The sequence below is a fragment of the Xenopus laevis genome, chromosome 4S (assembly GCF_017654675.1).
Source record: "Xenopus laevis strain J_2021 chromosome 4S, Xenopus_laevis_v10.1, whole genome shotgun sequence".
NCBI lineage: Eukaryota > Metazoa > Chordata > Amphibia > Anura > Pipidae > Xenopus > Xenopus laevis.
In genome coordinates, this window is record NC_054378.1 from 26,081,540 (window position 1) to 26,203,435 (window position 121,896).

The 121,896-nt window shown below is 39.1% G+C and overlaps 1 protein-coding gene across 1 annotated transcript; it reads left to right on the forward strand.

Moving 5' to 3' along the window:
- Positions 1-43,023: 43,023 nt before the first annotated feature.
- On the forward strand, positions 43,024-118,798 carry mmp2.S (matrix metallopeptidase 2 S homeolog). Its single transcript, NM_001087228.2, is given in 13 exon segments — positions 43,024-43,277; positions 51,546-51,772; positions 52,581-52,729; positions 53,602-53,730; positions 65,302-65,475; positions 67,587-67,760; positions 83,004-83,177; positions 86,390-86,545; positions 92,775-92,910; positions 93,201-93,337; positions 99,466-99,625; positions 100,758-100,867; positions 117,966-118,798. Coding segments are annotated over 13 exon segments (1,971 nt in total). The 5' UTR covers positions 43,024-43,136; the 3' UTR covers positions 118,070-118,798.
- The last annotated feature ends 3,098 nt before the right edge of the window (positions 118,799-121,896 follow it).

Consider the following 121,896-nt stretch of genomic DNA (forward strand, 5'->3'; position numbering starts at 1 on the left):
ATGAGAACATGGCAGATTTGGAAAGTTCTGTGTCTCCTGAACGCGCCAATACCAAATATATATAGTTTTATGGAGATTTCTTACTTCTATAGATCAAAAACTTCGAAGCAGTAAACTACCAAATTTCCAAAGCACTGCTCTACAAAACTGCATACATCTGATTTCAGGACCAAACATTCCACTAACAGTAGGTTTACCCTAAAAAAACTACACCTTATTGGAAAGAACAGATTCTAACGAGTTCAAAATGGGTAAATACTGTATATATTTGTACTCCAAACTACCAAGTTGCAATTCTTTCCTAAAGTTAGCAGTTTTTATAAAAATGTGTTACATTTTTGAAAAATTACCTCAAAGTGTCCAGTCTACAGCATCGTATCTCCCACATATCATTATATACCAAGATAAAACACCCTAAATATGAAAGCCCAGGGTCCGCTGAACAGTTTGATGCTCAATATGCATAGGTATGCTTAAGTATGTGGCGTATCGGGGCCCCAAAACGAAGACACCCCATATGAGTTATCAGTTCTGGAATTCCAAATACTGCAGAAGCCACAAAAAAGAAAGCTCTCTGTTTGATTTCAAATTAAGCAGAGAAATCCCTGTTTAAGGCAGGATTTTTTGTTCTCATTTGGTGTGTGAAGGTGTTAGCTACTTGGTGTGTGAATTTTGGGAAGTTTTGAGTTGATTTACTTTATTTAAAATCGATTTTTATTTTGACCCAGAAGGTGAGTGATTGCTAGCCCAGTTCCCTTCACTTCCTGTGGGCTACAAACTCACTGACAGATCCCCTACCCCTCCCCCACACCTGGGTGTCAGTTTCACTTGTTTTTTTGTATTTAGTTTCAGCTGAAATTTATCACTATTTGCACAGATTGTGTGTGTGCTTTTACTTTTATCCTTGTTTTGTAAGGAGAGAAAGCTAAAGGGAGAAGGATTTAAGAAAATAAAACATTTTCTAGTAGCAGTGCAACTCCCAGGCACCTGCTCTCGTTAACCCTCTCCCTGCTAAAGCTTCTCATTGTTGCATTTACTTTTGCTGATTCATAGAATTAAGCTTACTTTTTTGTGGATTGTTTTGTAAAAAAATGGGAGGGAATAAAAAACAAAATTATAAAAAAATACCTCAAGCTCCTAAAGGAAAAGGAGCTGAAAAACCTGGCTGTAGCTATGCTAAAAAGCACCAGTCACAGCCTCTGTCAAAAAGCTCCACTGCTTCTGTTTCTGCTGCTGCAGCCAATGTGACCCCTGCTAAAAGTTTTGCACAGGCAGTGGCTATTGGCAACAACCCAAGCCAAGTCACTGCTGGGGTAGAGCAGCTTACAAGGAAGCATGGGGTTAGATGTCTAATGACAGGAGCTCATGGCATAGAGGCTTACATAAAAGCTGCAGCTGAAGTGGTGGGCCCATCTGTAATAGTGGCAGCAAGTAAAATGTATGGGAAAGCCATAATATTTGCCCGTACACTAACTGCAGTGCATACTCTAGTGCAGGGAGGCATCACAGTAGGGGGTGGTTATATCCCTGTAGAACCCCTAGAAGGATTAGGCATAAAGATAGTCTTATCTAATGTGCCCCCCTTCCTGCAAGACCACTTATTGCTACCCCACCTGCAAGCCCTCGGTGAAATAAAGTCAACTATTTCTAAACTTCCCTTGGGTTGCAAGGAGAGCAGATTGAGACATATCCTCTCTTTTAAAAGGCAGGTGCAATTACTTTTGCCTCGGGGTCAAGATACTATTGAGGGGTCCTTTGGTGTTCCATTTGAGGGGGTGCTCTATAAAATTTTTTACTGCACTGAAGAAGTGAGGTGCTTCCTTTGCAAGAACCTGGGGCACACTCGCCAGAGTTGCCCCAAAGGGCATATTAAGACCACAGTCCCTGTTCCTGCCCCCAGTACCTCTAATGCAACACCATACCCTGCCACATCTATTGCTGCAGGCTCCTCAAAGGAGAAATCCCCTTCAGTAAAGAACCTCAAGGGGGTTGTTACACAACCCACCTCTGAAACCTCCAAACCTCCTCCTTCTTCACTCAAGTTATCTAAGGCTACAGCCTGCATTTCAAGTTCAGCAAAAGAGAAGGGGGGGAGGAATGTCAATGCATCCCTTAGTGCTGCAGTTGTTCTTGCCAAAAACCAACGTAACCCTGTTATTAACACTCCTAAGGGTGTGGGGATGCCGGTGGTTGTAACACCTGTCGTGGTGGGAGCAGAGAGTAGCATTTCCTCTTCAAATGACAAGAAAAAGAAGAGGAAATTTAAATCCAACAGGCTGATACCTGAGGAATGGGTTTCAGTGGTCAATGATGGAGCACCCCCATCCAAGGGCAAAAAGGGCAGCAAAACATCTGTTCCTCATGTGGTGATATTGTCTAGTCCAACTGTTGGATGCAATAAACTGGTGCCAGACCATGCACCTATAGACCCAGTTGGGGAAGAGGAGGGGATTATGGGTCTCCCCACAGAGTCAGTGGTGCTGCATCTGTCTCCAACAGGGGATCTTCCCCTGGAGTATAACGGGACAGCTAATGAAACCCCTGCAGAGTGGGCCGTAAGTGTCCCTGAGGTGCTGAGCTTTGGGAACTACAACCAGCCTCAGTGTTTAGTGCCTCAGGGTATTTCACTCCAAGAAATGGAGAACATTGGGACAACCCCCATACAGGATCCTGCAGACAATGCTGCGAGGGAGGATAATGAGGCTAGAGTTGTAAATATGGAGGATAGCCAGACAGACTCTGTAAGGTCTACTGTGCATGTTAAGATCTCTCCTCCTTTCTCTTCCACTGACACCAATGTTATTGCCATTCAGGAGGCACAGGAGGCAGTGGAAAGGGCAGAGGTTGCCCATCGAGCCTCTAAAGCTCCTGTTGTTAAGGAGCCAATTCCATCTGCTACCCCTGAGCCAAACACCTCCAGTGGTGTTCCAAGCAAATCCAAGTATTATCTGAGCCGTTGCTGGGTCTCCAGATAGCAGGTGCTTCTGATCCTTCTCCTGCGACTTCTTGTGTAGATATTATCAAAGCTCCAGTGGAGAGGGGAAATTATCAATCCCTTAGCCAAGAAGAGTTCATGGATGAGGGGGACATCGAAGAGGAGGTTGACACAGTTGTGACAAATCCTTCTACCCCAATCATCCCAGCTGAGGATCTCAAGATGTTTCTTGAGAGCACCCTTGGTGTTAAATTGGAGAAGAAGCTACATATGGCTCTAGAGAAGTGGCATGATTTGACTTTGGTGATCAGTTCTGTGAGACAATACATCAAGGTCATAAAAGAGGCCAAAAACTATGGAACTGCAGAATATCTCCGTAGTGTTAAGTTCCACAAAAAGTGTTTGTCTCACCAGGCCTCTGTGAGGGCTAAAGCATTTACTAACACACAATAATGGCTCTAAGTATAAGCACTCTTAATACAAATGGCTGTCGGGAGCCTTTTAGAATGTTTCAGGTACTCTCCTTTCTACGCCAAGGAGGGTACTCTGTGAGTTTCCTTCAAGAGACCCATATCACTCAGGAGCTTGAAGCGACCTGGCATCTGGAATGGAAGGGTAGAATCTTTTTTAATCACCTCACATGGACGTCATGTGGGGTGGTGACCTTGTTCTCAGAATCCTTCCAGCCAGAGGTACTGAGTGTTAATTCTGTCATCCCAGGCCGTCTGTTACATCTCCGGGTCCGGGAGTCTAGTGGAACATACAATCTGATAAACTTGTATGCCCCAACTACTGGACCAGAGAGAAAGTATTTTTTTGAAAGTTTATCAGCCTATATGGAGACAATTGACTCAGATGAAGCCGTGATTATAGGGGTGATTTCAATTACACCCTTGAGGCTCGGGACCGGAATGTTCCCCAGAAAAGGGATTCATCTGAGTCAGCTTTGCGGGAACTCATTGCCCATTTCTCCTTGGTAGACATCTGGAGAGAACAACACCCAGAAACCGATGCTTTCACCTATGTTAGGGTGAGGGATGGCCGTGTGTCTCAGTCCCGGATTGATAGGCTTTATATATCTAGCCATATTATGTCACGAGTTCGGTCCAGTAATATTAGCTTGGCACCTTTCTCGGACCACAATTGTGCTTCTTTGATAGTGGCAGTTGCACCATCTCTGCCCAAAGCAGCCTATTGGCACTTTAATAACAGCTTATTAAAGGATGAAGGGTTTGCAAAGGCAGTCCGGGAAATGTGGACAGACTGGAAGGGTTATCAGGATGAATTTGCCACACTGAGTCAATGGTGGGATGTAGGCAAGGTTCACCTAAAGCTCTTGTGTCAAGAGTATACAAAATGTTTGAGCAGACAGAAAAATGCAGAGATTGAGGCTCTGAATAGGGAGGTGCTTGATCTTGAGCAAAGGCTGTCAGGCTCTGAAGACCAAGCCATACAGTGTGAATATGTAGAAAAGAAAGAGACTCTGCGTAACATGGAACATCGACAGGCTCGTGGTGCTTATGTAAGAAGCCGCATGCAGTTACTCTGCGATATGGATCGTGGCTCACGATTCTTCTATGCTCTGGAGAAGAAGAAGGGGAATCGAAAACAAATAACATGCCTTCTTGCGGAGGATGGCACCCCCCTTGAAGATCCGGAGGCTATCCGGGACAGAGCCCGGTCCTTCTATCAGAACCTTTTTTCTCCTGATCCCATCTCTCCAGATGCCTGCAGGGAGCTATGGAATGGGCTTCCAGAGGTCAGCGAGGGGAGAAGAGAGAGGTTGGAAAAACCAATCACTCTGAATGAACTCTCTCAAGCACTCCACTTAATGCCCCATAATAAATCTCCAGGGCTAGATGGATTGACTGTAGAGTTCTTCCAGTTCTTCTGGGATGCTCTGGGACATGATTTCCATAGGGTTCTAAATGAGGCCCTCAAGACCGGTGAGATGCCACTTTCGTGTCGTCGAGCAGTGTTATCACTGCTACCTAAAAAGGGGGATCTCCGCCTTATTAAGAATTGGAGACCGGTCTCATTGCTCAGCACAGACTATAAAATTGTAGCCAAAGCTATATCACTCAGGCTCAAGTCTGTGCTGGCAGAGGTGGTTCATCCTGACCAGTCCTATACAGTCCCCGGCCGGACAATTTTTGACAATGTCTTTCTGGTTCGGGATTTACTACATTTTGCCCGGAAGGCTGGTCTATCTCTCGCTTTTCTCTCCCTGGATCAAGAGAAGGCATTTGACAGAGTAGATCACCAATATCTTTTAGGCACTCTGCAAGCCTATAGCTTTGGCCCACAGTTTGTGTGCTATCTGAAAACACTGTACACCTCTGCAGAGTGTCTTGTTAAAATCAACTGGTCTCTGACTGCACCTCTGGCCTTCAAACGAGGAGTTCGACAAGGATGCCCTTTGTCGGGACAGCTGTATGCACTGGCCATTGAGCCTTTCCTGTGTCTACTAAGGAAGAGGCTTACAGGACTGGTGCTCAGGGAACCTGACATGAGGGTAGTTCTTTCAGCATATGCTGATGATGTCATCCTTGTGGCCCAGGACCTAGTTGATCTTGAGCGAGCACAAGAATGCCAAGAGGTTTACGCTGCTGCCTCATCAGCTCGGATCAACTGGACCAAGAGCTCAGGCCTTCTGGAAGGTCCTCTACATGTAGATTCTTTGCCTTCTGCTTTTCGCGACATCTCGTGGGAGACTAAAGTCATCAAATATTTAGGTGTCTATCTGTCAGCTGAAGAGCGTCCTGTTCCACAGAATTTTATTGAACTTGAGGAGCATGTTCTTACCCGCCTGGGAAAGTGGAAGGGTCTTGCTAAAATGCTTTCTATGAGGGGGAGGGCTTTGGTGATTAACCAGCTGGTAGCCTCTCAACTCTGGTATAGGCTGACATGTCTTAGCCCAACCCAAGAATTCATTGCTAAAATCCAGAGAAGGTTGCTGGACTTTCTCTGGATGGGAAAGCACTGGGTCTCTGCAGGTGTTTCAAGCCTACCCTTGAGTGAGGGAGGACAGGGAGTTGTATGCATACGCTCTCAAGTACATACTTTCCGTCTCCAGCAGATACAGAGATACTTGTATGCAGATCCTTCTCCACAGTGGTGTACCCTAGCATCCAGCTTTTATCATCAGGTACGCAACATGGGGTATGACCGGCAATTGTTTGTCATCGAACCTGAAGGATTCATAAGAAGCCTCTCACCATTGCCGGCTTATTACCAAGAGACTCTAAAGACCTGGAGCATGGTGACTGTGCTAAGGCAAGGAGGCATTCAGGGGGAGGACATTCTAACTGAGCCCATACTTTACAATCCATCTTTAAAGACTAGGATGTTGGAGTCCACCAGCATCCGTCACCGCCTTTGCAGGGCTCAGCTAACCAGAGTTGGGGATTTCCTGGATTTCGAGAGGTCAGATTGGGTGGAAGCTCGGGCAGTTATGCCACGCATGGGGTACCTTACCACTAGAGTTCCACATCGTCTGCTCCAGGAGATCAAGAATAACCTCTCTCCTGACTCTCACTCATTTATTGATGGGGTTTTACGTGGTGGAGAACCACATCCACCTTGGAACTCTCCACCTCCAGCCATAAAAATAGCACCCAAGACCCGTCAATCCCCTGACACACCTCCTTCTCCCAACTTGAGCCAGTTGGAGAATTTTACCTCGACGTGCTTTTATGACATGACAAGAAAGCTATTGTACTCCCTCATGCTCCACACTGTACACTTTCTTGCTCTTGTCTCCCGCTATGATACCATCTGGAGGCGGGTGTTTAATGAGGGTGAGAAACCCCAGTGGCGAGCCCTTTATTCCAGCCTGGTGCCTAGACCCACTGGAGACTTGAGTTGGAGAGTGCTCCATGATGCTTTGAGCACAGGAGAGTACCTGGTCCATTTTACAGACTCCACAGCTGCTTGCCCATTCTGTGGCAAAAGGGAGTCTGTGTTTCATGCTTATTTTTCATGTGCTAGACTGCAACCTCTTTTGGCTCTTTTGAGGAAACTTCATCTGCAGTTCTGGTTACATTTTTCCCCTCACGTTTTTATTTTTGGACGCCCAGTATCCCGGGACAATCGAGAGAAAGACCTTCTCTTCAACTTGCTCCTAGCTTTAGCCAAACTAGCCATTCATAAGTCTAGAATGCAATGTTTGGAGGGTGGGAATCCTCTACCGGTAGAGGCTTTGTTCCGGGTGCTGGTGCGTTCCCGCATCCGAGCAGAGTACACCCAGGCAGTGTTCACTGGCCGGTTGAGTGAATTTGCTGACCAGTGGGCAATAGATGGGTTGCTTTGCTCAGTATCCCCAGATTTGGTTTCTGTTAAGACAACTCTCACACTTCATATTTAAGTGCACTTTAATTTAAGTGACAGATCTATTATATTCATCATCAACATCTCCTTTGAGGTGTAATTCATTTTGGTGAGCAATCACTCACCTGCAATTTGAATAATATTCCAAATACTGCAAAATCAGCACATTTACAGCATTTTATGAGGGGCAAAAGTACAAAAATGCATGTTCACCCCAGAAAACCATATATTTTTGGAAAGTACACATTCTGACGAATCTAATATGGGTATGCATGTCTTTCTACTCCAAAGTACCAAGCCGTAAAGCGCTCCTACATTTGCCAATTTTTATGACATTACCGAAAATCATCTCAATATTGCAACTCTGAAGCATCGTATCTCCCACATATCATTATATACCAAAATAAAACACACTAAATATGAAAGCCCAGGGTCCGCTGAACAGTTTGATGCCCAATATGCATAGGTACACCTAAGTATGTGGCGCATCGGGGCCCCAAAACGAAGACACCCTATATGAGTTATCAGTTCTGGAATTCCAAATACTGCAAAATCAGCACATTTACAGCATTTCTCAAGGGGCAAAAATACAAAAATGCATGTTCACCCCAGAAAACCATATATTTTTGGAAAGTACACATTCTGACGAATCTAATATGGGTATGCATGTCTTTCTACTCCAAAGTACCAAGCCGTAAAGCGTTCCTACATTTGGCAATTTTTATGACATTACCGAATATGATCTCGATATTGCAACTCTGAAGCATCGTATCTCCCACATATCATTATATACCAAGATAATACACACTAAATATGAAAGCCCAGGGTCCGCTGAACAGTTTGATGCCCAATATGCATAGGTACACCTAAGTATGTGGCGTATCGGGGCCCCAAAACGAAGACACCCCATATGAGTTATCAGTTCTGGAATTCCAAATACTGCAAAATCAGCACATTTACAGCATTTCTCAAGGGGCAAAAATACAAAAATGCATGTTCACCCCAGAAAACCATATATTTTTGGAAAGTACACATTCTGACGAATCTAATATGGGTATGCATGTCTTTCTACTCCAAATTACCAAGCCGTAAAGCGTTCCTACATTTGGCAATTTTTATGACATTACCGAAAATCATCTCAATATTGCAACTCTGAAGCATCGTATCTCCCACATATCATTATATACCAAAATAAAACACACTAAATATGAAAGCCCAGGGTCCGCTGAACAGTTTGATGCCCAATATGCATAAGTACACCTAAGTATGTAGCGTATAGGGGTCCCAGAACGAAGACAGTTCTGTAATTCCAAATACTGAAAAATCAGCACATTTACAGCATTTTATGAGGGGCAAAAGTACAAAAATGCATGTTCACCCCAGAAAACCATATACTTTTGGAAAGTACACATTCTGACGAATCTAAAATGGGTATGCATGTCTTTCTACTCCAAATTACCAAGCAGCAAAGCTTTCCTACATTTCGCAGTTTTTGTGACATATACAAAAATCTCCTCAATACTCCAACTCTAAAGCATTGTATCTCCTACATATCATTATATACCAAGATAAAACACCCTAAACTTGAAAGTCTGGGTCCGCTGAACAGTATGATACCCAATATGCATAGGTACACCTAAGTATGTGGCGTATAGGGGCCCCAGAAAGAAGACACCCCATACGAGTAATTCCAGATACTGCAAAATCAGCACATATACAGCATTTTGTGACAGGCAAAGGTACAAAAAATTACGTTCACCCCAGAAAACCATATATTTTTGGAAAGTGCACATTCTGCTGAATAAAAATGAGCTAAAACTGTGTTTCTACTCCAAACGTACATACTGCAAAGCAACGCTAAAGGCAGCAGTTTTTATGATATTTCTGAAAATCGCCTAAAAATATTGCAGTTGGTTGCATTTATCTCACCCAATTTCTTACATACAATTAGAAAACACCATAAATATTGATGCCAAGGGTCTACTGAACAGTATGATGCCCAATATGCATAGATATACCAAAGCAGGTGGGCACGTGCGGACCCCAAATGAAAACAGTGCATAAGAATTTTCTCGGCTGTCAATTCGCCTTCTGTGAACATAGCACACTGACTGCATATAATGTGCCGTAAGACCCCCTAACAGTACAAAGACCCCCCAAAACCATATATTTTTGGAAAGTACACATTCTGACGAACACAGAATTGCTAAAAATGTGTTTCTACCCCAAATGATCAAAGTGTAAAGGATGCTAAAAAATGACACAAGGAAAAACAATGCAAGCATAAAACTGCAATAAAAATCACAAAAAATCAAATACAATTAGGAAAATCAACGAAATAACAAAATAACTTTTCTGACAGCGTGGTTAGTGGTCAGAATGCTTGATCCAGTAGTCACGCTATGAAATCTAACGTTTTTTGGGGAAATAACAAGAGGGAAACTTGAAAATGAAGAGCTAAAAAAAAAAAAAAAAAAGTACAAAAAACCCCTATAAGTGTGTGTTTGTGTATGCATGGATGTACAGCTCTAAAAAGTGTATACATTTGTGCATATGTGTATGTGAGTGTGTAAATAAGTGCCAAAGTGGGAAAAATCAAAAAAATCAGAAAAGTCAGAAAAGCAAAAAAAAAAAAAAAAAACTACTTTTACTAATATGTGTATTGTGTACATGTAAATGCTTGTACTAAATAAGTAAAAAAAAAGGGGGCACTTACCGAATCTAGATGAAGGGGGTCCTTTTCAGAGCTGTAGGGTCCAGGATCGATGAGTCAGAGCAGCAGGAAGTGCGTGGGCGGTGCTGGAACACGTGAGGTCCGGGTCCTGCGACAAGGAAGCTGTTGCTGCGTCTGTATCGCTCCTGGAGAAGGGTGTCGGCAAGGATCAGCAATCTGCTGCAGGTAAGCTCGTTGCCTAGGGGTTGTGGCGCTGATCGCTCCTCTCTGCACGCTGTTTTTGCTGCGCGTGCAGAGGGAGCGCTGACTTAGTAAAGAACGTAGCTCCTACGTTCTTGGCACTTAAAGCCTTTTTTAAAAGAACGTAGGAGCTACGTTCTTGGCACTTAAAGGGTTAAAGAGATACTGGGGGTAATCATCAGGATGACCTATAAGTAACTTTTAATGTACATATTTTAAAAAGTTGTTTGTTTGTGTCAGTTTCACTTTTTTTTTTTAAATTCTTTATTTATTTATTTATTTATTTTTAAGGAAAAGTAAGAAAAAAAAACAGATAAACAAAAACAAATTTTCAACATTCAGGAAACAGATACAAAAACAATAGGGGTAGGGGAGAGGGAAGGGAGGTGTTCTAAGAGGCAGTTAAAATATAAAAAACACATAAACCAAACATTGGCTTCATAGGGTTCATACATTAGCTGTGTTGATTACTCTATCTTAACCTCTCATCTGTTCCTTTTCCTAGGCTCATATCTCCGTGTTATACTCCTTGTTGATTTACCCCTTGATGCCAAGAGGACCAAACAACTTACACTTTTATTTTGATATAAGTGTGTTAACTCATCTAATTGTCTGTTTTCTTCTACTACCGCCAGCCACTTAATATAGGAAGGGGCCTCTTGATTTCCAGTTCTTGGGGATAAGAGCCTTTGGTGATTGGAGCAGATGAAAGGTCAGTGGATCCTTCAACATTGTGAAATTATCGCCCTTAATAATCAATAGAATTAAGGCCCATTGATCCCTACTTATTTTGGATGCTGTTACCTTATTGATAGTATCTAGCACCTGGTCCCAGAACCAGAACTCAAGGCTGGGCATGTTACCCAGATATGTATATGGGTTCCCTCACTTTCATTGCATCTCCAGCAGACATTGGAATAATGCGGATACATCTTTTTTAACCTTACTAGTGTATAGTGCCACCTAGTTACCAATTTGTATATTGTCTATTTTGTCTTAGAGGCCCTCGACATCTTATGCCCATATTTAAATATCTCTTCCCACCCTTGCTCTGAGAGACTAATGCCCAATTCCTTTTCCCATTGCGAACAGATCATAGGGATTTTGGATTGTTCACTATTTAAAATCATCCTATTGAGTTTCGATAATGGTTTTGTTATTACTGGATCTTCCTCTATTAATTGCTCCCACTGAGTCAGGGTTCTTTCCCAATTTTGATGTCCGAGCGATTGTATGTAATGGTTCACCTGGTTATATCCCCACATATCTCTGGGGTGTTTTCCCCATCATTTTTGTATCTCATTAAGTGGTATCATCTTATCCTCTCTCACCAGATCCTGTATGTTTGTACTTCTATCTCCCCATTTCTCCCACCTTGAATCTTTCTAAGTTTCCAAACTTAGAAAGATTCAAGTTACACATCAGAGGTTGAAGCACATATGGGGGACTGGTAAGGTGCAAAGCTATTTTATTTTTGTACCACACTTTCATAGTTGCTTTAATTAATGGGTGTTGATTTACAGTTTTAGGCCCTGACCAATTATCTACCCACAATGCACTTTCTAACGGATATTGATACCACTGCTGTTCCAAGAGAGCCCACTCATTCTTTTCTTTTCTAGTTGTCCAATCCAGAATCCTCCCCAGGTGTATTGCTATAAAGTATACAGTAAATGAGGGTCTGGTAATCCCAAGCCCCCTTTCTCTTTTAACCTAGTTAGCATTTTATATTTTAACCTAGGGCATTTCCCATCCCAAATATATCTAGTTAACATCGATTTAAATGAATTAAAAAAAGCTTGGGGCACTTCTATAGGTAGCACTTGGAATATATATATATAGTGCCTTAGGCATATCCTTAGATTTTTCCAATTATCTATTGTCTTTTATAAAGTTGTCAAAAGCGGTATATAGTTCTCCCGATAGATTTTATCCACATCTGCTCGTATTTTAACCCCCAGATATTTAATCGTGGAGCTACTCCATTTAAATAAGAAATTATTTTTTACCAATTCTGCAATGTCTTTAGAGACATTGATGTTTAATATCTCTGACTTTGTATAATTTATTTTAAAATTGGATAGTTCAGCGAATTTATCCAAAAGCCTCACTAAATTAGGCAGTGTCATCTGTGGTTTCGTAACATACATAATCATGTCATCCGCAGACGCTGCGCATTTATATTCCTTGCCCTTTATTTCCAATCCCAAAATATCCGTATTATTTCTTATGTGGGAAAATAAAAACTTCCATTACTAATATAAACAGGATTGGAGATAAAGGGCATCCTATCCTCGTCCAGTTAAATATCTGGACCCTTGGTGATAACGTGGCATTAATTTTAATTCTGGCTGACGGTCTATCGTATAATGCAAATATCCTCTGCTTTATTTTTTTCCTAGACCAAAGCTGTCCAAGGTTTTCTCCAGGAATACCCAGGATATTCTATCGAACGCCTTCTCAGCATCGGTGGTAAGTATAAGCATCGGTATTTCTGTTCTTTGAGCTAACCCAATTATGGATATAGTTTTTGCTAAGTTATCTTTTGCCTCTCTCTTTGGTACAAACCCAGCTTGATCTTGCTGAATAAGGTAGGGTAAGAACTGTTTTATCCTATTTCCTAAAATTTTTGCATATAGTTTTAGATCTATATTTATTAATGAAATAGGTCTATAACTCAAACACTGTTGTGGGTCTTTATCCTGTTTAGGTATAATAGTAATATGAGCTTCCTGAGCTTGTATATGAAAGCCCCCCTTATCCTATATATAGTTATAATAAGATAATAGCAGTGGAGTGAGATCAGCCTTAAAGGTTTTTTTAGAATAAAGCTATATACCCATCTGGCCCTGGACTTTTCCCCGGGGAAAGGGATTCGATTCCCTCTTCAATTTCTTTGGCTGAAAAAGGTGCCTCTAGTTCTTGGGCCTGATCACTATTTATTGGATTTAAATTTGCCTCCTTAATAAATTTCTCAATTACCTCTAAGTTTTTAGGGTTAGAGTTATCCTTCTGTAATTTATATAGCGATTGATAGTATTCATGAAATGATTCTGCAATTCCTTTTGAGTTTTTTATGGCCGTTATATGATTCCAAGGCTGTAGATTTTTTTAAAGTCCTAGCGAAATGTTTATTACATTTGTCTCCCAGCTCATAGTATTGATACTTTGATCTTAGATATGCCTTCTGAACTTAATGATTAAGGACTATCTTTAATTGGACTCTTATTTTCTAGAGCTATTAATGTTTTTGAGCTAATGTTTCCTTATGGGCTTGTTCTAATTGTGCTATCTCCTTTATAATCCCATTTATTTCCTCTTCTTTCTTCTTTTTCAGATTCTACCCTAAGGCAATCAACTGACCTCTCAAGATACATTTAAGCGTCTCCCACATAGTAGCTGGTGAAACAGTTGAGTCCCTATTGTTTTCTACTATTTCAGTAATCCATTTCTGTATCATTTCTCTAGTATTTTCTTTATGCAATAAAAATTCATTAAATCGCCAATTGAATTCTGGACTTATTGGTATGTTATAGCTTACTATCACTGGGGAATGGTCTGAGATTGTAGATACCCCACTGTAAGCTTGTTGAAAGTGATGTACCCATTATCGCGACACCAAAATATAGTCAATTCTTGAATATACCTGATGTGCTGGAATAATGTGTGTAGTCTTTCTTTTTGGGGTTGGTCACCCTCCATATATCTACCAAATATAATTTCATACAAGCCTTCTTTATAAGACTTTTAAGACTTTTATAGGAAATATTACTTTTGCTAGAGGAAGAGTCCATAAATGGGTTCATCATAATATTTAGGTCTCCTCCCATTATAATTAAACCTTCCCCGAATTTTTCTAAGACCCTTAAAAACTGTAGTACAAAATGGCTTGTCTTTTATTTGGGACATAGACGTTTGCCACCGTGCATATCTGGTTAGCTAATTTGCTCTTTACTATCACATTCCGTCCTTCTGAATCTGAAATATAATCTATCAGTTTAAATGTCAGATCTTTATGGACCAAAGTTATGAACCCTGTAGCCTTCTTATCTGGATTATTACTCGTATAAATTTGTGGATATTCCTTCCAATTCAACACTGGTAGCTGATTATGTCTAAAATGGGTTTCTTGTAACATCAACATTTTTGCTTTATATTTTTTACATTCATGAATTACCCTTAATCTCTTAACTGGTTCATTCATACCATTTACATTGAAAGAGAGGATCTTACATTCCATATTAGTTACCTTATTCATACTATCGGAGCGCATCAAAATTATATTTCTGACTTAACGTTTGTTTAGCTATATATAATATTATCATAACACACTTCAAACCAATCACGTGAGTAATACACCTCAAAAAAAAAAGAGGACAGGAAATAAAGGGAAAAAAAATACACCTTACACAAAGGGGAAAAAGCATAAAAAAAAAACATGCCACTCAAGCTTTTCAGGGCTCTTCCCCTGAAGCTGCCAGTTATGACCAGTGGCTGAAGTGGAATACCGTATATACTCAAGTATAAGCCGAGTTTTTCAGCATCCAAAATGGGCTGAAAAAGTCTACCTCGGCTTATACTCGGGTCAGCGGGCAGTAGCTGAGATTGCAGTCACTTTTACTCATTCCTATACCAACAGTTCACTTGGGGAGAGACTGCAATATCCCACAATGCCCTCTGTTCGTTATATGAAAGAATAACAGTGCGCCCTCTGTTGGTTATATAAAAGAATAACAGTGACTGCAATATCACACAGCGCCATCTGTTGGTTATATGAAAGAATAACAGTGACTGCAATATCACACAGCACCCTCTGTTGGTTATATGAAAGAATAACAGTGCGCCCTCTGTTGGTTATATGAAAGAATAACAGTGACTGTAATATCACACAGCGCCATCTGTTGGTTATATGAAAGAATAACAGTGACTGCAAAATCACACAGCACCCTCTGTTGGTTATATGAAAGAATTACAGTGCGCCCTCTGTTGGTTATTTGAAAGAATAACAGTGACTGCAATATCACACAGCACCCTCTGTTGGTTATATGAAAGAATAACAGTGACTGCAAAATCACACAGTGCCATCTGTTGGTTATATGAAAGAATAACAGTGCACCCTCTGTTGGTTATATGAAAGATTAACAGTGACTGCAATATCACACAGCGCCCTCTGTTGGTTATACAGTATAAAAGAATAACAGTGACTGCAATATCACACAGCACCCTCTGTTGGTTATATGAAAGAATAACAGTGACTGCAATATCTCACAGCGCCCTCTGTTGGTTATACGAAAGATTAACAGTGATGTCAATATCACACAGCACCCTCTGCACATGGTAGTGGGACAGTGGGACAAAGCACACAGTAATCCGTTAGGCAATTCTCTGTCACCATCAATTTTGCAAAGAAGTCCGGTTGATCGCTGGGGGGGTCGCTTTGGCAGAATGTGCGCTGCTGGGAGACAGGGCTGTAGTTGTGTCTAGGCTTATACTAGAGTCAATAAGTTTTCCCAGTTTTCGTAGGTAAAATTAGGTACCTCGGCTTATACTCGGGTCGGCTTATACTCGAGTATATACGGTAACCACTTTTTTGGGGGTTTTTGGTTGCCTCGGCCACAGAGAGATATTAAACTACATACTCTCCAGAGCTTTACCACCACATGTCTGATCCTGCTTCTCTTCCTATACATTTATTTTATACTTTATTTTTTATAGATTACTTCTCTATTATCATAGCCCTTTCCAGGGACCAGTTACCATCATATAAAGCTGATCTATACATTACCCTTGCCTGGTTCCCTTTGCCAATAATACAATGTCTTGTTCTTAGTCCCACATTAAAGGGTCCAATGAAGGGAGCTTAGTTGCTTCAAACACAATTTTCTTATTTATATCCAAATGTCCTCTTCCTGCTCCACATTCGGTTACTTCTATGGCTTGGGTTTCTCCTTAGCTGTTATCCGTGTAGGAATGTTTTTTTGCACAGTCGGGTTAGTGCTCCACTCTTTTAAAAAATCCAGCTTCAGGTCCGGGGTATGCATACAGTCCAATGGCCAATCAGGTAAGTCTATCTCCGGAAGCTTAAATTTTTTGAGAAAATTGCCCGTGTCTTTCGGATTGCGAATTATCGATGTTGTCCCATGTTGTCCCATCTTTAATTACCATCAGTGAGAAGGGGAATCCCCATCTGTAGAGGATATTTTCCTCCCTCAATAGATCTGTAAGGGGTTTCAGTGCTTTTCTTTTACGAAGTGTTAACATTGACAGGTCTTGGAATAATTTAATTGAATTCTCTTCGTATATAATGTTATCCACCTCTTTTGCTTTTTGTAGGATTTCTTCCTTTATAATAAAACTTTGCAAACAGCACAGAATGTCTCTTAGGGCATTTAGGGGTACCATTTTAGGTTTCTGAACCCGATGGGCTCTCTCTATTTGTATGTCCATAGGCTTTTCATAGTTCTTTATTCAATATATTATTGAAGATCTGCTGCATTTATTTCTTCCTTCTGTATTTTCTCTGGTACTCCCCTTACCCTAATGTTGTTCCTCCTATTCCTATTTTCCTGATCCTCCAACTGTCTATGGAGATCTAGGATGATATTATCCTGCTGTTGCATCTTTGAGTATAAGGCCTTCTGGTTGGTGTGTAGTTTACATACACTACCTTCGATCTCCTTAGTACGCTGAACCATAGCTGCCATGTCCTTTTTAATATCCTGTATATCTTCTTTGATGGACATTGTTACTTCACGCAGCATTTCTTTGATGTCTGCCTTTGATGGTAGCTTTGCAATTTGTGAATATAGGTTATTCTCCCCTTCGCTTTCATTGCCTGACTCTACAGGCTCTCTAGTGGGGCTATCCGCCCTCTCTTCTCTTCCTCATCTTGTCAGAGCCCCTTTTGCTGCTCCCTCACGTTCTTTGATTTTCTTATGAAACATGGGAGCAATGTCCCTTTGTGAGGTCTGCGGACTCCTGGTGCCAGTCTTTTCCTTTGCGGCATTCTCCCAGCTGTGTTTTTGTCACCCCCCCATCTCTTTCTGAATTCAATTTGAGCTGGGATCAGACTGTGGGTGCCAAGCTATTGATTTACACAGGCTTGTATACTTCCTGTCTTCCTGGCTGTGTTGTTTGGAGCTACCTGCTCCCTATTCCCTTTTGGGTGCTTTGCTGCTGTTTTCTCTGGTCTCAGACCACTTTGTTAGCCCCTTATAGTTCAAATTGGAGGTACTTTCCCTCCCTGCGGTTGCCTCCGGTTATTCTGCTGGGGCACGGTCTCCAGATTCTTGTTCGCGCTATGCGCGCTATGTGCGTCTTACAAATTTAGGCCGCGGCTTGGTGTGCCGCTAGGCCCCGGTCCAGACCTCACTGCAGCTGCAGTGTCTCCCTTTGGGGCATCCGGGTGATCTTTGTCCTCTGATCCCTGATAGGGATATGGGGCACCCTGTGTCAGTATCACTTTAATTATCTCACCTCTTTATTGATTGATGTTGAAAATACTGATTGAGGACTTTTCCCTGTTTAAGGATAATACAAGACAAATTTTTTTACATTTGCATTTTTAAAGTTATTCTTGTTTAAAAATGTCAAATCATTCTCTGACCTATTCATGTTTAATTTACTACAAGTATGGAACCTGTTATCCAGAATCCTTGGGACCTGGGGTTTTCTGGATAACAGATTTTCCGTACTTTGGATCTTCATAACATAAGCCTATTTCACTGTTCTGTTTCAGAAAGCGCTAGCATTTTTCCATTTGTTTTGGTTTTCAGGGAATAATATGCAAGTTTCTGTGCCAGAAAAAAACATAGACATCGCTATTATCAGATTGAGCACTCTTTACCTATCTATCTAAGAGGCTGTCCGGGTGCTGTGTTTGGAAACTATGGGGCAGATTTATCAAGGGTCAAATTTTGAGTTTATGAATGTTATTTAGAACTCCCATGAACTCAAAATTCGACCAAAATCGAATTTGGCAAAATCGGGTGAATAGGATAAATCCGAAAATTCGAATTGTCAGGAAGACTGCAAACAACTCCAAATTGATCCCAGGACGACTTCCATAGGCTAAAACAGCAATTTGGCAGGTTTAAGGCGGAGAATAGTTGAATTCAAGTTCTTAAATGCCAGTGTATGATAAATCTCAAAAATCTAATTTGAATTTTTTTAAAAAAACTTGAATCGAATTTTAACAATTCCCTAGTCGAGTTTTCATAGTTTTGGCCATAAAAAAACTTGAAATTTAAATTTTCACTTCAACTCTTGATAAATCTGCCCCTAAGCATATGCTATTGTGGAGCTAAAATCCCTGTGAATGGTACCTGTCACCCAGACATAAATAAAAGTCCTTTTCAAAATAATCATGAAACCCATTTTTTAATAGAACACAGAATAGGCACAGAAATCAGTTTGACCTTCATGTCTTTAATTTTGTAGTTGTTGCATGGGTACATGCATCTGATACTCCTTTCACATGATTTTGTGATGATGCAAAGCTTGTCTTGAGAACAGCTTCCACAGAATGATAGCTGCTATGATCTGCTTGCTATGATTTCAAAAGATGAAAGCAAACAATATTAAATTAATTTATAAAATGTAAATAAAATGTAAATGCATACAGAAAAAAGTATATATTCTAATGGTTCTAATAAAAAAACAGAGTTCACCCAGCATGAAAATTGACCTGACGAGTTTCGTATCTAGAGATACGTAATCATAGGGTGCCTATGATTATGTATCTCTAGATATGAAACACTTTAGGACGTTTGATTTTAATCCATGGAATAAAGATTGAATTTTATCCAACCTGGTGTGTCGCAGGAGTGCGTGCCTATTCATATATTTTCTTAAGCAAAATGTACTTCATCTGAATTGCACAATAAAATAGGATCTTAAATTATTTTTAGGTTGACGGGTCCCCTTTAACTATAATGTAAGTGTAATATAATATAGGAATCAGGGGACTCAAAATGTATTTCACTATGCAATGCTGGGCTCAGAACACCGGAAATCTGCTTGCCTAGAATAAACAACTAAAATTAATATTTTTTTTGGTCTGTGGTTATTTGCTTGGCTAGAGTTAGTAGCTAACTGAATCTATTTTATTATGCTCTGGATAAGCTGACATAGATGTAAAATCTCCCAAATTCATGCTCAATCCTCAAGTGGTTGAAAGATTTCTAAATGGTGCTGCAGTGCTTACTCGTTTTACTTGTCTTTATGCCCCACTATAGTTGTGAGTTGCTGTGCCCACCACATACAGCATGTTCTATTTAACCATTGCATAAACTTACTATTGGTACTTCTGCCTTGCCATGTTCACCTCTCATTTATATTCTTTTTGGATAAGTGCTGTATTAAGAGTAAGAAAAAGACAAAAAGAGAATAAAAAGGGAAAAACTTTAAAAACATATGTAACGCTTTCTTGGCCTATTCTGCCAATTAGGAGTTAAGGGTAAACAGCTAGGTAGTGAGCATGGGTTACATTGCGAATCCTCACCCAGGGCAGAGCCTTCGCCAAATAGAAGCTTCCCCTTTAAACTGTAGTTGAACTACAACTCACAGGCATATAAATGCAAATATAGAATAATGGACGCCAGGAGGTTCTTTAAAAAGGTAAAACAGGAGCACAGATTTATTATGCCAGAGGCAAATGACCACAGGTTTACTTACAAATATACTGAGGACACAGCAGGTGGAATCACTTTGGACAGTACAAGGTTCACAGTCAAACAGGTGCGACTCCCAAAAGATATTGCAGATAGGTGTACATCAATTCCCAGTTCAACCGACGTTGCACAGTGAGGGGATCGGGATCTATCAGGTAGGGTACAGGTAGTCCTTTGCTCACCTAGATGCCTATCAACTGAGTTCCCTGCTCTAAAGGCAAACAGGCCTTGTGGGAAGCTACTTCCTCCTACAATCCTCATAGGAGCGACAACTGCTCTTTCTGCTACACCTCTCTGTCTTTCTCTCCTAGAGAGACTATAACAAGATCTTACTATATTAGCTGGTCCTCGTTCACCGGGTTACCTGGTCCCCGACTTAGCACCAAAGGTGTCAGATCCCTCTGGGGTAAATGCTTACTGGGGCCTATGGTGATCCCAGGCTCAATGGGGATTCACCTAGCAGCAGCACCAGGAGCCAAAGAGGAAGAGGACACTCCCTGCACAACACTATATAGCAGTGTGGCAGGGGAGTGTCATTACACTCTTTGTCCAATAGGTGTGGGTGTTACACTTTACCAGTTACAAGGGCTTGGCCCAATAACCAGGGAAAAGAGAACTACATACAAAAGGTAGGGGATTAACTCTATAGGGATAGGATATCCTATAGGTCCCTACACATGATTTCCCATACAGGTATATACAGAATTACACCTTATTCCCACTCTGTTTCTGATTTTTATAATGCTTGATGAGGGAGTGGAATACCCAATCCCTGTTTGTATTTCTAGTTATCAAGTGTATGTTTATAAATAAACATAAAATTAATAAAAGGGTAATAAATGAGCCATATATTTCACATACATTATGTGAACATTTATAACTTTGTTCCTTGTTTATAACAGTGGGCAACAAGTGGTCATTGCCATTTTGGGTGTTTATTGATTCCTGTACATGCAATGGTCTCTTTTGATAGCAAATTGTCATCTACAAAAGAGACTAATGAAAGAATAAGAAAAACATTTTTTAGTCCTTTAGATTGGTTCGCTCCTGCCGATCCTTTCTAGTCTCTCAGCTGTACATGAAAAAATCTAACAAGAAAAAAGCAGATCAGCGCCTATGACAAACAACAAAATGGAAATATGGTGTAGTACTTTTAAGCAGGGAGAGGAACAGGGAACAATGCCAAACACAAGATGACCAATCTATAGAAGTGACTGCGCTCTGGGAGAGTGGTTTAATAGGCTTCTTCTATCTCAGTGTACACCCCCACCTCAGGTGTAGCGTAAATCAATTGAAATTGGAGTTACTGAGAGAAACAGCCAAGAATGCAGTGCTTGCTGCTAATTGTGCTTTATTGCCACGACATGTTTCAGGCTCAAGGCCCTTTATCAAGTGTTATACTTTACACATGAAGAAAAAACATTTATACAGAAATAGTGTAAAAGACCTCCCCTTAGGGAGTTGTGCAAAGTCCATCAGTGTCCAATCAGTCCATTGTTCCACTTAGTGTGATGCACCCCGTGCAGGTGTGTGGGAGTTCAAGTGGGTGACTCAAACAATTAAACAATTAGAAGTTCATGGTACTGCCATTTCAATGGCCTACCTTGGAATAGTCACACCTGAAAATAAACGTTGTTTTATATAACTGATTAGTGTTTTCTATGTTGCAATACTTAGCTTGGTTGAAAGAAATCAATTCACATTATACCACAAATATATTCTATATTATGTAGTTGCCCATCTTACCATTACGTGGTATTATAGCACTCATTATGAAGTATTCAATTGTTTCATACTGGGCAAACTAGTTATTTGTAAAGGAAACAGAAATATGTATCAATTGTGTTACAGGGTAATACATTATTGCAAGCAGGCAATTGTAACGAATGCATATTGTTACGCAGGAAGTTATGTTGCAAATCAAAAGAAAACCTTGTTGCAGTGGTTCATTTTGTTACAAAATCTCAAAGATAACATTTTACATTCCAGATGTCATTCAGGCCTTGTGGGTGTAAGGTATTTAATCTTTTTATCCAGAATCCCTCTTTTTGTAATAAATATTGTCTCATATCACCTCCCCTTTGTGAGGGTTGGACTACTTCTAATACCATCCACTTCAACTGTGTTTGGTTATGGTTTGCAGTATTGAAGTGTCTTGATACAGTAGTATCTGTAGGAGTTCCTTGTTTAAAATTTCGGATGTTTCCCCTATGTTCTTTAATCCTAGTTTTTATGCTCCTGCTTGTCTGGCCTATATACCCCTTGCCACATGGGCATTTTAGTAGGTATATTACATTTTCTGTATTGCAAGTAGCATAATGTTTAATTTTTATTGGGGTGCCTTGTGTCGGGTGTCGCACAGTTTCCCCTTTAATAATTGAGGAGCAGCAAATACACCCCATACAAGTAAAAGTGCCCTTTTTAGGTACTCCTATAAATCTTTGGGTACCTGGATGTTTCGGGGGGTATACTTCTGCTGGACATAATGTGTCTCTTATGGGTTTGCCCTTAGTGTAACTAAACAATGGGGATGTGGAAATTTCTTGTTTTAGTGTTCTGTCTTGCAAGAGTAGTGGCCAGTACTTAGATACAACTCTTTCAATTTGTTTGCTGTGGCTACAATATTGGCTTACAAATGGTAGATTTGTTTTTTTGTTTTCCCCTTTTGGTTTGTATTTCAACAAATCATCCCTCTTGCACCCTTTGGCTATTTTCTCACTGTTTTCAATCTCCAACTTATTATAGCCCCTGATTTGGAATCTTTCTTTTAGGGTATTTGCGGCTTTTGTATAGTTCTCTTCAGTTGATGATATTCTCCGGGCTCTTATAAATTGACCTTTGGGGATTGCTCGGATTACACTTTGGGGATGGAAACTTGATGCCAAAAGGGTATTATTTCTGTCTGTTTCCTTCCTAAATAAGCTGGTGCTTATTTTCCCATTGTTGATGTTAATGGCTACATATAAAAAATTGATGGTATTTCCTCCTACTTCTGTTGTAAATTTTATTGTCGGGTGGGCTTCATTGGCTACAGAAATCATTTTCTCAAATGTTGACACTTCACCGTCCCATAGTACAAGTATGTCGTCCACAAACCTGTGATAGCAAATTATATGCTTTTTAAAGGGGCTTTGGAGAAACAATTTTTTCTCCAGTTGATGGACGAATATATTGGCAAATGAGGGAGCGACCGCAGCGCCCATTGACGTGCCCTGTTTTTGCCAATAGTATGAACCCGAATATCTAAAGTAATTTTTCTTTAGTACCATTGTCAGACAGTCTACTATGAAAAACAGGAGATGGGGGATTGATGAATTTTAAAACATTCTTTAAAAAAAAAATTGGATGTGTGTAACTATGTCCTTAACACGAGTAACCGCACACCACTATGGCTAAAGAATGTTCCATATGGACAATTGCATAAATTAAAGATCCTCAGATCCTGTGGAATTAAAAACACAATTAGACTACATATCAAACAGATTCACACAAAGGGGATGTATTAAAGAACTAATTCAGAAGTCACGAGAAAAAGTGAATAGAATAAATAGAGTGGATCTACTAAGAGATAAGGAAAATAAATGTGTGAAAGATAAGGAAGAAAAAAATAAGGAAGAAAAATGCATGTTTATTACCACATACGCCCCAGGGACTCAAGCAATACAAAAAATTTTATGGAGGCACTGGAATGTCTCAGAAGGGGAGATAACCCAGGTAGTATACAAACGGGCAAGAAATGTAGGGCAAATATTATATACCCACTGAAAAAATGAAAAATAAGAAACAAAAGGAAGAATGGAAAGGTTTTTATCCATGTGCCTTGTGCAAAGCCTGTAAGTATGCTGAAAAATTTAAAATCTAAAGTTACGAACAAGGTATACAACATTGAACATTGTATTAAATGTACCGGTACTACTAAAAATGTTGTGCATTGCCTGGAATGCCCCTGCAGTTTACAGTATATAGGAAAAACAAGTAGAAGTTTAAGGGAAAGAATAAACAAACATGTTAGAAATATAGAAAAAGGAGTGGAAAACTATAATGTATCGAATAATTTTAAACACTTTCATAGTAAGAATGCTAAAGGATTAAAATTATGGAAATAGCAACAACTGGGAGAGACGGAGACAGGGTTAAATAAACACTTCAGGAGGAAAGTAGGTGGATTTATAACATGCAAACCCTGGCCCTACAAGGATTGAATATAGACATGAATTTACGGGCATTTTTATAGTTATATTGAAAGAAATAATTTATTACACATGAGCACTTTAATAACATTCATATAGTTAATATGCACTTATTGAACTAAAATACACTTTATAGCACACTAGTACCTCAAGATGCGCTCAGACATACAATATTGATTTAGAAAAATGTGGGATAAATAACTACACCTATTTATAAAATAAATAAATAAATAAACCATATTTCCATTTTGTGTTTTCTCTGCTGCCATAGGCGCTGATCCACTTTTTTCTTGTGAAATTGTCATCTACGCCTGTTAGTAAATTGCCAATGCCCTGTGGATGAGATTTCTGGCGAATTTTTGCTAGCGATGGCCACTTTAGTAAATCTGCCCCTTTCTGTTTACATGCAGGCAGATGCAGTGTCTGTCAATGGAGACACAGAAGCAAGCAGAGAGTAGTGGAATAGCTGTATCTCAGTTGCATTTATACATTGATGCTATATCAATAATATATTAATATGATATTTTTTTTGCTTCTGTAAAAACAACATGTCTAGGAATTGGAGTTGGGCTCAACAATGTATATTAAGCATATAAAAGCAAACGGAGCCCCCCCCCCCAAAAAAAAACAACAAAACCTTTAAAACTTCTGCACTATATGGACTAGAGGATTTGTGATGGACATGCCTAAACAACCAATTGAATGTAAATCATTTTACATTTTAGTTATTTGGTGGTATGCCAGTATGTGCTACTGCTTAATTCAAAAGTCAGCCTGAATTAATTCTGGGGCCTAGTAATGGACAGGCTGAAAAACAACAACTATACTGTACATTTGTCTATCCACCATTTCTATGGTTCTGGGGCTACACAGGGAGCAGTCAAACTAAGGGAACCCATCTTAATGTATTGTAGTGCTTTAAGGACACATAATAATTATTAACCAGCAGAAAATCAGTATACCCTACATATTGCATTAGTAAGCACAATAGCTCCAGGGCCTGACCATTCTTCTCTTAAAAATTAAATAGTTTTTTAATTTTGCTGTGGGCAGAGAATCTAATAATATGGGATCTGAACCATATGTGTATTGAAAAGCAGCATCTGTCATGTAAAGATTGTGCAATTTAACATTTACAAATACTGTTTTATTTAATAATTTTTTGTTTGTTATGCTTTTATAAATTTACACAGGATTGCAGAAGAAATGTGTTTGAGACTGTTATTCTGATATGGGGGCAAATTCACTAAGATTCGTAGTTGCGCCAGGCGTAACTTTGCCGCACTTCGCCAGGCGTAGTTTCGCCAGCGCTTTGCAAATTCACTAAAATCCGAAGTTGCACTCAGGGGTAGCGTAAGGTTGCGAAGTTGCGCTAGCATTGATTCGCTAAGCGAAGCAAAGTTACGCTAGCGATGGTTAATTTGCATACGGTGCCAAATTCATTTCAATGGAGGAATATGTAGCAGCACTACAAATGCCTGGTAAACCTTCAAAACATCAAATAAGATTTTTATTTTGCCCTACACATCTGCCCACTGTATAGTTAAGTTGCCATGAGTTAGGAAATGTAGGGGGGAAGGAGGGGAGCCCCAAAAAAATTTTCAATCTTTTTCATCCTATCACCCATAATATAGTAAAAACGCCAGCGTTTTTTGGGCGAAGGAAGTCTAGTGTAAAAGGTAGCGTTCAGAACAATACACGCGTTAGTGAATTTGCGTAGTTACGTCCGTTGTGCAAATTCGCCAGGCGTAAGGGTGCGAAGTTATGCTAGCAAAGTTACGCCAGCGTCCGTTAGTGAATTTGCGAAGTAACGAAAATGGCCAATGCTAACGAATTGACGCTAGCGTTAGGCGCTTTGGCGCATAGTGAATTTGCCCCGTGATCTCTTAAATAATACTTTCAATAAGAAGTGTAATATGAGAGACACTGTCATTTGCTTCATTAGTTAAAATGATGGAGGTTTCATGGAGTGCTTATAATTTGTATCACCAAAAAGAAAAGAGTTATTTTTTTGTAAGCATAGAGTTAGACCTGGTGTTTGGCTGTGAGGCTAATCTTCTGACTGCTACTTGTCTACTTTATCTTCTGAATAGAGAAAAGCAGAAATGCTGCTTGATGAGCAGTAGGAGCCAATTGTTGTTCCTGTTAAACATCTTTAGGGGGTTATGAAATTAAATGCAGGGGCAGTAATCCATAGCAACCAAATAGTAGGTAGCATCTGGTCCCCCCATCAAGTCTCTTACTGTAGGATTAGGAGCTGCAAAAGGAGGAAGTTGTGCTCTGTTTATTATGATAGAAATCCATTCTTCCTAGCCTTTATAGATTACATTTTTGACAAACTAACTATATTTTAAAATGTTTATAATAAAATATTTTTAATTTTACATAGCCAGCCATGCCAGTTCTATTTTTACACTGTACTATTCCTTTAACAAGACCTTTAACTTAACTTTTAAAATAATGTTGCCTGTTAACACATATTTTATCACTTTTTTGTAATGCAGCTCTCTGCGTTAGATTTTAATCTCATTTAGTTGCTAGAAGATGTAAATGTTAGTGACTGCCCCGTCATTTGTCTGTCAAACACTGGGAAGGTATTTATTTCCTCAGAAATGTTTGCCATCTGTGCTATGCTATGCAACATGAGCTACCCGCAGATATAAATAATAATAGAAAAATAATAGAAGAAAAAAAAATGCCGCTGTTGCAACTTTTTTCAAAAAGTGAAAATATGAATTTATTAGGTCAGACAACCAGGCAACATTTTGGCCTAATCTCAGCATTTATCAAGCCTGTCTTGATAGGATAGGATTCTTGGAGACTTTCTTTAACAAAGAAATATGAAATACTGGGTGGATCCAGAAACTATCAGGTAATTCTAATTTGAAAGCAACTAGATTGACCTGTTTGATGATAGGGAAATGTCAGGGGGCCTATCGGCTACCAGCAGGGGAGTCAGGACCAAGGAGGAAGCTTTAGGGTCAAAGTTCCGGTTCAAGGTGCAGACAAGGATTAAGACAAAATCAGGGTCAAGGTCCAGGCAATAGTCCAAAGGCAGGCATAATAAATTGAAGTTGATGTCCAGGCAAAGATCAAAGTTCAAAAATCAATTCAATAGCTAGATAGAGCACCCAGGAACGTTAAACATACAGAACCTATACTTGGGCAGGAATTTGGTGTCCTGGACACTCTTTTATAATGAAATTTGGTGCCAATTCGGCGCAGGCTGTATGACGCTGCGTGTAGCGTCTGACGCAGTGTACTGACGTCATTGTGCCGGCGCCACTATCCACGTGGCGACCATGGGCACCGCCATCTTGGGAGCACCGCCGGAGGGAGAAGATGTGCCACCCGGAGCTCCTACAAAGCTTTGCCCCCATTTTTAGAAGGACAGGAAAGTTTCAGGTTACAGGTAGAAAGTCATACAGAGTCACCCACATGGAAATCCACATTCCTCTTGCGTTTCAGTGTACTTCTTAAAAGTTATTTGAGCCTGCTGGATGGTCTGTAGTGTAAACATGACAAAGCACCAACCTTACCATTCTTGGAACCCGGTCTATATGTTACATGTAAATTGAAACAAGAGAAGAAAAGAGCCCACCTAGCTTGTCAATTACAGAGTATTTTTGCTGACCGCAAATACTCCAGATTCTTGTGATCAGAGAAGACCAAAGTTAGATGGTTAACGCCCTCCAGCAGATGTCTCCATTCTTGAAAAGCAGCCTTAATGGCAAGAACCTCTTTATCTCCCACGTCGTAGTTCTGTTCTGCATTAGAAGACTTAATTTAAAGAAATTGACCCTTGATATCCAATCTTTGAACAGGCCAGTCAAGAACAGCTGCGATCTTGAGGGAATCCATAGAAATACCATTAGAAGATATAATTCCATGGAATTCACACTTCTCAAGTTTAGCATAAAGTTTATGGGTTTGAAGCCTTGAGAATACTTTTTTCAAGTGTTGTCTATGTTCTTCAAGGGTAGAAGAGAAAATTAAGATATTGTCCAGATAAACAATGACAAAATTATCTAAGAAGTCTCTAAAAATGGCATTTAAAGTGCTGTAAAGTGTCTAGAGCATTGCATAGTCCAAAAGGCATCACTAAATATTCAAAATGCCCATACCGTATGTGGAACAATGTCTTCCATTCGTCTCCTTGGCAAATGCAAGCTAAGTTATATGCCCCTCGAAGATCAAGCTTTGTGAACACTCTAGCAGAACATAGTCTTTGGAATAGTTTAGGTATAAGGAGAAGACGATACCTGTTCTTAATAGTGACTTTATTTAAGTCCTGGTAGTCAATACATGGTCGTAATGAGTGGTCCTTCTTTTCCACAAGGAAAATACCAGCTCCAGTAGGAGAAGTGGAAGGATGAATAAAACCTTTAAGATTACCATTGATGTAATTCTTTAGTTCTTTGAGCTCAGGCTCAGATAAAGAATACATTTTCCCAAACTGAATTGCTGCTCTGGGTAATAGATCGACAGGACAGTCATAGATTCAATGTGGGGTAAGTTTGTCAGCCCTTCTCTCATCAAATACATCAAGGAATTTATGGTAAGGTTCGGGAATAAGTTCAAGTCGGGGATCAGAAGAAACAATTGAAGATTACACCATTCCACATTGTGATGAGAACAGTGATCTGGTGAAAAAACGCCAAATTGATTGGTACACCAGTTAATTGGGGGATTGTGAACTTGAAGCCATGGATACCCCAAAATTACAGGATACAATGGAGAGGACACAACATCAAATGACAAGGACTCAACAAGGACACCAAAAGGGCTTGGACTGGGCAGCGAAATCCTGGTCGATGAAACATCAATACGCCCCGGAGTCAATTAGGGCTGGTGTCTTGAGAACCCCCTTTGGCCAATGCAAGACAATATTTAAAGACATCATAGAGAGTCTATTAATAGTCCCCTCATTTAAGGAAATAGATACAAGTTCCTTACTGGTCGGTCTGATAGGGCTAAAGTGTATATTAATGTTTGTACCACTACAAAAAAACTGTTGTTTTTATGTTTCTTATGCATATACCATCCTAATGTGTTAGATAGTGGTTCAGAGTTTAAGACTTGGTCTTCTTATGTTGGTTTGGAGTGGGACTGATGGTCTTCGCATTCTGTGATAGAAAGACACAGACAGTCTTTGCATTTTGGCATATACAAATTGGCATTTGAAAACGGTCTGTCAGTGTTACATATGTTCTTATGTTCAAATATACTGATTTTATTTCTTACAGGTCATTCAGATACATTTCCATTGTTCTGTATATGCTTAACTATATGTTGTGTGTTTGTAGTTTGATTAGCAACATAGTGACAAAAAAGGCAAACATCCATCACGTTCAACCTTTAGGGACTGATTTACCAAAATTTGAGGTTATGTTTTTATGACTGTTTGAGAAAATACATGGTGAAAACACAAATATATTTGAGAATATTATGTGGAACCTCTAATAGTCAGCATTTAATAAAGAAAAAACCCATGAAATTGCACACGTTTTGTCTCAGGTTTTTTTTAGGTGCACGCATTTTATCCGAACCTCAAAAATGAGTAAATAGGCCCCTGTGCATGCGTTCCTTGCATGAGTTCCTTAACTCATGTAGGGTGCCTATATTTTATCATTTGCTAAAAAGTCGTCCTAGTTTCTTGAAGGTATTTGTCAGTATAACTGATTTAGGGAGAGAATTGTAGTACTTCACAGCTCTCACTATCTCAATATTCTGAATAATAACAAGAAACCTAATTTTTTCTGATCGGAATGGATGGCCCAACCTAGCCTGACCTGTCTTTCTTTATAATTTAGAAATTTTAATACCCTTTACTAGTCAAGCTGTTCTTTGGACTCTCTCTAATTCAATAATTTCCCATTGGAACTCAGGAACCCAACACTGCACAGCATATTTTAGATGGAGCTGTACAGACACTGTAAAATTGAAGAATTAGCTTTCCCTGCTGCAAATCTATGCCTATACTGCTCAATGCCTTGTTTGCCCTTGCTTAATGCAATCACATAAGGATCTTTTTTGGACCTGGCAATAACTAGTAATACTGAACTCATCTTTAGCATTTGCTTGGGTGAGCATTTAGGGACCAGTGATCTTAATATGTTCTCCTTTGAGATTATGTTACAGAGACAACTCTATAAAGGAGTAAATAAAACACAACATTTTAGATGTGCAGAATTTGTCAGTATTAGAGCATCTCTGCAATATATTAATTGGGAAAGGCTTTTCACAGGAAACATAGAAGGACAATGGAATGTCTTTAAAAAGTTGCTTAATAAATATAAATCAGTATATTCCCCTTGTAAGCAGGAAACCACATCACAAAGCAAAACCTTTGTAGTTTGATTTTCTTGGGGAGGTTGGTAAGAAAAAATGTGCTTTTAAGGCATTCAAATTAGCTGGGACAGCTAAATTTTTTTATCTGGAACAGAGGCTAATAAAGCCATGCTAAAATAGAGGAATGGGCCTTGCAGTGAGGAGTAAAATTAATCCAAAATGTTTTTAAATATGTAAAGAGTAAAAAAATGAAGTAAGAAAGGGAAGGACCATTGTTATTAGCTGGCTGTTGAGAGCAGCGTAAAAGCAGAAATTCTGAACTGTTGTTTTTTGTCTGTCTACACAACTAATGAACCAGCTAATGAAGGGTTTCCTTTTGATAGATGGGTCACTCTGGAGGATATTCAAACAAGACTTCAATATGTAAAGTAAAATAAAGGTCTGGGGCCAGATGTTATCCTGTACTGTTTCCTTTCCAAAAGATTTTACTAACACCAACAGAGGTCACATCTACTGTACACCTTCTTACTAAACTTATCATAAAAGCAATCTAGTTGGTCTGGCATCACCCATGTTTCATAAAGACATGCTGATTACTGCTCATAAGGCTCCGGAACATAATTTTGAATGTGATCCCTTAACACGTCTTCAAAGAACTTTTCTACTACAGATGTCAAATTTACTGATCTATTAATTGACAGGCTGAGATTGTAATTCCTTTCTAAATAATAGAATTACATCATCTTCCTTCCAATCCATAGGAAGGAACCATACCAGGTGAAAGCAAGTCTGAGAAAATCAGAAATAGAAACTGAACTACCCTCTCTAATTTTGAGGACACTTTTAGGTACTATATCCTGCATCAACCACTGATGAGATTAAGATGAGCAATCTGTGCCCCTATTGGAACGATCCTCTATTGTATACAGTGAAGAAAAGAACTGATTAAAGAATTTGTTCACCTTCTAATATGCTGTCAAAAGGTGTTGCATGGTGGATCAGATTAAATCTGTCCCACAAAATATGATCAAAATCTCTGGTGGAGTTAAACCCCCCGAATTTTTTTAAAGGAGAACTCTACCCCCAATTAACAAAAGGCCATACCTATTAACCTAGATAGTCCACCCTCCCTGCTCCCCCCCTAAAATATTTCTTACCTATTCGGCAATTCGGGTCCTCTTCTGCAATTTCCTGAACTTTTGGTGCATGCACAGTCGTTATGAGCTGAAAGAATGCTCCAATTGTGCATGCCAATATGATGCTCTATTACAGATGAAGACCAGTGATCTGAAAGATGGCGCCCACAAGTTCTGCTGCACTTACTCTGCACTGTTAGGTGAGAATTATTTTAGGGACTTTTTCAGGGCAGGGAAGCAGGCATATGGACTATCTAGCTTAGTGGGTAATTGGGGGGTTGAGTTCTCATTTATGGTATTTTAATAGTAAAAAGATGCAGGTTGAGAGTGTGACTCCATTAATTAATGGAAATTATATGGTTAAAAGAATACAGAAAATACAAATGTGTTCAAAGGGGCTGTTCACTTTCCAAAACTTTTTTCAGTTAAATTGTTTTCAGATATTTCCCCAGAAATAAAGATTTTGTCAATTACTTTCTATTTTCTATTTGTACCTGTTTTACTTGTATTGGAGTTCATTTTCAACAGATCCTCCTCTGTAACAGCAGCTAAATAAACATCTCTCACTTGGGGTAAAAGTAGATGATATCAATGCCAGATTTTTATTCAAACCCCAGGTTCCTTTATCTTATACACAGAAATCCAAAGCAGTTTGCTTACAACATCAACAGTTCTGGCATCCAGTGGTCAGCAAGCTTATGCTTGCCAGGCACTCCTAAATTTCTCAGTGACACTTTGGTAGCAACAATCGCCATTTATTTCTAGAATTCAGCTTGTTTACATTCTCTTCTGCTAAGTGGTGGGCTGTAGTTAAGCTTTCCTTTAGGATACATATTGAGAGTAGTCCCGGTGACTCCATCAGTAGAAACATCCAGCAGAAGATCAACCTCCAATGGAGTTATGTCAAGCAATGATATTGGCATGCACCATAGCTTCTTGTAGCACAGTAGGCCTTCATACCTGAGCTGGGCATCTCTTCCCATTCTACATCATAAAGCAGGAAGGTCAGATCTTCTAGATAGTATATTTGCTCCAGTATTTTAAGGCCGTGGTTTATACTTGAGAGTGAAAGAATAGTTTGACAGTGCAGCTAACCAATGGTGTCCTGTGGCATCAAGTTTAGCAGTAATCAAAGTATATGTATTTGAGAGAAGTATTATCTTCTCTCACCTCAAACTCAGCTCCATATAGTAGTCATGCATCTTTTCCACAATGGTCCACTTTAAAGCCAGAAACTCCAGTTGCACAGGATAATTCTTCTCACTGGGTGTCAGACTTGTTACGAAGTCTGATCAGTGGCCAGAACATCTGCCAGTCCTGCATAACTAGCATCAACATGGAAGATATACCGTATTGCCTGTGAGGATCAGGATACGAAAACATAGGTGATTTTGTAAGCCTTTTCTTTAACTGAGCAAATGCTTCACATGCTGAAGTCCATCTATCACTGTAAATGGCTTAAAGGAGTTGGTCATCTTTAAGTTAACATTTGCTATGATTCATAAAGTGATATTTTGAGTCAATTTGCAATTAGTTTTCATTCTCAGTCTCAGTAGCTCATTTAGGGCAGGGCTGTCCAAATATAGTCACTATTACCCAGGAAACTACTTCAATACATTTGCTATACATTCTGGGTTATTAGTGATCATTTGTAGTGACGTGTGGGCTGGCCCAAAGCCTGCAAGTCAGTCCTTGGGCCACGGATGGGTTCAGGCTGATCTTTAGCCTCCATGCTCCCCTCCCTCAGCCTTCTTCTGACCCACTTCTGCTTCTACTCGAGCCTTTTTATATACTTGTGTAGGCCTGGCCCTTTTCTGACATCACAGTGGGGCAGGTCGGGCACTGGTATATAAAGAGGAAATCATGCCGGATTAGGGTCGGGTGTGGGCTGGGGTGCAGTGGGTTAGGGTCTGGTGCGAGATGATTAATCATTAGATCTAGTGTGGCATCATTTCTGGTTGTCCAACAACTGTGACAAAATTATAATGCAACAAATGTATAAACTTATACATTTCTTATCTTTGGCCCTGATGAGCAGCATTCCTGAGTTTTATTAAAGGCAACTGTATAATTCTAAAAGTTGCTAATATTCCACAAATGCTGCTGGGAAATGTATCAACTAATGTAGCACAGTGCAATAGTTCAGAATATGTACCTTGATTACTTAGTTGCCAGGGAAACCTCATCTTTGGAAAGATTGTAAAAAATAAAAAAAATGGAAAACAATCTGGAAACAACTGAACTGAAAAGTGTTTGGAAGATGACCAACCCCTTTAACTGTCCTGGTAGTATCTGAGTAATTAAAATGATGCTTGATTGCCCCAAATTAGCAGCTTTTTCTATTTGCAACAAGAGCAGAACCTCTTCCACTTCACTAACCTGATGGGGTCTGTAGCATACCCCTAAAATTAATTTTCTAGACAATCTCCACCTATAAGGCTTTAGCTTCCTTATTTCTCACCATCACTTCTTTCTTTTATATTTCCCCTCATCCTCTGAAACAAAATATAGCCTCCTATTATGTCAATAACTAGCTGAACTATAACTAAATTAACTAGCAAAGGTGTGCCATTGCAGCACTCCAGTTACCTACTGCAACTGATTACAGCAATGCTATTATTTTAACTTGTGTTGCTGCTAAAAATTTGTAGTACCCTTATGGGACCTGTTATCCAGAATACTCGGGACCTGGGGTTTTCCGGATAAATTATCTTTCTGTAATTTGGGTTTTCATGCCTTAAATCTACTAGAAATATATTTAAACATTCCGTAATTCGGAGCTTTCTGGATATCGGGTTTCCAGATAAGGGATCTTATACCTGTATACTAAAAGTTAGTGTGCTTTTGCAGATATCTATTTAAGATTGCTGGTGATGTTATTATGCAAATGATGGGCACACAATAACTTCCAGAAGGTGGCAGCACTACTGAACAGCAGCTAACACAGAGGTTTGGCTGATTTAAAAATAGCTTAGAAGGGTTGATAAGCAACCAAGGAATTTCATCTGAGCATGTGCAAGATTTCAGAGCTACAGTTGGCTGGGAAGATATAAGTAGGATGAGCCAGTGAAATCCAAGATGCCTTCCTCAGCTAGAACTGCAGTGGAGATAGGGGAGATCTTGCAGAAGGTATAGTGAGCTGATGATTTACATTATACAAACAATTCTAAGGGGGTTATTTATGAAAGTTCAAATTTATCTCAATATTTTCTGCTATAAACTCTGATCAAATCTGCCAGGGTTTTTTACGCTTATTTATTATTAAGTTTTCCCGAAAATTAGCTTTGCGGATAAAAATCTCGCGAAAAATTTTCGCGTTTTTTTCAGACTTTTCATCCGAAAAGTCCAAAAACGTTGGGGTATTGCAAGAAACTCAGCTCACATCAAAAAATCATTGGAACTTCTCCCATTGGCTTATATGCAACCTTGACAGGTCTGAGATGCTGGATTTTCAGATTCAGACTTTTCCATCCTCAGGGTTTAATAAATTCTGAAAAATTCGTGATTTTTAAAAGTATGATTTCATAACAAACAAATCACAAATTTTAGTAAATAACCCCCTAACTGTTTTAAAAATCAGATTTCTTGAACTTTCACATAGTGTATTTATGATTTTAGTTATGATTGGTGCCCTTTAAGTATACAAGAAAATCTGATGGAGGTCTGGGACACCCACCTGTGGCCGGGCACCTGTCACTTTCCCTTAGTTTGGGAACATGGGGGAAAAGGTGCATGCCTAGCACCTCTCCACCTGTGCGCCTTAGACACATGCCTCTTCTGCCTACAACTACTGTAGTTCTAGCCCTGCTAATTGCTAATATACAGTACCTGAGGCCCAGCAACCACATAGGAGTTTTATTCATACTTGTATTTATAAAGTTTAATAACTGGATCCACATAAGAATCTTTAAGCACGAGAAATAGGATGCAATCACTCTGTAAATATAGATTCAATCATCCATTGCTTTACCCATAAGGGGGACACAGTTGCGTAACTACCATGAGTGTAGGGGGTGCAATTGCACCCGAGGCCCACACCCCATTGGGGCCCACAGAAGCCATAGTTACATAGTTACATAGTTACATAGTTAAATTGGGTTGAAAAAAGACAGTCCATCAAGTTCGACCCCTCCAAATGAAAACCCAGTATCCATACACACACACCTCTCTACTTTTAATTAAATTCTATATACCTATACTAACTATAGAGCTTAGTATCACAATAGCTTTTGATATTATGCTTGTCCAAAAAATCATCCAAGCCATTCTTAAAGGCATTTACTGAATCAGCCATCACAACATCACCCGGCAGTGCATTCCACAACCTCACTGTCCTGACTGTGAATAACTCCCTACGTTGCTTCAAATGAAAGTTCTTTGCTTCTAGTCTAAAGGGGTGGCCTCTGGTACGGTGATCCACTTTATGGGTAAAAAGGTCCCCTGCCATTTGTCTATAATGTCCTCTAATGTACTTGTAAAGTGTAATCATGTCCCCTCGCAAGCACCTTTTTTCCAGAGAAAACAACCCCAACCTTGACAGTCTACCCTCATAATTTAAGTCTTCCATCCCTCTAACCAATTTAGTTGCACATCTCTGCACTCTCTCCAGTTCATTTATATCACTCTTAAGGACTGGAGTCCAAAACTGCACTGCATACTCCAGATGAGGCCTTACCAGGGACCTATAAAGAGGCATAATTATGTTTTCATCCCTTGAGCTAATGCCCTTTTTTATGCAAGACAGAACTTTATTTGCTTCAGTAGACACAGAACGACTTTGCCCAGAATTAGACAACGTGTTATCTACAAAGACCCCTAGATCCTTCTCATTTAAGGAAACTCCCAACACACTGCCATTTAGTGTATAACTTTTTGCCAAAGTGCATAACCTTGCATTTATCAACATTGAACCTCATTTTCCAGTTTGCTGCCCAGTTTTCCAATTTAGACAAATCACTCTGCAAAGTGGCAGCATCCTGCATGGAACCTATAGTTCTGCACAATTTAGTATCATCTGCAAAAATAGAAACAGTACTTTCAATGCCCACCTCCAGGTCATTAATAAACAAGTTGAAAAGCAAGGGACCTAGTACAGAGCCCTGAGGTACTCCACTAACAACACTGGTCCAATTAGAAAATGTTCCATTTACCACCACTCTTTGTAGTCTATCTTTTAGCCAGTTCTCTATCCAGGTACAAATACTATGTTCCAGGCCAACATTCCTTAATTTAACCAGTAACCTTTTGTGTGGCACTGTATCAAATGCTTTAGCAAAGTCTAAGTAAATCACATCCACTGCCATCCCAGAATCGAGGTCTCTACTTACCTTCTCATAAAAAGAAATTAAGTTAGTCTGGCAAGATCTATTACGCATAAAACCATGCTGGCACAAACTCATAGTATTATGATTTGCTATGAAGACTAACTGGCCTATAGTTTTGAGGCTGAGAACGGGATCCTTTTTTGAATAGAGGCACCACATTAGCAATTTGCCAGTCTCTCGGCACTATGCCAGATCTCAATGAATCCTGAAAAATTAAGTAAAGAGGTTTGGCAATCACAGAGCTAAGCAGAGCTAAGCTCGCTAAGTACCCTGGGATGAATACCATCTGGCCCCAGACCTTTGTTAATCTTAACATGTTCTAGTCTCTTTTGAATTTCTTCATGTGTGAACCATGCATCATTAGTTGTATTACTCGAATTGGTACTATTAAGAACTAAACCTTCACTTACTGGTTCCTCATTTGTGTAGACAGATGAAAAATATGAGTTCAGAATCTGCGCTTTTATTTTGTTTTCATCAACCAGCTGACCCCCCTCGGAAACTAAAGATCCCACCCCTTCCTGCTTCATTTTTTTACTATTAACATATTTAAAAAATAATTTTGGATTTTTTTTTACTGCTTGCTGCAATATCCTTTTCTATATCAATTTTAGCTTGCCTTATAGCTTCTTTGAATGATTTAGTGGCCTCCTTGTACCTTATAAATGTTTCGGCTGTCCCAGCTAACTTCAAAGCCTTAAAAGCACGTAATTTCTTACCCACCTCAACACCAACGCTTCTATTGAACCAAAAAGGTTTTGCTTTGCAACGACGTTCCTTGCTTACACGTGGAATATACTGACAAGTATATTTATTAAGCAGCATTTTAAAGACTTCCCATTTTTGTTCTGTGTTTAACCCTGTGAAAAGCATTTCCCACTTAATATGTTGCAGAGATGCCCTTATACTGTCAAAGTTTGCACGTCTCAAATTTAGTGTTTTAGTTACTCCCTTATAGAATTGCTTCTGCAACAGAATCTCAAAGGAGACCATGTTATGATCACTATTCCCTAAATGCTCACCCACACAAATGTTAGAGATGAGTTCAGTATTGTTAGTTATTACAAGGTCCAAAAGAGAGTTATTCCTAGTAGGTTCTTGAACGAGCTGGAATAAAAAGTTGTCATTCAGCATATTTACAAACCTACTAGCTTTTTCTGTCTTAGCAACCCCATTACCCCAGTCAATGTCTGGATAATTGAAGTCACCCATAGCAACAACTTGACCCAGCTGCGAAGCCGCTTGTATCTGCAAGAGTAGCTAGGCTTCATACTCGACACTTATACAAGGTGGTTTATATCATACACCAATGATAATTCTTTTTGTTACCTTTTGCCCAGTCAAAATCTCTACCCAGAGTGATTCTACACCCTCACCAGCGCCAGCTATTGTTATTTCTTTAGCGCATGGCTTTAATTCAGGCTTTACATACAAACACACTCCTCCACCCTTTTTAATCCCTCTGTCCCTCCTAAAATAGGTGTAACCATTTAAATTCACATTCCAGTCACATGTTTCATTCCACCAGGTCTCAGTGATACCAATTATATCATAATTTTTAGAGCATGCAATTAATACTAGGTCTCCCATTTTACCTGGCAAACTCCGTGCATTAGCCAGCATACAACAGAGGTTACTACTTTTACTTTTGAAATTTGCATTACTTAGTGGAGAATTATATGTTAAGTTTGTATTATTCTGTTTTCCTTGTGACAGAGGGACCTCCTTAACTGGTAAACTATATGCCCCCCTCACTCCTCCCCCATGACCCCTTACTAACCCCACTGCCCAGTCTACCCTATCTTCCCTATAATTTTTTATCTCACCCCCTCCTTGCCTAGTTTAAACACTCCTTCAACCTCTTAGCCATTCTTTCCCCTAGCACCGCGGACCCCCTTCCATTGAGGTGCAAACCGTCACGACTGTATAGGTTTACCCCAACGAAAAATCAGCCCAGTGCTCTAGGAACCCAAACCCTTCCTTCCTACACCAAGACTTGAGCCACGCATTTTGCTCCCTAAACTCCCGCTGTTTTCATAAACTTGCATGTGGCACGGGCTAGATCCCTGAAATCACTCTTTAAGGTCTTCCATCTACCATTTATTTTGTCATTAGTACCGATATGCACTAAGGCAGCTGGGTCATGCCCAGCCCCACCCAATAATTTGTCTATCCGATCAACCACATGCCGAACCCTGGCACCAGGTAGACAGCAAACTGTTCGGTTGTAGCGTTCCGGACGACAAATTACCCTATCCACTTTCCTAATAATTGAATCCCCTACAACCACAATCTGCTTAGGCCTGACTCTACTCTCCTCCCCACCACTACTAGAGAAACTGGTCTCCCGGCTGTTAGAGAGATCAGCCCCATCTAAAATTGCCAATCCAGAGTTTATACGCCCATCATCTTCACACAATCTGGCAAATTTGTTGCAATGTATAATCTCCGGATCAGCCTTCATTTTCCTTTTGCCCACCTTAGATTTTCTAACTGTCACCCAGCTAGCTGCCTCAACATCCTGCTGCTGTTCTGTTCCCCCCAAACTATCTGACCCCGCTAGATCCAGCTCAGTGAGCAAAAGACTCCTTTCAAGATTGTCAATCGACCGCAGTGTTGCAATTTTTTGCTCTAGTGCTCTAACTTGAGCCTCCAAAGTGGCAATTTGCTCACAACCACCACAGAGGTAAGCATTTTGGATCTCTTGTTCCAAATCTGCATACATATGGCAGACTGCGCACTGAGTCAGACCTTCAATCCTGCTAGCACTCATTATCCTAGTTACAGATCAAAACAGGAAACAATAAAAATAAATAAATAAAAATTAGGGTTTAGAACAAACTTTTGACCTAGTTTGAACCTCCTTTAGTTTTAAACTCCGGTGCTTATAACTCCACTTACAGATCCCCCACTAACTCCGGTGTTTATAACTCCACTTACAGATCCCCCACTAACTCCGGTGTTTATAACTCCACTTGCAGATCCCCCACTAACTCCGGTGTTTATAACTCCACTTACAGATCCCCCACTAACTCCGGTGTTTATAACATCACTTACAGATCCCCCACTTAATGAGCAAACACTTAAGAGAAGCTAACACTAGAGCAAGCTCCACTGGAGTCCCAGGGGTTCTATGTATACAGTCTGTTCAGGTGCAACTAATCAAACCCCACCCCCTCAAATGGAGGGAAAACTAACTGCAAAGTAAAGCAGGTTGTGACAAACTTGCTGTAAGCACACTAGCACACCAAACTTTGCTGTTTAGCACCCAAGACAGAAAAAAAAACCTTTAAAAAATAAAACCACAGTAGTTAAATATAAACCTTAATATAAAATAGCAGTTAATAAATACTTATCCTTTTCAGTTGATTTGTTTGCTTTAAGTTGCTTTATTCCAGTCAGCAGCCTGATTCAAACATGATTATATTTATCGTGGGTGACTGGGCAGGGGAAGATTTTACAGTAGCACTCCAGCACATGATTCATAGGTGGAAGGCCTAAAAGGAGAGCCCCTTCTGTATCAGGGCCCTCCGGCGAGTAGTTATGGCACTGGGGGGACAGTCACTTAACTGTGGATTCTTTCAACTCAAAAGTGTTACTTTCAGCTAACAGGAGCCCAGCGTATCAGGTAAGCAATTATAATCACTGGGGTGCCCAGGTGTCCCCAGGAGCCTAGGGTATCAGGTAAGCGATTATAATCACTGGGAGTGACTAACATTTGTTTTGTTTTTTGTCCAAACGCATTAAATTCAATGGGTGTTTTTTCTTATATATATTCATTACTCACACGCGACCGGTCCGCATCTACCCTCGTGGTGGCCCTCAGTCAGCCGGACTCCGCTCCTGGCAAATTGGCAACATCCAAGACAGCAATAGATAGACTGGAGCCATAACCACAGGATGTTAAGATAAAAAAATGTCTTTATTTCCAAGCATCTTTAAAAACACAGACAGGCATTCTCCTGAGACTGTTCAACTAAACCATGGCGTGTCTAGTCACCTGACGCGTTTCGTGCCTCTCTTTGGCACTTCATCAGAGGTGATGAAGTGCCAAAGAGAGGCACGAAACGCGTCAGGTGACTAGACACGCCAAAGAGGAGTGACCAACTGGCAGAGGTGATAGTGGGGGTGAAATATAGACAAGGAAGAAGAAGAATATTTGGTATGTGAAAGAAAGGTAAGAGAAGCACATAAGAGCTGAGATAAGACAAGACAAAGGGGATAGTGTGGTAAAGAAGGAGAGAAAATATCAGAAAATACAAATCAAAAGTCACATTTGACAGTTACATATTGCCGTGGGAGTTTTTTTACAGGCCAGCTAATTTGTAGTTTGCACCAATTGTTGCTAAATGTTTATCCATATAGGTATTCCCCTGTACTAAACACCACAGAAGGAACAGCCCCATAATGTTGCTAATAGCCTGTACAGAGAGATCCCATAAAACTATGGCAGCATAGGTATTCCACTATACTAAGCACAATTCAGTAGGAACAGACCCTATGTTTCCTCATAGCCTGTAAAGAGAGATTCCATAAAACTATGGCAGCATAGGTATTCTTCTGTACTAAGCACAATTTAGCAGGAACAGCCCCCTATGTTTCCTCATAGCCTGTAAAGAGAGACCCCATAAAACTATGGCAGCATAGGTATTACTCTGTGCTAGTCAAAAAATATATTTTTCCCACCATTTGAATTGCTTAGACCTTCAGATGGTTAGATTTAATCTATAATGTCCCGTAGATATCTCGCAGGACATAGTATCAGAAGCAGGCAGTCAGTTAGGAATCCTCCTTACCAGCATACCAGATTCCCAAAGTATTTCACCTCAGGGAACATCAGCCCAGGTAAGTAAGGCTACCAACACACTCGGGTGTTGGGCGGAAAAAATACCACACGACCACACACCGAGAATCCTGTAAGTAAAAATCAAGCAGGGACCCGGTGTATGTGCCTATAGGAGCGTGCATTGTTTCCTCTTTTTTTTGTTTCCCTGAGGTGAAATACATACAATTCCCTAAGTTTGTTTATTGCCTGTACAAAGCGATTCCATGAATGAATACCAGCAACAATATTCCCCTGTACTATACAGCAGGAAGGTTTGAGGGTAGTTCTTTAAATAATGCATCATGTGTTTACTATGAAAATGTACAGTATACCTGTGCCGAGTATGCAGTTGAAGTAACAAATGAAATGTATTAATGTTGTACTTTATATATAATCTATGGTACTGCACACCCATTTTACACTGGTAACCAAAATGTGCAAATTCTTTTGCGCACATACAGACGAAGCCACTTGGATTTGTGAGTTAAATGCGTCATGACTCAGAGTTAATTGAAGAAACTGTGTTATCTAAAGTTATCTTAACTCATTTAATGCATTTAACCTTTTCATTAGCATACCAAAGCACCATTGTTCACAATGGTGAATGCTTTAATTAGATGGGATGTTGTGTCACAGTTTTCTGTGTTAAATGAGATAAATGGGATATCTGTGTTTAGTTATTCTGTGTCAAACAGACAAACCAAAGTGGCTGCATCTGTAGCCTAAACAAAATGAGGGAACATTTTCTCCCAGTTTCCCAGCCTGCCCCCAGCCCCAAATGCCAGCAGTCACTTGGACAGAGGGAAAAGCAGGCACTATTTGCCCACCCAACCCTGTGACCCTGCGACAAGACTTCCCTTCTAGGGGGCCCAGCCAAATTGCTTCCAATTGGGCCCGAATTTGGTATGACCGGCCCTAAAGCCAAATTCAATATGATGAGAAAAAATTATCTCCTAATTTAATTCCAGATTTTCTCATAGAGCCAGATATAAATCAATGAGAACAAAAACGTATCTCACTGTTAATCACAAAAAAAACTCTATTGAAGTATACAGCAAAAATTAGGAGACTTTTTTTCCCTCAAATTCAATCTCTCCATGAGTTTTCACGTTATTTGAATTCGGCCCATTATTTAGTATTTCTATTTTGTTATTCAGAAAGTCAATGGACTTCAACACAGAAAGCAGTTTCTAGTTTGAATGTCCTTAATTAGTACTGCCATTCTAAATGAACTCAGCTTGTAAAAAAAAATGGAGGTGGGGCAGCAGTTCCTCTACAGGAATGTCAGACTTTGCCAGCAAGCTCTGAGTTAAACAGACTTGGCAGCAGCATCTGGCCTCTCCCCTTCTCATGTTTCCAGACTTCCTCTTGCGGTAGCAGCAGAATGTACATCTGGACAGCTATTCATACAAAGAAACTGCAACACAGACATTAACTCAAAGCTGTTTACCTGGAATGAGCAGTCCATTTATCTATTAGAACAGTTCCATAAAGGTTTTCGGCAGAAAGTCAGGCTTTAGCATGCGGACAATTAAAATTATTAACGTTTTAGTACTCATTTTCAATAGTTTTAGTATATTTTATTATGTTTCCCCTGCTCCATCTCCTATCATAAAGTTTCCAGGAGACAAATCTCCAAAGACAGACGTGGAACTTGCTGCGGTAAGTTTTTTTTTTTAATATTACTGTTTTTAGTTAAAAAAAAATACTCAAAAAAACTAAGTTTCTTATTGAAAGCTGTTTTACTGTACTTTCAGCCTATAGAACATACTTGTAGATACAAATCTATTGACTGGGCACATATCTCTAACGGCAGAGATCATTAATACAGACTAGGGGGTTCGTTTATAAATTTTATAAAACTAAGATTTTAAAGTTTAGTAAAATTACGAGTAAGTTCTTTATCTAACCATTTTTCTTTTGTCTTGCTAGTTTTTTTTACTGTTATGGGATTTTTCAATTGAGTTTTTCTTAAAAAAATAATTAAATAAACAAAAGGCTAGCCAGCTTTTATGTAGTCAAATGTTAATAAATTAGCCCCCAAATCCTTACTGAGGAACTTGGCTGCACTGTAGAATCCTTACTAATGTGCTGTTGCTCTGTACTTTGAAAACTAAACAGTGCCCAGCAGCATTAAATGAGAACAGCCTTGTTCTCTATCCAGGCAAATCTAATCTACTATTCAGTGCAGAAAACTAAAGTCGACTTCAAGTTATTGTGGATTCATAGCTGGTTACAGATAATAGATGTGTGATGTCAGTTTTTATATTGGCATGGCATTTATTATCCACAGCGCTTGGTACCTGATGTTTTTTTGCCACAATTTGGATCACCATACCTTCTAATCTACTAATAAACATGCAATAATTAAATTAACTCAGTAGGATTGTTTGGTCACCTGTATGTATTGTTTTATTGAGTGATATTGATACTGAAAAACTACTCTTCAAAATATTAATGTACATCAGGGGCCTATTTATGATGCTGTGTAAAACTTGTAGGAGACTGTTGAAATCTAATTGAAGATTGGTTGCTATTGGCAACATCACCGGTGATTAAAAATGATTTTGGCTGCTTTGTCTTCTCAATCTGTCAAAGTTTCTAATGCCTCAGTCTTTATTAGTTCAGCTAAATCAAGGCCCTGGTCTTGGGATTTTATTTGAGAGTTTAGTGGTAGATTGTGCTGCTGTCCAATTCTCTACAGTAGGCCTGTAAATTTGTGCTGGACAAGAAAGTTGTGGGTCAAAAATAGACAAAACACCATCAAGTGTACCATCAAGAACCCTCTACTATCTGACTATAATGGCACTAATGTAAAAAAATAGCATATCCCTTCATAAGTGCCTTGTTGTTCCGACAGTCGGATAAATGTAGTTCTTACCTGCGATTTCTCCTTCACTTCGTGTTTAGAACATCAGACACGTTGCATGCTTTTTGTTGCATAGTGACGTGTATGCTCCAGACGCGTTGTGGAGTTCTAGCTTTAAGGAAAACAACCCCTGTCCTTTCGTTTCATATAATTGTATGTCCTTGAGTGTATTGTATGTTTTTACATTCCAGGTGTATGACCTTACATTTATCAAAATCTCAGTCACTCAGGTGATGCAACACCTTGGATAGAATTAATTGAGCTATATTGTTTTGTGAGAAATTGCTTTGTTTTCCCAATGTATGGATGGCAACTGCTCACCAGCAAATGGCATGGTGAGCATCTTTATCCTGGAGGTTTTACAACACTTTACACCTCCATTTATGCAACTCTTTGGGCTCTTTTTTTTGCTGTGCTCCCCTGAGTTCCAGTTTCATGCGTTCAGCTGCAGGGGAGCACAGGAGTAGATGCACTGAATTCTTTTCAATGTGGCTGTACTCACACAGATGCATGTAAGTGCTGAATGCAGGTTGGGATGCAGCATGTTGCATTTTTCCTGCGTTTGGCGCTTACATGCGTCTGTGTGTGTACTGCCCCATTGAAAATAATTCAGTGTGTCTACTCCTGCGCTCCCTTGCGGCTAAACGCATGAAACCGGAAAGCAGGGGAACTCCAGGTGAGGCCTTACCCGGGACCTATAAAGAGGCAATATTATGTTTTCATCACTTGAGTTTATGCCCTTTTTTATGCAAGATAGTACTTTAGTGGCTTTAGCTTTAGTGGGCACAGAATGACACTGCCTAGAATTAGACAATTTGTTATCCACAAAAAACCCTAGATCCTTCTCAATTAAGGAAACTCCCAACAAGTTAGTGTATAACTTGCATTTATTTATATATATTATTTATGTCAAAATGCATAACCTTCCATTTTTCAACATTGAACCTCATTTTCTATTTGGTTGCCCAGTTTCCCAATTTAGTCAAATAATTCTGCAAAGGGGCAGCATCCTGAAAGGAACCTATAGTTCTGCACAATTTAGTATCATCAGCAAAAATAGAAACAATACTTTCAATGCCCACATTAATAAACACGTTTAAAAGCCAAGGACCAAGCACAGAGCCCTGTGGTACTCCACTAACAACACTGGTCCAATTAGAAAATGTTCCATTTACCACCACTCTTTGTGACCTGTCTTTTAGCCAGTTCTCTATCCAGGTACAATACTATGTCCCAGGCCAACATTCCTTAATTTAACCTGTAACCTTCTGTGTGGCACTACAGATGCAGCCACTTTGGTTTGTCTGTTTGACACAGAATAACTAAACACAGATATCCCATTTATCTCATTTAACACAGAAAACTGCGTCACAACATCCCATCTAATTAAGGCATTCACCATTGTTCACAATGGTGCTTTGGTATGCTAATGGAAAGGTTAAATGCATTAAATGAGTTAAGATGACTTTAGATAACGCAGTTTCTTCAATTAACCATGAGTCATGACGCATTTATCTCACAAATCCAAGTGGCTTCATCTGTATATCAAATGCAAAGTCTAAGTAGATCGCATCCACTGCCTTCCCAGAATAGAGGTCCCTGCTCACCTTCTCATAAAAGGAAATTAAATTAGTCTGGCAAGATCTATTATGCATAAAACCATGCTGGCACAAACTCATAGTATTATGATTTGCAATGAAGTCCAGTATTGTATGCCTTAATAAACCTTCCAAAAGCTTTCTTACCACTGATGTCAGACTAACTGACCTATAGCTTTGAGACTGAGACTGAGTTCCCATTTTGAATAGTGGCACCACAGTAATATGCCAGTCTCTCGGCACCGTACCAGACCTCAATGAATCCTAAAAAATTAAGTAAAGCGGCTTGGCAATCACAGAGATAAGCTCTCTAAGTACCCTGGGATGAATACCATCCAGCCCAGAACCTTTGTTTATCTTAACATGTTCAAGTCTCTTTTGAATTTCCTCATGTTGAACCATGCAACATTACTTGTATTGCTAGGATTGGGACTATTAAGAAGGAAAGCTTCATTAACTGGTTTCTCATTTGTGTAGACAGATGAAAAATAAGAGTTTAGAATCTCTGCTTTCTCCTTTTCTCATCAACCAACTGGCCCCCCTCAGATATAATCTCAAATAGCTACTGTATATAGCATGACCATTAAATAATTCCTGTGATGACCCCATTTTGTCATTTATCTGCTTCAATAGGTGTTGGTGCAGGGCAACACACTTGGGGATCATACTCTCTTCAGTAAGGCTAGTAAGAACATTTATTTATTGCCTAATATTAAAGTTTATCTGCTTGAGGGTAATTCACACATTTTTTGGTCAGTGGGAGCCAGGCCCGGACTGGCAATCTGTGGGTTCTGGCAAATGCCAGAGGGGCTGTTGTATGGTTCCATAGAAAGTTACCATATAGTGGGCTGGTAGGGGGCTGTTTGGGCTGGTACGGGGCTCTTTGGGCCTCTGTGTACTTGGAATGGCAGGGCCTATTTTGACTCCCAGTCCAGGCCTGGTGGGAGCCCACCAATAAGATCTTTGACTTTGACCAACTGATACCTTAAAGCAACCCTATCACTCTGTTACTCACCCGGGTTGCCTTACCTCAGTTCATGCATTTCTCTAATTTCTACAGCACTCTTAGTTCTAAACATTGATCTGTACTCAACCCTCTGTCATACACAATCCTCTCCTGTGCCAGATCATGTATTGTTTCAGCTGACCTATAAAGCTAAGGTCACTGCAGTATTCATTAAATCAAGATGCCTGAATGCAAACTCAATGCAAGCAAACATCTGACTGGAGACTTTTAAAGATAAATTAAACTCAAAAAATGGCTTTACCCTGCTGAAATATCCTTTCTCCACCCTCTAGAAATATTGGTATTTTTGTCATAACTTTTGGTTACTTATTCACTTTTTGGTCCATTCATTAAAATTTGACTATGAATAACTGTCTAAAAACTTTGCATATGTGGCACCTGCATAATAAGTGTGCTTGTAGTAATCATGGAATGACCTTGTGCTCACTATACTGAGATGGCCAGTCTTATATATCCAATCTTGCAAAACTCCAGTGCAATTTTATATTTTTTATATATAAAAATAAGACAGATTTTCCGTTTGATTTTCTACCTATGGTTACCATTAATGGATTGTTTATGTTATGTGTCTGAGAGTCTGTTTGATACCAACAGTTAAATGATTGACTGGTTACTTTGCTATTTAGGATATACTGTCATGATATAGTGATACAGTATAGTTATATATTTAAAATTGGTTGAAAGCATTTTTTGGCAGTTTTTGGACATATATTGAGCATCTAATCGCAGCACTGCCCAATATGTTGGCACTCTAAAAATGCATGTTAATAATAATAATAATAATAATAATAATTATCAAAGATATTTTTTATGATGGCAGTTTTTAATTATTTGTTATTACTCTTTCTTCAAGTTTTGAGGCTTGGGTGGTTCATTTTAGTCTATAGTAATTTTGTGGCTGATTAATACATCTACTGGCCTCATTGAGTCACTACCTGTTTGTTTCATGCACTTGGCATGTGATTTTAGTTATGATCACTCTGTGCCAACTGTGGCAAGAAATGTTTTTTGTTATTGTCAAAGTATACACTTGATATGCTGCTGAAATAGGCAAATTTGGTCAAATTGCACTCATACTGGGAATTTAAGGTCTAGTGCCAAAGGAACTGAGTATGTTTAACTAATGGTTGATGTTTATGATGATTTCTTGCTACTAGAACTAAATTTGTTCACTTAGGGGAATATTTATCAAGGATCGAAGTTCGAAGTTTTTCCAGCGAAAACGGCCGTTTTCGATCGAAGTAAAATCGTACGATCAAACTATTTAATCCTTCGAATCGAATGATTCGAAAGATTTTATAAAACAAAACTTTAACTTCTCAAAATTTGCCCAAAAGCCTCAGATAGGTTCTAGGAGGTCCCCCATAGGCTAAACAGCAATTCGGCAGGTTTAATGTGGCGAAGTGTCAAAGTCGAAGTTTTTTAAAGAGACGGTACTTTGATTTTCGAGTGGTCGAATATTCAAAGTTTTTTTCAATTCAAATCGAATTTTGACCTATTCGATGGTCAAAGTACCCAAAAATTACTTCAAAATTCAAAGTTTTTTATTTAGAAAATTCACATTGACCTTTGATAAATCTGACCCTAAGAGTATGTAGAGCTTTGCATAATGGTCTGGGGTGACATACAGTATGTATATATTTTATATCTGCATTCTTTTTTATATGTAAATGCTTAAATATCTAGGAGGTAAATGTATAAATTTTCAAACTCTATTTTGAAATCTACTAGTCTACGTTTTTACCTTCCTACTAGGGATGAGCAAACTTTTTTGCCCATGGCAGATTCATGCTAGCGTTTATTCACCATGTGGTCTGTTTCACTAAAAAAAAATTGGTCTATGCTATAATTTCTTCATGTGGTCTTTGTAAAAAAAAAACGGACTGTTGCTCCAGAAAAAAAAACCCACAGGCGCCATTATTATTTGTTGCTTTTTATAGCAACTGATGAGATTCAAGACTTTCTTAACCCATCCATCTGTTTAAGGAGCTGTCTTGGTGCCATACTAGAAAGAAAATCAATAGGTTTAACCCAGATAACCATATATTTTTGGAAAGCACACATTCTGTTGAATCCAAAATTGCTAATAATCTCTTTCTACGGATGGTCTTCTAAATATTTTTATGTCCAGTATATGGCAGTCATTTGCTAATTGTTGTGGTTTTATAACAACTATCACAAAGCTTGAATTTTTGCAATATTTAATCTCCCACATATCATTACACACGTCTTAAGCATGAATGCCATGGATCTTCTAACAGTTTGATGCTCACTATACATAGATAACACAACTCTGTGGTATGTAGAAATGCCATTTTCCTTCTGCATACAGATATTTTTACTACTGCAAAATGCATTGCTTGTTTTATGTGTGAGAAAAACTGCAAAAAAAGTAAATGTAGAAATTCTGATGAATAGATCTTTGATTTTAAAGCATCTTATCTCCAACATGTTATTAGAAGTGATAAGCGTATCTGTACCGCTTCGCTGAAAAATGTGTAAAACTGTTAAAAAAAATGTGGAGAAAATGTAAAGGTTGGTGATACCTTTTATTGGCTAACTGAATAAGTAACAATTGCAAGCTTTCAGAACACACAGGCCCCTTCATCAGGCAACATACAAATGAAAGGCTGGAAAGGCACATTATATATACTATATAGATCATTGAAAAGGGGTTTATAGGCAATAAATTAGAAAGTTACAGATAGACAGAGATAACTTGTAGAGATAATAAAAGTAATTAGGGTGGGTTGTAAATAGCCCAGGGGTCTGGATTCAGTCAGGTAACATAGTTTGAACTAGACAAGACAGAATAGGGTAAGGTTAACACAACAGTGCAAATTAGGAATTGGACAAGAAAAAAGTACAGGTAAGGTTTCCACTGAGTGGGATAACATATGGAACCAGAACTTCACACCGCCATACCAGATTGTAACAAATAAACTACAAATAGGAATTGTGACCGGTAAACATAAGACAATACTTCAGCCCAGATATTGATAAGCCCCCACGGGTGAGCACTTTAGCTTAAGTCAATGAAGCAGACACTAGTACAGTCAGCACCTTGTTGTGAGGTGAAGTCAACTTAAAGAAAGTGTCTTTTAAGATGTACTATATAAGAAATGTTATGATTTTCACTTAATAAATTATGTATTTAGCAAACCAATTAATGTATTTTTTTAGTAAAAGCAAAAATAAAAAATAAGATAGATAGCTACAATACTTTTAAAGAGATACCAGAAAATAACCTTTTTTATATATCTATATATATTTTTTTGATATATCTATCATAACATTATCTTTGAATGCTATTATTTTGCCATAAAAGTATATGCCTGAAGCTTTTACATTACCTTTCTTACGATCATGTTCCTCTTTGAGGGGGCTGCCATATTTGCGCAGCAGTAGGGTGTTAGCATTAGAAACTGTAACTGACATGTTAAGAAGGGACAATCAGGTTGGCAAAAAGTCAGGTTTAGGAACTTCAAGTAACAATTAAGAACAAAAGCAGAACTATCATCAATAGTAAATTAATATTTTGAACTTTTAGTGTCAGTATCACTTTGAGGGGCAAATTCACTAAGATGCGAAGTTGCGCCAGGCGCAACTTCGCCGCACTTCGCCGCACTTCGCCAGGCGTAGTTTCGCCATGGCTCTGCAAATTCACTAAAATCCGAAGTTGCGCACAGGGGTAGCGTAAGGTTGCGGAGTTGCGCTAGCGTTGATTCGCTATATAAAGCGAAGTTACGCTAGCGAAGGCTAATTTGCATACGGCGCGAAATTCAAATTTCAATGGAGGAACACGTATCTGCACTACAAATGCCTAGAAAACCTTCAAATCAGCAAATAAAAATTTTTATTTTGCCCTACACATGTGCCCACTGCCTAGGTAAGTTGCCATGAGTCAGGAAATGTAGGGGGGAGGAAGGGGAGCCCCAAAAAATTTCCGATCTTTTTCAGCCTATCAGCCATCATGTAGAAAACACGCCAGCGTTTTTTGGGACTTAGAAAAAAAATTGACTTTTTTTTAAACAATCCCTATCTACTCTATTGCGCTTCGCCAGGTCTGAGGTGGTGACGGAAGTCTAGCGTAAAAGGTAGCGTTCAGTACACTGCGCAAGTTAGTGAATTTGCGTAGTTTCGTCGCTAGCGATACTTCGCCTGGCGTAAGGTTGCGAAGTAACACTAGCGAAACTACGCCAGCGTTCGTTAGTGAATTTGCGCAGTAGCGAAAATGCCAAACGCTAGCGAATTAACGCTAGCGTTCGGCGCTTTGCGGCTTAGTGAATTTGCCCCTAAGAGTTCTGTAGATGCTGAAGTTTAGAAGTGTAGTACAGAATTAAATCTACAAGAGCAAGCCAATGTTAGATATTTATCAGAAAGAAGTTGTTCAGTAAAAATTTATTTGGTCTGATGCTGATTGTATTTTTTTTCAGCAATACCTGAATCAGTTTTATGGCTGCCCTAAGGAAAAATGTCACCTGATGGTTCTTAAGGATGCCCTAAAGAAAATGCAAAGTTTTTTTGGTCTTCCTGAAACTGGGGAGTTTGATCAAAATACCATTGAAACCATGAAAAAGCCAAGATGTGGGAACCCCGATGTAGCCAACTATAATTTCTTTCCCAGGAAACCGAAATGGGACAAAAACCATCTGACATACAGGCAAGTTAGTTTCTTTCCTACTTACATAGTTATATAGTTCAGTTGGATTGAAAAAAGTCCTTCAAGTTCAACCCCTCCAAATGAAACCCAGCGTACATTCATACACATACTCACACTGACCCATCCATACACTCACATAAACAATATACCATAGTCTATGATATTATGCTTGTCCAAGAAATAATTCAAACCCCTCTTATAGGCAGTAACAGAATCAGCCATCACAACATCATGCGGCAGGGCATTCCACAACCTCACTGTCCTCACAGTGAAGGCCCATCTATGATGCTTCACATGAAAGTTCTGTTCCTCTAGTCTTAATGGGTGGCCTCTGGTGTGGTGATCCTTTGTATGGGAAAGATATCATGTTTTCTGTCTATAATGCCCTCTAATATATATATGCCTTACTAGAGACATGTAAAGAGGCAAAATTATGTTTTCATGCCTTGAGTTAATGCCCTTTCTAATGTAAGACAGTTTTTATTTGCTTTAGTAACCACAGAATGAGACTGCCTGAAATTAGACAACTTTCCATACCTGTACATATACTGTATGTTAACCTTTGTTTGCAGAACAGCACCAGACTGTCAATCTTTTTGTTTAAAAAGCCTTTATTTCAGCTTTGGGCATCTAGTGCTGTTCTACAAACAAAGGTTGTCGTGATATCAGTGGAAAGTGGCCACTGAGGAACTTGCACCAATTCTCTACAGGAGAGATAATCGATGTGCTGACTGCTTTTCCAACATATACTGTATGTTAACACAGAATAGTTATTTATTCTGCTCTGTGTATTTTTTCTAATTCCCAGGATTCTTGGTTATACAACAGATCTGGATTCTGAAACAGTTGATGATGCTTTTGCACGTGCTTTTAAAGTTTGGAGTGATGTCACACCATTGGAATTTAACAGAATTCATGATGGAGAAGCAGATATCATGATCAATTTTGGACGATGGGGTATCATCTAATATGAATCTATATGCTCCTTTATGGTCACAATTGCAATGTACAAGATACAATTTTTGGCACAAGTCGCTATGTTTATTTACCCAAATGTCCCCATAATTTTAGGATCATTGCTTCTGTCAACAGTAGTTGTACTTGACGTGATTTGGTCACAACAGTGCAATCTCACGTTGGCATGAATTGAACACAATTGTGCCTAAAAACTTTGATGATGGAATGTGGTCATTTCCAGCACTCTGTGTCAATGTGTAGTGCTTCCAGGGTTCCCCTGAGTAAATAGGCACAGTGCATGCAATTCATCTTCTGCAATTTCTGAGGCAAATTGGTGCTTTGTGTCAAAATGCAAAGAGTGGCTTTAGTCACAAGTAATCTAGTCACCTGTAATGAATGGTGCCAATTCTCCTGCTGCCAATTTTCCAGCTGCAGCCATCTTTGAGCAACCACAATTGTGGTTACACTCCATAAATAAGCCCTAAAGCCTAAATGCTAATTAGAGCTCTTATTCTCTCTAAAGGTGGCCATACAAACAGACATCCTCTCGTTTGGCAAGGTCTTCATATGAGTGGATCTCTCCCCAATGTGCCCACCATGAGCTGGGCAATTGTGGGCCAAGGGCCCAAGAATTGGATCAAAATGACATGAATACGGGCAGGTGGATTGAGGACTGCATTAACGAATCAATGCAGTCGTCCGATCCAATAGGATTTTTAAACCTGACCAATTAACATCTGCCCAACTTTCCGCCAGATATCAATTGTGGAAGCCCGTCGGAGGGCCCCATACACTGCCCAATAAGCTGCAATAAGTTGGTAGCTTATATCAGCCCGTGTATAGGGATCTTAACTCATTCTTCTGTTCTGTAGAACATGGTGATGGATATCCATTTGATGGCAAAGATGGACTTCTGGCTCATGCATTTGCACCTGGATCAGGAGTTGGAGGCGATTCCCATTTTGACGATGATGAGCTTTGGACACTAGGAGAAGGCCAAGGTAAATATCTGTACCAATGTAATTATTATGCAGTACTGTCTGGGAAAACAAGGTGACATTTCTAAAGGGCTTATCACTTTAGGGGTATTTACAAGGACAACAAAATCTGCCCTGAATTAGTGAGTAATTCCACTAATGCTGTAACATATATACCTCTAAGTAGCTAAAAACTATGTTTAAAGCTTAGAATACATACAGTAGATTTGCAAACTGTTGCAACACAGCCGCTATTCTGTAAAAAGTAGATAATTCGATATGCCTAAATTGTAAATTTATTTTACCAGCTTATTCCCAAATATAGCCTTCTCTTTCTTTCTTTTTTTTGATTTACAATTTTGTCATAGGTTGTTTCTATAGCTAGACCTCAGTAAGAGGGGTTTGAATAGTTCCACCTGAACAGGCAATATAAAAAGAACCCCTGAAACTCCTAAGGATGGCTACCACATTATCAGCCCTCCACCACGTAGCCAGAAAAATTCTGTCCCTCTGTAACACAGAAGGTGGACAGCACTGCTCCTGAAGGGGATTTTTAACCTTTTAAGTGCCAGCAGAATTTCACATTTTGGTTACGCGAAATGCCAGCCGTTTTTGAAACATTTTGTGCTCTCTCACTTTAGGGGCATTTTCTGAGGGGAAACCTATAGTTTACCTAGGAAAACTATACATTGTTTTTTTCGGTAGAAACTGAGCTTTCTAAATCTGCCTGAGTTTTCATGTATTTACACCTGTGCAAAAAAATTTATAGTGCTAAATACCAAAAAAAAAAGAAAAATTACCATTTTTCATCGTATATCAATTTATACCAGAAAAATATTTCATTTTACGGATGAAAATCCAACTGATTTGGAAAGCCTTATGTCTCTCGAACGTGCCAATACCAGATATGTATAGTTTTAGGGAGATTTAGGATTTCTGTACAGCAAAAACTCCCGGCAGTCTATTACCAAATTTTGAAAGCACTAAGGCAGAAAACGGCATGCTTTAGATTCCAAGGCAAAAAATCCTGAAACCGTAGGTTTACCCCAGAAAACCATACATTTTTGAAAAGTACACATTCTGCCGATTACAAAATGGGTAACTATGTCTCTCTACTCCCAACTACCAAACATAAAAGCTTGTCTGAACATAGCGGTTTTTCAACAAAAAATTCAAAATTCTGAAAAATCATTTCAAAGGTTTTATTTTGCTGCTCCGCATATCCCAAACTATATTAGGTACCAAGAAAAAGCACCTGAAATATGATTGCCAGGGGTCCACTGAACAATTTGATACCCATTATGCATAGGTTTACCAAAGTATCTGGCATTTAGAGACACCAATATGTAGTTAGCACATCCAAATTGTTCAGGACTTTACTTCAGCTACTGAGAAATCAACACATTGACTGCATTTTTTGTGGGGTAAAAACACAGAATTATATGTTTACCCCCCAAACCCATATATTTTTGGAAAGTACACATTCTACTGAATCTAAAATGGGTACCCATGCCTTTCTGCTCCAAACTACTGAGTCGTAAGGCTTTCCCAAAATTGTCGGTTTTGGTGAAATATCTGAAAATTTCCTCAAACCTTCAACTTCCCAGCACCATATCACCCATGTATCATTACGTACTAAGAAAAAGCACCCTAAATATGATTGCCAGGGTTCCTCTGAACATTTTGGTGGTCATTGTTCATAAGTTTACCAAAGTATCTGGCATTTAGAGGCCCCAAAATGAAGTTAGCGCATACAAACAGTCCCGTGGGTAACTTCAGCTAATGAAAGATCAACACATTGACTGCATTTTTGTGGGGTAAAAACACAGAAATATATGTTTACCCCCCAAAACCCATATATTTTTGGAAAGTACACATTCTACCGAATCTAAAATGGGTACCCATGCCTTTCTGCTCCAAACTACTAAGTCGTAAGGCTTTCCCACAATTGTCGGTTTTGGTGAAATATCTGAAAATTGCCTCAAAGCTTCAACTTCCCAGCACCATATCACCCATGTATCGTTACGCACCAAGAAAAAGCACCCTAAATATGATTGCCAGGGTTCCTCCAAACAGTTTGGTGGCCATTGTTCATAGGTTTATCAAAGTATCTGGCATTTAGAGGCCTCAAAATGAAGTTAGTGCATACAAATAGTCCTGTGGGTAACTTCATCTAATGAAAAATCAACACATTGACTGCATTTTTGTGGGGTAAAAACACAGAAATATATGTTTACCCCCCAAACCCATACATTTTTGGAAAGTACACATTCTACTGAATCTAAAATGGGTACCCATGCCTTTCTGCTCCAAACTACTGAGTCGCAAGGCTTTCCCAAAGTTGTCGGTTTTGGTGAAATATCTGAAAATTGCCTCAAAGCTTCAACTTCCCAGCACCATATCACCCATGTGTCATTACGTACTAAGAAAAAGCACCCTAAATATGATTGCCAGGGTTCCTCTGAACATTTTGGTGGCCATTGTTCATAAGTTTACCAAAGTATCTGGCATTTAGAGTCCCCAAAATGAAGTTAGCGCATACAAACAGTCCCGTGGGTAACTTCAGCTAATGAAAAATCAACACATTGACTGCATTTTTGTGGGGTAAAAACACAGAAATATATGTTTACCCCCCAAACCCATACATTTTTGGAAAGTACACATTCTACCGAATCTAAAATGGGTACCCATGCCTTATTGCTCCAAACTACTGAGTCGCAAGGCTTTCCCAAAGTTGTCGGTTTTGGTGAAATATCTGAAAATTGCCTCAAAGCTTCAACTTCCCAGCACCATATCACCCATGTGTCATTACGTACTAAGAAAAAGCACCCTAAATATGATTGCCAGGGTTACTCCGAACAGTTTGGTGGCCATTGTTCATAGGTTTACCAAAGTATCTGGCATTTAGAGGCCCCAAAATGAAGTTAGCGCATACAAACAGTCCCGTGGGTAACTTCAGCTAATGAAAAATCAACACATTGACTGCATTTTTGTGGGGTAAAAACACAGAAATATATGTTTACCCCCCAAACCCATATATTTTTGGAAAGTACACATTCTACTGAATCTAAAATGGGTACCCATGCCTTTCTGCTCCAAACTACTGAGTCGCAAGGCTTTCCCAAAGTTGTCGGTTTTGGTGAAATATCTGAAAATTGCCTTAAAGCTTCAACTTCCCAGCACCATATCACCCATGTGTCATTACGTACTAAGAAAAAGCACCCTAAATATGATTGCCAGGGTTCCTCCGAACAGTTTGGTGGCCATTGTTCATAGGTTTACCAAAGTATCTGGCATTTAGAGGCCCCAAAATGAAGTTAGCGCATACAAACAGTCCCGTGGGTAACTTCAGCTAATGAAAAATCAACACATTGACTGCATTTTTGTGGGGTAAAAACACAGAAATATATGTTTACCCCCCAAACCCATACATTTTTGGAAAGTACACATTCTACCGAATCTAAAATGGGTACCCATGCCTTATTGCTCCAAACTACTGAGTCGCAAGGCTTTCCCAAAGTTGTCGGTTTTGGTGAAATATCTGAAAATTGCCTCAAAGCTTCAACTTCCCAGCACCATATCACCCATGTGTCATTACGTACTAAGAAAAAGCACCCTAAATATGATTGCCAGGGTTACTCCGAACAGTTTGGTGGCCATTGTTCATAGGTTTACCAAAGTATCTGGCATTTAGAGGCCCCAAAATGAAGTTAGCGCATACAAACAGTCCCGTGGGTAACTTCAGCTAATGAAAAATCAACACATTGACTGCATTTTTGTGGGGTAAAAACACAGAAATATATGTTTACCCCCCAAACCCATACATTTTTGGAAAGTACACATTCTACCGAATCTAAAATGGGTACCCATGCCTTATTGCTCCAAACTACTGAGTCGCAAGGCTTTCCCAAAGTTGTCGGTTTTGGTGAAATATCTGAAAATTGCCTCAAAGCTTCAACTTCCCAGCACCATATCACCCATGTGTCATTACGTACTAAGAAAAAGCACCCTAAATATGATTGCCAGGGTTCCTCAGAACATTTTGGTGGCCATCGTTCATAAGTTTACCAAAGTATATGGCATTTAGAGGCCCCAAAATGAAGTTAGCACATACAAATTGTCCGGTGGGTAACTTCAGCTAATGAAAAATTAACACATTCACTGCATTTTTGTGGGGTAAAAACACAGAAATAGATGTTTACCCCCCAACCCCATATATTTTTGGAAAGTACACATTCTACAGAATCTAAAATGGGTACCCATGCCTTTCTGCTCCAAACTACTGAGTCGCAAGGCTTTGCCAAATTTGGCGGTTTTGGTGAAATATCTGGAAATTGCCTCAAAGCTTCAACTTTCCAGCATCGTATTGTCCATGTATCATTACCAGCATAAAGCATCCTAAATATAAACATATGGGTCTACTAAACAGTTTGATGCCCAATGTGCATAGATATACCAAACTATGTGGCGCACAGAGACCCCCAAATGACAATATGTATAGACATTTTCACGGCTGACGCTCTGGCTGCTGCAATATGAGCACCTGGAGTGTGTATTATGCGACATTAGACCCCCCTAACAGTACAGAGACCCCAGAAAACCATATATTTTCAGAAAGTACACATTCTGACGAATCCAATATGGGTAAATAAGTGTTTCTACTGCAAACTGCCAAACTGCAAAGCAATGCTGAACATAACGGTTTTTATCAAATTTCTGAAAATCATCACAAAGCTTGAATTCTACCCCATTATATGCCACACATTTCGTAACGTATCAGCATAAAACATCCTAAATATGAACGCCAGGGGTCTACTGAACACTTTGATGCCCAGTATGCATAGATATACCAAACTATGTGGCGCACAGAGACCCCCAAATGACAATAGTGTATATACATTTTCATGGCTGACGCGCTGGCTGCTGCAATATGAGCACCTGGTGTGCGTATTATGCGACATTAGACCCCCCTAACAGTACAGAGACCCCAGAAAACCATATATTTTCAGAAAGTACACATTCTGACGAATCCAATATGGGTAAATAAGTGTTTCTACTGCAAACTGGCAAACAGCAAAGCAATGCTGAACATAACGGTTTTTATCAAATTTCTGAAAATCGTCACAAAGCTTGAATTTTACCCCATTATATGCCCCACATTTCATAACTTATCAGCATAAAACATCCTAAATATGAACGCCAGGGGTCTACTGAACACTTTGATGCCCAATATGCATAGATATACCAAACTATGTGGCGCACAGAGACCCCCAAATGACAATAGTGTATATACATTTTCACGGCTGACGCTCTGGCTGCTGCAATATGAGCACCTGGAGTGTGTATTATGCGACATTAGACCCCCCTAACAGTACAGAGACCCCAGAAAACCATATATTTTCAGAAAGTACACATTCTGACGAATCCAATATGGGTAAATAAGTGTTTCTACTGCAAACTGCCAAACTGCAAAGCAATGCTGAACATAACGGTTTTTATCAAATTTCTGAAAATCGTCACAAAGCTTGAATTCTACCCCATTATATGCCACACATTTCGTAACGTATCAGCATAAAACATCCTAAATATGAACGCCAGGGGTCTACTGAACACTTTGATGCCCAGTATGCATAGATATACCAAACTATGTGGTGTACAGAGACCCCCAAATGACAATAGTGTATATACATTTTCACGGCTGACGCTGGCTGCTGCAATATGAGCACCTGGTGTGTGTATTATGCGACATTAGACCCCCCTAACAGTACAGAGACCCCAGAAAACCATATATTTTCAGAAAGTACACATTCTGACGAATCCAATATGGGTAAATAAGTGTTTCTACTGCAAACTGCCAAACTGCAAAGCAATGCTGAAAATAACGGTTTTTATCAAATTTCTGAAAATCGTCACAAAGCTTGAATTTTACCCCATTATATGCCCCACATTTCGTAACGTATCAGCATAAAACATCCTAAATATGAACGCCAGGGGTCTACTGAACACTTTGATGCCCAATATGCATAGATATACCAAACTATGTGGCGCACAGAGACCCCCAAATGACAATAGTGTATATACATTTTCACGGCTGACGCGCTGGCTGCTGCAATATGAGCACCTGGTGTGTGTATTATGCGACATTAGACCCCCCTAACAGTACAGAGACCCCAGAAAACCATATATTTTCAGAAAGTACACATTCTGAAGAATCCAATATGGGTAAATAAGTGTTTCTACTGCAAACTGCCAAACTGCAAAGCAATGCTGAACATAACGGTTTTTATCAAATTTCTGAAAATCGTCACAAAGCTTGAATTTTACCCCATTATATGCCCCACATTTCTTAACGTATCAGCATAAAACATCCTAAATATGAACGCCAGGGGTCTACTGAACACTTTGATGCCCAGTATGCATAGATATACCAAACTATGTGGTGTACAGAGACCCCCAAATGACAATAGTGTATATACATTTTCACGGCTGACGCGCTGGCTGCTGCAATATGAGCACCTGGTGTGTGTATTATGCGACATTAGACCCCCCTAACAGTACAGAGACCCCAGAAAACCATATATTTTCAGAAAGTACACATTCTGACGAATCCAATATGGGTAAATAAGTGTTTCTACTGCAAACTGCCAAACTGCAAAGCAATGCTGAAAATAACGGTTTTTATCAAATTTCTGAAAATCGTCACAAAGCTTGAATTTTACCCCATTATATGCCCCACATTTCTTAACGTATCAGCATAAAACATCCTAAATATGAACGCCAGGGGTCTACTGAACACTTTGATGCCCAGTATGCATAGATATACCAAACTATGTGGTGTACAGAGACCCCCAAATGACAATAGTGTATATACATTTTCACGGCTGACGCGCTGGCTGCTGCAATATGAGCACCTGGTGTGTGTATTATGCGACATTAGACCCCCCTAACAGTACAGAGACCCCAGAAAACCATATATTTTCAGAAAGTACACATTCTGACGAATCCAATATGGGTAAATAAGTGTTTCTACTGCAAACTGCCAAACTGCAAAGCAATGCTGAACATAACGGTTTTTATCAAATTTCTGAAAATCGTCACAAAGCTTGAATTTTACCCCATTATATGCCCCACATTTCGTAACGTATCAGCATAAAACATCCTAAATATGAACGCCAGGGGTCTACTGAACACTTTGATGCCCAATATGCATAGATATACCAAACTATGTGGCGCACAGAGACCCCCAAATGGATATAAAGTAGATAAAATTTACAAGGCAAAACAAAATAAGGCAGTAAAGAGTGAAATGCAAAAAAATCCAATAAAACCACAAAAATCAATGTTTTTTTTCCAGACTAGTGTTATCGGCCGTCAGAATCACAGTTTGAATATTTTAGCTGGGCCAAACAGGTTATACGGCTAGAAACAAGTGAACACAACATACGCAGAGCTGAAAATGCAATAAAATGGCTAAAAATTCAATAAAATGGCTAAAAATGCACCAAAATACCCAAAATTGCAATATAATCACCGAAATAACATAAAAAAGATATTGCACAGTACGGTTAGCGAATACGCTATTCGTAATGGCAATAAAACATTTTTTTCAGCCAAAAAAAGAGACGATGCGATAAGAAAAAAAAAAAAAAGCCACAATGCCATGTATGTGCGTGTGCGTGTGTACAAATGGTAAATTACATGTTATGTGTGCGTGTGTGCGTGTGCACATGTGTGTAAGTGCAGTGAGTGTAAGTGACCCCCCCAATCCCCAAAAATGTATGTGTAAGTGTGTGTAAGTGTGAATCTAAGTGTGTATTACTGTAATAAGTGTGTGTTGGTGTGTTTGTGTGTGTAATTGTTGCACTAACCTGAAAAAATCGCTGGAGACTGTTGCAGGCGATCAGGAAGACTCCCTGGAAGACATCTGCCTCGTGGTTCCTGTCTGTGTGCTGTGGGGGCGGAGATCGTCGATCCGGTGCAGGCTGCAGCAGCAGGACACGTAAGTAACACGTGCCTGCTGCTGTTTTTGGGCCCCTGGGCGATCGCGCCCCAGGGGCCACTCGATCCCCTGCTCTGCTCGTTGCCTAGGGGCAGGGGATCGAGCAGGAACGGAGCGAGCGGCTCTAACAGCCGCTCCTCCGCTTCTGAACCCGGAAGTGCTGCAGAACGTAGAATCTACGTTCTGTGGCATTTCAAGTACCTTTGCCACAGAACGTAGATTCTACGATCTGTGGCATTTAAAGGGTTAATGAACTTTGAGTAACTTGTTAGTGTAGAAGCTTTCCTGATTTAGGGTGGTAGAGTATTGCAAAGGCAAGGTGCAATTGGGACATAAAGAGTTTTATGCAGTTCTTGAGGTGAACTGTCTTTATGGTCTGGGAGGATATGTATGAGGAGATGAGCACATATATAAAGAGAGGTTTAGAGAGAGATTTATTAAGTGAAAAAAACACAAAAACTCTAAGGCAAAACTTTGCCAAGTAAAATCTGTCAAGGTGCTATGGAAGTCAGTGGGAGCTGCACTGATCCTATTGGATCACTATAAATCAATTAGGACTTGTTAAGGTTTTTGGAATTTTTTTGTAAGGAAAATACCTGGTGGTCTAGGGGGAATACCGGGATGCCTGCCACGTGGGGATGCCCGCAGTGACACATGTGCGTGACGTCATTGCGGTTGGAGACAAATTCGAATATTTAAAGGTGCCATGTACCTTTTTGCATTGCCCAACGTAAAGGTCTATTCGTTAGTTCCTGGGTGCTATTCAGAGTGTTCCTAATCTGTTCTTGACCTTGCCTGTCCCTGACTCTGCGACCGGGACCTTGGGGATTGTTCTGGGTTTGGGATACCAATCGTAAAAGTATGTTGGGCCGACATGGATGATGAAGGTGCTAAAGCTTCCTCTGCCACCGCCGAAGCCATTCTTGCAAGTTTACTTCAGCATCTCGGAGAGCAAGAGTCCAAGCAGGACCAAATAGTTCGGCATGACGGGATACCATTCAACAGCAATCCGTTGCTTCCATGTCTACACCAGCCCCGTCAGGAAGGCTTCCACCTGCATCACCTGTTAACACCATGGTGGAGCCCAAACTTAAGTTCCCTGAAAGGTCCTGCCGATGCTGCCATATGTAACCTTTGGCAAGACAATCAGTGAGTCAGGGATTATTATACGGAGTTCCACCGTTGGGTGGTAGAGATGGGCTGGAATGATACTGCTTTAAGGAGTCAGTTCAGGGTGGGTTTGGCCATGGCTATCAAGGATAGCCTTGTTAACTTTCCCCTTCAGGCTTCACTTGAGTCCCTCATGTATCTGATGATCCAGATAGATAGGAGACATAGAAAGAGACTTCAAGAAGAGTCCCTTCCAGCTGCTCCGTTAACTCCTTCCCCTGGGTCTGCACCCAGACCACTTCTCCCTGTCCAGGAGCCCCTTGTGTAACCCATGCAATTGAGTTCTACCCACTTGTCTTTGGAGGAGAAGGGTCGTATACGGGCAAATGGGTTATGCCTTTACTGTGGGGATAGGAGGCGCCTGTCCTAAGAGACAACTATAATTCCGGTTGTTTTAAATTGGAATAAGGATCACATACAGTGTCCTACCATTCTCATTTCTGGGCTAGCTAGGACATTTTTAGATATAAACTTTGTTCATAGGCATGGTATACCTGTTAAACCCCTTATCCTTATACTGGCCATTGATGGTAGTCCCAAGGCAATGGGTTGGTGTCTTCCCAGTCCGAAAGGCTCATGTCTGCTGGGAGTCACTCTGAGGAGATGTCCTTTTACATCATCAATTGCCCTCAAACCCCTGTGATTCTGGGTCTCCCCTGGTTACTTGGACACAACCTCCAAATTGATTGGGTCACAGGAAAGCTCCTCCATTGGGGTACAGGTTATGAGCCTTTATGTTTACGAATTCCTCATGTGCTGGCTGCAACCTCATTAGTGGCTACCTTCAGTATAATCATCGTTTTCTGGTGTCTTCTCGAAAAAGGCTGCCAAAACCTTGCTCCTGCATAGACCCTATGACTATGCCAAGTTATAAAAAACTTTTCTAATATTTACAAGTTTCATGGAGCTCCATTGAATATTGTCTCTGTTCAGTTCGTATCAAAGTTTTGTCGTGCCTTTTGCTCAGTTATGGGCACTGATTTGTCTTTTTCTTCAGCATACCATCCACAGACAAATGGCCAGACCAAAATAACAAATCAGTGCTTGGAACAATATCTTTGTTGTGTTATGTCTCTAGTAGTCAGTCACTCTGGGCAGATTGTCTACCGTGGGGCTGAGTTCGCATTTAACAATGCTACTCATTCGTTCACATTTAACAATGCTACTCATTCGTTCACTGGAGAATCTCCATTTTTTACTGTGTTTGGTTATAATCCTAGAGCCTTTTCATTCTCAGGTCAGTCCTTAGACGTGCCTGCTGTAAATTCTTTGGTGGACAATCTCTCTAAGATTCGGAAAAGGGTTCAAAAGCCTTTGTCCTCTGCAGTAAAAGATGGTTTCTGCCAAGCATCATAAGGTGTCTCCTGAGTATCAGGTCGATGACAAGGTTTGGTTATCATCAAAAAATATTTATTTGAAATTCCCTTCTGCCGAGCTAGGCCCAAAATTCATTGGTCCATTTTCTGTGTCTTAAATCATCAATCCTTGTACTGTCCATCTAGAACTTCTTCATGAGCTTAAAATTTCTGATTATTATCATGTTTCTTTGTTAAAGCCGGCAGTAAAGTACAGTTGTACATCAGTCTCCTCCTCCTCCAGTTTCTTTTGAAGGTCAGCCTAAGTATTTGGTGCAAAGCTTGGTAGATTCTTGTCTTTCTAGGGGTAAGCTGCAGTACTTGGTGCATTGGAAGGGCTAAAAAATACCTGGTGGTCTAGGGGCTTTGACGCAGCGCCTGTGCGTGACGTCATTGTGGTTGCCATGAAATTAGAATATTTTAAAGTCACCATGTACCTTTCTGCATTGCCCAAAGAATATGTCTTTTCATTAGTTCCTGGGTGCTATTCTGAGTGTTCCTGATTGGTTCTTGACACTGCCCGTGTATTGACTACTTTCTTGGATCCTGTTTTGTACTTCAAATCTGGTATGTTTGAACTCGGCCTGTGACCTCAAATATCCGCTCATCTGTACTGTACTGCTGCTCCCATCCTGGCCGGTCCTACGCTTCTTGTTCTCCATTGTTCTCCATTTCAGTACTACGTTTGGTTCCCTTGCCTGCCCAGAACTTTATCCTTGGTCCTCTCACGATAAGACCTGGCGGCACCCGAAGCGAAAGGTGGTTGTAATCAGCGGAAGACTGAGCTGCAACTGGGACCTTGATGATTGTTCTGGGTTTGGGATACCAATTGTAACTTTTTCTTAGCTAGAAATTGAAAAATGTGGATTATGCATTTAATTCATGAGCACTATTACTCTCAGCCTTTTCAAATATATTTGGTTATATTTATTATATAGTATTATATTATTGTATCAGCGTGTCTGGTTTACATGCTATGTAATAATGCACAGTTCAGTTATACAATGTGTAGTTTTCATATACTGCTTTGCTGTTTATTATTATATAAATATATTTTGTTTTCATTTTCAGTTGTGAAAGTAAAGTATGGTAATGCAGATGGAGAGTTCTGCAACTTTCCTTTCCTTTTTAATGATAAGGAATACAACAGTTGCACTGATTCTGGTCGCTCAGATGGCTTCCTTTGGTGCTCCACTACATATGATTTTGACAAGGATGGGAAATATGGCTTTTGTCCACATGAGTGTAAGTACTACTTAACTGTACTCTTTGCAAAGAAGGAACGTATTTACCATAGAGTAATATACAGTAAAAAAGGAAACCACACTCACAGGACTTAGGTGAAAAACACATACGGTGCAAAATGGCACCAAACCCCATCATGATGTCATCATCAGAGTGTATACACATAGAAAAAACTGATGTGGTGCTGACCAAGTGTGGTCGTGATTAGGTCTTGTCATGTGACCAAGTGTTTCGTAGAATTAACATATACAGTATTGTCATATTGTTATACACCAAGCAAGTACCAAGTGAAAGACATAAGTGAAAACGTAAAACAGGGTTTAAAAACATTTCTGCCAAGAACATCGATGCTAGTTACCCTTGTAGAACACTCAACATATAAACTCTAACCCAGAGGAGTGGTAGTGTTCAATTGATACAATAGCACCCAAACTGCAGAACACGTAACCAGTGACAGTAGCCGGTGTTATCCCGTGTTATTGCTGCAGTAGCGGTCAGCCCCTTTTCCACCGCAGGCTTCCCTAAGTTTGGTAGAAATAGCATAAATGCAGGTTATACACTGAGGCCTATTTATCAAAATTTGATTTTGTGAGGTTTAGAGCTTTTTCTACTTCAAATAAACTCACAATTTAAAAAACTTGAATGTATACTTATTTATGACAAATCTGAAAGTAAAAACTTGTATTAGTGACTTTACAAACTTGAATACTCAAATTTAAAAAACATCTTCAATCTTGCCTAGAACAACCCCCATTGTATGAAGATCCAAATTACAGAAAGATCTGTTATCTGGAAAACCCCAGGTCCCAAGCATTCTTAATAACAGGTTCCATACCTGTACCAGATATTCAAGTTTTTTTAAAATATAATAAAAAGTTTCATTTTTTGGAATCGTGGCAAAAATATTCACATTTTAACCTTAATAAATTACCCCATTAGGGCAAATTTACTAAAGAGTGAAGTGGCTAGCAACTTTTCGCCAGCGTTGCCACCCGCAGAGACAACGGCAATTTACTAATGGGTGCAGGCACCAATTCACTAGCGAAAGAGACTGGCGCTAGTGGTCATTCACACTCTATTGACAGGTGACTTTTCGCTTAGGTGAACGAACGCTACTCCGCAAGTTCACTAAAATGCGGGATTTACTAATCATTACCTCTTTTGCCAGAGTTGCCTAACTTAACCTACGAAAACTGGGAAAACTTATTGACTCGAGTATAAGCCTAGACACAACTACAGCTCTGTCTCCCAGCAGCGCACATTGCGCCAAAGCGACCACCCCAGCGATCAACCAGACTTCTTTGCAAAGTTGATGGTGACAGAGAATTGCCAAACGGATTACTATGTGCATTGTCCCACTGTCCCACTACCATGTGCAGAGGGTGCTGTGTGATATTGCCATCACTGTTAATCTTTCATATAACCAACAGAGGGCGCTGTGTGATATTTCAGTCACTGTTAATCTTTCATATAACCAACAGAGGGCGCTGTGCGATATTGCAGTCACTGTTAATGTTTCATATAACCAACAGAGGGTGCTGTGTGATATTGCAGTCTCTCCCCAAGCCTCTGTTGGTATAGGAATGATTAGCAGTGACTGCAATCTCAGCTAGCGCCCGTTGACTCGAGTATAAGCTGAGGTAGACTTTTTCAGCACATTTTGGATGCTGAAAAACTCGGCTTATACTCAAGTATATCAGGTACTTTCACAACTGGTGAGCTTTAGTGATGTATCAATGGGTGAAAAGTTATAGAGTTCACCATGTTTAAATACACTTCTAAAATCCCATAGGAATAGCAATGAAAGTGGCTGAGATTCTACAGTGACAATAAATTTCACTCTTTGATAAATCTGCCTTTTAGAGAGTGATAGTCAAAATATTGATTTTGTTTTTAATAATCTGTGTTTCAACTGTTTATACAAAAATGTAATAGCTATTCTCATGGCCTCTATCCCTAAACAGCTTCACAAGCTGAACACCCTAAAGGCCAGCCATTTTTCCCTCAAAATATTAACTTGTTCCTTTTGAAAAACTGTCAAAACATTTGTTTCTAAAACAAGTCACTTTTTTTAACTTGCCTTGTGCCATGTATTTCTCTCTCTACTACAGTGCTATTTACCTTAACTGGTAACGCAGAAGGGAAGCCCTGCAAATTTCCTTTTAAGTTTCAAGGCAACACATACAACAGCTGCACCACTGAAGGGCGAACAGATGGCTACAGGTGGTGTGCTACCACAGAAGACTATGACAAGGATAAGATGTACGGCTTCTGTCCGGAAACAGGTATATTGCAATATTTTATGTAATTCAAGGAGTAACCAAATTTCCATTGTGAGAAAAATGTTCAAGTGACCTGTGACCTACCAGCTGGATGTAAAAAAGGTTAAAGATATATACATATGGAGCTTGTATTATACAGTGGTAATATGAACTACTCTACCTTACCGCTGCAGTCTGAGTTACATGTATATGACCCCTAGATATGTATTTTCTTCTTCAGTGTGGCGTCACCTTGTAAATTGGCCCTTACTTTTACCTTACAAAACGATCCCTCTTTTAGTGGTCCTCACCTGGCCTGTCCAACATTTTTTTAATCTTTCCTAATGGAATGCATAATCATCTATACTGTGAAACTCATCTGGTAAGACTTAGGTTGACAGGGTTGGACTTGGCTGACAGAGCCAGGGGCACTTCTGGGGTCTTTGCCACCTGAGGTGGCCTTTCAGGTGCCACCCTCTTGCACTGGGCACTTACCTTTCTATGCTTTGGAGCAGGTTGAGGGGGGACTGCATCACTGTTGGGCTCTCTGCACTAGAAGAGCCAAAATTCTGATTTAAAAACTTGAAATTTTAGCTCTTTAAGTTACCAGGATTTTTGCGAGAATTTTTTTGGACGAATTTTCTCGGGCGTTTCCTGAATTTATTCGCTGGCGGCAAATCGCGCAAATTTGCCGCAAATTCGCGCCTGGCGAATAAATTCGCCCATCACTAATCCCTGGTAATCTTCAGGCTGCTGCCTCCTCATGGCAGCAGTGGTGCCTGCCCAGTTCTGAGGACCCCCTGCAATCATTTTGTTGAGTTTGCAGGAGGCAGGAGGTACGAATGTGGGGGAGTTTGCAATGGAGGCGGGGGAGTTTGCAATGGGAGTGAACTCCCCCATGACTTACCACTACCATCTTCTAGTGTACTCCCGGTATGGGGAACTAATAAAGTATGTCTCTATGCTACTATGAAGGCGCACATTGCAGAGAAGTCCTCTGCTATCTCTTGAGGTAATTCCACTCAACTTCCTGTACGCTATTCTCCCTAATGCTACATAACACTTACAACTTTGTGCCCAGATTAACCCTTTCCAAACTGACTAACTAGCATAGTGAGATACTTAAATCTACCCTCTAACAGGGAGACAAGCTACATTTCCTCCCCTTATAGTCGCCCTCATTAGCAGGGAGATATTTTCACTAACTTTTTTCATATATCACCTTATGTGGAGGCTAAGACTGTCACCAACCAAATGGCTAATGCTGAGGCAGGGGAATGATTCCTTTAAAGAAACTAAAACCCCCAATAAAACTGAGTGCAAGAGAGCCAGGCACTACCCAAGAAAATCAAGCCTTCAGAGGCTGTACATCCTCAGGCAAACTCTCCTCCTAAAGTTATACCTGACTGGCTTAAGGAGCTCCAAGCATCATTTTTAGTGATGATCTTTTCCATTGAAAAGCTTGTGACAGCAGCAATGCAAAAGCAACAACCTAAAAACATTACTTCAGCCATACATTCTTAATAGTCCAAATTCGAATATTACAGCTAATGATGCATGGTTCATGCATGAGGAAATTCAAAAGAGACTAGAACATGTTAAGATAAACAAAGTCCGGGACTGGATGGTATTCATCCCAGGGTACTAAGTGAGCTTAGCTCTATGATTACTAAACCTCTTTACTTACTTTTTCAGGATTCATTGAGATCTGCCATTGTGCAGAAAAACTGGTGAATTGCTAATGTGATGATGCTATTCAAAAAGGGATTGCATTCTCAGCCTCAGGCCAGTTGGTCTGATGTCAGTTGTAGAAAAGCTTTTAGAAGGGGTATTAAGGGATAAGATACTTGACTTCATTGCAAATAATAATATTGCGAGTTTGTGCAAGCATGTTTTTATGCAATTGCTATTATGCTATTTTATGTTTATATTATATTTTTAAGGTGAGCACAGACCTTGATTCTGGGATGGCAGTGAATACAATCTACTTAGACTTTGCTAAACATTTGATACAGTGCCACACTGAAGGTTACTGGTTAAATAAAGGAATGTTGGCCTGGAACATAATATTTGTACCTGGATAGAGAATTGGCTAAAAGATAGATAACAAAGAGTTGTTGTAAATGGAACATTTTCTAAATGGACCTGTGTTGTTAGTGGAGTACCGCAGGGCTCTGTACTTGGTCCTTTTCTTTTCAACTTGTTTATTAATGACATGGAGGTGGGAATTGAAAGTACTGTTTCTATTTTAGCTGAAGATACTAAATTGTGCAGAACTATAGATTCCATGCAGAATGCTGTAGCTTTTCAGCGTGATTTTACTAAATTGGGAAACTGGGGGCAGCAAACTGGAAAATGAGGTTCGGTTTTGATAAATGTAAGGATATGCACGTTGGCAAAACTAATTTAAATGCAAGTTATACACTTAGAGGCACACTTATCAAGTATCGAATTTCGAATTCATGTGAGTTTTTTTAAAACTCCCAGAAACTTGAAATTCGTAAGTTAATCAGCGACTTGAAGGGGAACCACATGGGACATAACCGTTCAGTGAGTTAGCAATTGATCCTTAGCATTCAGATCAGATTCAAAAACAATGGTTATGACCAATGTGCTCCCCCCCTCAAGTCACTGACTGGTTACGCTTGGTCACCAGGATAACCAGTCAGTGGAAAACCAGAGAGCTAAAAAAAGCAGGAAGTAGTGTTCTGTTATGTTAGACATCCAGTCACTCCAGCCTTTATACGGTACATTGCATTTTTGACTAATTAACTATATTAGTAATTTTTTTTTATTTTGCATAGCCTATCCATTAACCCAGTTTTTAATTTGTGCTTTTAAAAATACAGTATGTGCTTTTAAGGCTTTTAAATTAGCTGGGACAGTTGAACCATTTAGAAAATGTATTGGGCATGCACACTCAGAAGAAATTTCTTGCAGACAACAGGAGGTATGAAAAAAATATCTTTTGATTTCAAATTGTAAAACATTCATCAAAAAATGGCCGTTCAGTGTAATACATGTACAACAGTATAAGCAAAGATATACATACCACCTAGCAATATATTTCAAGGAAAAAAAGGGAGAATTGTTTCATACTTACCGTAATTCTCCTTTCCTGGTCACTCTCCATATCAGCAATACACCCGGGAGGCCCCTCCCATTCCTGCCCCTAGCTCAGATAGTCCCTCCCTCTCTAGACTTTAAAGGCACCCCAGACACTCACCTCTTTGTCAAATACCAAGTTTACAATTTAAGGGTGGGAAATGCTGATATGGAGAGTGACCAGGAAAGGAGAATTACGGTAAGTATGAAACAATTCTCCCTTTTCCTGGTCACTCCATATCAGCAATACACCTGGATTTACCAAGCCATAATAAGAAGGGTGGGAAGAACAACTCCAAACTCCAATACTGCAAAAAGATCTTTTATTTTAAGAGACAAATGCAAGCTGAGTTCCTGCTGCAAAGGCATGATTGCTAGATATCGAGACATCAAGTGAGTAATGCCTAATGAAGGTCTTTGCTGACGACCAAGAGGCCACCTCGCAGATTTGAGAAGTTGGAACTTCCGCCAATGCTGCCCAGGATGCAGCAATCGCCCTAGACGAATGAGCCTTTAAACCTTCCGGAGCTAGCTTGCCTTGAGACTCATATGCTTTTGATATACAGAGACATATCCATCTGCTGATTGTTGTCGTAGAAGCAACCTGCCGGAATAATGAACAACCTCTCGGAAATCCTAAATGTTCTCGTTATTTCCAAATAACGAACCAGACATCGAACTGGATCAATCTTAAGCATGTCTTCAGACTCTGCATCCTCTGACCTGAATTTGGGAAGAATGACTTCTTTCTTTAAATGAAAAGATGACACCACCTTTGGTAGAAAGGCTTTATCTGGTTTTAGAATAACTTTGTCATGTAAGAAGATAATATGTCCTGGACTACAGGAGAGCGCCTGTAATTCCCCCACTCTGGATGCGGAAGCTATCGCCACCAGAAAAAGAGTCTTGAGCGTCAGATACCTTGGTGATAAAGAATCCAGTGGCTCAAAAGATTCCGAGGCTAAGGCCTTAAGGACTAAAGGAAGACTCCAAACTACTGAAGCTGACCTCCGTGGTGGTCGTAACTTGAGGGCAGCCGTAAAAAATCTTTTAACCATAGGCTCCTCTGCCCATGCTCTATTAGATAGAGCTGATATAGCTGAAACATGGACCTTTAAGGTTCTATATTGAAGACCCTTCTCTAATCCTGCTTGTAAAAAACCAAGGATATGAGATATTGAAATCTCTACTGATTCCTCCTGTAACAGTTTCCATTCCATGAATCTCTCCCAAATTCTATAGTAAGTTGTAGAAGTCGAAGGCTTTCTTGATTTTAAGAGCGTCGAGATCACACTGTCTGAAAAACCCAAGGATTCCAATCTTTTGCGCTCAGTCTCCAAGCCTGGAGAGATAAGGCTCCTGGGTTTGGATGCAAGATAGGTCCCTGACTTAACAGGTCCTTCCTTCTGGGAAGGGGCCATGGTGGAGCCCTTGCTAATTTTAACAAAAGAGGGTACCACGGCCTGCGTGGCCATCTTGGAGCTATCAAGATTACTTCCGCTCTCTCCTGAATAATCTTCTGAAGAGTCTGAAGGATTAGTGGAAACGGAGGGAACACATACCCTAGCTGAAAGTTCCAGCTCTGCAGAAGAGCATCCGTTGCCTTCGCCTTGGGACAGACTCTCCTGGAGAAAAAGTCGGACACTGTGTGTTGTTGCTTGTTGCCATCAAATCTACTTCTGGGAGACCCCACTTTTCTCCCAGCCTCTGAAATACTTCCTGATGTAATGCCCACTTGTGAACCGACAGAATGTTCCGACTCAGGAAGTCCGCTCTTTGATTCTGCACTCCTGGGAGATAAGCTGCTGTTAAATGAGTCAAATTCCTCTCTGCCCATTCCACAATTGGTTGTACCTCGCATAGCAGAGATCGGCTCTTTGTTCCCCCCTGCCTTCTGACATAGGACACTGCTGAGGTGTTGTCTATCAGCATCTTGACTGCCGAACGAAAACAGAGCATTCTTTGCTGCCCTGATTTCCAGAATGTTGGATGGTACTCCTATCTGCTGTGAAGACCACAGACCCTGGATCCAATTCTCTTCCAGATGTGCTCCCCAACCCAACGTGGAAGCATCTGAGACTAGTATCCTCCATTGGGGTTGTGTTAAGGGAAGGCCTGTACAGAGATTCTTTATTGACATCCACCATCTGAGAGACTGTTTGAATGTTTGAGACATCCGAATCTGCTGGTTCCAATCTCCCCCTGCTTTGTCCCAATGATCCAGAAAGAACCACTGAGCTGGTCTCATGTGCCACCTGGCCCATTTTGTGACAGGGATGGTCGCCGCCATGGAGCCTATCAGAGACATTAACTCCTTGGCTGAGGCATGCTTCCGTTCCTTTAAGGCTGCTGCTGAACGAGCTAAGTCTTGTGCTCTCTGAAGTGGAAGCGACACTATTCCCTCTCTGGTGTTGAATATTGCTCCTAGGTACTGCAATGTCTGTGAGGGAACAAGCTGGCTCTTTTCCCAGTTTATTAACCAGCCATGGGCCTGTAGACACTCCAAAACTCTTTCCCGATGGAGAATAAGAGTCTCCTTGTTCCTTGCTGACATCAGAATATCGTCTAAATAATGCCATATGGAAATCCCTTCCAGTCTTAAGGCCGCTATCAGCGTTACCAAAACCTTGGAAAAAACTCTTGGAGCAGTTGAAAGACCGAAGGGAAGACACCGGAACTGGAAGTGCTTTCCTGCCAGAGCAAAGCGCAGAAACCGCTGATGGGCTTGTCTGACTGGAATATGAAGATAGGCATCCTGAAGATCTATAGACAGAAGCCAATCTTCCGGTAAAACCGTCTGAATGATGGAGAAGATGGACTCCATTTTGAATTTCTGATACTTCAGATGTTTGTTGACTTCCTGAAGATTCAGAATCGGTCTCCAACCCCCTGCACTCTTCTTTGCCAGGAACAAGATTGAATAAATGCCTTTTCTTAATTCCCCTTCTGGAACTGGCATTACTGCTCTGACTTCTAACAACCACTGCACATATTGATCCAAGACCACTCTTTTGGCCGGGTAAGGTGATATTATGAATCTGTCCCTTCCTGGAACCGAAGAAAATTCCAGGCGATATCCCCTTCTCAAGATATCCAGAACCCACTGGTCTGAGATGGTATTTTGCCAGACATGATCGAACTCCCCCAGCCTTGCTCCCACCCTTACTTCCTCCAACGGATAGTCAGGAAGGTTTCTTAGGATGTTGAGTCGGCCTGGACTTATATCCTCTAGGAAAGGAATATTGGCCCCGCTTCCAAGCAAAGGGCTTGAATGTCTCCCTATTCCCTCTAAAGGAATGGTGAGAGGAACTTGCCCCCGACGCCCCGCGAGGGCCACCGAATCGGAAAGGATGAAAATTAGATTTCTTTTTCTCCTGTGGCAAGAATTGGCTCTTTCCTCCTGAAGCCTTTGTTATGACCTCGTCCAGTTTCACTCCAAATAGACGAGAACCCTCAAAAGGAAGAGTACACAAACTCATCTTAGATGAGGTATCCGCGGACCATGACCTGAGCCATAGTGCTCGTCTTGCTGCCACAGAAATAGCCATCGAGCGGGCAGACAGTCTTGTCAAATCTACAGCACCCTCTGAAATGAAACCTGCTGCGATTTTCAGCTCTGCTAGACTTGCCGAAATCTCTTTAATGTCTGCCTTCTCATTCACCGCTTTGTCAATGGATTCAATCCAACAAGACATGGCTTTTGCTACAGACACTAAGGCAACCGCTGGCTTACAAGCTGCTCCCGCCACTATAAAGGCTTTTCTGAGATCCGATTCCACTCTTCTGTCCATCGGATCCTTTAAGGCAGAACAGTCGTCAATCGGTAGAGTAGTTTTCTTAGCCAAGTGAATAACTGCAGGGTCTACTGAAGGAGGTATGGACCAATCCCTCACTTCTGATTCCTTGAACGGATACAGTTTGGCGAATCTGGTACCTGGCGAAACAAAAGAGACCTTCTTAGCAGCCTTCTGCCATTCTGCCTTAATTAAATCTGTCACTTCCCCAAACAATGGAAATGTCTGTCGATTCTTGGAAGGAGTAGGCAACACCTTGGGGGTCTTAGCTGATTCCGCTTCCTCTTCTACTCCTAAGGTAAGCTTCAAGGCTTTAATAAGGGGAGAGACTAATGCAAAATCAAAAGATTCATGGACCATCTCAGATTCTTCCTCTGAATCTGTAAAGGTCATTACATTAGTATGCGACAATTCTTCCTCTTCTGATGAGTCATCATTATCTCTCCAAGCTTCTTGAGCAGACTCCTGACCTTCCACTGAGGTCTCTTGAACCCCTCCTGTGGGCTCAGAGGCTGACCTGCAGAGATCCCTCCAACAGGTGTCGCAAAATTTTTTGCCCAATAGGGGTGGTTTGAAGCATCCCACACATTCCTGAATAGGAGCTCCCTTAGTCTTGCGTTTTCTACTACGAGAATCTTCAGGCAAGCTAAGAACAAGGAAGAGAGAGAGAGAGAGATAAGATAAAAGATAAGATAAAAGGCTACCGAAACAAAACACTAAAGGAGGGACTTACCTAGCTTGAAAGGCAGAGGCACTTGAGGCTGAATGATCCATCACAATAATTCCAACTAACACCTCTAAAGAAAACATAAGAAAATCTAACTGACAACCCTTAACAAGCCAAGAACACAACAGTCCTGAACAACTAATGGCTTACCTGAAACACAGGCACTCGATTCCTAGCAGCAGTAGTGGAAAAATAGCCAGTGAAGCAACCAGCCGATTCCTTAAAACCACTGGGGGAAGCTAACTCCTCCCCCAAGATGGTCGCTACTGCTGCAAACAGCCTGGACGCGCCGCCATCTTGGAGGAGGCAGAGAAACAAGCTGCCAAGATGCCCCCCATACTGGCGTTACTCCTTTTCTGGCTACCACCCGTGTTGGCGGATAGCACAGAGACGACTCCGCCGAGGACAACCCTCACCTTTACCCCCTGGTACCTGGCGCGCCCTGCAGCCCTACCTCCGTGTAATTGAAGCCGACTGACGTCATAGCTGTGCGCACCTGCCGGCAGACGCGCTCCCCTGGGTCTGGCGCTCGCTTCTTTCTAAGCTGCCCAAGATGCTGCAGACGAGAAGGAACGGCAGGGGGAGATCGCAAGAGCTCTTACAGAGCTCTCACTAGACGGTAAGAGGCGAGGAAGGAAAGGCATTTCTCTGGAGGAGACGAAGCCCCCCCCCAGAACCCGAATTTGACAAGGACAGCTCAGGACACCAACCTACTTAAGGGCAATAACAGTTCCGGCCGCATACCAAGCGAACCTCACACAGCCCTAGGATCACTTGTGACAGGGGCAACTTTTCTAGCCACCCACCTGGCACGCCTCAGGGGATAATAGAAGGAGACTGCATAGTTCCCTATTAGTCTGACCTTCTTCAACTTTCTCTCTCCAGACCCTCACCAGGAACGGAGGAAGAGACCCCCCTCTAGCCTTAGTGTTCCTCTGAAAGGTTTAACACCGATAGAAGGAACTCAAACCAGCCCTCCTGCTACGGACAGAAACAGAAAAGAAAAAGACAAAGAGGTGAGTGTCTGGGGTGCCTTTAAAGTCTAGAGAGGGAGGGACTATCTGAGCTAGGGGCAGGAATGGGAGGGGCCTCCCGGGTGTATTGCTGATATGGAGTGACCAGGAAAAGGGAAACCACCACAAGAGACAGATACACTTGCCAGAGATGAGAATACCCCAATGTTTTTGGCACTTAGAATTCCCTTTGACAAAGGCTAAGTGCAGAAACGTTGGTGTATTCTCATCTCTGGCAAGTGTCTACACATCTCTGTCTACACAAATGAGGGACCAGCTAATACAGGTATCCTTAATACTTCCAATTCTAGTAATACAACTAATGATGCATGGTTCACCCAAGAGGAAATTCAAAAGTAAAGATAGTAAAGATATATAAAGGTCCAGGACCAGATGGTATTCATCCCAGGGTACTAAAACAAGCTTAGCTCTGTGATTTCCAAACCTCTTTTCTTTACTTTTTAATTTTAATTTTTCAGGGTCTATTGAGGTCTGGCAAGGTGCTGAAGTGAGTAAGAATCTTGACTCTAGGATGGCAGTGAATGTAATCTTCTTGAACTTTACTAAAGCTTTCGATGGAGTACGACACAGAAAGTTTATGGTTAAATTAAGGAATATTAGCCTTGAACATAATATTTGTATTTGGATAGAGAACTGCTTGAGTGGTGGTAAATGGAACATTTTCTACTTGGACCATTGTGGTAGTGGAGAACGGCAGGGCTCTGTACTTGGTCCTTTACTTTTCAACTTGTTTATTAATGACCTGGAGGTGGGCATTGAAAGTACTGTTTTTGCTGATGATACTAAATTGCGCAGAGCTATAAATTCCATGCAGGATGCTATCACTTTGAAGAGTAATTTGACTAGATTGGAAAACTTGGCTGCAAACTGGAAAATAAGGTTCTGTACTGGTAAATGCAAGGTTATGCACTTTGGTAGAAATCATATAAATGCTAGTTGTATACTAAATGGCAGTGTGTTAGGGTTTCCTTAACTGAGAAGGATCTAGGGCTTTTTGTAGATAACAAGTTGTCTAATTGTCATTCTGTGGCTACTAAAGCAAATAAAGTACTGTTTTGTATAAAAAAGGGCAGTAACTCAAGGGATGAAAAAATAAGTTTGCCTCTTTATAGGCATCTTGAATATGCAATGCAGTTTTGGGCTTGGCTTCTTAAGAAGGATATTAATGAGTTGGAGAAAGTGCAGAGAAGTGCAATTAAGCTGATGGCAGATTTAAATTATGAAGGTAGATTGGGGTTGTTCTCTCTGAAAAACAGTCACTTGTGAGGGGACATGATTATTCTTTATAAGTACATTAGAGGGCATTATAAACAGATAGCAGGATATATTTTTTCTATAAAATAGATCATCACACCAGAGGCCACTCTTTCAGATTAGAGGAAAATAACTTTCATTTGAAGCAACCTAGGAAGTTATTCACAGTGAGGAGAGTGAGGTTGTGGAATTCCCGGCAGAATGATGTTGTGATGTCTAATTTTTTAATGCCTTTAAGAGGGGCTTGGATGATTTATTAAACAACCATAATATCTAAGGCTAAAGTTATACTAAAATCAACAATTAATATAAATATTGGTATATATAGTTTATGTGAGGGGTCAGTATGTCAGATTGTGTGTATGTATGTGCGCTGGGTTTGATTTGGAGGGGTTGAACGTGATGGACTTTTTTCATCTCAACTTAACTATGTAACTATACAGAAAACGTACAAAAAAAATAATCATAATTGTGTCATTGCCCCAAAACAATCAATGTTTTTTCTCCAACCTATCTCTCGTCTCCAAGAAAGATGACTCCCTTCACCTCTTCCTAAATATGAAATGATTTATCAGTTAGTCTAAATGCCTACATCCTAAATACTATACAAAGTCCTACAGAAGCAAAAGTTACACAGTATAACAGTCATTGTAATCATGCCATATTGGCCCAGGAGAGCTTGGTTCTCAGACCTCCAACCATGTCAATGAGCCCTGGAGATTCTCTGTATGCCCAGATCTGCTTCTCCAAGGACACTACCTTTAACACAATCCTTAGATGCCATCCCTGACAGCGTGGCTTTTGAAAATGGGTTCTCATGCCGTAGTTTACACCATCCTACAAGCCAGGAAGAAATCCATCAACCATTCATACTACACAATATGGACACCCTTCCCTGGCATGCTCAGAGGCAAATAAATCATAAGTTCGTATCTACCCATTCCCTTTACGATTTCCTACAAAACAAAGGACAAAGGACTGGGGACAAGTTCTCCCAAGGTTCAGGTGTCAGCATGTCTGTCCTTCTTCAAAAACCACTGGCAGAACTACAGGTTATCAAAACCTTAAACAAACAAAAGGTAAAGTTGCGCTCAGCAATAATTTTCAAACCATTAAAGCAGACTTGTCACCTGCACATAAAATGCTCTATAATGAAAGCCATTTGCAAACCATTTAGAACCCATAACAATTCCATACCTTTTATAAATGTGTTTAAATATCTGCACTATCAATCAAATATTATCTGCCCCGCCTCTATACCTGAGGCATAGAGACGGGACAGTCAATTACTTTCACTTTACATACAGCAATTTCTAGGTATTACAGCACTCCTTACATTCCTCTCAGAGTAACACACAATTAAGATGCCGTAATTTCCAATGGTGTTCCATCACCGGCAACCGCTATAGTAAGTTCAAGTGCATAATAGGAGAATCACAGGCTGGGAGCAGAAATCTGCTATTAGGTGTTTATTGTGCATCCACACAACATGTTTCAGGCAGCAAGGGCCCTTTCTCAAATTGTGTGGATGCACAATAAACACCTAATAGCAGTTATTCTGCTCTCAGTCTGTGATTCTCATATTATGCACTTCAACTCATGCTCTAAAATTATTTAGGGCACTGCACCTGGGCATTAGGTCCCCGATTCTGGTGCATACACAAGATTTACACAATTTATCTTAATAAGCGTGTCCACAAAATGGTTCCTGTCTGTTTGCTGTGACTGTGTAATTCCAAGACTGAAGGAATTATTTCCTGACTGAAGGAATTTATTTCTTTGGATGACAGGTCTCCTTTAAGTGGGAGTGCAATGAAGCTGTGAACATAACATTCATACAGACAAATACAAGAGGTCCTCTGCACGCAACCCATTTTCAATATATTAAGACATTGAGAAATTGTGTGCCTTAAGCTTCCAAAAAATGGCGGGGATGACTTTGATGTAGTTGGCCAACTTAAATATATCGCAAGAAATGGACAAGCAATCCCTGTTTTGTTTAAAGGGGAGGTCAATCTATATCTTAATATATTGATAGTGGTTTGAATGCAGATGACCTCTTAATCTGGTCCTAAAAGCTTTACAGAGGGAACTTTATATTAGTATTAAGCTTCTTTCTCTCAGCTCTCAGCACTATCCCATTGACCTCCACTTTGTGTTATTCACAAGGGCAAGGTGGTCCTCTGCACTCAGCCTAACCTTCTAATTGTTATTTCTGATTACCACATCAAACAGGAATTGTGCTCCCTTCCCTGTGTCTGAAACCTACCAATGCAAAATAGGAAACCTACATACCCCTGATATCATGAGAGTTCTCAAGTATGACTTTTCCAACACTTTTCAAAAGACAAACGTCCTCCCTGTCCGATTTGAACCACCTCACAAGGGGAATAAAGCTAGTTCAGCCTCCATCAGTAGATAGATATTAGAAACGATTTTCCTGGCCTATTCCTCCATGGGAAGGTGACTCCCTTTCTCTGTGTCTAACCATTCCACACAAGCCCTAAGTGCCTCATAGGCTGAAACCAATCAAGTCTCGGCAGATGAGATATGCTGCATGGCCACTTGTTCATATGTTTATAAAGCCTTTGGCTGCAAAGTATTAGAAGCAGCAGTTTTCAAGTTTGTGAGTTTTTTAAGCCTGTAAACTTTTTATGATTGTATTCAATCAAGTTTTTTACATTCAATTTTTTTCATAAATAAGCAAACATTCAAGTTTTTTTTAAATTGTGAGTTTATTCCAATTAGAAAAAACTCTAAACCTCACAAATTAGATTTTTAATAAATAAGACCATTAATGTATATTAATATTTTGAAGAGTAGTTTTCCTAGTAGTTTTTTTTCTTATTACTGAGGAAAACACTGTTATCCCTATGTTTGAGAGAATAATTTCTTAAATGTACCGTATTAATATAGACAAGATACTGTTTTTCAAAACATGTTGCCAATTTACTGAAGTCTATGGGGAATATTTGATTCATAATCAAAGCAAATTTGTGTGATAGCTTCCAGGACTAAATATGACACATCCAGGATTAATTCTATAGGAGAAGGTGTGCTCACCTTTGTGTTCTGTTTGTTGTGTTATTGTGTTGTGTTATTGCTAGTAAAAGCTGTGTAAGAACCCAGAGCAACACAATGTGGATACAGACAGACTGCAAAGCATAGCACAGACAGGGTGCAGGCTGAACCTCTCTACCCATATTCCAGATTATATCATTGTTTGGCGAATTCGATTTGCTACTTCACTCCCACTAACACTGTGCACATTCTTCCAGAGAAACTTCCTTGCCAGTCCTGTATAATTAACAGCCTCCCTGGATTCTCCAGTTTACCTATGGCAATAAATGTAACATCTGCCTTTTCCCTGACCCCATCACAGAGTTCTAAATTAACTTTTCCTTTCTTTCTCATTGCTGGACTCTTTTTAGGGAGAAAGAAACACAACATAATACAAAGATTTATTGAAAATGCCTGTCAATTTTATGCACCCTTTGTGTAAACTTATTTGTGCACAGTAGATAATATATGCAGTTTGTGCAAATCAGTTGCACAAACAATAGTTTAATATCATATCTACAGTATATCTGACACAGTGGGCCAGATTCAATTCAGTGAAAAAAATGTTTATCATCTGAAAACTCATGGGGAGATTCAATTTGAGATACAATTTAATTCAGAAAAACTTATCTCACTGTTCATCCCTTAAACACTCTATTAAAGCCTATGGGAAAAAACTTGAATTGAATGAGAAGAAATGTTTTTTCTCCAATTGAATTTTGTTCACAAATTTTCACATTAATATTATTTGTTCTCATTGAATTGACTCTAACCCAGTATTAGTAAACGGTTAGAAAACTGTCTGCAAGTTTGACTATATGGCTCTCAGTTATGAGGTTATGTATTAAACCAGAGGTTCTGGATGCATAGTTGGTCAGAATGCCAAAAAGTAATTTTAAATAGCTCTACCATAATTCCTTAAGTTTGAGGCATGCACATTAACCCTGTTAACTCAGCACACTGCTTGGGGGTCATCTTTGACCTGTCCTTCTCCGTCTCTAATCATATTAATAATACTGCCAAAACTTTTTGCTTCTTCCTGCACAATATAGCCAAAATACACCCATTTCTTTCACAAACAGCAGCCAAAACATCAAGCCATGCCCTTATCTTATCCCATTTAGACTACTGCAATCTCCTACTATCCGGTCTTCCTGACTTTCGGTATGCCTTACCCTATGCACTTTTTCATCTCTAATTTGTTCCTGTATGCCTTACCTTGTGCACTTTTTCATCTCTAATTTGTTCCTGTATGTTAGCCTCCCATCCACTTAGACTGTAAGCTCTATGGGGCAGGGACCACCTTCCCACGTGTCTCTTACCACATAGCACTTAATCTCTTTGTCCTGACATGAATTCTGTGTATAATTATTGTGTGATTTGTCTTCCCCATGTATACTTTTATATATTGAACATGTGAGCATTGTGCAGCGCTGCGACTCCTTAACAGTGCTTTACAAATAAGATTATACATACATACAAGTGAGTGTTAAGGCCTCATTTTTGGCAAGCATGATGTATGTAAATACCTTTTCATTTTACAAAAGCTATTACTGTGTATCTTGAATTGTGAAGGACTATTTGCCTCATTTTGTATCTTTTTAACCCCTTTTTACCTTAACTTTAAAGTTTTTTATGTTTGCAAGTCTGTTTGCAAGTTAGGATTTATGGCTTTGAATTATACGGCTCTATCTGTGTTATGAAACCAGTGGTTTTTGTATGCATAGCTGGCTGCAGGGATTTATCTGCTCATAGTTTTTAAATTGAGCCTTTCATTTTTGGTTTTGAGGCAGTACTATGCACATTTTGATCAATGTTTCACTGTATACAGGTCTCTACAGCTCTGTTAAGCCCTTCTTGCCCTAGTTATCATGTTTTTTTTGTTTACCAACATATTTTTATATATTTTAATACATTCACAATTTAGTTTTTTAGACATCTTTTTTTGCAGGAGTGGCAGGAATAATACTCCCAACAAATGGTTTTGGGTCATTTGCTGCTGACTACAGAGCAGAGAGTAGCCCATGGCCTATTGTTCTTTCTCCAAAATGAGCTTCCTCAGCATTCAGTGGTGCTTGTGTATCATAACAGTTGAGCGTTGAGTGTCTGAAACTAACTCAAAGCAGTAATAATATTGAAGAAATTGATGATTAATTAAGATATATACATAATTACATTAGGTATAAGCGTAAGTGATAAAAACATCTGTTTAAGGAACTAATATTTTAAATTTCTTGTGGTTGCAAGCCATGTCTAAGTTTCTTTGTTTCTACTTCTACTCTCTATTGGTAAGCATTGTCCACTGTTGGAGGAAATGCTGAAGGTTCCCCATGTGTCTTTCCTTTCACCTTCCTGGGAAACAAGTATGATTCGTGCACCAGCTCTGGTCGCAGTGATGGAAAACTATGGTGTGCATCAAGCAGTAACTATGATGATGATCGCAAGTGGGGATTCTGTCCTGATCAAGGTATTTACAATAAGGGCATAATTGCGGGGATTTAAAGTAAATAAAACTTAATGCCACTTGCATTTGAACATATATTTAGATAGCCTTTCAATGAAGAAAAAACTATAAAGATAAAATGTTATTTTACTTCAATAAGTAAATCTTGTGGTTTGTTACCAAAAATGTTCTCAATGACCATTTTAATAGAGTTCTTAAGGAGTGACACACTAAGCACTCTTCAAATTAGTTTACTAACGTTTGTTCTTTGTTTTACGAATATGTAAATATGATCAATATGACAAAAATAGACAATACCAGACTGGATGTGTTTTTTTCAAAACTGTTTGTAAAGAATAGGTAAAATGTCAATTATGCATTTTTTAACATCTGGTAAAATATAATGTAAGAGTGAAATATTTTCCTGCCCTCTCCCTATTGACATTATAGTATTAAAACAACTGTAAAACCAAAAAAGTGTATTAAAGTAAGTATTGTATAGTTTACTGTTATCTTGTACTTTTAAAACTGACCTGCTTGCTTTGGTAATGCTACTATAGTTTATATAAGCAAGCTGCTGTGTATCCATGGGGGCAGCCATTCAAGCTGAGAACAGATAAGCATGGTAAAAAAAACATTCTACACTACAGAGCTTTTCTGTTATCTTCTGTGTATCCTGTGCCTTTTCTCCTTTTTTCCAGCTTGGGTGGCTGCCCCCATGGCTACACAGCAGCTTGTTTATATAAACTATAGTAGTGTTTCTGAAGCAAACACACCAGTTTTACCAGTGCAGGTCAACACTTTATTATATTTTAAATACTTTGATACACTTTCAGTTTTTGTTGTTACTGTTCCTTTAAGTATGGTCTGCACTAAGGGTATGATTTATCAAAATTTAAGTTTGTGTTTCCTTCAAGACTCAAGAAAAAATGCAGCGAAAAAAACCCATTAATATACTCTTCAAACCCTGAATAGTCTGTATTTATTAAAGAAAAGACCACAAAAAGTAATAGCTGTGGGTTCAGTAGAAGTCAATAGGAATTGCCTGTAACTATTTTCTCAATTCATTCAAACATTTGAGTTTTATTAATTGTTAATGTAACATTGTGATTCTCGCTGGCCTTTATTCTGTCATGTTAGCTATTAGCTCTGTGCAGGCCTATTTATTAAACCTCAGATTTTTCTGGTCGAGTTTTTAAAGGGAAAAAACCCTCAAGTTTTTCAAGAGTATTATGCTCTGAAGGTGCTAAAAATGTGAATCTGACAATACTCCAGCAAAAACCTGTTGAAATAATGGTCACATTAACAATTGGAAAATGTTTTTTAGCTTCAGGATTCTCAATAGTTTCAAAGTGTTTGTGCTGGTTTTTGTCCGATAATCCAATAAATTTGAGTTTTCAGGGCAACATTTTTTTTTAATAAAGTGAGAAAAAGTCAAGTTTAAGTAAATAGGCCTCTAAGTGTACCAACGTTAAGTCATACTGCTGGAGACAGGATAAGAGGACTATAGTAAATGTTTTGGAATACTTAACTCATTGCACTAGTTAAGCAAATGGTTTAAACCTCTGTTTTTAACAATTAATCAATTAACCTGTCACGGATATTCTGAACCACTGCCAGTGTGCATTTAAAGGGATACTGTCATGGGAAAACATGTTTTTTTCAAAATGCATCAGTTAATAGTGCTGCTCCAGCCGAATTCTGCACTGAAATCCAATTCTCAAAAGAGCAAACAGATTTTTTTATATTTAATTTTGAAATCTGGGGTCTAGACATATTGTCAATTTCCCAGCTGCCCCAGTCATGTGCCTGCCATGTAAATCCGGCCCTGAGTGCTACATAGAATATGGTTGTGTGGCAGGCCCCAAAAATCTTGTCTCCCTAGCATACCTCCCGACATATTGGAAATAGAAAGAGGGACATAAAATTTTGGCTCGCATAGCACGGCATTTTTTTATATCATGCACATTTTTTGAACACATCCCCTAATTACCATGTTCATTTTACAAAATGATTATCATTATTATTATTATTAACATGTATTTATAGAACTCCAACATATTGCTCAGCGCTGTAAAGTAAATGTGTATATACCACTTAATTTGTCAGGTTATGAAAGTTTGAACACATTTCTGTGTTTGTTACAAAAGTATCTAAGTATCTATTCTGGGCGCTCTGCCAAAAGCCAATTAAGTTAGAAACTTTGTATCTTTTTCTGACTGTTCAGTGCAGGAGATGAAAGAGATAGTCATAACATTACAAACCAGGGACTGCGGGCTGACCTGCGAAAAAGTTGGGAGGTATGCCCTAGGCCCTAGGCCCTAGAATTATTAATTTTTTTTACACTAATGCTGAGGAACACAAAACTCATAGATTTTGAGCCAAAACTACCAAAAAAATGTTTTTACCTTTCTGAAATAAAGACAAATGTGTCGTGAGTGTGTCTAGCAGGTTATTTAACTATGTGTGGCTGATGTATTGATTTATTCAACCTCCTCAAGGGATCTTATGGTGTTCATACACAGAAAAGGTAATACATCTACTATGCAACATTGGTCTTTATATAGGAATAGGATGTAAAAGTGACATATAAAAAGTAATATCGGTCTTTATAGGAATAGGATGGGAAAGTGACATGTGCAAAGTAATGACAGGCTTTTCAGCATATGCATAATCAACAGTGGCAAGGCAGTGTTTTGTTTGGGTTCACATAAAGAACCTTTCTTTGCAATGACCACTTCAGTGAAGTACATGTACCTACATTTGCACTCACATCAACTCTTGTGTATGCCTTTGCACTTCACATCAACTCTTGTGCATGCCTTGCCAACAGGTCAGTCCTAGTGGCTTTTTTGGAAACAGAATATGGTAAAACATTGTCAAGCACAATCATACCGACTTCAAAAACCTTTTTCATAAAACCAGCATTGTCTTAAGCTAATTTTTAGGGGATAGACCAAGATTCAAGCTGGCAATGCACAAGCAAACACTTAAAACCAGGTTATTTTAAACCACACATAACTGACTACCTGTGCTGCCTAATAACTGAGAGGCTGCTGTACATCTGGTGTTGATTGAGCTTCCTCATAACATACTGCTGACAGAAATTGTATTTCCTTACAGTGATCTTTTTTCTATGAATATTTACTGCAATGATCTTTCTTAATACTGATGCTTAATGGTTCTCTCATATGACATTACCAAAAAATAAAATAAATTTTCATCATCTGCTTTAGGTTACAGTCTTTTCCTAGTAGCTGCTCATGAATTTGGTCATGCTTTAGGACTAGAGCACTCTCAGGATCCTGGAGCATTAATGGCTCCAATTTATACATACATAAAGAACTTTCGGCTTTCACAAGATGATATTACTGGGATTCAAGAACTCTATGGTAAGTGTCAGCAAAGTTACCCGCATCCAATATGGACTTCTCTTCTAGAATTTAGTTATACGTTTTAAACTTTTTATTCTATTTGCAGATGTTCCTTAGTAAACAAACTAGAAAGATAACAATAACAAAGCAACAATAAAGGTTCCGTTTCCTGAAAGAAATGCTGCTGACCTTTTAATACAATTACTTATTAGTATAGCTGCTTAAAAATGCTATGTGATTCTTTAGTGAAAAGGGGAAATTGTACCATGCTTTTCTTTTCCTGGACTAACTTCATATTAGTTAGTAATTTATTAAAAAATACTACTGATTCCTGCAGTAGTGATTCCTGCTAGTTACAGGTAAAAAATAAAAAATATTTGTAAATTTTAAATGCACGTCTAGATGTCACTGCACTCCTCACATTTCCCCACCATCCTGTCTACAACTGTGTAGCCAGTGCATGGACATGAGCATCAGGTCCCCTATTCTGGTGCATAAACAAGATTTTAGGATGATGCAAAGCTTGCCATTTTAACAGTTTTTAAAAATGATGCTCTCCTATGAGCTCTTATTGTAGATTCCAAAAGAATGAAGAAAACAATATTTAAATAATTATATAATGTAAATAAAGTTATTTTTGTTTAATAAACACAAAAGAAAGGAATTTGGAATTATTTCTAAGGATGACAGGTTCCCTTTAAAATATTATTCTTGGACTTTGCATGTATTTCCAGTCCAAGTATTTTGCCTGATGAAAGGACATCTAATTCTAAGCAATTATCAATATTACTTACACACTTCTTAAACATTTTCAATTATTTGAAAGTTATTTGGGAATTTCTATTGCCACTTGGTATTAATAGCAGCTGTGTGTCTCATTACTGCTATTAAAACAATAAGGTTCATTTACCTTTCTACAGGGTGAAAGTGGTTAAGGTTTGACTGGTCCATCAGGACATCAGGAAAATTCCAGACGGGACCAGGTTTTAAGGATGGAATAATATATTTTTCCATGGGACTCAAAGTGCTTTTACAGCAATTAAAGCAGTCATCACAAATCATTAAATTATTAATGCTGATGCAGTCAGATCTGTATTTGTTAAGGAAAGGGGAGCAGAGACCTGCAACAATGCCAACTGCAGCCTCTTTTTCCACTATACGCACTGCGTTCTATAATGAAAATTAGCCCTAATGTAGCAGAAGCTAGCCATCCTCCAACCACTAAACACCAAAAATGTGCTAGCGACGCCTTCGCCGCACTTCGCTAGGCAAAGTTTCGCCAGGGTGCTGCTAATTGACTAAAATCCGAAGTTGCGTTCAGGGAGGTGAAAGGTAGAGAAGCTGCACTAGCGTTATTTCGTCAAGCAAAGCGAAGTTAAGCTAGCGATGCCTAATTTGCATACAGCGCCAAGTTAAGGTACAATGGACGTATATGTAGCAGCAAATACATTACACTACACAAGCCTGGGAAACCTTCATGAAATAAAAGAGTTGTTATTTTGTCCTATACATGTGCCCATATGTAAGGAAATGTAGGGGGGCAGCCTATCACCCTTAAAAAAGTAAAAGACGCCAGCGTTTTTTGGGACTTAGAAATTTTTTTAATTTTTTTTGAAGCAAGTCCTACCTACTCTATTGCACTTCGCCTGGTCTGAGGTGGCGAAGGCAAGTCTGGCGCAAGAGGCAACGTTCAGTAAAATACGCAAGTAAGTGAATTAGCGTATGTTATGTTTTGGGTAGCCGTGGATGAGGAGAGTGCTTTATTAGCAGAGTCATGCAGGCATTACACAACAGTAAGCTTTCACTTTCACTTTTAAGCTGACCGGAAGTATGCACAGTATGTCTTGAGCACAGTGACATCTACAGGGCATTTGAATGAACACCACATATTCCCCCTATAGTAGGAAAGCATTTGGACAACTATAATAAACAGCAACATTATGTATTCATTTTAAAGCAATAATATACATTATTCATATCACATAGTCCTTGGTCCATGCAGGTTCTCTGATTCTCTCAGTACATCTTGTACTGTAGGTTCACTTTCCTCAGGCCTATTGCAGTTGACATCAGGAGTAGGAAAATGTCCTTCATCAAATGGAGCTTCTCCAAAGTCATATCTAACAGGAGCAAGACAACTTGCATTCCATATGCATCCATCAGACAGTTCATATGTGTATGGTCCTCACTGGCGTCTCACTTCAAGTGGTGTAGTAAATTTAGATTGTCCTTGTTTCAGTATTCCTGGTTTCTTAATTCTGACTAAAGATCCAGGCTGAAAGTGTACTTCTCTGGCACCACGTTTTCTGTCAATATAAGCCTTGCATTTGGTTTGTTGACGTTTCACAATGTCAGCAGTAGATGATTCTGTAGGCACAGTATTTTGTGGATGTTTGATGTCTGCAACATGTAACTTAGTGCGCATCTGTCTGCCATGTAATAATTCAACTGGAGATGATTGGGTTGTTTCATGGCACATTTCTCTGTAGTTATGTAGGAACTCTGTTGTAAATACTTTCCAAAATTTCCCAGTAAGATTTGCTGTCTGTAGTGTTTCTTTCTTTACAGAGCATCTGTAAAAGGACTGACAATATCAATAGCAAGTTTTTCCCATGCTGAATCAGGAAATGGTACTGGTTTTACAACTGGTCTCAACTTAACTTTTTGTACAGAGTTCTTTGCACAACCCAGTGAAGTGTTGCTTTGTGGTGAATTTTTAGACACTGGCTGTGTGGCAGGCACTGGTGCTGTAGTAATGAGACCACCAACTAATTGTAGGTTTAATGCAGCAAAGAGATCCCGTCCAAGTATAGCTGTACCCTTTTTCACAATGTAAAAGTCAGATTTTGCAGTATTTGATTCAAATTATACAGTCACTGGCAAGCAACCAAGCACAGGGATTGGATTCTTTAAGTAACTGACCAGTTGCAGGGAAGGTGCAACAAGCGGATCTTTTGCAAAGTATTTCAAGAAAATATCCTTTGGTAGTAAAGAAACAGCTGAACCTGTATCAAGCATCAGGTTAATGGAGTGTCCCTTGTCAGTAGAAGCAGTACTGACACTGACAGTGCATATAAACTTGTCTGGAATAAATGTACCAGCTTTATCCCACTTAATACTGTAACATTTGTAGTAGTGACTTCATCAACATCTTTAGCAGAACTACGGCAGATCTTAGCAAAATGTCCTACAAAATGTGCATTTGCAGCACCATTTAGCTTTTGCAGGACATGTAACATGGTTTGCAGTGTGTTGTGTTGAATCACAGCAAAAGCAGTATTTTTCTATTTGTATTTGCTGCATAGTTTTGCAGTGTAGGTGAATCCCTTTTCTTAGCACTGTATTTTGCCTGTGACTGTGCATTATTATGCCACAGTGCTTAATTCACAATCTGTACATTCCCAGCAGTTCCCTGACTGAGAGTTTCAGCATCTGCCACTGCTGTTTCAATTTGGCTAGCAACTGTAATAGTCTTTGCAAGGGTTAAATCCTGCTCTAGCAGTCTCTCTCTAATGCGAGGTGAGTTTGTTTTTTCCACTATTTGGTCTCTTAGCATTTCATCAGGTAACAACCAGCTCTCTCAAAGCTTCTACAAACTGTTCTGTGGATTCGCCATTACGCTGTCCACGTTGGCGGAATTTATATCTTTCAGCAACCACATTTACTCTTGGCATGAAAAGTTCTTTATAGCAGTAACAGCAGTTTAATAAGTATCATCAGGTAATGGTAATGTATAGAATATATACTGTCCCTCTGCCAGGGCCGGAACTAGGGGTAGGCAGAGTAGGCACGTGCCTAGGGTGCAAAGCTGGGGGGGCGCCAGGCACGCGCCTCCTCTGTCGCCTACCCCCAGTCCAGTGCCCGACTCTTTACGGTTCTTACGGATACTTGCGCTTCTGCGCATGCGCAATACATTTCTCTCCGCATGCGCACATTCGCACTAATTCGCACATGCACAGAAGAGCAAAAGAAGGAAAAACCACCGCTTTTCTTGCGCATGCGCACGCGAGCGCCACCTTGCGCATGCGCACTTGGGCTAAATCGGCGCTGCGTCCGCCGGCTTGTGCGGCGCGGCCCGGCACTGCCCTCTGCTCCCAGGCAGTGAATAAGTAAAGCACGCTTTCTAGCAGCAGAAATCTCCCCTTGGTCAGCAGCAATAATGTAATTTTCAAACATAAGGATCCAAGCAGTAAAATGTATGGTAGGCTCACCAAGGTGTGGAAGAAAAGATGCAGGCTGCTACAGATGTAGAAGAGCCATCCTTGTTGCCATTTGTTATGTTTTGGGTAGCCAAGGATGAGGAGAGTATAACAGTGCTTTATTAGCAGAGACTCATGCAGCCATTACACAATAGTAAGCTTTCACTTTCATTTTTAAGCTGACAGGAAGTATGCACAGTATGTCTTGAGCACAGTGACATCTACAGGCCATTTGCATGAACACCACAGCGTAGTTACGCCCCTTCGCCATAGCGCAACTTCGCCTGGCATTAGGGTGCGAAGTAGCGCTAGAGTAGGTCCACTTCGCTAGCAAATTTACGCCAGCACCCGTAAGTAAATCGGCGAAGTGGCAAAATTACGTCATGCTGGCGTATTTTCGCTAGCGTTAGCCACTTCACCCTTTAGTAAATTTAGTAAGACTCCAGATGTCATAGTGCCTTTATGCTTCTTTGCAGGTTTGCCATCATTTGCTACATTATTTTAGTGGTCAGAGCCAACACTACAGAGAGCAACCTGGGACAGACATATTGCTTTTAATATCAAATACTGTACATAATATTTTTAATATTAATAATTTGATAAATAATTTAAAGTTTTAATGAAAATATATTAGAATGTACTGCTGAAAATGTATACAATTATGCAATAGTTTTAGATACATTACGCTTTAGAGTAAAGTAAGTACAAATTCTGTGGTGGAACTTCTTAAAGGAGAAGTGCAATAAAAACAGCCATATCTAGTTGAGAAAAGTTGAAAACTACCGCTGAAAATGCATCCATCTGAGATAAGTTTAAAGCAACTAGACTATCTCAGTTTAACTGAATGGTAGGAAATTTCATTTGGACTGAAGAATCTTCTCAGATGAATGGTGAAACAGCTACCAATATTAATAAAGAATTATATACCCCTAAAATGACACCTTGTAAGTATGGTTTTAAATATTTTTGAATAGATTTTCAAATAGTACACACCTTGGGGTTGCACCTCTTTACTTTTATATATAAATAATACACATATCCTAAACTGTTATACAAATGTTTAAAATGAGCCATACCGTATGTTAGAAAAAATTATAAATATAGAAAGAATAATTAATACCAGTATCAATTGTCCCCAAGATTTATCTTGATTTGTCTCAACATCTATGTAAAATGGCACAACATTGTTTTAACTTGATATGTCAGCATAAAAATCGCCGAAAAAACAAGAAAAACCAGTAATGAACTCAAAATATGAAAATATGAAGTTGTTTTCAGTTGAAGGCTAGAAAGGCTAGAAAATGGAAAGCAGGTTGAGTGGACCGATCCTGGCAACTCTGCCACCTGCGCTCACTTCCCCTGCAATTACCTTATTGGCCAGAGGGAGGTCCAGAGAGGGGTCCATGATGCCTCCACAAGGGGGTCCAGGATGCTATCTCAGAATTTGTGCTCTATGCATTAATAGAGCTGAATTTCTGTTTTGAAACCTGGAAAATTCAGCAACTAAACGTATAGGTTTTTATACTTCCATTAAAAGGGCAAGTCAAGTCCATAGTGATCTTAGCCCATTTATTAAAGTCATAGATCTGTGCTATTTCACAAAACAGTTAGTCAATTACAGATTGTCCAAAGGCATAGATGAATAATGCACCTACATACCTGAGCAACCCAAATGTAGAAATATTTTGATTTGCATGGGGGCCTGTTAAATGCAGGTGTATACCAAGATCTGTAAACGGCATAATTTACACACAGTATATATAGGTTGCCTCTAAATGTCCTTTTTACTTTTGAGCAAAATGCTGTTTGGCGTTAATCTGCTATTGTCTTTTGTCTTGTGCTCATTATTAGTATTCAGCTATAATTCAATATTTAGATGATATTTTGGCAAAGTTTGCGCAATACAGGAGAACATTAAAATTGCTATACATCTGAATATGATTTCTAACAATATACATACTTCAATTTACTTGTATACATAATTCAATTGTTAATATATGTTACTATGAATATAATTTCTCCATTCACAATATGTATTTTTGATCTAGGTCAGGGATCCAAGGAAAAACCAGGTCCTGGACCTATCCCAACAATGGGCCCTGTTACCCCTGATCTGTGCTCTAAAGATGTTGTACTTGATGGCATGTCTCAAATAAGAGGGGAAACATTCTTTTTTAAAGACAGGTAAAAAGTAGCTAAAAATCCATCTTGAATTCTGTTGTTTCTAACAAGCTTCATCTGTCGCTGTTTAAGAACAATTTACAATTACAATTACACAGTTGTAGAGGGTTGAAAAAAAGACCAAACATTTGTATTCCTAAATACTAGTTCATCAAGTTAAAAAAAACCTTCTGAGGCTGGATCTATTTTGACTCAGAACAGGAAAAAGTTAAATTATGTGGGTCATTCCTGACCTCTAGATATTTATTTGCCCAGCATTTTAAATCAGTCCTTTTGTACATTTTTTTTTCTAGATTTATATGGCGCACTCCAAACATAAGAAATAAACCATCAGGACCTCTACTTATTGCTACCTTCTGGCCTGAGCTACCTGATAAGATTGATGCTGTTTATGAAGAACCTCAAGAAGAGAAGACTGTTTTTTTTGCAGGTAATACAAAGTAGCACAAATGCCAAATCCAACTTATACAGCATTTTTTTAAGTAATGCATACAGTAGGTAAACATACAGTATATGATTAGTATTTTATTATAAACAAATTGTTCAGGTCTACAAGTTTCCAAGTTGTAAAAGAGGGGGTTCTACATTTTGGCAGGGTCATGTAATCAATCTTTTAGTGGTTTTGGATATTGGTTCAGTTTCAAATCTTGTGGTACCACAAGAATACAAACAATATTTGGGAGTTTTTAATTATTGTAGTCTGACTAATGTTATCCAAGGAATTTGGAACATACAATATTTGTTCAGTAAGACATATCAAGACAGCAATCCAACATCATTTAAAAGTACCTTTTTCTTATTTGCACCTGGTACAAGTGTCTGGGATTTCATTATTTATATAGTGTAATCGAAGCAGGATATTGTAAGCCCTATAAAAGATACTGTATATAGCTGAATCATACAGAACCTGTCATTTGGTGATACATATTCCCAGTGGCAGATTAAGGACATGTGAGGCCCTTAGGCTACACTTTCCACAGAGCTAGGGTGCCATGTTTGTTTCGGCGTGATCCGCATCATGTTTTTTTTTTTTTTTTAAAAGGATGCCAATTTCATGTATAAATACCCCAAGGCACAGTGACAATCTCATCTATGATACCCCCAGAACTTATAGCGCAAGATGTATGCAGTGGCAATTTCAAGTTTCAGGCAATATTTTTAGTGCCCCTTTTAACTTTTTTAATCCCTCCACCCCTGGTAGTTACACCATGTAAGGGGACTCATATAAGGTGAATAAAAGGTGGGAATGTAAGGGGAATAATATAAGGGGAATCATATAAGGGGAATCATATAAAAAGGTGAATCATATAAGGGCAATGCCCTATACTGGGAAGGAGACAGAAGACAGACTGGCAATATTCCTATAATTTGGGGCAGACGCAGCAGCAGCTCAGGTATTAGTGTCAAATATTGGGAGGAATAAGAACGTCTCTGTTCTGTGCCAATCACAATGCGGGGCTGATCCAGAGACTAGAGAGTCCCTATTCTGCCCCTCGATCCACAAGCAGCACCTTGCCAGCACCCCCATCCCTCCCGCTCCTTCTGCTCCTGCCTGATAAGCTGCTGGAAAATACATTATTTTATTACGGAAAAATTAAAGTTTTTTGCTGGTGTTCCCCTTTAATATGAGGCAGTCTGTGTCACATGGAGCTCAGTGGCCTGTGGCTGGGGTGGCAATTCTGGCCCCTGAGAGAGAGTGGGGAGGGAGAGATAGAGGAAGCCGGCGACTGAAGGTTAAGCCTGCCTGAGCTCCATACACACAATCACCAAGGACTCCTGCCTGAGAGAATGCAAATGCGCACACGGATCCATGCCCCCAGCAACTGTAATCTATAGGCATGCCAGTGTCCGCTAAATTGTGCCATCTGCTTTGCTAAAAAACAGACACTATGGTCACATGGCTCCCTAAAGCTCTACTAGGACGCCCACCAACTTCCACCTTGGTGCGGGAAAGTGCTGCTACTGTGGCAAATAATGCGCGCACTGACCTACCTCCCTAACGCAACCTCGCTGCAACTCTGGTCGCTCTAGCCAAACTGCCACTATAGCAACCAACGCTTGCAACGGACACATTTTACTGCTGATGCAACGAGCCTACTGATTGGCCCTTCTTTTAGGGGTCACTATCTGACAACACCACTTTGGGGCCCAAGGCTAGCCTATGTGTTAATCTGCCCCTGCATAATCCTGCCGTTACTCACAGGACCCACAATCCATTCCCATTTATGTTGTGTCACTTCTAGAATGCACACCCTAACAGTAGCATATAGTATTGATATAAGCTCTCCAAGTGAACCACAGTACACATATATACACATTCCATACCATGGGCGGAGGGAGATTTTTTTGTTTGGGGAGACTAAAGGTGTCCATACAAAACATGGGCTGACTTAAAGGGGTTGTTCACCTTTAAGAGTGAACTTTTAGTATGATGTAGAGAGTGATATTCTGAGACAATTTGTAATTGTTTTTATTTTTTATTATTGTGGTACTTTGAGTTATTTAGCTTTTTATTCAGCACCTCTCCAGTTTGCAATGTCAGAAAACTGGTAGTTAGAGTCCAAATTATCCTAGCAACCATCCAGTGATTTGAATGAGAATATGGAATATTAATAGGGGAGGGTCTGAATAGAAAGATGAGGAATAAAAAGTAGCAATAACAATAAATTTGTAGCCTTATGGAGCATTTGTTTTTAGACGGAAAAAAAAGAAGGCAAATAATTAAAAAACATATACAAAATAAATAATGAAGACCAATTGAAAACTTTGCCATTCTATAACATACTAAAAGTTAACTTGAAGGTGAACCACCCCTTTAAAGTGGACCTAAAAATAATTAATTAATGTAAAAAAATGGTCATCTGAGCACTTTTGAAATTTAGTGCATTATTCTTTTTTTATTGGTTTCTGAGATTTTAACTCATTTATACAGTTATCTGCTTATAGCAGACTTCAGCTCAGCAGCTCTCTATGAAGCTCTCTTTGAGTGTCTAAGACTTTGATGTTTATATATTTTCTGTGCACGTCCTGGATCAACTTAAAGGAATTGTTCAGTGTAAAAATTAAAACTGGGTAAATAGATAGGCTGTGCAAAATAAAAAATGTTTCTAATATAGTTAGTTATTTAAAAATGTAATGTATAAAGGCTGGAATGATTGGATGAACATAATAGCCAGAATAATAGCCAGAACACTACTTCCTGTTTTTAGCTCTCTTGGTTTACAAGGACTGGTTACCCCGGTTACCAGGCAGTTACCAATCAGAGACTTGAGGGGGGGCCACATGGGTGATATTTGTTGCTTTTGAATCTGAGCTGAATGCTGAGGATCAATTGCAAACTCACTGAACAGTTATGTACCATGTGGCCCCCCTTCAAGTCGCTGACTAACTCAGTTATAGAGCTGAAAAGCAGGAAGTAGTGTTCTGGCTATTATATTAGACATCCAGTCACTCCAGCCTTTATACATTACATGTTTGGCTAACTAACTATATTAGAAACATTTTTTATTTTGCACAGCCTATCTAATTACCCAGTTTTTATTTTTACACTGAACTGTTCCTTTAAGGATTGCTAGCGCTATGATGAGCCAAATGACTGATATTAACAATTTAAAAATGTATATCTCTACTAAACCACTAAAAATAGAAGCAGCATGATTAAGGTTATTTTCCCTTTACCAAATACCAACTGAAAGATTAATCACTTTGTAATTTGGCCATTCACATCATATGGATGGTTTAAAGGGGACGTTTACTTTTAAGTTAAGTCTTTATAAGGTCTAGAAACTTATTTTCATTTGAAAAAAAAGGAACTAAAAAGTAGATGATCTTTGCAAATTTAATTCATTGCTGTTTTTACTTTCTATTGCTTATCTGCCTGTTTATGTTCTTACTCATCTTACATGCTGACACATTTTTTTTTAGAAAATACTGCTGTGGCATGGAGCGGCCAGTTACCAGGAGTGGTAAAAAAACCTCTGATAACTTTTGAGAGCTGAATTTCCATTTTTTAAAATAGTGCTTGCTGCACTAGTGATGCGGCCACCCTCGACTCGCTCCAACGCTAGAAGTTAGAAGTGCGGAGCAGGAAAGGGGGCAGCAGCAGCCCCTGAAACGTTCCTGAATATAATGCTTTTCATTCATAAACATTTGGGGATTTGGCAAGAGAAGGGGAATTATGTTCTCCACTATTTGCCAGAGGGCAGCCATGCTAAAACATTTACATTAAAGTAACAGCATTTATGCATGTAAAACTGTATTACGAAAGCTAAACTGTGGGTGGATGTAATGCAATTATAAAGCAAACTGATTTGTGGTCAATAATTACTTTTTTAAACATGTAGTTGTTTATACCAACCAAAGTTGAGTCTAAAGTCTAAAAAGAAGTGGGAATAAGTTAGCCCCTGACCCCCTATTCCCTACTGTGTTACTGCCACATTTCTTGCATACCAACATCCTACCCCTGTAGTGATTGCACCATAAAATATGATAGTGACACCTACCAGGCACTGTGATTTGGCAACAAACAGGGCAAGGATCACATCAGCAGCTGTTGGGCAATGGATTGAAGTGAACAGCTTTAGCCACTGCTTATTCCTTTAGCTCTCTTTAGATCTATGATGTCACCTTTTCACCCGTTCCGACTTCTGTGCCTTCTGTCTTCCTGCCTGCCTAACTTTGCCTGCATTAGGAAGATGTTATTTATGACGGAGACAAACAGTAAGACAGGCAAACTGTTTTACTGCTAGAAAAACAGACATTGTCCTGCAAGAAACAGGCAACGTGTCAATCTTAACCTTACTAAAGCAACTTTTTTTTTTAATAACTTTATTTTTTAATGTAACAGAGAGGTTTGGGGAGGCTTATCCTCCCCAATCCTTAATGAAATCTGCCCATGATAAGGCCATAAACCTGACATTGCTGCATAATTGGTTCTCTGTATCATTTTAGTTTGCCAAGTAGAAATAGATTGTTGAGGATCACACAATTGTTGTAGAATGCAAGTGCAAGTGCTCTCTAAGTTACTGAGGCCTATACAGTCCTTTCACTTTTGAATGTTATCTATTATCTATTGTCTGCCACATACAATGCTGTTTTGGCACCTAACCCTAGAAAGTTGAATAACACATTAAAGCTCCAATCACGCTAATACAATTAACACCTAACTTCATGACATACTTGTGGATTATGATGTGTCCTTGATCAAAAATGTGCCTATGGTATGTGACGTAGCCTTTCAAGAGGTTGTTTCTTTAACTGTGCCCAAAGCTGTGGTAAAATAAGCTGAAAGAGTAATTAGCTTCTAAAGAGAAAGAAAGACAACTTGAACAGTGCCAATAAAGAGGGGTAAAACTTTAGCAAATGCACTTCATGCATCTTTATGCATCCTTTCTTCAGAGTCAGCATAAACCAACATAGTTGAGTTCTTAGTTCTAAACTGACAAGGAGGCTTGCTGAGATCTCAATCAGTCATATATAGATTGCATAAAGAGAGAAATATATATTAGTCTATACTGTGTAGAAAAGCCCAAAATGGGAATCTGGAGCAGTGCATACATCTAAAGGCTAAAGCTATAAAGCATTTTCAGGCCCAACTAACAACCAGTCAGAGGAAAAGTTTCTGAATGATCAGAACTTTAAATTCAAAGCAGAGGTACCCTGCAAAAAAACAGTGTGCAGATGTTGCAGGAGGGACAGCACCTAATCACAGTATTCATCATCATCATCATCATCATTTATTTATATAGTGCTGTCAAGATACGCAGTGCTTTACTGCAGTTATAGCAAACAGGGAATAAATGGTGGATAACAAACAAGGATTACAGAGTACAATAGGGTTAGAAGGACCTAGAGATTAGAGTTTACAAACTAAAAGGTTAGGGTACAATTGAGACATTAGGATTATATAAACACTGTCATTTTTGATTCATCAATGATTAATTAATCTCACAGTATTCAAATAGATACTGTTAACAGGGCCGGATTTACATAGAGGGCACCCCTATTCCCACTGCCGTTCGTCGCCCCTGTCCCCCCCCCTTTATTCGTGCATATTTTCATCATCAATGGGGAAATTTAAAAAATGATTGTATCTCCAGTGCATCCCCAGTGTTTTTGAACCAATGTGGGTGTGGTTGGGCAGCATACCGCCCCCTAAAATCCTGCTGCCCTAGGCCTAGATGGCCTTTCCACAAATCCGGACCAGACTTTTTTACTGCTTAATGGAGTGATTTTTTTTATTCACCATTGTTTCACAAATTTAGTTTAACAGTAAACAATGTAGCAATATGAGAAGTAAATGATTACATCTATATTATTAACTACTCTAATTAATTATCATTGCTACTTGTTTTATACCAACAAGGATATAATATGTTATAAATTCAGTATCATTTATGTACAAACATAAATGGAATGTCTGGTATGTTTTCAGTGATACTGAAAATCTATAAGAACGTGTCAGTACTGTATTTCTAAAGAGTTAAAGCTGTTATTTTTCCTTGTGTGTTATTTGCTTTTTGTTTTAAATTACATATTAACTGTTTTTCTTGTCTCCAGGTAATGAATATTGGGTCTACTCATCAAGTACTTTGGAAAGAGGTTACCCAAAAAAGTTGACCAGTTTAGGACTACCTCCTGATGTTGATCGTGTTGATGCTGCGTTCAACTGGAGCAAAAACAAAAAGACATACTTCTTTGCTGGAGACAAGTTCTGGAGGTAAAATATAGTTTTCACAAATATAATAATTTCAATAGAAAAATAGAAAAAGAAAAGTACACTAGCCTCTGGTATTATGACACTAAAGTGTATTTAAAAAACAAACAGACTAATCACTAACCTGATTTAGCCTTTAAGTTAGTTCTCAAACAACCCTAATTTGCATTTCCCCAGACTGATATATTGATTGGATCTATTTATTGTTTATTATTGTTATTGTTTATTATCAGCATGCTGCAACTCCTACATCTGAAACATTGAGGTTGTGTTCTCTGGAGAAAAGACAATTGTTAGGAGACATGATTACTCTTTATAATCACATTATAGACTATCCACATTGTAATCACATTATAAATAGTGGAGTGTCTATTTTTGTTATAGAAAAGGCCAAAGAAATAAAGGTCACGCCTTAAAACTTTAAGAAGAAAACAATTTTTTGAAGCAAAGAAAATGTTTTTTTTTCACACTGAGGGCAGTGAGGTTGTGGAATGGCCTGTTGGTTGATATTTTAGTAGCAGATTCCATTAATGTCTTTTAGTATTACGTATGATTTCTTGGACTAATATCATAATATCACAATAATAGCATAATATCATTGGCTACATAAATGTCAAGATCTGCAGTTAGTTATATGTATGTGTTTCCTGTTGTTGTGTTTTACTTCTGCTCTGTTACCAGTTATTAGCAAGTCCTAACCCTAGTAATGCTGGTACAGATTAAATTACCTGACCGCACTTCTGAACAAATCTTAAATAAATAGCTAATAATCCAACACATTCAGGCAAACATCTTGCTATGTATCTATATGTTTATTTAATTTTTGTCTGGATAAGGCGCTGTTTGTAGCAGAGCTGGACATGGAAACCACATTGCATTGCACAAGGGTTGCAATATACTGTAAACCCTTGTGCAGATGTAGTAGCACCCTGAAAATGTGCACTCTGTCCACTCAAGTCTTTGAAGAAACAGTATGAACCACCTAGAAAATAGCTCATTGGAGACATGTTATTAAAGTGAGAGGTAGTAGACTATTTATACCATATATGTAAGTGAAATATACATTCATTACACATTTTCCATATATAATATTTTGTTCAGAATGTAAATTCTTATTTTAAATATTTTCTTTTAGATATAATGAAGTAAAAAAGAAAATGGACACTGGTTTCCCAAAACTAATTGCAGATGCATGGAATGGTGTACCAGATAATTTAGATGCTGTTCTAGATCAAACCGGAAGTGGTAAGCATATTTCTTTATAAAACTGTACAGAGTTTGCCTTTTTAAATACTAATATATTTTGTGTGATATGTGCTATTGGTTTTTTTTTTAAACACAGTGCCCCCAATTTGCAATGCAATTTTAGCTGGTCAACAATGTTCCTCCTAATCCTTGCATTAGTAGCACAAAATCTAGTTAAGTGCCAGGTAAGTGCTAAAATATGTGTTCACACAAAAAATCCTCTATGATGTGCACAGAGAATTTTGAACACATTTTTGCACTTGTTTTGCCTTAGATGCTATTTTGTGCACATGAAAAATTTTTTTTACACAGTTTTAAAAAATATATATTTTTGCACATACAGCTAATAGAAATTAGAGTGAAAATAGCTGGTCACATTTTGGGTACTTTTTATATTTAAGCTTGTTTGAGAGTGCCTTCTTTACTTGTATTGATTATTGGTTTTATTTTTGTAAGTAATCTGTATACTGAATGTATACACTGTGAAATATGTTTGCTCTTTATAAAAACATATTATTAATACAGGTATGGGATTCCTTATATGAAAACCAGTTATTCAGAAAGCTATGAATGACAAGAAGACTACCTCCAACAAAGTTCATTTTAAGCAAATAATTCTAATTTTTAAAAATGACTTCCTTTCCTGAGTAATAACTAACTACTACCTTTTACTACTCCATGAATCCATATTGAAGGCAAAATATTTCTGAGTTTATTCATTGTTAGCAGATTCAAAATTAAGGAACCAAATTACAGAAATATCCCTTATCTGATAAACACCAGCATTCTGTATAATAGATCCTATACCTGTAATCATAATATTCAGAATTAATGAATTGAATGATAGTTTTGCATAGTAATAAGTAGGTATTTGTATGTGAAATATATATTCCACTATTTACTGCAGCCAATTTGTAATAAAGGGATGAACCTATAATTATTATTTGTATTAACTAACATTAGCAAATATTTAAAAAAATATAGTATCATTGATAAAAACCTTCTGTTAGTGAGAAATAACTAAAGGTGGCCATAAACAAGCCTATAAAAGCTGTGACAGACCGAGTCTGCAGCTTATTGGCCTGTGTGTGGGGCCCTTCGATGGGCTTTCCCAATCGATATCTGGCAGAGAGTCGGGCAGATGCAGATCGGGCAAGAGTAAAAATCCAGTTGAAATGCAGACCGTATCAGTTTTTTGATGTGGTCCCAAGATCAGACCGCCCATATTGCTTTCATTATGATATGATCGTTGGGCCCTAGGCCCCACAATTGGATGAGCCCGATATTACCCACCTTGAAGGTGGGCATATCGGGGAGAGATCCGCTCGTTTGGTGAAATCGTTGTGGCACTTGTTCAGGATTCTGAGGTGAAGCTCCTGACACAAAGGGGCAGATTTAATAAGGGCTCGAATGGTAAACTCGAACTCGAATTTTCATATTTTTTTCAGTGTCAAAACAAATTTGAATTTAAAGCACCAACTCGAATGTAAACTCGAATTTGAGATTTATCACACCTCAGCTATGGAAACCATTCTAATTTGAATGTTTGCCATCTAAAACCTGCAAAACGTATTTACAAGTCAATGTCATAGGTCCGTTAACCCATTTGAAGATGTAAATAGCCTTCCTGACATCTGAATTTTTTTCAGAGGAAAATTCGATTCGAGTTCCGTTTTTACTCAATTGGAATACAAAAATTTTTTAGGGCAGTTCCCTTTCAATCGAATTTTAGACGTTCTAATTTTTTCATAAATAACCTCCCATTCGAGTTGTTAGTACATTCAAATTTATTAAAGTAAAAAGAAAATTCACATCAATTCAAAATTCGACCTTTGATAAATAACCCCCAAAGTGACGGCTCTATTTTATACCAGCGTTCTTGCAATACTTGCAATAGAGTGTGGAAACTGTTGTCATGAACAAAAACATCTAAATGGGCATTATATCAACTTTGTACCAGGCCTTATTTGTTACTCAATTAAGATATATAGAGAATTTATTGTCTATTAGTGATGAGCCAATCTGGGCTGTTTTGCAAAATGGCGAAAAATTTGCAAAACTCATTGAAAGCAATAGGCGGCATCATTTTTTTACGCGTGACAATTTATTACATAGAAAAAAGACATTGTACCTTGAATATTGGACAATATCCAAAATCGGGCTGCTTATACTTTTTTTGAAATCTAAGATTTGGTTCATATATCAAAGCAGATGTATATATTGTAAATCATTACATCATTGCTTTTTTGGCCTTACTTAGTACAGTTATAGGTGTTTTAATCAGAATGCACAGGACCCAAGGTTTTCTGTACAAGTGATCTTTCCATAAATTCCATCCCCATATTTCTACTAATGTCTCATTTAAAGATCATTTAAACCTTATAGGCATGTTTTTCCTTCAATAAGGATTCATTGACATTTTATTCAGCAGCTCTCCAGTTTATAGTTTCAGCAATTTGATTGCTAGGGTCCATACCACCCTAGCAACCATGCATTGATTTGAATAAGAGACTGTAAAATGAATGAGAAAGTTGAGTAAGAAAAGTAGCAATATCAATACATTTGTAGCCTCACAGAGCATTTGCTTTTTAGTGACCCCCATTTGAAATCTAGAAATAGTCATTCTTTATGTTTATCAAATCATACCTAACACACAGGCATACCCCCCTCTTTTCTATTTACCTTTTTACTTTGGAACATTTTTACTTTGCTGCCCAGTCATGTGATTCATGTCATGTCTCGGCAAGACCAGTTACATGACATTGTTCAACCAGTCCATTAATGCAAGCTCTTTATTTTCACCAGTCAAATGTTTAGCTTTAGTAAATAGTATGTAATCCTTTCACTGCCATACAATTCCCTTTACTGACACAATTTTTCAAAATGTCACACTCATTTGTTTCAGCAAGGCCTTTTGTAGGAAACATTTTATATCCCAAAATGGGCTTTAATATACACACTGTGGGGGTCATTTATAAAGTTTGCGCTGTGCATATTTTTTCACAAATGGTTGTATTGCACATGTTTTTTCCTGAGCACTAAAATATTGTACCCGTCTTTCCATCTTTTGCGAATTCGCATAGTGTAACAATATTTGCAAATGACTCGCAAATGAGATGGGTGTTTGCATGAGTGCAGGCACTGTTCAAAGTCATTGTGTGAAACTAGCGTTGATAGGATTAAATTGGCAATTTGTGAAAATTGTAACTCAAATGCAGAGTGTACATACATATTAGCATTTTTAAATTTTTGACATATTTTAAAAAGCTCCTTTGGACATTCACAGTGCAAAAAAAAAATGGCTGTTCGGTTCTCACACTTTTATCCAGATTTATAAATATAACCATGCGCAGGCAAATATATGCACTGTGCAAACCAATTTGCCCTGCACGGACATTATAAATGAGCCCCAGTGGTCATTTATAAAGTTTGCGCAGTGCATATTTATTCACAAATGGTTGTATTGCCCATGCTTTTTCCTGAACGGTATCATATTGTACTGCTGTGCCTGTCTTTTCCATTTTTTTGGCAAATTTGCAAATACATTTTCACAAATGAGAGAGGTGTTTGCGTGAGTGCGTCCACTATGCAAAGTTGTTGTGCATGAAAATAGCGTTGACAGTAAATTAACCAAAAGCTGTCGTAATTTAAGATAGAGTGTTCACATAAATATTCACAATTTTAAAAATCGCTTATAGTCATTCGCAGTGAGAAAAAAAATTGCAATTCTGTTTGAACACTTATTCAGCTTTATAAGATCATGCACAGGGCAACTATATTCACTGTGCATACCAATCTGTCCTGCATGAAGTTTATAAATGAGCCCCACTGAATTATTATATTTTTCTGTAGTAAAAAAATTGAATGCCAAATATGTATCAACTTTTCCTGTCCAGGAGACAACCCAAAAATATATTAGCATGATGGCATTTTACACTGAAACAAAGTTATAAACACATCCTTCAATTAACAAGGCAAATTTGAAAGACAAACTTTTCCTGAATAAGGTGTGGGTAAACATAAATGCACAGTACCCCAACCACAGTTGCAGTTTTTCAATCTAAACACCCCCATACATGTTTAATACTAGCACAAACTATATATTTTTTTTAAAAAAAATACATAGCTTTAGCTATTTAGTTTTTAGTCGTTTTTTCTAAAAATGGGCGTGCTGAGTATTCTTAAAACATTTTAAGACTCAAAGTTGCTTTTGCATTTCAATTGAGTGAGAAAATTCCCTGTAATTTTAGAACCGTAGAAGTAATAAAATCACCAGAGGTACTTCAAAATATTTATGTATATTAAGCGGGCTATTTATTAAGGTCCGAATTTTTCTGGTTGGACTTTTAAAGGGGAAAATACAATTTTTTCAGAGAAAAAAAAACTTGATTTTTTGAGATTTATTATAGTCAGATGGTATTAAAATTCAGGTGAAAAAAGGTAACCCAACTCAGACATGTCAAGAACATGTAAAAGTCAGTGGCAGATGTCCCGTTAATAATTGGAAGATTTTTTGAGTTGCACTGAGTTTCCAAAAAAATCATAGCTTTCGGACAATATTATGAAAAAAATCATAGGTTTCGCACCCAAATTGTAGGATTCAGATCTTTTTACTATTTTATTGTGACTTTTTCCGCACAAGAGAAATTCATGAAAATTTATTGATAAATGGTGGGGGGAAGTCAGTGCGGATTTGGTCGGAGTCGTTTTCATAAAATAGTGAGAACTTTTTGGATTTTTGATAAATAATCCCCCAAAAGTTATAAACTAATAAATTATAAATTGATCGGTTTCACTGATAGGTCAGGCCAACCTTCTAAACCTATAAAGTTTCTAATGCTGACAGACTACTGCTGCACAAATATGGCAACCTCCTAAAAGAGGAACATGGAGGTGCTAAACAGGACTTATAACTTTTAGGGGGTTATTTATCAAAATCCAAAAAGTTCTCACTATTTTATGAAAGCCATTTAAAATGTTGCCATAAAAGTATTTGCCTAATGATTTTACATTACTAATTGTTGAGCAAAATACTCCTTTGGTTCACTCCCCAATATACACAAGAGCGATGTAGGGGGTGAGTCCATGTGGGTATTTTTCTTCTTTATTTGGTATCTTACTGTCAGAGAAAAGGTTACATGGGATGATGCAGTAACATTATATTTTACAGTATTCCCAGACATTCACCTTTAAAGGGGTAAAATAAAATAAAAAATCTCAGTCTTAATGATCTGGTAGGGCTTAATTGCCAGGCAGCGTGGAGGTCAGAAAAAGGTTGATAGAAAAGAGCCTTAAAAAAACAATGAACAATTAATAACAATAAAATTGGACAGTCCACTTCTTTTTGGTTGCTAGAGTTAGTGGCACCAGCAAACAGATTGTACATTGTATTTGCAGACTGCAAAGAGGTATGACATGAACAGTAATAATTAAAAAAAAACTATACTCATTATGAAGACCAAGGTTGTTTAAAATAGGTAAATGTGTAACATAGAAACCAAATAAAGAAGAAAAATACCCACATGGACTCACCCCCTACATTGCTCTTGTGTATATTGGGGAGTGAACCAAAAGGTGAACCAAAAGAGTAGGGTACTCACCAATCCAGCGTAGAGCTCCAATGCTGCAAAACCAGTCAAAAAGAAAAAAATGCCGCAATCCTCTATTTGTTCATTAAAAAAATGAGTAGCTGCTGTGAATCAAATGCCTGACACCTATCGGGTATACAATCCTTAATCATAGGCTAAAGAGTATGTCCAGCTTGTAGCAAAAAAAAAAAAAAAACAACCAACAATTTAATTTTCATATATTGGTATGATTTGCAATTCATTCTGCTAATTCTGTAGACTAGCCATGAGGTACTTCTTAGGTAAAGCAGGAAACCTACAACTCAGTTCATCCCACATTGAGAATATGACACAGTGGCTTATTGTGTACTTACACGGCACATCAAAGAAGTCTTTTGAAATGAATACAGTACTGCATTTATACAGAAATATTTCTTGGAACTGAACCATATACCACACTCCTATGGTATTATTATGTGTCAGCTCCAATTACCGCCATTATAATTAACTGTAAAAAAAATTACCACAGTTAACGACAGGCAAATTCTTGAGGATGATTTAAAATCCCTACATCCTGAAGCTTTTAAATGTCGTTGATGGCATCATCACTTGCTACCACATGCCAAACAGTTAATGTATTATTTTATTTAACTAGAGATTCCAAGGCCATTCATTGACCATTTAGGACTGTAGATTACCAGTCCTCCTATTTACATTTAATTTATCCAGGAAAACAAGATATAGTTTTTTTTGTAATTCCATTTCTGTAACAAGATATATACATAGTAACATAGTAACATAGTACATAAGTAAGTTAGGTTGAAAAAAAGACACATGTCCATCAAGTTCCACATTTTACATCAATTGTAACCTGCCTAACTGCTAGTTGATCCAGAGGAAGGCAAAAAAACCCAGAGGGGGAAAAAATCCTTCCTGACTCCAAAATGGCAATCGGACAAGCCCCGGATCAACTTGCACTATGAGCTATCTTCCATAACTCTGTATTCCCTCACTTGTTAAAAAGCCATCCAACCCCTTCTTAAAGCCATCTAATGTATCAGGAAGAGAATTCCACATCTTCACAGCTCACTGTAAAAAAATCCTTCTGAATATTTAGGCGGAACCTCGCATCAGCTGGAAAGACCTACTGGTAAAAAAAGCATTAGAGAGATTATTATATGATCCCCTTATATATTTATACATAGTGATGAAAACAACCCCAATTTGGCCAGTCTTTCCTCATGACTAAGATTTTCCATATCTTTTACCAGCCTAGTTGCCTTTTACTGTACCCTCTCTAATTCAGTAATATCCTGTTTGAGAACTGGAGAGCAAAACTGTATGGCATATTCTAGATGGGGCCTTGCCAGTGCTCTATACAGTGGAAGAATGACCCCTTCCTAGTGTTATTTGCCTTTGATGTCGCTATCTACAAGGATTCCAAGGTCCGTTTCCATTATGGATTTGCCTAGTGCAGTCCCATTAAGGGTATAAGTGGCTTGAATATTTTTACATCCTAGGTGCATGATTTTACATTTATAAACATTGAATCTCATTGTCCACTTAGCTGCCAAGATTGCCAGTTTGTCAAGATCCTGTTGCAAGGATGCCGCATCCTGGATGGAATTAATTAGGCTGGATAATTTTGTGTCAACTGAAAATACTGATACATTATGTACAATACCCTCCCCTAACTCATTAATGAAGTTAAATAAAAGTGGACCCAATACTGAGCCCTGATAGACCCCACTAAGAACCTTACTCCAAGTAGAGAATGTACCATTACCAACCACCATCTGTACCTGATCCCATAGCCAGTTTCCTATCCATATGCAAATAATTTAATTAAGCCCAACAGACTTTAATTTAGAAAGCAGTCATTTATGGGGCGTGGTATCAAACGCTTTGGCAAAATCCAAATAGATCACATCCACTGCTTTCCCACTGTCCAGCATCTTACTTTACTCATCATAAAATGCAATCAAATGTGTCTGCTATTATCTATCCTTCATAAAGCCATGCTGATTGTTGCTCATAATGCCATTCACAAAATTTTGAATGTGATCCCTTAACAAGCCTTCAAATAATTTGTGCACCACAGATGTCAAACTGACTGGCTTATAATTGCCAGGCTGAGATAGTAGTGTTATTGGAATAACATCAGCTCTTCTACAGTCTCCAGGTACCATACAAGATGAAAGTGAATCTGAGAAAATCAGAAATAGGGGCCAGTCTTAAACTTAACTAAGCTCTCTTTGAACCTGAGGTGTATGCCATTTGGCCCTGGTGCCGTGTTTACATTCATTTTTTATCAAAGCTTTATGAATCATATCCTCAGTCAGCTACTGACTAGACGGAGCTGGGCCATCAGTGCAGCAATGAAGTGAGCCTGGGAAGTCTGACTCTTCTCTTGTAAACACTGAAGAAAAGAACTGATTTAGTACTTTTGCCTTTTCTGTATCTGTTACAACCATACTGGTACCATTTATTTAAAGGAGCAACTTAATATACTAAAAACTTTTTGGGGTTAGCCTTAGCCTCTGCCTCAATGCACTCCTCATTTCCTATTTTTGTCTTCTGGATTTCGGTTTTACAACATTTATTATAGTGTTTATATTTATTAAATGCAGTTTTTGCCCCCACAGACTTGTAGTCTAAATGCATTTCTCTTCTTTCCTATTAACTTTAGTAAAGTAACGATTTAATATCATTATAAATGACAAAAAACTTTTTGGGGTTAGCCTTAGCCTCTGCCTCAATGCACTCCTCATTTCCTATTTTTGTCTTCTGGATTTCGGTTTTACAACATTTATTATAGTGTTTATATTTATTAAATGCAGTTTTTGCCCCCACAGACTTGTAGTCTAAATGCATTTCTCTTCTTTCCTATTAACTTTAGTAAAGTAACGATTTAATATCATTATAAATGACAACCATTTATGTTCTGTGTTTTTAGCTGAAAACATAATGCCCAATCTATGCTCTGAAGGGCAGTCCTCATCGCATTCATAACATAACATTCAGGGTTTTTGTTGCCCCAGTGTATATTTTTCACCAGACATTAATTGAGATCACAGTATGGTCAATATTACCCAGGGGTTCAGTTACTTGCACATTTGCTATATGTTCTGGGTCATTAGAGATCAATAGATTCAGTAGATCATTTTCCTCAACAACTGGTTCTATAAAATTGTGATGCAACAAGTTTATAAACTTGCTCGAATTAACTGTCCTGGCAGTACTGTTGCTCCAGTCAGTATCTGGGTAATTAAAATAGACCATTATCATTACTTTCCCCAAACTATCAACCTTTTCTATTTGCACCAGAAGCTTAGCATCTCCTCACTTGCATTATGGGTCTATAGCATACTCCTACAATAAATTTGCTATACTCTTTACAATCAGTGAAGAACACCCACCCACTTCAGCCCCCTCATTTTCTAACATAACCTGCTCCTTTGCTATTGCATCTGTCCCTCCAAAGCAAAGGATAGCTGCTGATATCAACTGCTCAGTAATATGACTCATTCAGCCATGTTTCGTCCACATCAATCACATCATAGTTTACCTCCAGTGCCAGCACCTCCAGCTCTCCCATTTTACCAGTCAGACTGCTTGCATTTGCAAACATAATACTGGTACCATATTGCATATATTTTTATTGGAAAGGATAGATTAACTCTAATTAATTAATTTAATTACAATTAAAATAACCTTAAGCCCTTCAGACACTCAAGGAATATTGATAAACAATTTTAAAAGCAAAGAAGTCACCTTGTTTATGACTGTATAATTTCTCCTTGCCTGCTATGCCCACTTTCAAACTATTCTTAGTTAAGCCCTTGTTTTTTTTACAGTGTTAGAGTCCGCCAATTCACCCATTGTATTGCCAAATCAATTAGTTGTTTCTCCTTTATAATTATATTCAATTCAAATACCTAAGCACCATCAATTTAACACCTTACTGAATTCAAATTAATTTAATATCTTCAATGTATTTTCAAGTGAATTCAATTTTAATTTCTACGGGTTTTTTCCCCCACAGGTTGAACTCTCCTTTAAGGAGTAAATGTAGAAGCATGCTATGAAGGTGATTGTGCTTTTGGAGATAATTAATAGTCTCTCTATCTCAGTCTACATCCTCACCTCAGGTGCAGAAATTAGGCAATTAATATTGAGTTACTGAGAGAAAAGCCACTGAAGCAGTACTAGCTGCTACAAAATGTGTTTTATAACCACAACATATTTTGGGCTCAGGGCACTTGATAAAGTGATACATTTATGCTACTATGCAGAAAGGTAAAATACCTTTTATACTATGACCAGAGGTAAACAAGTTAGAAACCACTGTGTGGGGTTTACCTTGATGTGGTATGGTGGCTTATCAACTTTATGATCATAACTTTGTAACTAAAAACCCCTGTCTTTGTGAACACATGAACTTGCATATATACTGAATTACTTAGACAGGGGACCAGGGAATGTGCACTGATTAATTGGCCAGGTCAGTAACACTTCCATTATATTTTAATACATTTTTACTTAGCCTTAGGAGTGCTCCCACAATCCCCCTTTTTGTATTTCAAATGTAGCCGGAAGCTTTGGCTAAGCTAAGCTAAGCTTTATATGGTTTACAGCACCCCATACCTACCCTGTTTAACTAATGGTGGCCCTATGTTTTTAACTGTATCAAGTAACACTTTTGCACCTATTACACTTACTATACCTATTACTACACCTAATTTAGTTTGTCTTTTTACTCAAACCTATATTCTTACCTATACTCACACCTATACCCACACACATACATACACACTTTCCAAGTGTGCACCTATACATACAACTTTACTTTAATACATTTTTACTTATCCTTAGGAGTGCACCCACAACCCCCCTTTTTGTATGCAATAGAGGAGTCAGAGTTCCCAGGCTCACTTCATAGCTGCATTGTTATCTCAGCTCAATCTAGTCAGTGGCTGACTCAGGATATGATTCATAAAGCTTTAATAAAAATGAATGTAAACAAGACACCAGGGCCAGAATGCATGCACCTTCAGGTTCTAAGAGAGCTTAGTTCAGTTTTAGAGCAGCACCTATTTCTGATTTTCTCAGATTTGCTTTCATCTGGTATGGTACCTATGGATTGGAGAAAAGATGATGTCATTCCAATATTTAAAAAGGGATTACGATCTCAGCCTGGCAATTATAGGGCAGTAAATTTGACATCTGTGGTGCTCAAATTATTTGAAGGCTTGTTAAGAGATCACATTGAAAATTTTGTCCTAGAGAGAAATATGCACCACTTAGTATATGAGCAATACTCAACCTTTACAGAGAATTAGTGCAAGTCCTTATGCAGACTGTAGACCTGTTCTGTCCACAAATTCCATTCTTTCCAGAGTTGGGGACTTTATGATCCAGACAGAATTGTTTGCCACTTACATCACTGCTAAACACTAAGGGGCAGATTTATCAAGGGTCGAATTTTGAAGTGAAAAAACTTTGAAATTCAAGCATCGATTAGGTGTAGTACGATAGTCGAAGTCGAAGGTTTTTTCCTCTTAATTGAAATCATACGATCGTACGATGAAATCCTTAGAATCTTTCGATTCATAAAATTTAATCGTATGATCGTATGATTTTACAAAAAAACCTTCAACTTCTCAAAACGTAGCCAATGGCTCATATAGGTTATAGGAGGTTCCCCCATAGGCTAAACAGCAATTCGGCAGGTTTAAGATGGTAAAGTGTCGAAGTTTTTCAAAGAGACAGTACATTAATTTTCAAACGGTCGAATTTATGAAGTATTTTCAATTCTAATCAAATTTTGGCCTATTCAATGGTTGAAGAACCCAAAAATTCACTTCGACCCTTAGTAAATGGGCCACTTAATTCACATGCAAAACTTAGGAGCATGATTTATCAAAGGTCAAGGTGAATTTTTGAAGGAAAAAAATTCAAATTTCAACCTATTTTTGTGTACTTCAACTAGGGAATAGTCAAAATTTGATTTGAATTTGAAAAAAATTTGAAAATTAGAATATCGACTTCGACCATTCACCATCTAAAACCTACAAAATCGATGTTTTAGTCTATGGGGAACCTCCTATGGGGAGTCAATTGGTGGACTTTGAAAAATCTAAGTTTTTTTAGGAAAAACTTTGAATCAAATTCTATTAAATGCTCTATTCCTTTGATTCGAATTTGGCCGAATACGGACCTATTTGATCGAAAACGGACCTATTCGACCAAAAAAAAAAATTTGACTTAATTTTGCTTTTTGAATTCGAATTTCAATGTTTTTTCTATTCGAAATTCGACCCTTGATAAAAATGCCCCTTGGGGGCATATTTATTAAGGGTTGAATTAAAAATTCCAATTTTTGATTTTTAATGGTCAAAACTGTTAAATTCAAATTGTGATTAATCCAAACTATAAATTCGAATTCGACTATTCGAAAACATGGCAAGTTCATGTATAAGTCAATGGGAGAAGTCTAGGGACCAATTTTACTAGACTTCCTCCTCCTTTTTTTGGAGAAAACAAAAAAACCCTTGAAATCCTCATGTCACGACAGGCACCCAATACCAGAACAAGTGCCAAGTACCCTGGTCTCAGTTCGGCTTCACCAGTAGTGTGACCACCTTAGGGCTTTGGGAGGAGCCCTCAGCTTACTTGGGTGCCACCTGGACTTAACGAGAGGTACAAGGCGAGATATTCTGGCTGGCAAAGGGGCACGGCTGGTAGCAGAGTCTTTAGGTCACGGTACAAAGGATTAGACAGAAGGACGGTCAGACAGGCTGGGTCGAGGCAGGCGGATATCATAATCGTCAGGCAGGCAAGGGTCAAAACTGGATAGTCAATCAAGGGGTTAAGCTAGAAGAGTTGTCGTAGGCAGGTAAGGGTCAGGATACAGATTGGAGAGTAGTCAGGAACATGCTGGGACAAACTTGAAGAATCAGGATCAGAATCAGAATAACTGGAAATGGCACAAGGCACAGGAACCACAGAACACAGTTCTATCACGGGCAAAGGGCTGTACACTGAATGGCCCTTAAATAGTATTCAAAATTTGCGCCAAAACGTGCTGGCACAAACACGCCAGCACGCCTGCGCCTATAGAGGCACGCAGGTGTGCCGTGCGTGCCCTAGAACAACATGGCGCTGGCGCTTGAGGTCCATGCGGCCACACAAGTACTTTCATTACATTACCCCCCTTTCCAGGGGGGCCACTGGACCCCCAGGCTTACCACGAAATTTTAGATGGAATTTCTTCCTGAGTTAGCCTTGATGTCCTCTACTGAGACGCAGGAGTTCTCCTCAGGGCCATAGCCCTTCCACTTAATAAATTATTGTAGCTTACCTCGTACGAGGCGGGAATCGAGGAACTCTTGGATCTCAAACTCAGGCTGACCTTCAACCAACACTGGGGGAGGAACAGACAAAGAACGAATATCAGAGGCAGGTTTCAGGAGGGATACATGAAATGAATTGGAAATCTTAAAATTAACAGGTAATTGAAGGCGAACTGAAGATGGGTTAATGATTTCAGAAATGGGATATGGACCAATAAACCTGGGTCCCAGTTTGAGAGATGGCACCTTTAACTTGATATTTTTGGTATACAACCAGACCTGATCCCCCACTTTATACTAGGGTGCCTCTCTACGTGATCTGTCAGCAGCTTTTTTTTGAGCAGAAGTAGCTGCAGACAGAGATTCATGCACTTAAGACCAAACCTTAGAGAATTGTTCGACAGAAGAATTGGCAGAAGGTACAGGGGAACCAGACCCAGAAAAAGAAAAAGCTTTGGGATGCAACCAATTTACAATAAAGAAAGGGAACTCCCCAGAGGAAGAATGGGTAGCATTATTGTATGCAAATTCTGCCCAGGGTAACAGTTCCGCACACGTGGACTGTTGTCAGACACATAACACCTGAGGTACTGTTCCAGGGACTGGTTTACACTCTCAGTTTGACCGTTGGCTTGGGGATGATAAGCAGAGGAAAAGGATAACTCAATCCCAACCAAAGAACAGAAGGCACGCAAATCTTAGAAATAAAATTGAATCCCCCTGTCTGAAACAATATTTTCAGGAAAACCATGAAACTTAAAAATGTGGGTAACAAATAGGTCAGCCAAAGTCTTAGCAGAAGGGAGGTGTGGAAGGGGAACAAAGTGGCTCATCTTGCTAAACCTATCCACCATCACCCAGATCACCGTTTTCCCCTGAGAAGGGGGTAAATCAACAATGAAGTCCATTGACAGATGGGACCAAGGTTTTTCTGGAATGGGTAAGGGGATTAACAGACCCTGGGAAGAATTTCGAGAAGACTTTGATCTTTGGCAGACTGGGCAGGAATTAACGAAGGCCTTAGCATCCTGTTTGAATGATGGCCACCAAACATGATGGGATAACAGGGACACCATCTTTGAAATGCCTGGATGCCCTGCCATCTTAGTATCATGAATCTCCCTCAATACTTGCTCCCTTAACTCCTGTGGTACAAACCATCTCCCCGAAGGGGTATCCGTAGGAGCAGATGTTTGAAGAGGGAGCAATAGAGAAGAAAGGTCAGATTCAAGGGTGGCTATGATCATTTCTCTGGGAATAATGGGAGTACACTCACTAGAGTCAGAATAAATGGATTCAAAACTCCTAGAGGGTGCATCCTCCTTGTTTTTTTTAGTCCCAGGCCTGAAAGTCAAAGAAAAATTAAACCTTGTGAAAAATAGAGCCCACCTAGCCTGCCTCGGATTAAGGCGTTTAGCGGACTCTATGTATAGTAGATTCTTGTGGTCAGTATAGACCGTCACCAGATGTTTTGCACCCTCTAGGAGATGCCGCCATTCCTCAAAGGCCCATTTGACTGCCAACAATTCCCTGTTACCTATATCATAATTCACCTCTGCGGGTGAAAACTTCCTTGAGAAGAAAGCACAGGGATGTAACTTGTAGGTAGTCGGGTGCCTTTGAGAAAGGACTGTCCCAGCTCCCACCTCAGAGGCGTCAACCTCCACAATAAAAAGAAGCGCAGTGTCGGGGTGATGAAGGATTGGGGCAGAACTGAACTCCTTTTTGAGGAATTCAAATGCTTGAACAGCCGCAGGGGGCCACATGCTGGGATCAGCACCCTTCTTGGTTAAATTAGTGATGGGGGCCACAATGAGGGAAAAATTCTTAATAAACTGACGATAATAATTAGCGAAACCGAGGAACCTTTGGGTTGCACGTAACAAAAGGGGTTGGGTCCAATCCAGGACTGCTCTCACCTTGCCTGGATCCATTTCTAAACCCTTGCTGGAAATGTTAAATCCCAAAAGAGGTCCATGCGGCGGGCGAACCCGCCGCGCAGGTACTTTCATTACACCTCATTCTTGTAGGTATTCTATCAATTACAAGCAAAAGAAAGATTTTACTGTTTGATTCTTTAACTTGACCCAGCAGCTTTTGGATGGGGAACTTTTGTTTTTTAGAGTTTTTCTTGGTTTTCACAGTTAATAATTATTTAAAGTTGTAATTAATAGTAATTGTTTAAATGCACAATGTATAGTGCTAAAAAAATGTATTCAAGAAATCTAACAAAATACAAATGTTAATAAATTGGCCGCCAAGGCAGGGGGGATTTATATATATGCCCCAGAGGGCCTGTGCCTAGGACGGTTTTGGGGGTGGTCCTTGGAGTGCCTATTTTTTTGGTTTTGTTTTTTTTTAAAAAAAACCCTCCCCATCCTCCGCCATGGATTTCCATAGGAAATCCGGTGATGGAGCTGATGGGGTGAGGGGTAGGGGGTCCGAGGAAGATTGCAAAAGTGACATCACGTGCGTCTAGGGCTGCATCGGACCTAAATACAGCACTGCCCCAAGGAAGAGTTTATTCTTCAAATTAAAAATAATTTCTGTCAGAAAGAAAAAAAGATTTTTGTATTGGTACATTTACAAAACATTTGCTGCTGCAGAAATAATTCTATAAATTTAAGCAGTCAAATTCAGTTATCCTATGAATTAAAAATCACTGTGCCATATCTGCAAATTTCTTGCACTGGTGACTGGTGAACACATTTTAGGGTCTAACCTTAATGGACTTTTATCAACCTAACTTTACTTTGTAATTATGATAGAGATATAGAACATATACAGTAGAAAACACTCTCTATTTGCACATTTTTAGCTTGGGTTTATTATGCCTCAAGTCAGGTATGAAAAATACTTTAGCAGACTTTCCGCACTTGGGTTCACATTGAGCTAAGGCTCTATTTACCTTTATCCCTCTTTCTCTGGAACATTTATCTGGGCAGGGTACAACCAGGACACTGCTCTTCCACCTTGTCGGAGCCTCAGATATTTGTCTCTCAGTAAATTTCTACACATCTACCCTGCCTATCTACTCTTATCGGTTACCTCTCAGAGTTGGCGTTCTGATGTCATATCCCCTTCTGATTGGCCAGAGGAGTTGGCTCACTCTACATCCCAGGGCATTCCCCTTCCCAACATTGGCTGAATTAACAATCACCTATTGGCTGAACTTGAGTTTTTTTATGGTAAAATTCAAATTCAATTAGAGTTTTTTTTTTAAAAAAAAATTCGAATTTGATTTTCGAGATTTATCATACTCTGGTCCAAAAATCCCAAGAGTAATAATTATAGCACACATGAACACCGAGGTAATGCGAACTATAATCGGGCATTGAACACATGACCTCCACTCTCTTTTATTTAGAATTTGCTGCCAAACGTGACGCATGTGCATCCACGCGCCAGCGTCTGATCGCTGGTTTTTAGAACACTGGCACCATCATCCACTTTGTGGCCAAGGGCGCCACCATCTTGGACACGGCGCCAAAGCCGGAGCTTTAGTTACATTTTATGTACATATCAATTTATACAATTATTTGAATATCTATTAGAAGTTTATGGTGGAGCTTTTTCTGTTTACTTCTATCTCACTGACACTTGTACTAGTGGCCAGAGTTTTTTATTATATGCTGATATTTTTCTTTTAATTATATAATTATATAATAGTTATGGCTATTATTCTGTATTATTTTGTTATGGCTTTTTTATTTTGTAGTAGTAAGAAAATGGAATTGAACTTTTGTTTAGCAGTGTCAAAGTAAACAAGCCGCACTAAAGGAATTTACCATTAGATGGCTCAATACTGGCTGAAATAAATATAACAGAAGACTCTGGGCCATTAAAAGGAAAAAATATATATGCCCAATAAGTGGCACAACTATTGTTCTTTACTTTATTTTGTAAGGAATTTTCTTGCTTTTAAACAAACGATATATGTATACTATTGTTTTGTTTTAAAAACTCCAATAAAACGATTAAATAGAAAATAGTATCAGCCAAATCAATTTTAAAAATGTTGGTTTTCTTATTGTGAAGATTCTACTAATATTTTGCACAGGCCTTCATTTACCCCAAGGTCAATACTGACTATTTTATGTTATCCAATATATACAAGTGTATAGAATGGAATGGATTTATTATGCATTTATAATCTATATTTCTTTACTTTCACAGGCTACAGCTACTTTTTCAAAGACTGGTATTACTTTCAAGTTGAAGACAAAAGTGTGAAGATTGTAAAGGTTGGCAATGTCAAAAATGACTGGCTACGCTGCTGAAATATATTCATTTAATTACTCTGTATTGCTTAACATGAACTTTCATACGTGTATGGCATTTTTATAGCATAATAAACTATTATAAGGGACCAGTCTGGTACTGGTATTTGGGGAGCATACCAAGATATACTACAGTAACACTCAAACACTGCATTTTTAAGAATTTGTTCATTCCATTAGTTTTTTTCACTTGCTTGCTTAACTATAGCTTTTAACTTCATCTTAAAATGTTTTTATTATTGTAAGCAGTGTGACAATGAGTTAACTCCTGCTACTTTTTTATATTGACCTTAATAAATCAAATCAAATTTACTAACCCATTTGTACATAGGTACCGGCTGCCTATACTGTACACTTTAATAATGCTATGGATTTTTGAGAGAAAACACTGATAAGACCCCATTTCTGTAAGTGCTTTCAATTTTATTCACCAAACTGCAGTGAGAGACTACAGTGCAAAATTAATCAACTATTGTGTGCTGTTATTTTCACACAGCTGTATGTTATCCATATTTCAAAAGAAAATCTGTACATCATCAAAAGAACGTATATAATTATAACATAAAAGATAAACATTCAAAGTGTCTAATTTGTGCGCAAAAAGTAAAATAAATGGGCAATTGTAGTTATGCATTGACATTACTTTTTGGAATGCTTTTAAGGGTATTTAAAGTGTACCTGTCACCCAGACACAAAAAGCTGTATAATAAAAGTCCTTTTCAAATTAAACATGAAAAACAATTTCTATTTTTTATTAAAGCATTCATAGCTGTTTTAAGCTTATTTAAAATGAAAACTGTCAATCAAATCCTTAGGCATCCGTAGGCGGGTCAAATAATTACTTTCCATTCAGCACTTCCTAGGTGCCACTGCTCTCTACACATTACTCCGTTCTCTTCACCATTTAATTGTGTAAACAGTGCATGGGGATGGACATCAGGTCCCCCATTCTGGTGCACAAACAAGATTCTGAGATGATGCAAGGCTTGCCTTAATAACAGTGTCCACAAAATGGCTCCTGCCTGCTTGTTATAATTATGAATTCCTAGGCTGACGGAAACAAGATTCAAATAATTTATATAGTGTAATTAAAGTTCATTTTGCTTGACTAATGTGATAAAATAGTATTTGTCACCATTCATTTAAAGATCTTTCATTCACTTAAAGATGTTTTAAAATAATCTGGGAGAGTAGATAATTTTAATAAAAGTATTATTGTATAGGTAAACTGTTATTCCCTAACACCCATATAAAAAATAGGAATTTACACAACTGAAATGTATTCAATTCAGATATATTGTGTACAAACAAGGTGCAACTGGATGTCCCTGAGAGAGGATATATTGCTAAAGCATACTATTCTGTGGTGAAGGAACTGGATCTACAGCAACAAGCTTAATCCGTAAACCATGTAAAACTGTATTTTGGGTTCACCCATCTTGTCATTTAAGGAGTGTCCATGAATAGTGATAAGCAAAATTGTTTACCAGGTTTCACAATGAAAAAAATGCCCATAGACTCCAATGGGTTAGAAAAAAAGTTGCATGTGAAAAAAAAATGTTGCCCATTGACTTCAATGCATTTAACTAATATTTCGCTTTTTTACGTATTTTTGGTGGAGTGAAGCAGGTCAGATTCGCCCATTGCTATCCATGACCTCTTTTGGATCCGTACATTTCCATGAGGATCCGGGCCTTCAAATTTGTTCACAGCAGCTCCTCATCCTGAATCTTGTTGGGCCATGATCTCAGTGTCAGTAACTCCACATATGCTCAGTTTACTCTGGGCTGCTGTTAAAAATGTAATTTAACCCTTTGCCTGCCAAGCACGTACACCGTACGTTCTGGCAGTCAAGGGCTTTAACTGCCAAGCACGTACCTTGTACGTGCTTGCAATTTAACATGCTGTACTCTGCATCAGTGGCTTTAGCCGCCTCTGCAGAGGTTTAGCAGCATTGACAGCCCCCTGGGCAACAAGGCTGGGGGGCTGTCATGATTGTCGCAGGGCCGACCTAAAAGAAGCAGACACAGCAAATCGCGTGTCTGCCTTGCTGCACTGCTTCCTCCTCCTTACCTCGTGTTCCAGCGACGCCCACACACTTCGTGCTTGCTGTGACTCTGCAGATTGCTTCTCTAAGAACTTCTCCAGCTCTCAGATCACCCAAAAACGGTAAGTGGCCTTTATTTAACACACTTACACACACTTACCTACATTATACACTCATACACACACACACACACACATATTTTAGTAAAAAAAAAAAAAAACTTTTTTTGCATTTTTCATTTTACATTTACATGCACTTATATGCACTTATATACACACTTATACACTGTCACACAATTCTTGGAAGTGTACACACATGTATACACATTTTATTTTTTTTACTTTTTCATTTCACCAATTTGTGTTTTTTTTACCCCTAAAAACTGTTTATTTCAGCAGTGTGACTATTGGATAATCGATTCCGGCCACTAATTATGCTGTCGGTGCAGTTATTTTGTTATTTCATTGATTTGCACAATTTTTGTGGTTTTATTGCAATTTTATCCCTGCATTATTGTTCCTTATGTATCTTTAGTATAGTTTTGCTTTTTTGTGCTTTGGTATAGAAAGATATATTTTACTTAGATTGATCCGTCAGAATATGTGCTTTTCAAAAATATATGGTTTTCTGGGGTCTTTTTACAGTTTGGGGGTCTTACGGCACATAACGCAGAGTTGGGGTTCTCTTTTCAGCAGCTTAGTTGGCCAGCGTGAAAATTCATATGCACGTTTTTCATTTGGGGCCCGTACACACCACATACTTTGGTAAATCTATGCATATTGGGCATCAAACTATTCAGTAGACCTCTGACGTCCATATTTAGGGTGATTTTTCTTTGTACGTAAAACATTGTGTGCAATAAATATGGCAAACTGCAACATTTTTAGGCAATTTTCAGAAATGTTGTAAAAATCTCTATGTTTAGAAAAGCTTTGCAGTTTGGTAGTTTGGTGTAGAAAGACTTCTTTATCTTGGTTGGTTTTGTCAGAATTTGTACTTTCCAAAAACATATGGTTTTGGGGGGTCTTTGCTGTTAGGAGGGTCTTGAGGCACATAATATGAAGTCAATGGTCTATGTTTACAGAAGGCGAATCGGCAGCAGAGAAAACTAATATACACTATTTACATTTGGGGTCTGCACATGCCAGCTGCCTTGGGATATCAATGCATGTTGGGCATAAAACTGTTCAGTAGACCCTTGGCATCAGTATTTATGGTGTTTTACAATTGTAAGTAAGAAGTTGGGTGAGATAAATGTGGCCAATTGCAATATTTTTAGGCTATTTTCAGAAATGTAAAAACCGTTGCTTTTATCGCCAAATTTAGGAAAGGCTTGCGACTTGGTACTTTGGAGTACAAAGACATGCATACCCAATTTGGATTCGCGGGAATGTGTAATTTCCAAAAATATATGGTTTTCTTGGGTGAACGTACTTTTTTCTACCTTTGCCCCCCCCCAAAACTATGTAAATGTGTTGATTTTGCTGTAACTGAAATGAAAGACCATATGGGGGTCTTCCTTTTGGGGCCCCTATATGTCACGTGCCTGGGTACACCTATACATATTGGGCATCGAACTGTTGCGAGGACTCTAGGCTTTCATATTTGGGGTGATTTCTCTTGATACCTAAAAGTATGTGGGTAATATAATGCTGCAGGTTAGACATTTTGAGGTGATTTTTTGGAAAAGTCACCAAATTCACCAAATTTAGGAATGGTTTGCGGCTTGGTACTTTGTAGTAGAAAGACATGCATACCCAATTTGGATTCAGGGGAATGT